This window comes from Solea solea, chromosome 13 (assembly GCF_958295425.1).
Source record: "Solea solea chromosome 13, fSolSol10.1, whole genome shotgun sequence".
Lineage (NCBI taxonomy): Eukaryota > Metazoa > Chordata > Actinopteri > Pleuronectiformes > Soleidae > Solea > Solea solea.
Window position 1 is genome coordinate 22,095,482 of NC_081146.1, and position 108,073 is coordinate 22,203,554.

General features: G+C 39.3%; 9 protein-coding genes, 8 non-coding genes and 2 pseudogenes across 20 annotated transcripts; 4 read left to right on the forward strand and 15 right to left on the reverse strand.

Moving 5' to 3' along the window:
• Window positions 1-2,077: 2,077 nt before the first annotated feature.
• LOC131471428 (amine sulfotransferase-like) lies at window positions 2,078-11,899 on the forward strand. The gene is made up of 7 exons (XM_058647975.1): window positions 2,078-2,311; window positions 5,160-5,330; window positions 6,390-6,604; window positions 7,163-7,289; window positions 7,410-7,504; window positions 7,626-7,806; window positions 8,605-11,899. Exons 2-7 carry the CDS (start codon window positions 5,165-5,167, stop codon window positions 8,727-8,729), a joined length of 909 nt encoding a protein of 302 aa, XP_058503958.1. The 5' UTR covers window positions 2,078-2,311; window positions 5,160-5,164; the 3' UTR covers window positions 8,730-11,899.
• Window positions 11,900-12,938: 1,039 nt separating this feature from the next.
• Window positions 12,939-16,267, reverse strand: rwdd1 (RWD domain containing 1). 2 transcript variants are annotated; one of them, XM_058647978.1, is made up of 7 exons: window positions 16,085-16,266; window positions 15,782-15,847; window positions 15,322-15,452; window positions 14,880-15,023; window positions 14,365-14,497; window positions 14,167-14,229; window positions 12,939-13,462 (listed from the first exon to the last, which is right to left on the reverse strand). In XM_058647978.1, exons 1-7 carry the CDS (start codon window positions 16,155-16,157, stop codon window positions 13,350-13,352), a joined length of 723 nt encoding a protein of 240 aa, XP_058503961.1. In that variant the 5' UTR covers window positions 16,158-16,266; the 3' UTR covers window positions 12,939-13,349. The 2 variants fall into 2 exon arrangements, with proteins under 2 accessions (XP_058503961.1, XP_058503959.1); XM_058647976.1 differs by lacking the exon at window positions 12,939-13,462 and adding an exon at window positions 13,895-14,049 and having other exon boundaries at window positions 16,085-16,267.
• A 945-nt stretch (window positions 16,268-17,212) lies between these two features.
• Window positions 17,213-20,569, reverse strand: LOC131471433 (calcium homeostasis modulator protein 5-like). Its single transcript, XM_058647984.1, has 2 exons — window positions 18,756-20,569; window positions 17,213-18,190 (listed from the first exon to the last, which is right to left on the reverse strand). The coding sequence occupies exons 1-2, from the start codon at window positions 19,296-19,298 to the stop codon at window positions 17,801-17,803; spliced, it is 933 nt and encodes a 310-aa protein (XP_058503967.1). The 5' UTR covers window positions 19,299-20,569; the 3' UTR covers window positions 17,213-17,800.
• Window positions 20,570-20,723: 154 nt separating this feature from the next.
• Window positions 20,724-23,634, reverse strand: calhm6 (calcium homeostasis modulator family member 6). The gene is made up of 2 exons (XM_058647983.1): window positions 22,192-23,634; window positions 20,724-21,290 (listed from the first exon to the last, which is right to left on the reverse strand). Exons 1-2 carry the CDS (start codon window positions 22,705-22,707, stop codon window positions 20,856-20,858), a joined length of 951 nt encoding a protein of 316 aa, XP_058503966.1. The 5' UTR covers window positions 22,708-23,634; the 3' UTR covers window positions 20,724-20,855.
• A 60-nt stretch (window positions 23,635-23,694) lies between these two features.
• cnot10 (CCR4-NOT transcription complex, subunit 10) lies at window positions 23,695-32,560 on the forward strand. 2 transcript variants are annotated; one of them, XM_058647980.1, is made up of 19 exons: window positions 23,695-23,871; window positions 24,708-24,799; window positions 24,957-25,118; window positions 25,634-25,784; window positions 25,966-26,102; window positions 26,351-26,434; window positions 26,563-26,646; window positions 26,870-26,987; window positions 27,105-27,254; window positions 28,548-28,750; window positions 28,992-29,113; window positions 29,306-29,482; window positions 29,590-29,670; window positions 29,778-29,891; window positions 30,823-30,953; window positions 31,038-31,070; window positions 31,207-31,331; window positions 31,663-31,738; window positions 32,197-32,560. In XM_058647980.1, the coding sequence occupies exons 1-19, from the start codon at window positions 23,856-23,858 to the stop codon at window positions 32,337-32,339; spliced, it is 2,199 nt and encodes a 732-aa protein (XP_058503963.1). In that variant the 5' UTR covers window positions 23,695-23,855; the 3' UTR covers window positions 32,340-32,560. The 2 variants fall into 2 exon arrangements, with proteins under 2 accessions (XP_058503963.1, XP_058503962.1); XM_058647979.1 differs by having other exon boundaries at window positions 23,696-23,871; window positions 31,204-31,331.
• Window positions 31,366-57,111, reverse strand: tcaim (T cell activation inhibitor, mitochondrial). 2 transcript variants are annotated; one of them, XM_058647982.1, is made up of 11 exons: window positions 57,043-57,111; window positions 55,840-56,081; window positions 55,087-55,219; window positions 54,226-54,373; window positions 53,893-54,148; window positions 53,354-53,476; window positions 34,675-34,772; window positions 34,444-34,535; window positions 34,107-34,339; window positions 33,885-34,016; window positions 31,366-33,418 (listed from the first exon to the last, which is right to left on the reverse strand). In XM_058647982.1, the coding sequence occupies exons 2-11, from the start codon at window positions 55,872-55,874 to the stop codon at window positions 33,193-33,195; spliced, it is 1,476 nt and encodes a 491-aa protein (XP_058503965.1). In that variant the 5' UTR covers window positions 55,875-56,081; window positions 57,043-57,111; the 3' UTR covers window positions 31,366-33,192. The 2 variants fall into 2 exon arrangements, with proteins under 2 accessions (XP_058503965.1, XP_058503964.1); XM_058647981.1 differs by lacking the exon at window positions 57,043-57,111 and adding an exon at window positions 56,784-56,933.
• Window positions 57,112-58,458: 1,347 nt separating this feature from the next.
• On the reverse strand, window positions 58,459-58,622 carry LOC131472005 (U1 spliceosomal RNA). The gene has a single exon (XR_009242041.1). It is a non-coding gene; the product is annotated as a U1 spliceosomal RNA (small nuclear RNA).
• Window positions 58,623-59,426: 804 nt separating this feature from the next.
• Window positions 59,427-59,617, reverse strand: LOC131472007 (U2 spliceosomal RNA). Its single transcript, XR_009242043.1, has one exon. It is a non-coding gene; the product is annotated as a U2 spliceosomal RNA (small nuclear RNA).
• Window positions 59,618-61,772: 2,155 nt separating this feature from the next.
• Window positions 61,773-61,936, reverse strand: LOC131472016 (U1 spliceosomal RNA). Its single transcript, XR_009242050.1, has one exon. It is a non-coding gene; the product is annotated as a U1 spliceosomal RNA (small nuclear RNA).
• An 802-nt stretch (window positions 61,937-62,738) lies between these two features.
• On the reverse strand, window positions 62,739-62,908 carry LOC131472009 (U2 spliceosomal RNA; annotated as a pseudogene).
• Window positions 62,909-63,978: 1,070 nt separating this feature from the next.
• LOC131472026 (U1 spliceosomal RNA) lies at window positions 63,979-64,142 on the reverse strand. The gene has a single exon (XR_009242059.1). It is a non-coding gene; the product is annotated as a U1 spliceosomal RNA (small nuclear RNA).
• Window positions 64,143-64,921: 779 nt separating this feature from the next.
• On the reverse strand, window positions 64,922-65,091 carry LOC131472010 (U2 spliceosomal RNA; annotated as a pseudogene).
• Window positions 65,092-66,003: 912 nt separating this feature from the next.
• On the reverse strand, window positions 66,004-66,167 carry LOC131472025 (U1 spliceosomal RNA). The gene has a single exon (XR_009242058.1). It is a non-coding gene; the product is annotated as a U1 spliceosomal RNA (small nuclear RNA).
• A 783-nt stretch (window positions 66,168-66,950) lies between these two features.
• On the reverse strand, window positions 66,951-67,141 carry LOC131472006 (U2 spliceosomal RNA). The gene has a single exon (XR_009242042.1). It is a non-coding gene; the product is annotated as a U2 spliceosomal RNA (small nuclear RNA).
• A 3,513-nt stretch (window positions 67,142-70,654) lies between these two features.
• LOC131472024 (U1 spliceosomal RNA) lies at window positions 70,655-70,818 on the reverse strand. Its single transcript, XR_009242057.1, has one exon. It is a non-coding gene; the product is annotated as a U1 spliceosomal RNA (small nuclear RNA).
• An 808-nt stretch (window positions 70,819-71,626) lies between these two features.
• On the reverse strand, window positions 71,627-71,817 carry LOC131472008 (U2 spliceosomal RNA). The gene has a single exon (XR_009242044.1). It is a non-coding gene; the product is annotated as a U2 spliceosomal RNA (small nuclear RNA).
• Window positions 71,818-73,581: 1,764 nt separating this feature from the next.
• gpd1l (glycerol-3-phosphate dehydrogenase 1 like) lies at window positions 73,582-82,703 on the reverse strand. Its single transcript, XM_058648484.1, has 8 exons — window positions 82,559-82,703; window positions 81,361-81,538; window positions 80,206-80,346; window positions 78,160-78,298; window positions 76,835-76,947; window positions 76,252-76,488; window positions 76,033-76,139; window positions 73,582-75,690 (listed from the first exon to the last, which is right to left on the reverse strand). The coding sequence occupies exons 1-8, from the start codon at window positions 82,600-82,602 to the stop codon at window positions 75,594-75,596; spliced, it is 1,056 nt and encodes a 351-aa protein (XP_058504467.1). The 5' UTR covers window positions 82,603-82,703; the 3' UTR covers window positions 73,582-75,593.
• A 404-nt stretch (window positions 82,704-83,107) lies between these two features.
• On the forward strand, window positions 83,108-102,900 carry LOC131470798 (oxysterol-binding protein-related protein 10-like). Its single transcript, XM_058646787.1, has 12 exons — window positions 83,108-83,652; window positions 87,871-88,049; window positions 88,629-88,711; window positions 91,675-91,767; window positions 92,465-92,837; window positions 93,150-93,265; window positions 95,846-96,001; window positions 96,402-96,930; window positions 98,675-98,861; window positions 98,971-99,153; window positions 100,154-100,307; window positions 100,429-102,900. The coding sequence occupies exons 1-12, from the start codon at window positions 83,414-83,416 to the stop codon at window positions 100,471-100,473; spliced, it is 2,337 nt and encodes a 778-aa protein (XP_058502770.1). The 5' UTR covers window positions 83,108-83,413; the 3' UTR covers window positions 100,474-102,900.
• A 1,623-nt stretch (window positions 102,901-104,523) lies between these two features.
• ggctb (gamma-glutamylcyclotransferase b) lies at window positions 104,524-107,700 on the forward strand. The gene is made up of 4 exons (XM_058648079.1): window positions 104,524-104,812; window positions 105,501-105,646; window positions 105,740-105,872; window positions 107,479-107,700. Exons 1-4 carry the CDS (start codon window positions 104,702-104,704, stop codon window positions 107,641-107,643), a joined length of 555 nt encoding a protein of 184 aa, XP_058504062.1. The 5' UTR covers window positions 104,524-104,701; the 3' UTR covers window positions 107,644-107,700.
• The last annotated feature ends 373 nt before the right edge of the window (window positions 107,701-108,073 follow it).

Sequence of the window (108,073 nt, forward strand, 5' to 3'; positions counted from 1 at the left end):
GTGTCTTATATTCTTTTTTTCAGCACAACCTAGACAATCTGATTAAAAAAAAAGTTTCATTTTCACCAACTATATAAAGACACCCGAGCAAAAAGTACTTAAATGTTTAAAAGGGGATTAAATACGTGGAATTTGGAAATACGTCACAGTATAAAGTTCACTTGGCTTGTTTTTATGAAGAAAAAGAAAAGAAAAAAACGTTCTATTTTGTGACTTCTGCACAATTATTGCTACTTTATATCACTACTTAAAATGTGATATAAAATGAATCATAACTTTGACTCAACAACACATGTGACTTATACACACACACACTCACAGGATGTCCATACAAGGAGTTGTGTATTATTACCATGGAAAAATACCATGAGTGTTAAACACAATGCACATAAAAATGAGTTGAGGTTTGTTTTAACTCAGAAACCATCACAATTGTTGTCAAACTAAGCAAATTTTCAGCGAAGAACAGCACATTTTCTTGTGCCATAGTTGTTTTGTAGCATGTCCAGCACTTCTCCATTGTGTCATTTTAAGAGTGATGCAGAGCAGAAAGAAATTTGAAACCCAATTTGAGCAGCCAGAGCGTTCACACTGAGAGTTGTAGAAATCTGATTTACACCACATAAAACAAAATAATAGAAAGAAAATCAGATTTTATGTCCTGCACTCCCATAAACCAACGTGAATAAAATCTGTATTTACACATATACATTTTCTGGAAGTCTTAACAGTTAGGCCTAAATCAGTGGGAGCTGAACCAGCAGAGAGTGTGAGTGGAATGAGGAGAGAGTGAGAGGCAGGTTCATGTGAGGTGACTCAGTGAGGAGTCCTCGCCTGAGTCGTGTCTGATTGTTTGTTCTTGTAATTGTTAACTCTTTAGGACCTTTCCTAGCATAAATACTCACCTTATTAGGACCGGCAAAAAAACACCCTGGTTTTAATGAGGCAGAACCTAATGATAATCTGAGAAGCTGGTTGAGTTTAAGATCATATTAATTGTTAGGTTAAGGATAGGGTTAGGCATTAACTGGTAAGGGATAAAGCTTTTAGGGTTTACGTTTAAATCAGTGCTTTACAAACCTTTTATGCCAAGCACCACCTGAGAAAGTATTGCGCTCTCGAATACAGACTTTTCACAGGACGCAGATTTATTCTAAATAAAATAATCTGCTCTGGTATACACTGGTGTAGTGAAATGAGATTAAGATGCAGCAAGTCCAGATGAAGGTGAGTCTAATGGTGCTTTTCTATGACCTAGTTCCAGCACAGTGCGATGCGGCACAGTTTCTTTGCTTTTCCATTAGCAAATGTACCTGGTACTTCTGTTAGTACCAGCTCTGCCGAGGTTCCAAGCAAACTGAGCCAATACTAAAATGTGACGTCGACAGACTGCTGGCCATAGATTGGTCGGAGAGTGTCGTCATCGGAAGACTCATGAGTGCGACATCCGACACAAGAATCGCGTATAAGTTTCCTGCAGCCGTGCTATGATGACTGGAAAATATTTCTGATAATGGAAAACCAACTAAACCCTGTAGAGTGGTGCCGTGCCGTGTTGTGCCGTGCTGTGCCGTGCCGTGTTGTGCCGGGACAGTATAGTGGAAAAGCACCACAATTATTATTATTTTGTTACTTGTTTCATTTTCTAAGCATTCCATTGGTATATACAGTTAGAACAGTATTTCTGATTTCCCTCCAAGTACCACCAGAGGAAGCTCACGTACCACTGGTGTTACACATACCACACTTGGAGAACCGTGGGTGTCTGTCTGTCTGAATGAATGAAAGAATAGCTGCGCAAACCTGTATGTGTGTGTATGTTTGGAAAATATGCAGCCTCTCCTAGAGAACTAAGAGTGCTGCATATGCAAGCGGTCACACTTGTTTTGCTTGTGATGTTGCACAAACCTCGTGAGGTTTGTCCTGAGTTTGTCTCCAGTGGCGGCTCTTGTTCATCACCTGACACACTGCACCCCTGACCTCCTGGGACTCATCTCCTCTCCTTCCACCCTTACTTCATTCGTCCTCCCTTCCTCCCTCCCTCCCTCCCTCCATCCGTCATCATCTCTCTACCACAGGAACAGAGGTGTGGTGAGAACTGGAAGCTCTGATTGTGTTGATCTGCGCGAGCGCGTGTGCACGACGCTCATCTCAACTCTCCGTGCGAGAAGAGGTGGGACCTTCGGAAGCGTATTTAAAGCCCTAACCTGACATCGTGTTTCCTGTTGGTGGAAGAAGAAGAAGTGTGGACGCGGTTGGAGCAGCGACGGACACGCACACACACACACACAGACGGAGGAGCGAACAGCAGGTAGGTTGCGCAACATGTTGGAGATGATCACAACTTTGTCTGCGCGTTTCACAGCGCGAACTCACCATGAAGAGCCAAAAGTCGTGAGATTACCATATGATTTTAAAGGGATAGTCCAGTAGGGGATTATTCTATAGAGTTAGTGTGTAGTAGATTACGCTGCCGGTGTAAAGTGGGAGATGAAAACACCATTTTTACGCACAGTTTCGTGTGAATGTGGTCCTTTTACAAATATTGTAAAAGGACCACATTCAAATATATATGTACATATATATGTATGCACATATATACACACATATATATACATATACACACATTATAGGGCTGCAACTAGCGATTATATTATTTTCATGGTCAGTTAATGTTTTGATTCAGTAAGTTTTGGAATTATGTCTTTGTTTTGTCCAATATTTAGTTTTCATGATTTCTTTGTGATATGAAGCAGGAACCCGGAAAATATTCACATTTAAGAAGCTGAAAACTTCTTTCAATTATATATCAAAAAAGTTGGTGATTCATTTAAAAATATGCCTTGTTATTTATTTTGTCATCCACTGTTGATGTGTGAATATTTGAAGTTAGTTTCCTGAGAGGGGCGACACGGCGGATTAGTGGCTAGCACTGCTGCCTCACGGCAACAAGGTCACCAGTTTGAATCCAGGTTCAACTCAGGGCCTTTCTGTGTGAAGTTTGTATGTTTTTTTCCATGTGCGTGTGGGTTTTCGCTGTGTGCCTCCCATAGGAAACATGAAAAAATGCAGAGGTTTATTGGACAGTGTCAGAATGAATGGTTGTGTGTCGGCCCCTCCAGCCCCACCATGACCCTCATGTGGAGGATAAAGTGGTAGACAGTGAGATTTATAGTGGTAGTTAACAGAGATGGCACAAAGTTTAGAGTTCTGGTCCCCACAGAAGAAGAAAAAGAAAGCCAAGTTTCATGGCGGAAACAAATGAAGAGCCCTATTATCTGCTGATGGACACAGCAAACATCCGTTTGCATTAATATTTCATGTCCTGAATGTTATGGTTCCTTCATCAGTCCAAACAAACTGGCTCTCATCTGCGGTTTCCACCATTGATTTCTAAACATCATCCTTTATTTGCTGTTGTGCATTTTCCCTTTTACACACCGACTTTTCCCATTTCCCTCTTGTGGCGTAAAGACCTTATAGTATAGATTATCTTTTTCACTTGACTGTGTTTGTGTTCAAATCCTAAACTCACATGAAAACAGGCTGATGGAAACCCTCATGACTTGTTTTGCTGTCAAAACCTAGTGTTTAATCTGTTTCTTATTGCCACTCATCAAGTTTGAATTGGTTTGTTTATGAAATGCTTCTTCACTTAGAGGTTTGTGTGCATGGCCTGACAGACTTCACTTGATATTTACAATGTGAAAGTGCTTTTGTCATTGACTAAGTAAACTAACTGTGCCTAAGTTAACACAATAACAGGCAGGTACTTCTGAAATGATTCACTGTCTACCTTGATTATTAATGAGTAACTGTTTTAACAATCTAATCAGTTTGAGGGTTTTTTCAGCTTCTTAAATGAGAATATTTGCTGGTTTCTTTGCTCCATATAACAAACAAATCATAAAAACAAGACATTTTTTTCAACATTTTCTGACATTTTACGGACCAAACAAGTACTCGATTAATCGAGAAAATCATTATGCATTAAACCAAACATTGTACTGCATCAAAAAGTATAATAAATAATAATTTTATATATATCAATATATATATATATGTATGTATATATATCAATATATATATATATATGTATGTATATATATTAAATATAAATTGCTAATTGTAAACTAAATGTTGCGTATTGTCACCAGCCCTTTTTTTAGGCACAATATTTTATCACTTCATGTCCACACACACATACGCACAGCAGTGCAGAAGCTGTGTTAAGATGTAGCACAGCATCTGTTTATGTTCTACCTTGCAAGGGTCTGTCTGATAGTATGGTAAACCACTTAAATGATCCAACTACAGCCTACGACACACATGAGGAACATAAGACCCCCAGGGCCAGATCCGATTCACGGAGCAGCAGCTTTTTCTGGCCCTCAATGGAAAAGAAATCAGCTCCCAGCATTTATGAATTCTGCCAATCAAATGCAGCAGTTTCATCAGCTACAGATTTTTATTATCGATGCTCAGGATCTGTGAAGCACTATGTGTTAGTTGTTCATACTGGACCACAAACTATCCACTAGGACAGTAAAATAACCATTATTACAGAAAACTTTTTTTTGTTTTTTAAACCTGGAAATGATGATGTTCTAACGTGACATGTTTTTGTCCACAAACCAGAACGATTGAGTTTGAATGATTTCTTTGTTATATGGAGCAAAGAAACCAGAACATATTCACATTTAAGTAGCTGAAAAAACTGAGTAATCGATTATGGAAATAGTTGATGATTAATTTAGTAACTGATTTATAGTAGATAGACGTCTCACATGTGAAGGTTTTGTTAAAGATGGTTCTTTTTGGTGTCGTACACGTTACATTTCATCAGGTTTTTCGTGTCGCATGTTAGAATGGTTGAATTACGTAGAATACGTAATTCTGGAGAAAAATGTTGCCCACCACTGGCCTACAACAAGAACATTCTGTTTCTCCATTCACATCAAAACTATGTGTAAATAATGTTCTCGTCTCCCTTAAACAGGCAGTGCTCAACACCGTTTATTGTGTGCTTAACCTTAAGTCATTGAATCTGTATTCAGTTGTTTGTTTTCGTAAACCATATATTTGCAGAGTAAGTAAGTGAACTCAGAGTAAAGAAAGCTGTCATTATTCTCGTCTGCTTTTTTGTTTTTTGGCTTCAGTGATCATGGAAAGTGATAATTCAAAGACACAGAACCACCAGAACCACGAGCTGGTTCCGCACAAGGGCTTCAAGCTCATCAGCGGCACTCATGACCCGGATGATGTGGACCAGATTTACAACCTGGAGATCAGAGACTCTGACGTGTTTGTCGTCACATACCCTAAGTCAGGTGAGAGCTGATGGAAGCCCACACACACACACACACACAGGAGACAGCGGCTCCTCCATCACATCCTCAGTTGTGTCCAGTATCCTGCAGTGTTAGGACAGAGTGCATTCAAGGTCAGTGTGATTCCTGAAGCTCTCAGCGCACAGGAAGGAGCAGGGGCTGATTAGTATGTGCAGCCTTTCCAGATGAATGTCCCGCTCCTTTGTGAGCTGCAAATTGATTTCAGCAAAGAGAGCAGGGAATTGAACTATCAGTGAAACGAGCGTATTTTGTGGAAACACTCAATGAGGAATGAGGACAAAGGTTCACAGAAAGACGAGAGGTGAGAGTGAGTAGACGAGACGAGACGAGGGGGGCTAGAGGGGAGGAGTGTAAGCAGAGGACAGGAGGACTAGAGGAAAGGAGATTAGGGCAAGAGGAGTGATGAGTAGAGGAGGTCAGAGAAGACACAAGAGTTGAGCAGACTAGATGACAGGAAGACGGAAGAGAGGACCTCAGCGTGGAAATGTGCGGAAAGGAGACAAGAGGAGAGAGAAGGTACTAGAGAAGAAGAGTGTGAGTGGATGAGACGAGAAAGGACAGGTGATGAGGAAAGTCGAGAGATGAGAGTAGAGGAGACGAGCAGCGGAGAGGGGAGGAGAGAATGGACACTAGAGGGCGGAAAGGAGACTAGGAATTCAGAGGAGAGGAGATAGGTGAGGAAATGTGCAGGGAGTGAGTTGAGGAGAGAAAAGGAGTGACCAGTAGAGGAGACCAGAGAAAAGACAAGAGGAGAATGGACACTAGAAGAAATGACACTAGTAGGACAGGAGACTAGTAGGAGAGGAGATAGGTGAGGAAATGTATGGAGAGGAGAGGAGTGAGGAGACGAGAAAGGACAGATGATGAGGAAAATCGAGAGATGAGGTGACGAGCAGAGGAGAGGAGACTAAATGAGAATGGAGGAAAAGAGACTATAAGAAAACCTAAGCCAATTTCAGGTCTGGACATTGTTCACAGTTTACTGTTCCCATCATTTTCAGCTCTGTCGGTCTGTCTGTCTCTCTGTCTGTTTGACAGGGACCATCTGGATGCAGCAGATCCTGCTGCTCCTTGAGTCAAAGGGAGACGTGTCAGCCATCAGCCAAGTCAACAACTACTCCAACGGCGATCTCATCCCCTGGATCGAGTTGAACGGCAACAGACAGGCGTTCATCACAGCCCCTTCCCCCCGACTGAGAGTCACTCATCTGCAGTACCAGTTCATGCCTTCTGCTCTGAGCCACAAGGGCAAGGTCAGCTCTTCCTCAATGCCTGCGCTAACCGATTGTAATCCAATCACAGAAAACACATTTAAATGCCAGGTGTTTTGGGGGGGGGGGGGCAGTTAACAGCAATTAAGAACTCCTTCAACAGCCGCCTGACTATGTGCCTTCGCGTGCCAGTTTCCTTCACCAAAACAGCTCCAAGTTTCCTTGACACAGTGTGGACAAGCAGCAATTAACACTGTGTTAAAAGACAGATTTACAACAGATAACATACCAAAGTACTGTCGAAACAACACCAGAAAACCACAGCGCTTCTATCTCTTCACTCTCTCTCTGTGTATGTGTGTGCCCGTGTGTGAGAGTGGTGAGGGAGCAGTGTTTACCAAACCTAGATATGAGGATATACTCAAACGTCTTGTTTTCTTGTTTTTCTTTGTATTTAAGAAGCTAAAGACCTTGTTTTAATTATTGAAAAAAAAAATTATTATTAATTATCAAAATAGTGGACAATTCATTCAGTAATCAATTAATAATCTAAATTCCATCAATCAATCATTGCTGATTCCTTGGCTTTTCTTCTTTTAGGTGATCTATGTGGCAAGAAATCCCAAAGATGTCCTTGTGTCTTACTTCCACTTCCATAAGCTTGCAAACATGTTGGAGACCCCAAAGGATTTCAATGACTTCTTTGAGAAATTCTTGAAAGGAGATGGTGAGGGGGAAGGGGGGGTCCGCCACTGTCACATGCACACACAGAATGTTGCTAATCAGTCGTGCAGTGTATGGTGAATGTCTACAATGTGTATGTGACGTTGTGCATCATTTATTTCAGTGTTTGGGTGCAGCTGGTTTGATCACATTAAGACTTTCCACGCACACAAGGATGATATGAACATGCTGTTCATCACATATGAAGAAATGGTTCAAGTAGGAGCTGAAATCATTTCAGTCTGTGACTGTTCACACGTTTGCCATGTCACTTGTTATCGTGACGGTTTGTGGGGACATCTTTAAAAACAGATTCTCATGCTTCTGTGTCATTGCTAAGGACCTGCAGTCTGCGGTGGAGAGGATCGCCCTGTTCCTGGGCAAAGAGCTGACTGATGAGCAACTGGCCAATGTGGTGAAATACAGCACCTTCAATAACATGAGGAAAATCCCTCAGGCTAACTATGAGCAGGTGCCTGGCGACCTGCTCAGCCACCAACAGGGAAAATTCATGAGGAAAGGTAAGTGTGTTTACTGTTAGATACGACTAAGGACTAAGGAGATGATAATATGGACCAAGGTGGTGGTGAAAATGGGCACGGTTTCACTTGATGGCCAACTTGTAGCAGCTGTAGAACCCGTGTTTGCCCACTTTAAGATCACGCCCACTTAGGCAAATTATGCAGGTCCCATACGGTTTCAGTAACATGGGCCCCAGATTGGAAGTCCATGAGGGCAAACACTGGAGGGGCCACCATGGACAAACCCACTTGGGACCCATAGTGTCAGCGAGAATATAATCCTTATAGGGCCCAGAGTTTTCCACAACTTGAAATGATGATGTTGTCAAATGTCTTGTTTTGTTACACGGAGCAAAGAAAACAGAATCACATTAAAGAATCTGAAAAAAATTCGGAGAACTTGATCTAATCAACTATTCTCAAAATAGTAGTTGCAGCTAAAATAAGTTTGTACTTATACTGCGTAGTTACTCAATATGCAATATCCAAATTGAAAGATGCTGGAGTAATTTGACTAAGATAAAATCTGTGACAAATTGCCATTATGTTAAATTTCGCAATGCTGCTGGAATTTTGTTGAGAAAATTTAGTGGACAGATAACAGAAAATATAATTTTATCATGATTTTTAATATATTTGTCTCATTTAAATGATAGTAATGATACAAAAATTACCAGTTGTACCTTATGAATCATATCGCAAACCCAAAAGTAATCGCAATATGATTTTTAAATTGTTCTTATTATTATATCGTGCTAAAAAACTTCTCCCTCTCGTTTCATGTGCTGGTAACATCAGGCACCATCGGTGACTGGAAGAATCACTTCACTGTGGCACAGAATGAGAAGTTTGACGAGGTCTTCAACAAGGAGATGGAGGACTTTCCTCTGTCTTTTCTATGGGACGTCAGTGACATTGTCTGACCACTCATGACCTTTCATGGTAACATTATAAAAAAGAAGATAGTCACGGTTGCAGCTTCATGAACTCTGTGTTGCACAGAAACAACATCTGCTTCTCTGTTCCATCTGTCATAATAGCATCTTTGTATATGTTGACCTTTTTTTCCAAAGCATAGAAGAGATTTTCTTTTTCCATTGGTTTCCATGTGTTTTAGTGTAAAAAAAAAAAAAAAACAACTATGCAAATCAGTACCTGGGTCACAACATGTTGTAACATCAAATCAATTATTATCTTGAGGTCATGCAAAAGCTTTGTTGTGATCTCGTCTGTCAAGCCTTGTCTCATGGTGACGTAAAAAACACGGTCCCCCCTGTCGAAATCCATCTGCAAAGAATATGGTTTAATCTGTTACAGCAGGGATCGTGTCTGTTTTGCTGTTGTCACGGTTACATTATTGCTGCTCGGTAATGCGGTTAATACGCTCAGAATCAACCCACGCTGACAGCAATGTCATAGTGGAACATTCACTTTGACAATAATGAAAGCAAGCCTTCGTCCTCAGCATAGTTGATATTGGATCAAGGACAGACAGTTGTACTTGATGCGATTAGTACTGAGCGAGTGAAAACATGTATGATTATGTGTGGCTGCTAAATATGCATAAATACGTGAGTCTTGATCGATGGTCCTCATGATCAGACTTGGTGACAACAGTGATTTGTCTCAGTTTGTGTGAAGGACCACACTCACTGTCCGTGTTCACTTCCATAGACATGTGAGCTAAAGTGCAGACGAGCATGTGACTTGGGAGTCAGGAATCTGATGAACTCAGAACCCGCAACTGGACCTCAACGTCAACAACTCACTTGACGAGGTTGATGACGTCGTCACTGTTTCCCCCTCTGTTTCCCCCGACACCAGAGGCTTGCACCGCGATATCTGTGAGTTTACAGGTTTTATTGAACCTAACTAATCAGCAGTGCTCGGCAACCTTTTACATGTCAATCTGGGTCATTATCAGCAAGCTCAGATAAAGGGATAGTTCAGGTTATTTTGAAGTAAGAATGAGATTCTGATTATACAGTTCTAGCACTTCTCGGCTCAACTCCACTCGCTTTTTTTGGGCTTTTCCATAAAGGTAAATAGTACCTGGTACCTGGTGCTTTTTTTGGTACCTGCTCTGGCGAGGTTCCAATCGAGCTGAGCCGATACTAAAATGTGACATCAACAGAGTGTCGGCCAGAGAGCGTCGTCACTGGAAGAGTCATGAGCGCGACGTCCAACACAAGAATCAAAACCGCCATTTATGTCATATTTGAAAGGTTGAAACTTTGACTGGTTGACACTGGATACTTCCACATAAAATGTCACAACATTTAACCCAACACCAACATGAAGAAGCCTTTAACCAGCAGGAAATATCACTTGAACTTGAATCACTTGCATGTCCTTCTGTTGATGACGAGAGAGAGAGGATTAATTAGGTGCATCATCAAATACGGCCACGCTAAACAACACATAATTGAAATGCTGTGGCTTTGTTTTAGACCACCAGGCAACCACCAGACAACCAGGAAATATTTTCTCACTTAATCAAGTACTTGTTCTGGTCCATAAAATGTCAAAATACTGTTGTTGCCATGTGGTTAACATGACCAGTGAAATTGAGCTAGGCCAGTTTTTCCTCCTACTTTTTATACCAAGTTCCACCAGAGAAAATATTGAGCTCTCGAAGTAACACCATTAATCACCAACGTGACAACTCAGTGGTGTAAATAGGCCGAGCTACAGACTTTATTCCCAATAAGATAATTTGCTCCCTCCTCTTCCTCACATATACTTCACACACTGATATAGTGACCTTGGATTAAGATGGAGTGAGAGATAAATTGGCTCTAATTATTATCATTTCATTTATTATTTGTTTAATTTTCTATGCACTCTATTTACAAATTCCTCAGTACCACTAGAGGAAACAAACGTACCACTGGTGGTACATGTACCACAGTTTGAGAACCATGGAGCCAGACTTGACTGATTAATTAAACGACTGTTCTTGTCCCAGTATACAAACACGAGTGGGGAATTGATTTATTGAATGAAGTACGACCTTTGTGACATTAGGCTGTGATGTGCCCTTGTTCAGCTTGTTAGCTGGCAGTTAGTTGTTGCATTCTCAGTCTTCCTACCGTACACGAGCTGGCAGAGCATAAACTCGGTCTCCTTGTCTCGTTGCCAAGATATTTCACAGTTGTTTTCGTCTGTGAACTGGCCTTCTCTGTTATTACCGGGTCAAAGCCCGGGTGTGGGAACTATGGAGTATGCACAAAGCATATTGGCCAAACTGAGTCCTGCTGAACATATACAGTACATGCAAAAGTAATTTGACTCCTAATCCCATTATCTGGGTGTGTTCGTCCAACTTTGAGAACTTCAATTCAGTACAACGTCAGTGGGACTAACATGTTAACATGTATTTTAAAAGTCTTAATTTTAGTCCGACTAAAACAACTAGTACTTTGTATGTAAATGTGCCGAGTGATGCAACAGATTCAGTTGTGTGTCTGTAAACAGAGCCAAAGGGAGGAGGTGTTGTTCTCTCTCAGGTCACATGCTTTACATTATGCTGGAAGGCTATTGTGGAAGTGTACTGATCATTAATGTAGAGCCGGAACTAACGATTATTTGTATGGTCCATAAAATGTCATAGAATGTTTCCCAAACCGCGACATGATGATACGTCTTGTTTTGTCCACAAACCACAGTTAATCAGTTTTAACGATTTCTTTGTCAAATGGAACAAAGACAGAAAACCTGTTTTTATTTGTAAAAAAAAAAACACTCAAGACGAAATAATAATCGTAGCAGCCCTAACAAAATCTCGCCTGCTGAACGTTTAAACCTGACTCTGTGTGCTCACTTAAAAACAGATCCTGAATCAAAGTTTTGTCACTTAATGACTCCACACGTCACAGCCATGACCTGACAAGGACTTTGACCCAGTTTTATTCACATTGTATATTCCTGCACAGCAAACAATATTCAAGAGGAGTCAAGTACTGAAGTGTACATCCTGATCAGGTGATCACATATTATCAGATGTAAATTATGTATTTTTAATATTACACTGTGTCTTATTTACTTCCTATGAATCTTTGTGTTCAGAAAATAAAGGTTGATGAACTGAGAACGGCGTGTCTTTAATCCCCGTTTGTTATAAAACTATACACAACAGAACAACCATCCACTCTCACGGTCAATTGTCCAATTAATCTCCACGTTTTTGGACTGTGGGTGGAAACTGGAAAACCTGAAGAAAACCCACTCTCGCAGGGAGAACATGCAAACGCCACACAGAAAGACCTTCGATTGAACCAGGATTTGAACAAGTGACTGTGCTGTGAAGCAGCAACACCAGCCACTACTCCATCATGTGGACCCCTAAGAAGCTGCTGGCTTATTCAATTATAAGTGAAGATGATGGAGAGCTGTTGAGGCCAACAAGCAACCAAAATATTTTTACCAGATCGGCAAAAATTCTGAGACACCAGAAATGGATCACGAGCATGGGACCCCACAGGCTTGTGTAGTGATCACTTCATATCGGGTACAGAATCCAAGAATGACTCATTTCAATATCTTGTTTATTTTACACGCTTTTATTGTGATGTGTAAGCAGAGTAGGATGAGAAATATCAGGTTACTGCACATCTGGAATAATGTTTGCTCTGCCTGTTCCCTCTGGGGAATCGTAATTAATTTTTGTCTAATTCTGCGATACACTGCTAGATCCCAGCAGTGGTGCCATTCGTTTTTTCAAAAACTTCCTGCCAACATGGCAGTATAAACAAACTAAATCACGTGATGTCCAGAGCTCCATAAAAATACAAGCTGATACAGAAGATAATTTCAAAGACATGTTTTTTTTTCCCAGCTTGTGCCATACTTTGGTAGAGATGGAGTGGGTGTGATGGCCGCCTGTTCCAGGCCACATGCCAAAATGTTGAACCCCAAATCACCCGTGACAGACACAGTGAATGCTGTTTGTTACTGTAGGAAATGTGCTGCGTGAATGGGTCTGGGAAAAAGTTGTAGGTTGCCCCCCCCATCCAACCGTTGTACCCTTGTCGTCAAAAAGGTTGGTAACTCGCCATGACAAGAAAGTTCTTATATTTTACTAATTACTTACAGATGATATCACATGTTAATTAAAACTCTGAAACAAATCGTTCTGTGAGAGCTTTTAATATTGAAAGTTGAGGATGAATTTTGATGTCAACACTTCTTTATGTCTAAATAAGAGATGGATTTAATCGTATGGTGGTTTTACAATATGAATATATGAGGGTATTGAAAATTTCCCTTCATTCCACGATCATGCTCGGTACTTTACTGCCCTCTTCTGGCCATATAAGGAGCCGGTTGCCAGGGTGTCCTCAACATCAGACGGTTATCATTCAGGCACAGAAATGAACACTCAAAAGGTGTAAATAGGTGGGTGTTTTTTCTTTGAACAATGAAGATTTCTTCAACTGCTGTAAGAGTCTTTAAAAAAAAAATAAATGCAGCTGTTGGATCTTCTTCATGTGTCCAGAGAAGAGCAACACGGTTTTGTCAGTCCTCAGGTCCACACACCTGCTTTAGTCCTCATCACTGCCCATCTCCAACGGGTCAAAGTCCGGGTCGTCTTCATCCAAGTCCAAGTCCTCGATGTCCTGGAACAACGACTCATCCACTTCCACATTGTTTCCAGCTGCAGAAAAAAAGCAGCAGAGTGAGTAGTTTGCATCATATGATTATGAAAATGTTCATAAGCTGTTTTTTTTCCAGTTATATAAAATCACAATATTATATTATACAATGATAATAATTATTAAAGCTCGAGTCCAAAATCAGTCTTCTTCAATTGAACATGATGTAAATTTTGTCAATTATGTTCCCATTCAGGGGAAACAGAAGATAAAGTACAGCACATTAGTGATATTAACAGCTGGTATCGTCCAACAGGCGTCTGATTGCAGGTGACAACTCTGAACTTCCTTTGGCAAACTGTCAACATGGCCATGTTCAGATTCTTATGGGTGACATCACAACTATTTGACACTGGAGCTTTACACTGAGAGTGCTGTGAGGACAGCTTTGTTGAAAACCAAGTATTCATGTGAAGAAATGTGAACAGCAATAAACTGCAGACTAGCTTTCATGGTAACAAATTACTATCAAAGACATACCAGCCTGTCTTGCCTGTCACAGTCCAATTTTTTTGGGTATCCATTAGGAATAGTACCAAAATATCCAGCCCAATACTGTTCCATTTTATGGTACCCTTCCTTTGGTGTACTAGAGTAAAATGGTTTAGTATGAGTCAGCTGATATTTATAAAAAAATGTAACTTGTAAAAATGTCCCTCTTTTTGAATCTTAAAACAAAACAATAATATTGTAATATAACACTTACTGTCTTCAAGGAACTGAATGTCTGATGTGTCCAGGTTGTGGTCTGTTTCAAACAGCTGTTTACCTGGTGAGGAAACATAACATCTTCATTATCTTACACATACACAAATATTTATGTATTGAACTTTGTTATGCATTTATGTGACCAGGTTTCCATGCGGTGTGTTGCTGATTTGAGACCGTCAACATGGATGTTTACCGGTGAGTTTGGTTTTTCCTGCCTGTTCCTCCTCCTTTTGTTTTTTCTTCCTCAGTTCTGACATCTCCATTTCAAATGTGGCCTTCCATGCCAAGAAGTTTTCAATGGTTACCACTGTGCCCTGGAACGCAACCTGCAAACACACATACACATCACGGCATTACAATACAATGCTGATGAGAGCCGTCACTGACCACATCCATTCCTTAACGTGCCTGTAAAGTGATAGAAAATATCACTACTCAGAGGACATGTGTTAGCAACCACCTAATTTGAGTGACATTGAAAAAATAAAGACACTTCAACACAGTCCCTTTTTGAATGACATACATGTCTGACACTAAGGTAAGATTAGGAAATATTAATTTATTTCCTAATAAATAATTTTTATGGCAGCAAAGCTTGCAGAGATTGTCTACTGATTGAGCAACTTCTGCAGACGCTTGCACTCACACAAACATACCCCCCGGACAAACTCTGGAGAATGCTCGTGAAATATAAAATGCTGTTCCTACCTTCTCTGCCTCCTCTGCTTCCATCTCTTTCTGCCGCTTCTCCTCTTCTTGTCTATTTTTCATCAAATCCACGATTTCGTTGAGTTTTTCCTGAACAGCTGTCACCAAGGTGAAAATCATCACCATGCCCAGGTTTTCTTCCGCCTGCACAAACACAACATATACACAGTGTTCATACTGATCACATTGGTTAACAGAATTTACAGAAAATCCATTTCTTGTTGCTGGCTGTTAATTCCTAGATAGGTAGAGGTGGTGGAAATTAACTAGCTCCCTCCTGTGGGTTAGAGGTGTACTACAGAATAAGGGAAAATGTATTGAAAAAAACAGGTTGGGACCATGCCCCACAACATATGGCAGAATACGACATGAAAGTTTGCAATGAAAAATGTTGATTTGAAAGTTTATGTCTGCGTGCAACATGTGAAACAGATGGACAGACCTGTTGTTGCAGTAGAGCCAGGATGTCCTCCCCATCACTGTCCTCCAGGTTCTCCTGGGAGTGGATCTCCCACAGTGGAGGCTCATCGGGGTATTTTTCTACATATGTGAACTTCAGGGTTGCCTCCACCACTGCAACAAGAACACAGCTTGTATCATATCTCTGGAAATTTACATTGCATTTAAAAGACTTCAAATGAAAACCAATGTGGATATGTTAAAAATATATAATATTCTCTCTAATAGTATGAAAAGCTTAGAAACCAACAGGACACCAAACTTCATTATCAACTGGGGCTGCAGCGATTATTAGATTATTAATCGATTACGTCAACCATTCTGATAATCGATTAATCGGTTTCAATGTTTTTTTATAGAAGAATTAAGAATTATAACTACTTTTCTGATTGTTAAGCTTCTTAAATGTGATTATTTTCACACACAACGTCAGACATACTCACGTTCACCATTTTCATCGGCGTCTGATGTGACAGTGATGGTGAAGCTGGTGGGATCTTCTGAAAGCACTGAGAACACACACACACACACACACGAATTTATATAATCAATGTTGCATTTCTATTGTGATAAACATGCTACATGTTGATCATCTGATGGGCATTATAACAGTAACGACACCTAATGTGATCTGGGTTAACTTATTTGTCCATATAAGGATCAGTAACAGGAGAGAGCCACCGGTCAGCTAACATACGGTCACGTATTAGCCTGTATGCTAACTGTTCTGTGGCTGTCAGACAGACCTGTGAACGAGTCCGGGTAGATTGACTCTATGGCTTCAAGTTCGTTCCTTTGCTCCTCTGCGTAGTCTGTCATTTTCTTGGGACTATGGATTATGTGGACGTTAGAAAATTCATCCCCGCACGGCTAAAGCTAATACACACACGGTTTGTGCTGCGTGTTGGCCAATGGTGATCGATGCGATCGTCGCTCGGACCTTTTGGTCTTACACCGGTGTAGTTATCTATCTAATTACATTTTTAGACTGTGGTGTGGTGTGTGTGAGAGGGTCCGCATTTACGAAACTATATTTCTTAATTTGTATGTGTTCATTGAGAAGAAGAAAGGGTTTGTTGTCCTTCATCTCCAGCATCATCGTGATAGTGATTTGATATCGATTGTTTTGGTCTGCAAGCAAAAAATTTAAACCGTGTTTTTTTTTCCCCAACCAACTTTATTCAGATATCAATAACAAACAGTAAACAGTAAGTAATAGCGCCCCCCACTGAGTGTCTAGTTTGGTCAGTACGCGTCAAAATAACAATATTTATAATGAATAACATTATTTGAAGGTTGAAATCCTACACTGTGTCACTTTAATACACTATTTTAGTCACACATATTCAAATTTAACTCCACTGGTGAAATGATGAAACCTGTGCCTCTGGGCTTCATGCTCACATGTCTTTAGATCCAACATAATGGAATGTTGAAAGACTACTCATGTGTGTGAAAATAAAATCAATTACATGGATTAGAACATAATACAGATAAAGGACCAAGAAGAAGAAGAAACACTTTCTTAACTGTCAAGGACTGTCACATCAAATCCTCTGCTGCTCTGCCAGTAAATTACCACTCTCCTCCCCTCTGCTCCACTCTCCCTGCCGGCCACTCCCACCTCATCAGCCAACTCTGTCACCTGTGCACTCAGGTGCTCCTCATCAGCAATCAAGCCACTATATAAGCCTCTCTGGTCACACACTCACTGCCAGATTGTTCTTTGCCTCCATGCAAGACTCTCCAGCATTCTCCCTTGGATTGAGCGCCCGTTGCCGACCCTGCCCGCCTCTAACTAACCTGCTTTGTCGTTCTCCCGGTAAACTCGTCGGCTTTCTGTCTCCAACCACGATCTCCGTCTTAACGGTGTTCGCCTGCCGGTGTGGCATCCTGCTGCTACACTGCTGGATTTCCTCAACTTGCTGGACTCGTATGAGAGGTTGGACATATCTTAGCCCCAAGAGACTCTGTGTTTCAGCGTGTTTTTGAACTGCAATTATTTTTACCTGTTCTGGAAATTGGCATATCATGTGCAGGCATGTTTGATTTGATTCAAAAGTCACAGTTGTTTTGCATTGTATTTTATTTTCTGCTGTAAGTAAAAATAAAACACGCAGAGGACATGTAACTGACATAAACTGGTTGCAATAATCACAAAATTACCCTGACTGTCACTTCCATAATAAAAAATGTTAAGTTAATAAGTTACTTTTCAAAAGACATTTCAAACACACTGTTAGGAATAGAGGAGTGCAAATACATAGTGTTACAGAGGTATAAATGAGTGGTTATGCCCCTTTTATGTACCAGCTTTCCGCAGTCTGACCTGCACATAGCCTGCACTTTTGTAATCTCACCACTGTTTGACCCAAAATTACAAGCAAAATACATTATGGACATTAATGTAAATTCCAGGAAGATAAGCTTAGAGAGACAACAAATAAATAGCCCCTTCCTCTCTAGGCCATCTCTATTCCATCCTCAAACTCAATGACAGGTCTCTTCTCTGGCATGAAGTCCCGGTCTGCCCTCTCCACATACCGCTGCAGAGTGCTGTAATACTGCTCACTCCTGGAAAAGGTATAGAGTTCAGAGATCTCCTCCCATGCCTTGTGGTTTGGGAAAGGGAATGGAGCAGGGCTCTTGTTCCCAAAGAAGCTCTGCAGGTTTCTTTCTCCCAGCTTTGTGGCATAGTCCATAGCGAAGGTGTCAAAGAGGTCCTTCTCTTTCTCTGAGTAGCGCTTCCAGAACGTGAGCTGCAGGTAGCTGACTTTAGAGCGACAGTTTTTACAGCAGGTACCCATGAGGCCCACGATGGCGGCGGTAATGATGATAAACCATCCCAGGATCTGTAGATGTGGAACAATGACATGAATGTATTATATACTGGGCACATTTTTTAGGTATTGTGTACCTAATTAAGTGAGCGCTGTGGTCTTCTGGTGCTTTAGCCCATCTGCTTCAAGGTTTAATGTGTTGTGCATTCATAGTCTTCTGCATACCTTATTTTGTAACAAATGGTTATATATGTTAATGTTGCCTTTCTATCACTATCAAATCATTTTCCTCAGACCGCAACACAGCATATTCACCAAGAGACATGCAGCTCACTGGATATATCCTCTTTTATGGAACCTTCTGCAGATCATCTGGCACCAACAACCATATCACATTAAAAGTCACTTAAAGCAACTGAAATAAGACCAGATGCCAAAAATAATATCTTGAGTCAGTGCTCTGATGTGGACAGTACATCTGATTAACAGGAGTTATGCTGCACAGAGTTTGGTTTGATGTTGGGTCCCCCAGGTATACCTTTGGCCTGGAGCCCTCAAAGTCTGATTGACAGCATCAGTGAGCATAGGTTTGGGTTGCAGATTTCTACCTGCTAACACACCCAGGTGTGTGTCTCACCTGTGACTGGGCTCTGAGCATCAGCAGCAGCTCCATGCGATCATCACTGGACAGTTTGGACCTATCACATGGTACTCGAGCCAGCTCCTCTCGACACTTCATTGTTTTGTTTTTACAGAACACATCCACGACCAGGTTGTCATCAAGACCACTGACAGCGCACTCATAAAAGGTCCCGTTGAGCAGGGCCACAGAAAGCCACATTATAGGAGCAACACAAGCCCCGGTGAAAATCCTCACAAACACCCTGAGGCAGCCAAAGCAGTTCCCACGAGGGCAAAGCTTCATGGGGTTGAGGCAGCAGCCGGTGTAGAGCCTCCACAACCTGGTGCTGAAAAACAGACCAAAAACCAACAGCACTACAGCAGGGCCCAGCAGGAAAGTCAGCCCATAGGCGAAGTTCTGGTCATGGTTGCAGGGACACTGAAAGGCGACCATGGAGAACACTCGCTCCCCACCTAAAGTCAGGAGAGCCATGAAGCTGTAGCCAATGGTAGCTTTCTGGTCAAGGAAGAAACGCAAGACAGTCTTGAAGTTATCCATGGTTCTGGTGGGGAGACACTCAGTGAGAACTTAACCCAAATGAAGGACAACAACAGGGAGCGAGAGCAGAATAAGTTGAGTGTTTGAGCAGCCTGCAGTCATTTCCTCCCCACTGCTCTTCAACAAGACAAAACACAATTGCCAAGCCTCTCTGTGCCCCTCCCTTAGACTGACACGCTGTCTTCCCAGGCTCCTCCTTGAGTGAGTAGGGCACTTCCTCTTGCTCATTGCCTCATTGCTCAGCAGATCTTCTCCAAAGGGAAGTCCCTGCTGCACAGCCAAATGTACAGCCCTTTTTGTCGGATCACATTACATCCCTCGTTTAGTAAAATCCTGTTAGTCTGGTTTCTAGATCACCAGTTTGTCTGCAACAGTGTCCTCCCCCTGTTTACATTTATTTTTGTGTGAAGGAACGTCATTGCTTAACAAATTTTAAAGCATCATTGCCTCTTACAGTTTATGCCGGGGTGTGATGGTCTCCTTTATCCAACTGTAGATCCAACCACTGACATATTTTTATCTACTAGGCCATTTTTGGTTCTAGTCTTACTGAGAGACCAACATTCTTGCTATAAATTGTGGAAAAGATTGCTTTATTTGTATGAATTGTTCCAAAAGTCATCACTGCACTGGAGAAAAAAGGCGTTTCACTTTGCTGCTCCATCTGCTTTGAATCAATTGCATGAACAGCTGAATCTCAGATGGCATTGTCTCCCTGGATGCTTTCTAAATTAATGTGGATTCAGATTGATCTGGCTGTCGATGTTTTAGCCTCATTCTGTATTTTGTTCTTCTCTCAGACTAACTACTTGATATTTTATGATCCTTAAATTGCCATAACCCTGTTACTCAATGAAACATCAATGGTTTAATAAGCGTTATAATAAAATGTTGTAATAAAACACAAAATGGGTGCGACAACTCAGGTTGTTCCTCTCCTAAGAGGAATGGCATTTATTCATTTTGTCGTATTCTATGGAGAACAGGGCGTTGTTGCAGAGACAGAGAAGCTGTGGAGTGGGGAAGTGATCACGTCCTCTTAGTGGTTTCTGTGTTCCATTCCCACAAGAGTGACTGCTCAGACACTCTGAGTGCATTACAGAGTTACAGTATCTGCGCCACACAGCATTATCTTTTGGTACTAATCCTGTTATTGCTGTTTGTCAGTGTGTACAGGTGCTCACATGTTTAAAAAAATACTTTATATTTCCACAGGAAGTGCTCATCATTTGATATGAAAGTGGTGCATTTCCTGTCACAAAGACAGGACATACCTCACTGATGCTGTTGGTGGCATTTTCCGCAGTTTGCTGTTCACATCTGACCAGTGGTCTTCGTCAGTGATTTCCAACCTTTGAAGGGTTGAATCAATCCATGTTGTCCAAATGTAATGTAAAAATGAAAGTATTGTGAGGGGTACACTGATTTTTTTTGTTCAAGACAACTTCATTTATTGTTTTCAAAAAAATTGATAAAAAGGTGTTTCAGGGGCAAACTGCGATTTGAGAATATGGGATATACAAATACTATTTGACTGATTGCTTGATGACTATAATCTCACCCTGGAATGCTGCCATCATCTACAAAACCAAGAATAGCAGGATTGTCATCAGCAGCCTCACTTGACTTGACCGACATCATCCTCATCATCCCGTCGCCACACTCCATGGATTCCTCCACATAGCGATGCAAGGTGCTGTAGTACTGGCCTTTGGTGGTGAACTTGTAGAGGGTGGAGACCCTCTCCCAGTCCTTGTTGGAAGGAGTGATGATGGGCTGAGGCAGTGTCTGGTTAAAGAAACACTTCAGGTTCCTCTCAGCAAGCTCTTTGGCGTGTTTCTCCATGTATGAATCAATCAGCTTGCACTCCTCCTGAGCATATGCCCTCCAGAACTTGAGCTGCAGATAGCTGATGGGAGACGCACAGCGAGCCAGACAGCTGATGAGCAGGTTGGACAACATGATGGACGAGATGAGCAGCCAACCCAAAACCTGTGGTCACCAGGAACACACAGACACACAGGTATAATCAATGTTAACACAATTCAATTGGAATCCCTTGATATTTAACATACATGAAGAGCCAGTATTCAGTATCAGAGGTCCTCAAACTTTTTGTAACAAGTAATGCCTGAGAATATCAGAGGAAAAGGAGAATGAAGAGAGAGCAAATGATCTTATTGGGAATAAATCCTTAGCTGACTTTGCTCGGCCTATTTACACCACTGTATTTTAATGTTGACGATAATGAGTATAAAAAGTTTGAGAACCACTAATCTGATCCAATCTAACCTAATCTAATCAATATATGATTTATACTGGACTAGCAAATGTTAAAATTTTTGCCATTTTTACTTGATGATAGTACAAAAATAATGCTGTCAACTATAGCTCTGTGACATCACCCTTTTCATAGTCTTTAACATTGACTGTATATACAAAGGATGTCATTTTCCAGTTTGCTTCAATAGCACATGGTGCAACTTCCGGTTGCAAAACATGTCATTGCAGAATCGCAAATCTCAAGGCTTCACAACAGTCAAGAAACACAACATGTGTTAGAAAAAGGGAGACTACTTAAGCAGGCAGTTGCTTGGGGCCCTGAGCTGAGAGTGCCCCCCCAAGAACAGATAGAAGTCAGCATTAACAACAGTTTTTCAGAATCCTGTTAAATTCTATGATGTACACAAGATTCAGATACACCATGGTTGGACACCCCCTAACTAAGTCCCCAGGTTTCTCCTGCCGGGGTTGAAAAACACCCCTGGTTGTGGTGAATAGAATGTCAAGATCTTTTTTGAGAAGGGTAAATATGTAGTGTAGGTACAGTTCTACAGGAAGGAACATTTCCCTTGTCAGTGTTAGAGGAGGAAGCACAACATATAGCACTGACCTGAGACTCAGCTCGCAGGGCAAGCAGGACATCTCTCGCTTGCGTCTCACTGCTACAGGGGAACTTCTGCAGGTCCTTACACTGAGGTTTTGTTTCATTACACAGATAGTTGATGTAAACCCTGGTCCCAGTCCGCAAACATTCATAGTATTTACCACTGAGCAGAGCAACAGCAATCCAGCTGGCAGGTGCCACCATTGCCATGGTGCTGATCTGGAAAAGGATGATCACTGTGGTTCTCAGCTTCTTCCAGCGACACAGCTTGGCTTTTTGCTGGCACAGACCTGTCAGCAGCTTCCACGTCTTCTTGTTTACGATGTAACCCAGCAGCATCAGAGCCAGAGCGGGCACCAGCAGGAACACCATGCCATATATGAAGTTCTGACCATTGCAGGGACAACTGAACACTGCTGAGGAGAAGATCTGCTCCCCTCCTGCTGTTAGCAGAGCCAACAACCCGCAACCAAGGTTGGTCTGTTTGTTGGCAATGTTAAGAACAGTTTTAAGCTTGTCCATCTCAGACCACTGCAGCAGAGTATCTGCTTCACAGTTGTGCTTTCACTTCCACTGCCTATCATCTGACTTTTGTAACCACCCACCCAACCACCAGCAAGCAGAGGTGTTAGTTCTCTGTAACCTTTATGTGACAGGAAGCCACAACAGTGGCTCTGTGTTTGAGTCACAACACCTTCTTCATCTGCCCCCATTTTAGGGGTCATTAAATTACATTCATTTGCCTTCTCGACGCCCTTTAAACAAGTTTATTCACACTCTCTTTCAATTATTAATGTGTTCACTTCAAGTTTCCATCTCCATTTACTCTCCCAGTCTTTGTTTTCCAAATAGCATTGCTGTGCTCCAAAGCAGTGTTTCCACAACTTTCTATGTGGGAACCATTTTTTTAAAGGTTGCAAACACTCATGACCCAAAGCACAATATAAATGTGTGCATTAGCAACACATTTTCAGCCATATCTCTAACAGCATATATATTTTTTTAAATTGGTGAACTTCTGTATTAAATGGTTGTATTAATGTATAATATGTAGGGATGCAACAATTATTTGACAATCATTTTGATAGCTGACTATTTGTTTTGAGTGCTTTTTCAATAATTAAAACTAAGTGTTATGAATATTTTATAGTTTACTTGCTCCATATAAGAAATACGTCTTTAAAGTTGAATCATTTTGGTTAGTGGACAAAACAAGACATTCGAGAACATCATCATTTCCATGTTTGGGAAACACAGATGAACATTTTCTGATATTTTACAGACCAAACAAATATTTGATTAATCTATAAAAAAGTCGACAGATTAACAGATTAAAAAAATAAATAATCGTTAGTTGGAGCGCTAATTATATGTATATGAGCAATTTTACCATTCATTGGCCACGTTCTTAAAACTTGCACTTCTCTTTTCTGCCGTGTCCTGGAGGGGGGCGGTGTTGCGTTATAACGCGAAGGTTGTACATCGTCACCGTCCAGCGAAGAACACTCTGTTTAGAGCGGACCAAGGATCGTCTACTGTGTGTAACACTGAAAATTTACCTTTCTCTCTATATTTTTCAACATTTCTACTGCCCGCCAACGGAGTTCACTTGAATTTAAACCTTAAGTGTAAATACTTGGTTCATAACTGTCCTCAAGAAGGAGCCAGACATGGCAGAAACTGCAGGTGAGTGTATGCTAACGCTAGCTGTGTAGCAAGCTAGGGTCATTTAGAACTAGCTCCAACCAAAACATGTGCTGTTCAGTGACGTTCATCAGATAAATACGTGGTTTATGTCGTTGCATCGACTCGGCATTGTGACGTTAATGTGGTCACCAGATGGTGCTGTGCTCTTCTGTCTCCCTTCTTCTCAGCGCCTGTTTCAGTTAAGGTTAGCGTAGCTGGGTTGCGTGTCCTGCCCCTCATACAATCTCAAACATCACTTTGATTTAGAGGCATTATTTAAAGTTGAGAGAAAATTCTCCTCAGCAGAGACCCAGAACATCGTAATAGTATGCTAGTGGCGTTATGATTTAGTGCATATACGTAATACTTAGAACATGTCAATTAGTGTATATGTTTAGGAATTGAGCAAGGATCATTAAATATATAAATGTATTTAAACATTTAACAATGAGCACTGTAAAGTACACTGATACATTTTCAAATTAAGTAAATTAAAGTTTTGTTAGCTAGAGTAAGTAAATTAAGTTTTGTTAGCTAGAGTGTATTTACCATCTTGAGGAATACTGTTGCAGACCATATTCATGTCTTTATGGCCACAGTTAACGATCTTTCAATGGCTCGTTCCAGCAGGAAGTCACAAAGCAAAATACAGTGACTCAAACTGGTTTGAGAGTAAAAGGAGTATGTGTTGTGTCATGTTCTTAATAAATTGGCCACTGATTGTAGATTCTGTCATCATAGTCTGTCATCCACTGCTCATCCACATTTATACAAAATACCATGTTGAAGATGAATGTTTTATAATTTTGATATTTGCTGTCTTTTTTGTAATTAAGAACAAAATGAGGGGAAGCATGACAGCTCATCATCCCCTGGAGTGACAGACCAAGAGAAGCAAATGGCTGCCACTGCATATGAAGCGTTTTCGGTATATTCTGTCCTTTCTCTACTAACATTCATGGCTGTTTTTTGCAGGAAGACTTGAATATCTATGTTTATGCATTGTGCAAACACACTGTTAAAATGATTGTTTTGTTTAAAATCCAGATTTATATTGTGAAACTAAGTTTTTTTGTTCCTCACAGACTGGGAAATATGACGAGTCTCTCAAGCACCTTCAAGCACTGCAGGAGCTCAACAAAGAAGACTACAAGATCGCCTTGAACAAGGCTGTGGTAGATTTTTACAAAAGTGGTCAGTCTACCACAGGGACTCTGAAGCAGACACTAATAACAATGAAGAACCAGGTAACTGATAGAAATTGGTTGTTTTTCTCATGCTTTCATTTTAAATAATTTCCAATTGAACATTGTTAGATCTTTGTTTGATCCAATAATGATTGGACAAGACTTGATGATTCCATGATTCTCTCAAATTGCCACAGCCTAACATCCATGTCTGCAGATTTGTTTGTTACTTTGCCATCTATGGTGTCAAACCAGAAATAGTTCCAATGCTTTTCAGATGCTGTGGTATCGTTTTGATTGTGTCCTCCATTGTCAATGCAAAACAACATTACTGTCTCCCTTTGATGAGCAAAAAAGGCATAGAAAGGGTCAAGCTCCGTGATGTGCTTCTATGCTATATATTTTGTACTCGAATGGGTTTTTGTGGTTTGAATTTGCAGGTTAGAGAGAGATCCAAATTTGTAGCATTAGTTCTTGGAAATGATTCAGCAAATCGGTAGCGAGGTCTTGCTCTACTCCTACACAAGAGGTTGCTCCTGCATGATGACATCACACATAATGTCTTTATCTTCCAGGTTCACACATCAGCAGAAGAAGTGGACGGGCTGGATGATGTTGAAAACAGTTTGCTGTACTATAATCAAGCCATCATCCACTATCATATGAGACAGTACTCTGAAGCCATCTCCATAGGAGAGAAGCTGTACCAGTTCCTGGAACCGTTTGGTATGTTGTGTTCAAGTGAATGGATTTACAAAAGTCTGCTGTTTGTGTGATTGGCAAATCATCATCAATGTCAAAAGTAGTAAATGTTTAGATTGCTTCATAGTGCAGGTCTCAGTTTTCTTGGTCATCATATGTCAGTCTTGGGTTTAGCATGCAGTCATTGTGTTATTTGTCCTCAAAGAAAAGTTTGCTCAGGCCGTCTGTTTCCTGCTGGTGGATTTGTACCTGCTCACCTTCCAGCCAGAGAAGGCCCTCCACCTGCTGGCTGTGCTGGATAAACTCTCTGTACAAGGGAGCAACAAGAACGGCAAAGGAGATGTAAGTACCCGACTGCACCACAGTAGAGGTGAAAGAAAATCTCACACTACCTGCTCATTCTCTGACTATTACTCCAAAACTCAGATATTTTGTTTCACCTGACATAAAAGAATAATCGGAGAAAAATGGTCGGAAAAAATTCTCCCACTAGCTGCACTCTGTATGCTACAACACAGAATAATTTCAGTAGGTTTTTGTAGTTGTTCTGAAACCACTATCTAAAGTTGTTTTCTCGTGTTTGATAACAGAACAACAGTTCAAACAAAGAAGGTGCTAATCAGAAAGCAGAGTTCACAGCCATGAATGAGGCAGCCAAATCAAAGATGCACCAGGTAAGAGCTGACTCTAATGCCTTGGTTCACCAAGCAGTACAGTGCACTTCAGCTCGCCATGTACCGCTTGGTGGAATCTGCTTCCGTTTCAGCCTTCTTTATGTTGACTCTGTCTCTTTCTTTTACAGTACAAAGTGAGAGCTTACATTCAGATGAAGTCATCGAAGGCCTGTAAAAGAGAGATCAAATCTGTGATGAACACAGCGGGGAATGTGAGTCATCATTACATTGTTCAGACAGTCGGTGCGTTAACATGCATGTTAAAAGTCAGATATTTAGTCGGACAAAATTTAACTGTTCTTAGTTGGACTAACATACATGTAACATGTAATCGTACTAATTAAAATGACTGTCACATTGTTTTTGTAATCGTCTTCCTGATGATAAGAACAGTGCATACTGTCTGTCTGACCTGTTCTCTGTCCCCTTCTTCAGTCCGCACCCTCACTTTTCCTCAAGAGTAATTTTGAGTACCTGAGAGGAAACTACCGGAAAGCAGTGAAGCTGTTGAATAGCTCCAACATTGCAGAGCATCCTGGTCCCATAAAGACAGGTGACAACTACTGTTCCTTTCATGATCAAGGACATTCTCTGTTAGTCTCACAGCTAGTGGTTTAATTTGACAGTGGCAGTTTATTATTGTGCATGTGTCCTGTTTTTTCACGTTCAGGAGAATGTGTCCGATGTATGTTCTGGAACAACCTGGGCTGCATCCACTTTGCAATGGGGAAGCACAACCTAGGCATTTTTTACTTCAAGAAGGCACTGCAAGAGAACGATAACACCTGCGCACAGCTGGGAGACGGCGGTAACGGCCAAAGTAGGTCACAGCAAACACTGAATCTGCTTTCAAGTGATACTAATTCATGTAATCAAGTCTCCGTCTCCTTTTGCTCCTCCACAGAGGACAACCCCTTTTATTCATGTGGGGTTATTTCTAGGGACGTCCCAAACCCGAACTAAAGTGTCAGATAGGAGCTGGTCTGGGCATCAGATCGAGGATTAACCCGATTTACACCAGTGGCATGTATTTCGTGTAGTGTAACCTGTGTTTTATAATAGTGGGTGTAGTGGCAAATGTGAACTAAATTTAAAAGCCACCCAAAGTCGTTCCTATGGCCTTGACTCATAGGTAGTGTTTCAATTCCTCAATAACCAAGGCAAGGGAGAGTCATGTAAAGGGTTTGCACATTTATTTCCACTTACCATACATCCAGGTTACATTTCCATCCACATATGATAATATTCAAGCCTCTCTTGGATCAACAACACATAGAAATATTCCCTTGATGTTCCAGGTTGTGAATGATGATCTATTGATTTAACAGTAACATAACGGTCAAAAAAACTTTTTACATAGTGCAGCTTCTAACGGACACGTCAACCAACCCAAAATGCTCAATATTTTCCAGGACATACTTCCCTATCCCTCTATCTGTCGTGGCTGTCAAAGGTATCAAAGTGTCCACAGTACCCTTTATCTAATGCACAAAGCCACATTCCTTTCCTTGCAGGAATATTAAGAATATTTACATAAGGCCAACTGTTAACCACTTTTAACTGTTCACAAATTACACTGTAACAAGTAATCCTGTATTAATCACTCAAAGTAACCCTAAAATAAAATAACTAAATTCTGGCTTCTACAGTGGGAATATTTTATTATGATGCTTTTTTTTTTTTTATCCACTCCAGTTCGCCCGCTTGTGTTTACAACAACACTTTTGTGTGTGTGTTTTTTTTTAAACATAAATGCTGTGGTATCAAACCACCTGTTCAGCACATTTTGCCACAGTTTAACACAAACACAGCAATGGTTCATAGAGCTAGTGACACAACTGCCAAAACAGCAGCAGTGCAGATGTAAATAGGCAAATCTCTTCTTCTTTCTCTCTACATTTCTGTCAGGAATATAATTTATTTTATTGGCAGTGATCATTAAAAACACTGCAGCTTTGTTATCTAGGCATATACAAATATCAGGTCAGTACATGGTATCAGTAGATGCCCAAAGAGTAAAAAGTACACATCAGCAAAAACTGCTGATCCCTAGTTATTCCATTTTACAGATGTTGGTCCCCAACAGTAACATGTACCTCTTTATATTCTGCAGCTAAGAAGTTCACAGGCATCCCCATGTGTGCTCTACTAGCCAACAAGCGCTACGAGCTGCTCTATAACTGTGGGATTCAGCTTCTCCACATCGGCAGGCCACTGGCAGCCTTTGAGTGTCTGATGGAGGCGGTGCAGGTTTACCACTCCAACCCTCGGCTGTGGTTACGGCTCGCTGAGTGCTGCATCGCAGCCAACAAAGGGGTAGGGCTTCACTCGTGTTTGCCTGCTGTTCAAATAACTTTCATAATGAAGGAGTTTTTGTTTTGTTTTACTGGGGTTTTCCTCTCACTGTATTTTCATTGTCATGGTTTATCCAGCTTTTTTGTCATATTTTGTTCAGTGTTCAATAGATTTTAAGACGTTTTTTGTTGTTGTCATTTTGCCACTGTACATACATGTAGTTTTGTGAACAAAATTTGAATCAATTTTTTCATGTCTCCAGGGCTCAGAGCAGGAGAGCAAAGGTTTACCTTGTAAAAAAGGTATAGTTCAGTCTATTGTCGGACAGGGCTACCATCGCAAGATTGTTCTGGCATCACAGTCGGCCCAAAATACCATCTACAGGTCGGTATCAATGCTGGGGTTTAATCCCCATGTATCGTGGTTTGTTACTTGTTACTGATTTTAAATGAAGTTTGAGCAAAAAGTGAAAAACACAACATGCACACAACATTTCATTGTGCAAATATGTGGTGTCTTTACATATCTGTGTCACTGTGTTTGTTGACAGTTGATTTACTCTGTGTGTCTGTACAGTGAGGGTCAGTCCGCAGCAATCCCAGTAGCCAGTATGGAGTTTGCAGCCATCTGCTTGAGGAACGCTCTGCTGCTGCTGCCTGAACACCAGCAGGTGGACACCAAGACAGACGTTTCCAAGAGCTTCAGTCAGTCAGGAAGCACAGAGAGCGGCAGCGAGAACAGTGATGCGTGCAGGTCAGACCTCACCACAATTTCTTTTTTTTGTTTTTTTTAATCATCTCATTGAGACACTCAGATACAGAGGTGGATGTGTGTTCTGATGAATGTTGTTGATTTTGCAGTGGGAAAGGTCAGGAGGCTGATAAATTCTTGTCTGCAGCCCCATCATCTCCTCTCAGAAAACAGGAGATTGAAAATCTCAGGTAATGAAACGTATTTTTCTCTTGCCACCTCAGTGAACTGAGACATCATATAGATCACAGGGATTCTCATAGAGAGCCGGTAATAATATAAGCTGATACATTTGCAGGTGCTCCATCCTGGCCTGTAGTGCTTATGTGGCTCTGGCACTAGGAGACAACCTGATGGCTCTGAACCATGCTGAGAAACTGCTCCACCAGACCAAGGTGTCTGGATCCCTCAAGTAAGTGCTAGGCCTGTTTCTTAAACATGTTCGGCTTCTCTATCACTAAAAAATATAAATTCTTGGTGTCTTAGAAGCCATGCAAAATTTGCTGTGCGCTCTGCTGCCAAAGCTCTTCCTGAGCAACACTTCCAATAATTCCATGCAACTTCACAATTTCTTCAAACTAGGTCTTGTGCTATTTTTTTGATTGAGGGTTCCCATTAGAGCGGCAACTAACGATTATTTTCATAATCGATTAATCTGTCGATTATTTTCTCGATTAATCGATGAATCATTTGGTGCATAAAATATCAGAAAACCTTAAAAAATGTTGATCGGTGTTCATCAAACCTGGAAATGATGATGTTCTCAAATGTCTTGTTTTGTCCACAAACCAAAATGATTCACTTTTAATGATTTAGCAGTTATCAAGAGCAAAGAAATTAAGAAAATAGTCACATTTAAGAAGCTTAAACAATCATAAATGTTGCTTTAATCATGAAAAACGTTGTCGATTAATTTAGTAATCGATGAATAATCGATTCATCGATTAATTGTTTCAGCTCTAGTTCCCATGGTCCTTGAAGTCCTTGAATGTTTGTGAATTTGAAAAATAAAAGTAGACATCATGGGCCAAGTGGCTTTTAAAGTTGCCCTTCCACCATAAGCTGTGTCAGCACCTTTGTTCTTTTAATTGAGGAAGTTGGAACATCCTTGAAATGACCTTGAATTTGATGTCAACCAAGGTGTGGGAACCCTGGAGACCCCTAGTGGCAGAAACTACACAAGTGTGCTTATAAAGTGGCTAAAATGTGTTCCTTGTGTTGCATAATTTTAGCATACTGGATGAACTACAGTGAATTAATCAGGCTTAATTATGAACTCTAAAGGTTTGGTCTGAAACATTGAATGAGCTGATCGTCTTCGTCCTGCTCTGCTGTGTTCTCAGGTTCCTGGGTCACCTCTATGCTGCTGAAGCTCTCATCTCGATGGACAGGATCTCTGACGCCATTGCTCATCTCAACCCAGAGAATGTCAGTGACGTGTCAGTGGGAGTGCTGAGCAGTGACCAAGACCAAGGTCTGTGGGTTTCAATCCTGACACAACAAAAAAATCCAATGTAGTCTCCAATTTCATTTCTGAAACGTTTTTTTCTGTCAACAGGGTCTGACAAAGGAGACGAGCCTGTGGAGTCCTGTGAGTTAACTTTGTTTAAACCTGGAATGTTTGACAAAAATATTGCATATGTCACTTCAAAATGTCCTCATTATTCTCTCCTTATTCCTGTGTGTGTGTGTGTGTGTGTGTGTGTGTGTGTGTGTGTGTACAGCAGGTAAGCAGACTCCTCTGTGTTACCCCAGCAGTGTGACATCAGCACGGGCCATGATGCTCTTCAACCTTGGCAGCGCCTACTGCTTGAGGAGCGAGTATGACAAGGCCCGCAAGTGCCTGCGTCAGGTAACCAAGTCAACAGCAACATGAGTCCAGCAGATCATAGAAACACAGTGATGTTTTTAATTATTCAAATGTGGCAAAGTGGTTAGTGACACATTTTCTTATGGGGGGGAAGTCAGAAGAGATTTTTTGACCCAGGCTTTAAGCTCCAAAGTTTTGTCTGCATCCAAATGTGCATTTATGTTAACAGAAGGCATTTTCTTCTCCTCTGAAGTGATTTGTTTGTTTGTTTTTAGTTGATTGAGCTTGCAAAATTGTTGTTTGACTTTGACAGCCTCTCTTTTTTTTAAATAATTTAGTGCTCATCCACTTGTGATTTTTGTATTTTCTTTAGGCTGCATCGATGGTGAACTCCAAGGAGATTCCACCTGAAGCCATCTTGCTGGGAGTTTACTTAGAGCTACAGAATGGTCAGAACTCACTCTCACACTCTTGTTTGCACAAGCCCTTTCAGTCTTTTCTGATGTCAGCTATCCCTCCTACTATGGAGTATAAGGGCTATACTGAGGGAAAGAAACATGATTCAAGCTTTTGAGAATAGGGAGTCAAATTTTGTTGAAGTGACATCCAATCAAAGCTCATGTTACATCATTCTGAAGCTAGGAAGTAAACATCTCACTTGATCAAAGGTTTTTGTGAGTTAAAATGACATGCAGGGTTTCCATGGGGTCCTTCAACTCCTTGAAAAAAACGTTTTTTTTAATTGCCTTAAATAGACATGGGTCATTGAATGTGCTTGAATTTTGTGCAAGAAAGAAGTTCAGTTGATATTTAGGTAAATGTCTCCCTTATTTGTTTACGCCGCCGCCTATTTGCTTTGAAAGTTGTTGCTCTCGATGAGCCTGTGATCTGTGTCGTGTGTCCTCAGGAAACACCGAGCTGGCTCTGCAGATCATTAAACGCAACCAGCTGCTGCCCACAGCCGTCCAGAGGGTGTCGCCAGACTCTCGCAAGAAACCTGTCCAGCCTTTCCAACTGTCCTCATCCTTCACACAAGTTCAGCGCAAATGATCCTCTTCTGAACCCGCCCCCCACTACACACACACCTGATATTTATAAAGCTGCTTCCCCTCGGCATCGTGAGCTGATGAAAATGTAGGAGTTTGCTTGCTGATGAGAGAGGAACTTACACTGCAGTGGTTTCCAAGGACTGAGACCGGCTGACTTTTTATTTCCATTAGAACAGGGAGTCTGTGTTGTCTAAACAATGAAAATAAATTTTATTTACTGTATTAAGTCTCCTGTCTCCTTTGCCAGGTGAGCTGTGGAAGCAACAGCTGATGTTTTACATGTTTATAATGCAGGTCAAAACTAACCTGTCCTTCAAGAGACCGTTTGTTTTGCAGGACAGATTATATCACATGTTTTAAAAAGAGCAAATATATGAGGCGCTAATTTCTGATGTTAACAAAAAGCTTCAAAAGAAGGGCTGTTCAGGTCAATCAACAGTCGGAGGGGAAACTTCCAGCCCTGTCGCTCAAATGTGTCATTTACAGATTGTATATTTAACAGAACCGTAATTTATTTCTCTCTCAGTGCACTTCACATAACATTAATGGTTTTTCAAACCGGAACAAAGATTTGAGTCCATTACAAGGCACAAAAACACTGATACACAGTTCAACGGAAGGAATCAATGTCTTCCTCTTCTTACACTTGAATTATTTTGTGACCTCTAGGAGGAGCTAACCCAACTGCTGTCCTCAACTGACCGTTCACTTCTTATTAGTAAGATAAAGTGCTACTTAATGGAAGAGTCCACACTGGTCAGCTTTAATGCAGCACTTCCTCTGAGTTTGAAAAATTGTGACCTCACATCTAAGAGTCCACCTCTGGACTGAGTTATGTCCTGCTCTCACGGGGCTCAGCTCTTCGAGTCCCAGGGGACACACACGTCCCCGTCCTGCATGACAGAGTAGAAGTGAGAGACACAGATATGGAGGCCCTGCATGAGGGGGGAGCGCTGGTCCAACAGTCTTTTACAGCACATGATCATCTGACTGGAGCTGACGCTGGGCTCCTTAGTCAGACTCCTCAGAGACAGACTGTGGACACACTGCTTCACCACTGCCTCCTCCTCCACCTGCAGCCTGGACACACACACAAAGTCAAGATGAACCACTGAGGTCAGCTGTGATGACGTACAGCAGCTGTTGTTTTCTCTGGCATCTGTATTTTCACACACACAATTTTTATATTCAGGAGAGAACACATGGCTTAAATCAGCTCTGATAGCTGACGTAATGGGACAGAAACAATACAGTGAGCTGAGATACTGAAAATGAGCTTCACAGCATGAGTTTGTCCAATTTGTCAAACTCACTCATTGTTTACCACTTTATCCTGCACATGAGGGTGACAGGGTGGCCACAGCATAATAGAAAACAACCACTCACTGTCACACTCCCATCTATGGTCAACAAGAGTGTCCAGGTCACCTTTGCATGTTTATGTGGGAGAGTGGGAGGCAACCAGAGAACCCAGAGAAAACCCACACATACACACACACACACACAGAAAGAACATGCAAACTCTGGAATAAAACATTTGACTCACTGGATTCTGCGTTGTGTGCACTGTCTGGCCTGGGGGGCATGGCTCTGGAGGAAGACCTGCAGCTTGGGAGAGTCACAGTTTGTCGGGATGATAAAGTGTCCCATTTCATGAAGAGCGGGCTTAGAGCGGTCACTGCGATGGACACAAACAACACTTTATTTATTAAGTGGAAAGGGCACAGACCGCGAGAATGTGTTTTGAGGCACGACAGTGACTGCTCACTTCTCCAGCGACATGGTGAGACCCTGCAGGCTCCTGGGGTGCAGGCGGAGATTTTGGGACATCAGGGTCTTATGGAAGGTGCTGAGGGTGCTGTAGTGTTCTGTGATGGGCTGAACTGGACCCAGCCTCTCCAGGTGGACCACCTGAACGCCGCCCAGCAGGAAACTGATCCTCTCCTTCAGCCAGTCTGTCTGCTGCTGCAGGCTGCGATAGCTGGGCAGCTGCTGGAGGAGCTGAAGATACAAGCAGTGAGGTCTCAGCCTTACTCTTTTACATAAACCAAAGTGAATTGAGCTGAAATAAAAATGTGACAGCAGAAGCTCTGCGGCTACAGTACTTTGGTCCACTGATGATGAACGTCCATGGTCCCCAGCATCACGTGTCCAGAGGCGTTCATCCCCGACTGGTCAGAAAACACCACAGTGTGTCCTGCAGAGAAGGTGGAGCAGGTTAAAGGGGAAGTTCACCACTTTGTCTTCTTCTTCTTACTATTATTATTATATAGGCAACATTGACAGTAGAAAGATGTGGATTACAGTCCCACATCAGTCCTCTCTGTACTCTGTACCTTGAAGAGTGATGAGGGCGTCAGGATTCTGCTGAGAAAGGCGGCTCAGGCTCTGGAGCTGACAGCACCTGTGGGCTACTCCCCAGCTGCGCTGCCATCTGCATACACATGGTAACACACTGTATGCATGCATCATGGTTCTACACACATTTTTACTAGTTCCATTTTTGGTGCTATTGAGATCAATAATTCCATAACAGATCCTTAAAGATTACTTCCAGAAAATGCAACAGGTAACAGATTCTCTTCATACCAGGTACAGAATAAAGCACTTTCTAACTTTAATATCTTGTTTATTTTTACGTGCTTTTATTGTGATGTCTAAGTGTTCTATGGAGTAGAACGACAGAAGGTTTATCAGGAACGTGAAGATGTCAGGATACTGCTTTCCACTTCTATTACTCTGCATACAGGTCCCTCATTAATTAATCACATTATTGTTCTATCCATCCTGCAGCTTTAATTCACTTTTAGTACCAATTACCACCGGAGAAAATATTGAGTTCTCGGAGTAACACCATTATTATTACCAAGTTACCAATGTTAGTGGTGTAAATAGAGCCATGGGACTAGAGTAAACAGGCAAAGTCATAATGAAACTACCTGCATTGGACCAGCAAGATTACACAGTCAGGTAGACCATAGTTAGGCCTGGGCAAAAATGTATAATGATGTCAAAATATTGTTAATAGCAATATGCCAAAATTAGTTTGTTTTCTGTCCATACAGAATTTGAATTAGGAACCAAATTTGGTCATGGTACTAAAGTATAATCCACAACCAAAACACGAAAATACAGAAACAGCGCCCCCTTTTCCTTTTTTGTATTGAACCAAATAAGGAAAAACGGATTTTGCTCTCAGCATCAAAAAACGAAAAAAAACGAAAAAAACAAAAACCAAATAACGGCCTAAATTTGGTTTTTGCAATTTCCTTTTTTCGTTTTCTGTTTCTCATTTATTGATATGACGGCGGACAGACCGGAAGCGGAAGTGGCATGTAACAACCTCAAAACTTATTATCATACGCTATTATAGGCTACCGTTCTCTTTCTACTGCCATGTATGGTTCACATTTATTTTAGTCAAGTGAAACTATAACAGCTGGTTGTTTTGGGAGCATGTGATACATAATTATTATTATTTTAGCTGAGTGTGTGAATGCATGTTGTGGAAAACTTTTACCCGAATTACTTTCCCTGCCTAAATAAAGAGCGTACAGTCAAGACTGACACGGCTTCAAATCACAATAATAGTGTTACTAATCATTGAAAATAAGAACTTGTGAAGTTATGACTTCATTGTTGATGTTTAGCCACAGGGTGGCGCAGTTATTACATGAAGAGTAGACCTGAGCTGCGATAGCAGCTGCTTATTTCAGCCAAGAGGAGCAGGTTGCTTTAATGGAGCGCTGTGAGGAATACAAAAAAGTGATCACAGCAGGTGGTGTTTTTTTCTCTCTGTTTTAGCAAAAATGTTTTGAAATAACAACAATTTCAGCTGCCATTTTTCTTTTATTTGTCCAGCGACAAATAATATACAATGACTTTTTGACATACTAAACTATGACTTCTTCAGGTGATTTTGGACGACATACGTCGTATGTCGACATATGACCTTTTTGACTGATTTTGGACGACTATACTATGACCTTTACAGGTGATTGAGGACTTGAACAACACAACTTCATGGTCTGATGAAGTAGAGCAGCTGATTAAAGTGATGCTAATGTTTGAAAGACTCTGAGAATGTTAAAAACTCAAGAACACCAAGAAATTCACCCTCTGATTAACCGCAGAAATAGCTCATGTCAGAAGATGACTTGTGTCTCTGAGGTTGTGAGTTCAACTTATACGTCAACTGAACTTGTGCACTACTTTCAAACTTCAGACCAAAAGAAGTTAAAAATACCAGCAACATATTGTTCTGTGGCTCAAGAAGAATAGCTTCTGCTGGAAGAACAAGGCTTGTACGTCTGAGGTTGTCAGTTCAAGTCTTATGATAACCCTCCAAGTGCCTTTTCTCAGAATTCTCAAAATTCTGACCTGGACGAGAAAGTTAAGTACACCAAGTAAGTCAGAGAATCATTATCAGCATGAATGGCTCACACCATCAGAAGTAGTCTTGGATCTCTGAGGTTGTGAGTTCAACTCTTGTAATCAACTGAACTTCCTCCAACTTTAGAACTTCAGACCAACATAAGAATTTAAAAATACCAGCAACGTGTTGTTCTGCAGGTCAGTAAGAATAGCTTGTGCTGGAAAAATAAGACTTGTATGTCAAAGGTTATGCGTTCAAGTCTTATGGTGAACAGTTTGAGTGCGATGTTCAAAGTAAATAGTCAAAAGCTCTAAGAGAACCCGAAGAAGAGAAGTTGCAGGTAGTGCAGTGAACAAGAATACTGCTGTCAAGTCCAAAGCTCATAGGTTCAGTTCTTGTGAGGACCAGGATGTTTTTAAAGGTCAACATCCAAAGTGAAGATTGAAAGGAGACCGAAAGTCCCAATTACAGTAGGAAATGGTGGCGCAGTGGTTTTGTTCACAACCATGGGAACGTGTGAGTTACAATGTGACCAGTTCAGTTCCACAGCCTTGCAGGTTCCATTCTGCAGCGTTCCAGGGGTGGGGCAGGGCAGGGCAGGGAGTGAGAGGTGAGGTTAGGAGAGGAGGGGCAGGTATGGGTCAAATACTTTATATTACACTGTGCAGCAAAAGGTACCGCATTAAGACACTTGGACAGGTGGTGGGGGCCAACTGTTTTGCTTGCTGGACTCTTGAGGTGTGGCTGAAGGCTGTGCCTGGCAGAGTCCAGGGAGCTTGACACTCTACGTGACTCAACCTGATGCAAGGTGACACTTGCTGACCACTGGGTGGTACGACTCACTTGAGCCCTGCTGGCCACCGTGCGGTACAACACACTTGGGGTTGGTCACCTGGCGTGCTGTGTGGTTGTGTCAGTCAGCAAGAGGTTAGGTTTGGTTCTGATCCAGTGAACAACTGCAGGGTGAGGAACTGAACCTGCCACCTCACTCTTGAGACACAACCTTATGGTTTGGAATAAAGCCACCACACCACAAAGGTCGCCTTCGTCTAAGATTGCTGTCTGCTTATAATCTTGAGTTCAGTTGACAGAAGTTCAGTTGAAGTTTACCTCATAACCTCAGACACAAGCCATCTTCTGATGGACTGAGCTATTTGTGCTGATGATCTTAAAGTGAATTTCTTGGTGTTTCTTAAGTTTCTCATCTATTATTATTTTAAATTCGGCAGTTAGAACCTGCAAGATGGCAAGGTAGGTTCCACAACCGCGGGGTTGTCCCAGTCCAACAGTCGACAGGTTCTGGTCCACAACCACAGGACTGCTCTGAACATTAATTATTTAGGAGGGCTTTGACTGGTAGTATTGAAAATAGGATTGTAAAATGTGGTCATCATCTCTACCTCTGTCTCTGTCACAGTCTTGTGACGACATACTATGCTACAACTTTTTTGACTGATTTTGGACGACATACTATACTATGACTTTTGACTGATTTTGGACGACATACTATGCTATGACTTTTTTGACTGATTTTTGGACGACATACTATACTATGACCTTTTTTAGGTGATTTTGGACGAAATACTATACTTTGACTTTTTTGGTGATTTTGGACGACATACTATACTATGACTTTTTTTAGATGATTTTGGACGACATACTATACTATGACTTTTTTGACTGATTTTGGACGACATACTATACTATGACTTTTTTTAGATGATTTTGGATGACATACTATACTATGACTTTTTTAGATGATTTTGGACGACATACTATACTATGACTTTTTTGGTGATTTTGGACGACATAACATACTATGCCTTTTTTTAAGTGATTTTGGACAACATACTATACTATGACTTTTTTTAGATGATTTTGGACAACATACTATATTATGACTTTTTTGACTGATTTTTGGACGACATACTATACTATGACCTTTTTTAGGTGATTTTGGACGAAATACTATACGATGACTTTTTTGGTGATTTTGGACGACATACTATACTATGACTTTTTTTAAGTGATTTTGGAAGACATACTATACTATGACTTTTTTTAAGTGATTTTGGACGACATACTATACTATGACTTTTTTTAAGTGATTTTGGACGACATACTATACTATGACTTTTTTGACTGATTTTGGACGACATACTATACTATGACTTTTTTTAGATGATTTTGGATGACATACTTTACTATGACTTTTTTAGATGATTTTGGACGACATACTATACTATGACTTTTTTAGATGATTTTGGACGACATACTATACTATGACTTTTTTGACTGATTTTGGACGACATAACATACTATGCCTTTTTTTAAGTGATTTTGGACGACAAACTATACTATGACTTTTTGGGTGATTTTGGACGACATACTATACAGTACTATGCCTTTTTTTGACTGATTTTGGACGACATACTATACAGTACTATGACCTTTTTTAGGTGATTTTGGACGACATACTATACTATGACCTTTTTTAGGTGATTTTGGACGACATACTATACTATGACTTTTTTGGTGATTTTGGACGACATAACATACTATGCCTTTTTTGGTGATTTTGGACGACATAACATACTATGCCTTTTTTTAAGTGATTTTGGACAACATACTATACTATGACTTTTTTGACTGATTTTGGACGACATACAATACTATGACTTTTTTTAGATGATTTTGGACGACATACTATACTATGACTTTTTTTAGATGATTTTGGACGACATACTATACTATGACTTTTTTGACTAATTTTGGACGACATACAATACTATGACTTTTTTGACTGATTTTGGACGACATACTATACTATGACTTTTTTAGGTGATTTTGGACGACATACTATACCATGACTCTTTTTGGTGATTTTGGACGACATACTATATTATGACTTTTGTTAAGTTATTTTGGACGACATACTATACTATGACTTTTGTGAAGTTATTTCGGACGACATACTATACTATGACTTTTTTGACTGATTTTGGACGACATACTATACTATGACTTTTTTGGTGATTTTGAACGACATACTTTACTATGACGTTTTTGGTGATTTTGGACGACATACTATACTATGACTTTTTTGGACGACATACAATACTATGACTTTTTTTAGATGATTTTGGACGACATACTATTATACTATGACTTTTTTTAGATGATTTTGGAAGACATACTATACTATGACTTTTTTGACTGATTTTGGACGACATACAATACTATGACTTTTTTTAGATGATTTTGGACGACATACTATACTATGACTTTTTTGACTGATTTTGGACGACATACAATACTATGACTTTTTTTAGATGATTTTGGACGACATACTATACTATGACTTTTTTGACTGATTTTGGACGACATACTATACTATGACTTTTTTTAGATGATTTTGGATGACATACTATACTATGACTTTTTTAGATGATTTTGGACGACATACTATACTATGACTTTTTTGGTGATTTTGGACGACATAACATACTATGCCTTTTTTTAAGTGATTTTGGACAACATACTATACTATGACTTTTTTTAGATGATTTTGGACGACATACTATACTATGACTTTTTTTAGATGATTTTGGACGACATACTATACTATGACTTTTTTGACTGATTTTGGACGACATACAATACTATGACTTTTTTAGATGATTTTGGACGACATACTATACTATGACTTTTTTGACTAATTTTGGACGACATACAATACTATGACTTTTTTTAATGATTTTGGACGACATACTATACTGTGACTTTTTTGACTGATTTTGGACGACATACTATACTATGACTTTTTTTGGTGATTTTGGACGACATAGTATACTATGACTTTTTTGACTGATTTTGGACGACATACTATACTATGACTTTTTTGACTAATTTTGGACGACATACAATACTATGACTTTTTTGACTGATTTTGGACGACATACTATACTATGACTTTTGTTAAGTTATTTTGGACGACATAACTATACTATGACTTTTTTTAAGTGATTTTGGAAGACATACTATACTATGACTTTTGTTAAGTTATTTTGGACGACATACTATACTATGACTTTTGTTAAGTTATTTTGGACGACATACTATACTATGACTTTTTTTAGGTGATTTTGGACGACATACTATACTATGACTTTTTTGACTGATTTTGGACGACATACTATACTATGACTTTTTTTAGGTGATTTTGGACAACATACTATACTATGACTTTTTTGACTGATTTTGGACGACATACTATACTATGACTTTTTTTAGGTGATTTTGGACGACATACTATACCATGACTTTTTTTGGTGATTTTGGACGACATACTATATTATGACTTTTGTTAAGTTATTTTGGACGACATACTATACTATGACTTTTGTTAAGTTATTTCGGACGACATACTATACTATGACTTTTTTGACTGATTTTGGACGACATACTATACTATGACTTTTTTGGTGATTTTGAACGACATACTTTACTATGACGTTTTTGGTGATTTTGGACGACATACTATACTATGACTTTTTTGGACGACATACAATACTATGCCTTTTTTTAGATGATTTTGGACGACATACTATTATACTATGACTTTTTTTAGATGATTTTGGAAGACATACTATACTATGACTTTTTTTAAGTGATTTTGGACGACATACTATACTATGACTTTTTTTAAGTGATTTTGGACGACATACTATACTATGACTTTTTTGACTGATTTTGGACGACATACTATACTATGACTTTTTTTAGATGATTTTGGATGACATACTTTACTATGACTTTTTTAGATGATTTTGGACGACATACTATACTATGACTTTTTTAGATGATTTTGGACGACATACTATACTATGACTTTTTTGACTGATTTTGGACGACATAACATACTATGCCTTTTTTTAAGTGATTTTGGACGACAAACTATACTATGACTTTTTGGGTGATTTTGGACGACATACTATACAGTACTATGCCTTTTTTTGACTGATTTTGGACGACATACTATACTATGACCTTTTTTAGGTGATTTTGGACGACATACTATACTATGACTTTTTTGGTGATTTTGGACGACATAACATACTATGCCTTTTTTGGTGATTTTGGACGACATAACATACTATGCCTTTTTTTAAGTGATTTTGGACAACATACTATACTATGACTTTTTTGACTGATTTTGGACGACATACAATACTATGACTTTTTTTAGATGATTTTGGACGACATACTATACTATGACTTTTTTTAGATGATTTTGGACGACATACTATACTATGACTTTTTTGACTAATTTTGGACGACATACAATACTATGACTTTTTTGACTGATTTTGGACGACATACTATACTATGACTTTTTTAGGTGATTTTGGACGACATACTATACCATGACTCTTTTTGGTGATTTTGGACGACATACTATATTATGACTTTTGTTAAGTTATTTTGGACGACATACTATACTATGACTTTTGTGAAGTTATTTCGGACGACATACTATACTATGACTTTTTTGACTGATTTTGGACGACATACTATACTATGACTTTTTTGGTGATTTTGAACGACATACTTTACTATGACGTTTTTGGTGATTTTGGACGACATACTATACTATGACTTTTTTGGACGACATACAATACTATGACTTTTTTTAGATGATTTTGGACGACATACTATTATACTATGACTTTTTTTAGATGATTTTGGAAGACATACTATACTATGACTTTTTTGACTGATTTTGGACGACATACAATACTATGACTTTTTTTAGATGATTTTGGACGACATACTATACTATGACTTTTTTGACTGATTTTGGACGACATACTATACTATGACTTTTTTTAGATGATTTTGGATGACATACTATACTATGACTTTTTTAGATGATTTTGGACGACATACTATACTATGACTTTTTTGGTGATTTTGGACGACATAACATACTATGCCTTTTTTTAAGTGATTTTGGACAACATACTATACTATGACTTTTTTTAGATGATTTTGGACGACATACTATACTATGACTTTTTTTAGATGATTTTGGACGACATACTATACTATGACTTTTTTGACTGATTTTGGACGACATACAATACTATGACTTTTTTAGATGATTTTGGACGACATACTATACTATGACTTTTTTGACTAATTTTGGACGACATACAATACTATGACTTTTTTTAATGATTTTGGACGACATACTATACTGTGACTTTTTTGACTGATTTTGGACGACATACTATACTATGACTTTTTTTGGTGATTTTGGACGACATAGTATACTATGACTTTTTTGACTGATTTTGGACGACATACTATACTATGACTTTTTTGACTAATTTTGGACGACATACAATACTATGACTTTTTTGACTGATTTTGGACGACATACTATACTATGACTTTTGTTAAGTTATTTTGGACGACATAACTATACTATGACTTTTTTTAAGTGATTTTGGAAGACATACTATACTATGACTTTTGTTAAGTTATTTTGGACGACATACTATACTATGACTTTTGTTAAGTTATTTTGGACGACATACTATACTATGACTTTTTTTAGGTGATTTTGGACGACATACTATACTATGACTTTTTTGACTGATTTTGGACGACATACTATACTATGACTTTTTTTAGGTGATTTTGGACAACATACTATACTATGACTTTTTTGACTGATTTTGGACGACATACTATACTATGACTTTTTTTAGGTGATTTTGGACGACATACTATACCATGACTTTTTTTGGTGATTTTGGACGACATACTATATTATGACTTTTGTTAAGTTATTTTGGACGACATACTATACTATGACTTTTGTTAAGTTATTTCGGACGACATACTATACTATGACTTTTTTGACTGATTTTGGACGACATACTATACTATGACTTTTTTGGTGATTTTGAACGACATACTTTACTATGACGTTTTTGGTGATTTTGGACGACATACTATACTATGACTTTTTTGGACGACATACAATACTATGCCTTTTTTTAGATGATTTTGGACGACATACTATTATACTATGACTTTTTTTAGATGATTTTGGAAGACATACTATACTATGACTTTTTTGACTGATTTTGGACGACATACAATACTATGACTTTTTTTAGATGATTTTGGACGACATACTATACTATGACTTTTTTTAGATGATTTTGGACGACATACTATACTATGACTTTTTTTGACTGATTTTGGACGACATACAATACTATGACTTTTTTTAGATGATTTTGGACGACATACTATACTATGACTTTTTTTAGATGATTTTGGACGACATACTATACTATGACTTTTTTGACTAATTTTGGACGACATACAATACTATGACTTTTTTTAGATGATTTTGGACGACATACTATACTATGACTTTTTTTGGTGATTTTGGACGACATAGTATACTATGACTTTTTTCAGGTGATTTTGGACGGCATACTATACTATGACTTTTTTAAGTGATTTTGGACGACATACTATACTATGACTTTTGTTAAGTTATTTTGGACGACATACTATACTATGACTTTTTTGACTAATTTTGGACGACATACAATACTGTGACTTTTTTGACTGATTTTGGACGACATACTATACTATGACTTTTTTTGGTGATTTTGGACGACATAGTATACTATGACTTTTTTCAGGTGATTTTGGACGGCATACTATACTATGACTTTTTTAAGTGATTTTGGACGACATACTATACTATGACTTTTGTTAAGTTATTTTGGACGACATACTATACTATGACTTTTTTGACTGATTTTGGACGACATACAATACTATGACGTTTTTGGTGATTTTGGACGACATACTATACTATGACTTTTTTTGGTGATTTTGGACGACATACTATACTATGACTTTTGTTAAGTTATTTTGGACGACATACTATACTATGACTTTTGTTAAGTTATTTCGGACGACATACTATACTATGACTTTTTTGACTGATTTTGGACGACATACTATACTATGACGTTTTTGGTGATTTTGGACGACATACTATACTATGACTTTTTTTGGTGATTTTGGACGACATACTATACTATGACTTTTGTTAAGTTATTTTGGACGACATACTATACTATGACTTTTGTTAAGTTATTTCGGACGACATACAATACTATGACTTTTTTGACTGATTTTGGACGACATACTATACTATGACTTTTTTGGTGATTTTGAACGACATACTTTACTATGACGTTTTTGGTGATTTTGGACGACATACTATACTATGACTTTTTTGACTGATTTTGGACGACATTCTATACTATGACTTTTTTTTGGAGATTTTGGACGACATACTATACTATGACTTTTTTAAAGTGATTTTGGACGACATAATATACTTTGACTTTTTTGGTGATTTTGGACGACATACTATACTATGACCTTTTTTGGTGATTTTGGACGAGATACTATACTATGACTTTTTTTGGGTGATTTTGGATGACATACTATAATGACTTTTTTTGGAGATTTTGGACGACATACTATACTATTACTTTTTTTAAGTTATTTTGGACGACATACTATACTATGACTTTTTTGACTGATTCTGGACGACATAGTATACTATGACTTTTTTTTAGGTGATTTTGGACAACATACTATGACTTTTTTGACTGATTTTGGACAACATACTATACTATGCCTTTTTTTGCAGATTTTGGACGACATACTATACTATGACTTTGACTGATTTTGGACGACATACAATACTATGACTTTTTTTAAGTTATTTTGGACGGCATACTATACTATGACTTTGACTGATTTTGGACGACATACAATACTATGACTTTTTTTAAGTTATTTTGGACGGCATACTATACTATGACTTTTTTGGTGATTTTGGACGACATACTATACTATGACTTTTTTGACTGATTTTGGACGACATACTATACTATGACTTTTTTTAGGTGATTTTGGACAACATACTATACTATGACTTTTTTGACTGATTTTGGACGACATACAATACTATGACGTTTTTGGTGATTTTGGACGACATACTATACTATGACTTTTTTGGTGGTTTTGGACGACATACTATACTATGACATTTTTTAAGTGATTTTGGAAGACATACTATACTATGACTTTTGTTAAGTTATTTTTGGACGACATACTATACTATGACTTTTTTGACTGATTTTGGACGACATACTATACTATGACTTTTTTAGTGATTTTGGACGACATACTATACTATGACTTTTTTTGACTGATTTTGGACAACATACTATACTATGACTTTTTTTGACTGATTTTGGACGACATACTATACTATGACCTTTTTTGGTGATTTTGGACGAGATACTATACTATGACTTTTTTTGGGTGATTTTGGATGACATACTATAATGACTTTTTTTGGAGATTTTGGACGACATACTATACTATTACTTTGACTGATTTTGGACGACATACAATACTATGACTTTTTTTAAGTTATTTTGGACGACATACTATACTATGACTTTTTTGACTGATTTTGGACGACATACTATACTATGACTTTTTTTAGGTGATTTTGGACAACATACTATACTATGACTTTTTTGACTGATTTTGGACGACATACAATACTATGACGTTTTTGGTGATTTTGGACGACATACTATACTATGACTTTTTTGGTGGTTTTGGACGACATACTATACTATGACATTTTTTAAGTGATTTTGGAAGACATACTATACTATGACTTTTGTTAAGTTATTTTGGACGACATACTATACTATGACTTTTTTGACTGATTTTGGACGACATACTATACTATGACTTTTTTAGTGATTTTGGACGACATACTATACTATGACTTTTTTTGACTGATTTTGGACAACATACTATACTATGACTTTTTTTGACTGATTTTGGACGACATACTATACTATGACCTTTTTTGGTGATTTTGGACGAGATACTATACTATGACTTTTTTTGGGTGATTTTGGATGACATACTATAATGACTTTTTTTGGAGATTTTGGACGACATACTATACTATTACTTTTTTTAAGTTATTTTGGACGACATACTATACTATGACTTTTTTGACTGATTCTGGACGACATAGTATACTATGACTTTTTTTTAGGTGATTTTGGACAACATACTATACTATGACTTTTTTGACTGATTTTGGACAACATACTATACTATGCCTTTTTTTGCAGATTTTGGACGACATACTATACTATGACTTTTTTGGTGATTTTGGACGACATACAATACTATGACTTTTTTGGTGATTTTGGACGACATACTATACTATGACTTTTTTGACTGATTTTGGACGACATACTATACTATGACTTTTTTTAGGTGATTTTGGACAACATACTATACTATGACTTTTTTGACTGATTTTGGACGACATACAATACTATGACGTTTTTGGTGATTTTGGACGACATACTATACTATGACTTTTTTTGGTGGTTTTGGACGACATACTATACTATGACATTTTTTAAGTGATTTTGGAAGACATACTATACTATGACTTTTGTTAAGTTATTTTGGACGACATACTATACTATGACTTTTTTGACTGATTCTGGACGACATAGTATACTATGACTTTTTTTTAGGTGATTTTGGACAACATACTATACTATGACTTTTTTGACTGATTTTGGACAACATACTATACTATGCCTTTTTTTGCAGATTTTGGACGACATACTATACTATGACTTTGACTGATTTTGGACGACATACAATACTATGACTTTTTTGGTGATTTTGGACGACATACTATACTATGACTTTTTTGACTGATTTTGGACGACATACTATACTATGACTTTTTTTAGGTGATTTTGGACAACATACTATACTATGACTTTTTTGACTGATTTTGGACGACATACAATACTATGACGTTTTTGGTGATTTTGGACGACATACTATACTATGACTTTTTTTGGTGGTTTTGGACGACATACTATACTATGACATTTTTTAAGTGATTTTGGAAGACATACTATACTATGACTTTTGTTAAGTTATTTTGGACGACATACTATACTATGACTTTTGTTAAGTTATTTTGGACGACATACTATACAATGACTTTTTTGACTGATTTTGGACGACATACTATACTATGACTTTTTTAGTGATTTTGGACGACATACTATACTATGACTTTTTTTGACTGATTTTGGACAACATACTATACTATGACTTTTTTTGACTGATTTTGGACGACATACTATACTATGACTTTTTTTAAGTGATTTTGGAAGACATACTATACTATGACTTTTTTTAGATGATTTTGGACGACATACTATACTGTGACTTTTTTGACTGATTTTGGACGACATACTATACTATGACTTTTTTTGGTGATTTTGGACGACAAAGTATACTATGACTTTTTTGACTGATTTTGGACGACATACTATACTATGACTTTTTTTATGTGATTTTGGACGGCATACTATACTATGACTTTTTTAAGTGATTTTGGACGACATAGTATACTATGACTTTTTTTTAGGTGATTTTGGACAACATACTATGACTTTTTTGACTGATTTTGGACAACATACTATACTATGCCTTTTTTTGCAGATTTTGGACGACATACTATACTATGACTTTGACTGATTTTGGACGACATACAATACTATGACTTTTTTTAAGTTATTTTGGACGGCATACTATACTATGACTTTTTTGGTGATTTTGGACGACATACTATACTATGACTTTTTTGACTGATTTTGGACGACATACTATACTATGACTTTTTTTAGGTGATTTTGGACAACATACTATACTATAACTTTTTTGACTGATTTTGGACGACATACAATACTATGACGTTTTTGGTGATTTTGGACGACATACTATACTATGACTTTTTTTGGTGGTTTTGGACGACATACTATACTATGACATTTTTTAAGTGATTTTGGAAGACATACTATACTATGACTTTTGTTAAGTGATTTTGGACGACATACTATACTATGACTTTTTTTGACTGATTTTGGACAACATACTATACTATGACTTTTTTTGACTGATTTTGGACGACATACTATACTATGACTTTTTTTAAGTGATTTTGGAAGACATACTATACTATGACTTTTTTAAGTGATTTTGGACGACATACTATACTATGACTTTTTGACTGATTTTGGACGACATACCATACTATGACTTTTTTTGGTGATTTTGGACGACATACTATACAGTACTATGACTTTTTTTGGACAACATACTATACTATGACTTTTTTTAGATGATTTTGGAGAACATACTATATTATGACTTTTTTTTAAGTGATTTTGGACAACATACTATACTATGACTTTTGTTAAGTTATTTTGGACGACGCTAATGTGCACAAGTGAAATAATATTAAGAAAAAAAAGTTAGTGTTCGACTAATTTGCTTTTATGTCCAACTGTGAAATGCACTCCATTCTCTACAGTCACAGTCTAATGACAGTAAACAACTGTGACATTTTACACACAACCTTTGAAATGAATCTATGTTTATACTTTTAAGATAAGAACTACAAGTGGATCCTTTCAGCAGCTTGATGAAGGGTAAATGTTCGGCCAGCAGGTGGCAGCATTTCAATGAGAACATGAACGTTGATTAATTTCAGGTGGAGCTGCTCCTGCACAAAGCGACACTGATGTGAAGGCCATGGTATACTTTCCGTGACTTGGTACATTCCACTGTTCCCCTCTGTGTTGATATATTTGAAGCAGAAGCAGGCCGAGGACAGCGGAGACAAACATGTGGTCACTACTGTCTAAATGATCCACACATTTCTTAGATGTTCTGTTGACGTTCTGTTCATACCTGCTGTTAACATCCGACCTGAGGGATCCGATCACAGGTGTTCAGATTACACCTGCTAATGCTAATGTGACGTCACTGCTCCACATGTAAACACACACACCTTTCGTTTAATTTCTCTTCATATACAAATGATGTTGTTTTCTGATTGTAACAGAAAGACAAAGAATCCAGGAAATGTTAAGTGTTGATCAGTTGATCAGTGTTTCTCAACCTGGATATGATGATTCTCACATGTCTTTATTTTTATCCACAAACCAAAAAATATTCAGTTTTAATTATTTCTTTGTTATTATAATAATAATAATAAGCATATATCAGAGTGCAGTCATTAGTCATATCGGCAGACCTCGCACATATCCCATAAAACTTTTCAAAGCCAATATCAGCCCATAACGATAATATCGTGCATCCTGACACATTTCCATATCAGGTGTAAACTAACAACAAACTATTGTTTTTTTAAAGAATGAAATCATTCCTTTTGATAGTTGGAAGAAGCTCTTGCTGGTTTTCTGTATTCACTGTGGCTGTGGAACCTTAAACTATAAAGGAATTGAACCGTCAACATCAGGACTGAAAGGCAGCTCTCTAACCAGCTGAGCTAACTGTCCACATGCCTCCTCAGGTATTCTCAGACCAATTCACTCTTGTGTTGAATATTGTGCTTAAAAAGTTGCTTCAACCAAAATTGGAACCCCTGACCTCAGGAAGTCTAGTCTTTGACTAAACTATGTAAGCTATTTGTCCTGATGTAGAATCTCTTAAACGGACGTCTTTCAATAACAAATGACCCAAAAACACCAAAAAATGTATTTAAGAATGTCTGTGGCCACTCTAAATTGACCAACTGACCTAGTAAATCAGGCTGAGGTCTGTGAAGTCATGGGTAATCTACTATTGGAAGACTTCTAAAGGTGTGAGAGTAAATGTGTTGAATGGTTGTTTGTCTCTAAAACTCCATGCACGAAGATTTGTGTTCCAAGCGGGGTTTGAACCCTGGTCTTCTCGCTGCATAGGCAAGAGCACTAACCACTACACCAGCCGTGTAGCCCTGCGTCCTGCACAGATATTCTTAAATACTTCATCAGTGTTAAGTTTTTTGGCATTTTTGGGTCATCTGTTATTGAAAGATGTCCAACGTTTAAGAGATTCTATGCAAGGACAAATAGGTCACATGGTTTAAGACTAGAGTTCCTGAGGTCAGAAATTCAGAGACAGAGAGTAGATTGGTCTAAGAAAATCTGAGGCAGAGCGTGGACAGTTAGCTCAGCTGGTTAGAGAGCTGCCTTTCAGTCCTGACGTTGATGGTTCAATTCCTTTATACTTGAAGGTTTAAGGTTCCACAGCCAAAGTGGAGACTGAAAAACACCAAGAGCTTCTCCCAATTATCAAAAGGGTTCGTGGCGTGGAGGATTTGTTAGCAACCGCAAGTTGTGCCAGTCCGGCTGTGGCTGGTTCAAATCGACCTGGCCCCGGTGCGGGGGCCAAACTACGAGCACTCTCACTGCGATTGTAGTTGTGGTTGGGGCTGGGCTGTGTGTCCCCTGGCCTCCTACAAAGATAACAGAAGGGGGTTATACCATACCAAAAAAAATTGATAGGGGTTGACCTTATAGTTGTGTCCAGTAACTGCTGCTTAAAAATGATGAGCACATAAATTAGACTTCTGTGTGATTAATGTGTTGACATCATTTTTACATTGTTAAGTGAAAACTATGGACTAGTCATTGTGGCAACATTCAATCAATAAATACACTGACTCAATGACTCAAACGTGTCTCACATTCATTCACATTGGAATTTAATACATAAATGTCTCATTATTAAATGTGACATACATTCATTCATTAAAATGCCAAATTCATTTGATGTAAAAAAAACATATATAATTTCTTCACTATTTAATGCATTATTTCATGGTCCTGTGTTGCAGTAAATCATGAAATAATTCATTAAATAGTATTTAAGTAATTCTATATGGTTGTTGTTTTTTTTACATGAATTTGGTATTTGAATGAATGACATTTAATAAGACGTGTATGTATTTAATTCCAATGTGAATATAAAAACGATTAATCAAAATCAGTTAAATGTAAACGTTAGTGCTCTTTATTCAGAAAACATTTCAGGATCTGGTTATTATAGACACAGATTAAATGTTAAATATAAATATTTCAATATTTATCATCACAGTAACAGTGTTACACACATTAGTAGCTGTAAACACTCAGGTGCTTACTTATATCCTAAACATAAGGAGTAAACATTTATAATCATCACTTTAAAAGTTACATAGTTGTTTTTGGTGCCTATTAGATTCCCACATATATTAGTGTGTGTGTGTGTGTGAATGGGTGAATAAGAGGCATTAAATTAAAGCACTTTGTAGAAAGGCGCTTTATGAAGTTCAGTCCATTTCCTTTTATTAGTTTACGGGCAGATCTGCCACATCCAATATGGCGGACGCGCTGACGTAACGCAGCAACGGACCAACCTGCTCAAAGAGGCGTCTACGTATATATGTCTATGGTTTTAATGGTATAGTGAGATTTCTGACAGTTTATATTTGGATAGTTTACTAAATAATAATAAACTTTTTGACAGTATGAAGGCTGTTGTTGACGTCATACTATATAATTATATATTTGACACCAAGCCAGTTTGTTGAAAACAGATGCGTTGAAAACACACGTTTGCTATGGAGCAGTGACGTCACATTAGCAGCAGCTAACCTGCTACTGGCCAGACTAGATAGTCATTCTGAACAGTTTTAATGGTCTATTGACTGTTCTTTGAGGACATGTGGAGAATTTATATTTGAACGTTGTTGATGACATACTATAGTAGGAAATATTTGAGCGTGTTTGCTGTGGAGCAGTGACGTCACGTTAGCATTAGCAGGTGTAATCTGAACACCTGTGGTCGGATGTGAACTGCAGGTGTGAACAGAGCGTCAACAGAGAATCTAAGAAATGTGTGGGTCATTTTTAAGCAGCAGTTACCACACGTTTGTCCACATGTTTCTTCCCGCTGCTCCTCGTCCTTCTCCCGTTTCTTTCTCTGCGTAGAAGAAGCTCCGCCTCCGATAAAGGAAGTGGAACATTCCAAATAGATGGACTCAGAGGGGAGGAGTGGAATGTACCAAGTCATGGAAAGTACACAAAGGCTTTTAAATCAGTGTGTCTTTGTGCAGGAGCAGCTCCACCTGTAATTAATCAACGTTCATGTCCTCGCTGGACAAATATAATATAATATACAAGTTTTCCAGCTGTTAGTTTCACTTGACTAAAATAAATGTGAACCATACATGGCTGTAGAAAGAGAATGGTAGCCTATAATAGTGTATGATAATAAGTTTTTTGTTTTTTTTACATTATTATGCATGATAATAAGTTAGCACACTACTTTTATTTTGAGGTTGTTACATGCCACCTCCGCTTCCGGTCTGTCCGCCGTCATATTAATAAATGAGAAACAAAAAACGAAAAAGGGGTTTGCAAAAAACAAATTTGGGCTGTTACTTGGTTTTGTTTTTTTCGAGAAAAATCCATTTTTCCGTATTTGGTTCAATACAAAAACGAAAAGGGGGCACTGTTTCCATATTTTCGTATTTTGGTTTTGTCAGAAATACGTATTATACTTTAGTACCCTGACCAAATTTAACTTCAACAACTACAGTGTTGTTTCAAAACTCGCTAGAATACCTGATATCAGCCAGATCAAACTTGTGACAAAGTTCCTTCTTCAGTCGATTCAGCTCTTCTCTCAGAGGAAGACTAGCGTTGTGCTTCTTCGTCGCCTCAGGCTCATTATTTCTCAGCCACAAGCTGATAAAGAAAGGAAAACATGACTGTCGGTTACATTTGAAACAAACACACACACACACACAGGTATTCCTCAAAGATACTAAGCTGACTTCCATTCATTTGGACTGACTAAACAAAGTATTACCTTAACCAGCCTTAGCCCTAAACTTCCAGATCCTCAGAAATTAGGTTTTACCTCATTGGGACCAGGTTTTGACCAGAACTACTGGTCCTGACCAGGTCAGTGTTTATGGCAAATAAATGATTTCTTTGTTATGTGGAGCAAAGAAACCAGAAAATATTCACATGTAAGACACTGAAAAATCTGAGAAACTTGTTTTAATAGTTAAAAAACACTAAAAATTATCAGTTGCAGCCATGAAAGCAAGACCATGTGAAAATTGTGTTGCGTTGATGTGAACGTCGTAACTGTGTACCTGAGCGTCGGCTCCACTCTCCTGGCCTGCTGCAGCTCCTGCTCGGGGTCTCTGAAGCCAGTGAAGGTGTAGTAGGTCTTATCCCATTTGATAGGTCTGTAAAAGGGCACACCTGCCTCAGGTGGACTTTTAGATGCCTCTGCACTCGCCTTCAGACCCTTCATGTGCTCCACAGACAGGCTGCACGACTTTAACACGTTCATCACCGTGCTCAAGACATCGTTTGTGCGCAGGGTGAACTTCACAGACCGGAACCCTGAGAACCAGGTGGAGAGATTTTAGATTTGAAGAAAAAAAAAAAAAAAGTATGAGGGATATTAAGTGTGACTTTACCTGAGGTGAGGTCTGCCTGCATGTCACTGCTCTCCTTTGTGTCCCTGACATAAAAGGTGAGGTCCATTGGCTTAAGTGAGCGCAAGCCAGGCTTTTGCAGGTTTTCCAGATAGCCATTTAGTCTCTTTAAAGAATTCTCATTCACTTCCTGTAACACACAAAATTAAATAATTATACTGGTAAAGGGCCCCTGACCCACCCAAATGTAGTAAATACATAAGGTAGTAAAAGTATTTTGAACCTAGTAACTGGCATACTGAATCTGGACTTTATAAGCACACATGTATGAATTTCAATGCCATAAAACTTCTCAACGCAACAAGTTCTGAAGATTCAGATCATTTACACTCAATTTAACCTGACAGAGTTATGGAGAAAAAAAACACGATCTCCAACAAATAAGTTATACATGAACACAGATCCGTTTCAGCAACAGGGTGGACATGAAATGGTTACACTATTGTTTAGAAATATGCAAAAAAACGTCCGTATTGAAGTCAACAAGATGTCGATGGACTGGTGACCTGTTCAGGGCCCCAAACATCAAATTTGTTATTTGACTGAGGGCCCCGTACAGACATCAGGGGTGGATAACATAAAACAATTACACCCTTAAAATGATTTAAGGGTGTATATCACATCATAACCAGTGTTATTTGGCTTCAGGGCCCTAATAATCTCCACGGTATGTTTAGGTGTGTGGGTCTGCTGCTAATAAACATGCACACACACAAACACATCAACTACCTTCAATAACCCTAATAAGAGCCAAGTGACCATTCTAACTTTAGATTAGTTTCAGATACAGTACATCACAACATTTATTTGCTAAAACCATTCGTGGATACAAAAGCTACGTACCCGCTCTCTTGGATGTTGGCCGAAGAAGTCTGGGTGAACGGCGAAATAAAACGGTCTGAGTGCGTTGACGGTGTCCGCCCCTGACAGAAGTCTCTGCTGGACTAAACACATGACCGCGCGCTTCTTCTCCGACCTGGAGGTTAAAACATTCAGACGTTACATATGGTGTAATAGAGGCTGCACTAACTAACGATTGTTTTCTCATTCAGGTGTTGATTAATTTCCTCTAATAATTGATTAGTTGTTTGGTCCATAAAATGTCAGAAAGTGTTGAAATTGTTCCCAAAGAGCTTGTTTTAATGATCTAAAAAAATAAGAAAGAACAGTCAAACCAATTAATTGATTGCTATTAACAGTTGATGATTAATTTAGTAATTGATTATTTCCATTTTGAGTAAAGAAGCCAAGCATCAAGTGTTCAACACAGATCCGATTTTAACTGAAGTTAGTTACTGGTGCACTGAAAAAAAATTCTGTCTGTTTCTATCATCATCTCCTCACTTTATTTGGTTTTAGTTTCAATTCACTGCACTTAGTGATGTAATCTATTTTTAAGCATTACATCGCAACCGTTCAAAAGATTTAGATATGTCTGTCCAGCACTGCACCACAGATACAACAGTGATGAATAAACCCTAACACTTTTGACTCTTCATCCAGCATCACTGTGTCATTAGCAGATGTTGCTTGCACACACACGCACAGGGACACACTTGTATCATCGTCACACTCAGCATGTGAGAATGGTGTTACCTGAAGGTGCACCGCAGAAGCAGCTTCACAGACATTGTTGGCACTGCTTGTCAAGAGATACGCGTTAACTCATGGCCTCTGTCAAAGCCGCTGTTGACCTGCCGTCAAAAGGAAGTGACATCTTCATCATCATACTGTACCAAGTTTGTAGCAGTAACATAGTGAGTGGAGAGAGGACTTGTTGAGTAAAGTTGAAGACGTTTCACTTCTCATCCAAGAGGCTTCTTCAGTTCTATTCAGTTCTATTTGGTGGAAAAAAACATATATTTAACCTCTTGAGGCTTTTTCTAGAGTCACTGAACAGTGGGTCAGAGGGGTCTTCGACGTCAACTTATTCAAACGGTATAATCAATTATAAAATCAATTGACGATTCATTTAGTAATCAATTAATAGTCAAATAATCTTTGCAGCTCTCAACTATAATGCACACAAATGTTTTAAGGCTTAACAATTACTTTAATAATTGATTGACTCTTATAATTATTTTCTCCATTAATCAGTACTTGTTTGGTCCAAATGAAGAAACATTTGGAAAAATATAGATGTTCTCAAATGTCGTGTTTTGTCCACAAACCAAAAATATTCCATTTTAATTATTCCTTTGTCATGGAGCAAAGAAACTAGAAAATATTCACATTTAAGAATTTGAAAAGTTTATTTTATTTTATTTCAAAATAGTTGATGATTAATTTAGTAATCGAGTAATATTCGATTAATCGTTGCAGCCCTCCTGTGTTTATACCCGAGTCTGTGACCCGGACTGTACAGCTGTTACCATGGTGACCGTGTACAGTTAAAGAAAAAAAAAAAACCGTAATATTCACAAAATAAGCAAGTTTGTTAGCAGTTACATTAGCTAGCGACAGGCTTCAGTCCGCGATGGCAGCGCGTAGCTCTTGTAGCTATAGCAACAATATACTGTAGTTTGTTCGACAACATTCACAGTTAAATGTTCACAGCTCACTGACACGTAACCTTCCTGTAGAGGTCAGTGTACGTCTGTGCTGCCAAGTTTCACACAGCAGTGGAAGCTCCACTTCCACTGCTGTGGCTAACGGTGAAGCTAATAGTGTAGCTGTGAGACTGAGGCTGTAAACAGCTGCTGTCGCCGTCACATCGCCACACTTTACTGTACTTACTCATCAATGACTGCGTGTGTAGTTGTGTTGTTGTGTTATTGTGTAGTGTAGCTGTGCCCTCACCACCAGTGCTGCTGTTCACGTCCGCCTCTTCTTCTCTCTTCATTGTTTCCTCGTCTTCTTAACCTGCGGCTCTCTACCGCCCCCAGCTGGTTCAGAGACGCGGCCAGTCACAGAAGTGCGTTACTCAGTTCAATGTAAAAAAGAAATAGTACTAATAATACCACTACTCAGAGGTGGAAAGAGTACTGAAATATTCTACTCAAGTACAAATACTGGTCTGCAAATGAACTCAAATAAAAAAAAAAAATAGCTTAAATGTACTGTACAGTAAAAGTTACTTAGTTACCTTTTTTTTTAACAAGATTGGGGTTCTTTCTTGTGTCATGCAAAAAGGACAAGGGGACACAAATCTCACATGAATTGTTTTTAATTAAAGGCAAACTAAAACAAAATAAAATATGTACACAAATAATGTATCAGTCAACATGGGTCAAAGGTCACAAATGCTCTAACTTTCTTACTCACTCAGGGAACTTAATGAGTGCCTATTCACCTGTCCAGGGTGTAGCCCCTCACCTTTTGCCCTATGTCAGCTAGGATTGGCACCAGCAACCCTTATGTGGAGGATAAAGCGGAGGAAGATTAAGATACTCAGATTACATGTGGAATTAAAATGAGAGTTGCTTATTGAACAATTTGTACAACACAAATTAAATTTTCTAAGTTTTATTCTCATTCAAGCACACAATATCAAAAACCATGATCAAGAAAAAGCCATGAAAATAACCCCAATCAATAATCAATGTCCACATTTATAGAATATACCATGTGCAGTGTGGACTATTTATGCACATAAAGGAGTTACAACTGTGCTAATATAGCAGGAACATCACAATAAAAAATATATACAATTAAATTCTAAAGTACTGTACATAATCCCACATCCAATCTCAGAAAAACAAACACAATGTAATCTAATCCAAATGGGACCAAATTGAATGAATGACATGTAAAAAATAATTAGTTATTAAGCACATTTTGGCCCAGTCTAGATTGAAGTATTAAAAACGTCACAATAAATAGAAAATATGATTCTAATCTGACATTAATATGTTTGTGTCTGTTAAATTATGGGTCTGTTTATTAATCCTCCCAAAGGGATTAATAAAGTCGTCTGTCTGTCTGTCTTTTAATAAACAAAGCAACATGCTATTAATCCCAAACTATAACATCATTTTATGTTCATGTTTATGAAAGGCTCATACCTCATGATATAAGTGAAATGGTCCAACAACGAATATGAATTAAATTACTGACAATACTGACTCAATAGTGATGTTGTTGTAGGTGTTCCTCCTAGGAACTACTTCTAACACATATGAGAGGTGAATAATGATATTTACTAAATTTATAGCGTCTACGGCTGATGCTGATTATAATCATATAATACCTAAGAATATTGTTTGACATATAGATGAGGGGAGAGCGCGAACGCAGTCCCCCACTACCACAAATTATGCAGTCGAGATTCTCGCATTTGGAGAATTCGCAGAAGTCAGCAAAGTCGGAGTGCAATGACTAAGCCTCGCCCTGGGTGAACCACCTTCTTGATCATGGTATCTCCCCTGCCAGGTAAGTATGAGTTGCTAGCGTTTCACACACGTTACTGTATTACACACACACCATGATCACTGACGGTGATGAAAACAATAAATAATAAAAAACCACAACCTTAAGAAGCAGCGACTATGAAGAAATTAAATACTGATCAAATTATTTGTAAAAAACTAAATATATTATGAACATTATATATATTTTGTTAAAATAAAATGTGCCATGATGCACTGTGGCAAATACGTACGGAAGTCCGACCTAAAGTCGCCTATTTGCTGTTATTTAACGCTTAAAAGCGAATGATAATCAAACTGTATTTGAAATATAAAACACAACGTTAAATCAAATTGTGACAGAAATTCTGACAAAAAGAACAAAAAACATGTGAATTTGTGAGAAAAGTACAAAAACTTGACAACGTACATTCCCCCTTCGTTTCCCGTTTATGTGTCCACTAACGATGGGTAATAGTGACTACTGCCACCTACTGTTCTGGGAGTTCAACAACACCGTTTCTTCTATAACTTTTTTCGATGTCTACTTCAATGGTGGGAGCAATACATTTTAAACTACAAAAAAGTGTTGCATGTGTATTCATGTGCACAAATCATATACACGACATCTGAGTGCGTAATGTATGAATTGAACTAGACAAAGAGGAAAAGAATCATATAAACATCGACGGTAGTATGCAGAGATCAACACACGTTAGGTATTCTAAAGTAAGGATCACTAATCGGTACAGCAATGTTAGAGTATACCATAACAACAGACATAACAGAATAAAACGTACTCAGTGTGACAGAATATTAATTTCCTTAGACATCATTAGGGGGTGCACCGTTCCTGGAGATACTGCAATACCAGGTCGATGCGCGGAGTGGACGGAGCAAGCCCCTATTCCATCTCCCAATTCCAAAAATCAATTTAATATATGGTCCCCGGGTAGGGGACGTATCAGATATTAAACTGATAAGAACAGATACTACACTTGATCTTAGCCAAAAGGCCGAGAAGCGATAACTATACTCTTGCAGAGGCAACATAGTCATTCTCGGCACAGTCCTTTTCACTCAGAGGTCACACGCGCGTTCAAAGTACGCGTCTATGGACAATCGCTTCATCGTCAACAACACAACACACATTCATCGAACACGCTGTCGAAAAATGTCGAGATCGCTACATTTTAGATTCATTTGAAGAAACAACGTTGGGTCCCGGACTTTGCCGGGTCACGTGATACTCTCTTAACCAATATGAATGTATAGTAAGCTAAATCACCCCATGGTGAAACTCATAAATGATTATCTCTTCTTAAATTAAAATATTTTGTACACAGGTCAACTATTTTGGAATGCCTACTATACTAATTCCTGATATTATTTTCACTTTGGTCCGTTTTCATTGATAAATCATTACACATTTGTTCAGCTGTGAAGTAGATAATTCATCTGGGACACAGTGTAAGTGTGACTGACTAAAAATAAATGACCAGTGACAAGCTTATTTTCAATGGTTTTATTTTAGTTTATTATTTTTTTTTACACACATAAGGCAGATTAGAGATGCTGCACAGACAACAAAAAAATCAATACAGAGACAAATAAAAAAAAAACATCAATAAAAAGCAGAAAAAAGAAACAAAACAGCACACAAGAAACACAGCTTCCCGAGCTGCACAGAAGGAAACACTGTTCAGTGGTTTGCAAGCTTACACGCTGTCTGCATAGCTCCAGGAAGGTGGGAGAGAGTGTCCCAGCTTTTCCCCAGCTTTTATGCACTCTGTCTGATGGCTGAACTGGAGGCACCTGTGGAAAAAAGCAGACTGGGCGGAGCCAAAAAGCACACACAGGGAAAAGAGATGTCTCACTCAGCACCCTGGCACGTAACAGTTACAGTGATTAAAAAAAAGAATTTACTTATTGATTACAAATCACTGCTGTCCACATTTACGGGCTATACCATATGCGATGTAGGCTATTATGCACATCTAATCTCACACAAACATGTTTTTAATCAAACAAAACACAATGTCATTGATAACCAAACAGCACCAAAACTATAACATATTAAAGAATGACAAGAATTAAGTAGCGTTTCCTTATACAGAGCTTTTTTAATCAGACACCATTTTTGGCATACATAAAATGCTGATTCAATGCTGATTCAAATCACACAAATAACTTGAACAGTAAGTTAAATATTCTAATATGGAATATGAATTCAAACATTGACATTTTTGATGTTCTGGCTGTTCCTCCTGCTGACAGCAAAGAGGGCATTGTGAAGCCTGCCCTAAAGGGAAGAGCATGTTCACGACACATAACACTTCACTAGAGGTCTACAATGGAGACACTTCATTGTAAGTAGTGATGTGACGTTCCGTTTCGAGGCTTCCAAGCGTGTGCCGAGTAGGGGAGGGGGCGTTTCCGCGATGCGCGTATCGAGGCTTGCTTCATTTAGGGGAGGAGCCAAAAATGATGACGCCCGAAGCCTCGCTGCCCGGCTGTACCACGTGATTGCTTCGTGAAGTGGTTCAGATTTTGTGCCTGGTTTTACAGCTATATAGACCCCTCAGGCTCCATTCAAAATGTAGGTTTTTGAGAGTTTGGATAGTTTGGATACTACAGTAGTTTGGATAGCGTTTATATAGTTTGGAGAGTATAGGGAGAGAGAGAGATTTAGGAGAGTGAGGAGAGTAGGATAGGTGATATAGGATGGAGCCAGCGAGGCTCATCATTGTCCAAGTTACACAAGCATAATCTTTCCCCTTTTCCTAGTTCCACAAGCACTTTCACTGTCCTCTGCCTGATTACGCCCATGACATTTTGAGAAAAACATTGCACAACCTGCCATATTATGATATTACCATTTTGGGAAGATTTACACACACAGAATACATTCAAACAATGTGTTAAACACATATGTACAGAAATTATTTGGTCATACAGTTTTTGTAATTCATAGTCATTTCTAACAGACACAAAAATTCAATTAATCACACATTATGTGGTTCGGATACAGCTGCCTGTGATTATACACTTGGCCAGTAGGCGGTTTCGTGTGCACATGAAGCTTCGAGAATCGTACCCTTTCCCGAGCCAATTGGCTCGATGCCTCATGAGACTTCATTTCACCAATACTATAATTATAAGTATTGCTTTACACATGTTGATGAGGGGAGAGCGCGAACGCAGTCCCCCACTACCACAAATTATGCAGTCGAGATTCTCGCATTTGGAGAATTCGCAGAAGTCAGCAAAGTCGGAGTGCAATGACTAAGCCTCGCCCTGGGTGAACCACCTTCTTGATCATGGTATCTCCCCTGCCAGGTAAGTATGAGTTGCTAGCGTTTCACACACGTTACTGTATCACACACACACCATGATCACTGACGGTGATGAAAACAATAAATAATAAAAAAACACAACCTTAAGAAGCAGCGGCTATGCAGAAATTAAATACTGATCAAACTATTTGTAAAAAAAACTAAATATATTATGAACATTATATATTTTGTTAAAATAAAATGTCCCATGATGCACTGTGGCAAATACGTACGGAGGTCCGACCTAAAGTCGCCTATTTTCTGTTATTTAACGCTTAAAAGCGAATGATAATCAAACTGTATTTAAAATATAAAACACAAAGTTAAATCAAATTGTGACAGAAATTCTGACCAAAAGAACAAAAAAACATCTGAATTTGTGAGAAAAGTACAAAAACTTGACAACGTACATTCCCCCTTCGTTTCCCGTTTATGTGTCCACTAACGATGGGTAATAGTGACTACTGCCACCTACTGTTCTGGGAGTTCAACAACACCGTTTCTTCTATAACTTTTTTCGATGTCTCCTTCAATGGTGAGAGCAATACATTTTAAACTACAAAAAAGTGTTTCATGTGTATTCATGTGCACAAATCATATACACGACATCTGGGTGCGTAATGTATGAATTAAACTAGACAAAGAGGAAAAGAATCATATAAACATTGACGGTAGTTTGCAGAGATCAACACACGTTAGGTATTCTAAAGTAAGGATCATTAATACAGCAATGTTAGAATATACCATAACAACAGACACAACAGAATAAAACGTACTCAGTGTGCTGGAATATTAATTTCTTTAGACATCATTAGGGGGGTGCACCGTTCCTGGAGATACTGCAATACCAGGTCGATGCGTGGAGTGGACGGAGCAAGCCCCTATTCCATCTCCCTATTCCAAAAATCAATTTAATATATGGTCCCCGGGTAGGGGACGTATCAGATATTAAACTTTACACACAAAGCATTACAGGGTAGAGGGGAAATGCAGTTAGCTATATGTAACTGTTACATTCCCGTACAGTCCAGGGGATGCGGGGAGGAACAAGGTAAAAACGGAAACCTCGGGGTCTTGTTAAAAGAAGAAAGGCTGAAGTACACCGAATGTAACCGTATGTAAAAAGTTTTATTTACAATAAATAAACGACAAAAACTTAAGACGAGCTGCTCCAAAAGTAGCTGTAGGGCCTACAGGACAGAGGAAAAACACAATCAACTTAAAGAGCCAGATCAATCCAAACTTAAACCACTAAAGTAGAAATTACACCCTTTCTCTACCAGAGAAAGTATCCCACGTACCGAAAACAAGGTTGAATGGTGCACACACACAGCTTCCCAAGCTGCACAGAAGGAAACACTGCTCACTGAGCAGTGCTCAGTGGTTTGCGAGCTTACACGCTGTCTGCATAGCTCCAGGAAGGAGAGAGAGCGTGTCCCAGCTTTTCCCCAGCTTTTATGCACTCTGTCTGATGGCTGAACTGGAGGCACCTGTGGAAAAAAGCAGACTGGGCGGAGCCAATAAGCACACACAGGGAAAAGGGATGTCTCACTCAGCACCCTGGCACGTAACAGTTACAATGATTAAAATAAAGAATTAACTTATTGATCATAAATCACTGCTGTCCACGTTTACGGGCTATACCATGTGCAATGTAGGCTATTATGCACATCTAATCTCACACAAACATGTTTTTAATCAAACAAAACACAATGTGATTGATAACCAAACAGCACCAAAACATATTAATGAATGACAAGAATTAAGTAGCGTTTCCTTATACAGAGCTTTTTTAATCACACACCATGTTTGGCATACATAAAATGCTGATTCAAATCACACAAATAACTTGAACAGTGAGTTAAATATTCTAATATGGAATATGAATTCAAACATTGACATTTTTGATATTCTGGTTGTTGCTCCTGCTGACAGCAAAGAGAGAATTGTGAAGCCTGTCCTAGAGGAAAGAGCATATTCATGACATATAACACTCCAGTATAAGTTCTGAAGTGCAGACACTTCAATATTGGTATTGCTTTATACATGTTGATGAGGGGAGAGCGCGAACGCAGTCCCCCACTATCACAAATTATGCAGTCGAGATTCTCGCATTTGGAGAATTCGCAGAAGTCAGCAAAGTCGGAGTGCAATGACCAAGCCTCGCCCTGGGTGAACCACCTTCTTGATCATGGTATCTCGCCTGCCAGGTAAGTATGAGTTGCTAGCGTTTCACACACGTTACTGTATCACACACACACCATGATCAGTGACGGTGATGAAAACAATAAATAATAAAAAACCACAACCTTAGAAGCAGCGGCTATGCAGAAATTAAATACTGATCAAACTATTTGTAAAAAAAACTAAATATATTATGAACATTATATATTTTGTTAAGATAAAATGTCCCATGATGCACTGTGGCAAATACGTACGAAAGTCCGACCTAAAGTCACCTATTTGCTGTTATTTAAGGCTTAAAAGCGAATGATAATCAAACTGTATTTAAAATATAAAACACAAAGTTAAATCAAATTGTGACAGAAATTCTGACAAAAAGAACAAAAAACATGTGAATTTGTGAGAAAAGTACAAAAACTTGACAACGTACATTCCCCCTTCGTTTCCCGTTTATGTGTCCACTAACGATGGGTAATAGTGACTACTGCCACCTACTGTTCTGGGAGTTCAACAACACAGTTTCTTCTATAACTTTTTAATGCAATACATTTTAAACTACAAAAAAGTGTTTCATGTGTATTCATGTGCACAAATCATATACACGACATCTGGGTGCGTAATGTATGAATTAAACTAGACAAAGAGGAAAAGAATCATATAAACATTGACGGTAGTTTGCAGAGATCAACACACGTTAGGTATTCTAAAGTAAGGATCATTAATACAGCAATGTTAGAATATACCATAACAACAGACACAACAGAATAAAACGTACTCAGTGTGCTGGAATATTAATTTCTTTAGACATCATTAGGGGGGTGCACCGTTCCTGGAGATACTGCAATACCAGGTCGATGCGTGGAGTGGACGGAGCAAGCCCCTATTCCATCTCCCTATTCCAAAAATCAATTTAATATATGGTCCCCGGGTAGGGGACGTATCAGATATTAAACTTTACACACAAAGCATTACAGGGTAGAGGGGAAATGCAGTTAGCTATATGTAACTGTTACATTCCCGTACAGTCCAGGGGATGCGGGGAGGAACAAGGTAAAAACGGAAACCTCGGGGTCTTGTTAAAAGAAGAAAGGCTGAAGTACACCGAATGTAACCGTATGTAAAAAGTTTTATTTACAATAAATAAACGACAAAAACTTAAGACGAGCTGCTCCAAAAGTAGCTGTAGGGCCTACAGGACAGAGGAAAAACACAATCAACTTAAAGAGCCAGATCAATCCAAACTTAAACCACTAAAGTAGAAATTACACCCTTTCTCTACCAGAGAAAGTATCCCACGTACCGAAAACAAGGTTGAATGGTGCACACACACAGCTTCCCAAGCTGCACAGAAGGAAACACTGCTCACTGAGCAGTGCTCAGTGGTTTGCGAGCTTACACGCTGTCTGCATAGCTAGTTACAATGATTAAAATAAAGAATTAACTTATTGATCATAAATCACTGCTGTCCACGTTTACGGGCTATACCATGTGCAATGTAGGCTATTATGCACATCTAATCTCACACAAACATGTTTTTAATCAAACAAAACACAATGTGATTGATAACCAAACAGCACCAAAACATATTAATGAATGACAAGAATTAAGTAGCGTTTCCTTATACAGAGCTTTTTTAATCACACACCATGTTTGGCATACATAAAATGCTGATTCAAATCACACAAATAACTTGAACAGTGAGTTAAATATTCTAATATGGAATATGAATTCAAACATTGACATTTTTGATATTCTGGTTGTTGCTCCTGCTGACAGCAAAGAGAGAATTGTGAAGCCTGTCCTAGAGGAAAGAGCATATTCATGACATATAACACTCCAGTATAAGTTCTGAAGTGCAGACACTTCAATATTGGTATTGCTTTATACATGTTGATGAGGGGAGAGCGCGAACGCAGTCCCCCACTACCACAAATTATGCAGTCGAGATTCTCGCATTTGGAGAATTCGCAGAAGTCAGCAAAGTCGGAGTGCAATGACCAAGCCTCGCCCTGGGTGAACCACCTTCTTGATCATGGTATCTCCCCTGCCAGGTAAGTATGAGTTGCTAGCGTTTCACACACGTTACTGTATCACACAGACACCATGATCAGTGACGGTGATGAAAACAATAAATAATAAAAACCACAACCTTAGAAGCAGCGGCTATGCAGAAATTAAATACTGATCAAACTATTTGTAAAAAAAACTAAATATATTATGAACATTATATATTTTGTTAAGATAAAATGTCCCATGATGCACTGTGGCAAATACGTACGAAAGTCCGACCTAAAGTCACCTATTTGCTGTTATTTAAGGCTTAAAAGCGAATGATAATCAAACTGTATTTAAAATATAAAACACAAAGTTAAATCAAATTGTGACAGAAATTCTGACAAAAAGAACAAAAAACATGTGAATTTGTGAGAAAAGTACAAAAACTTGACAACGTACATTCCCCCTTCGTTTCCCGTTTATGTGTCCACTAACGATGGGTAATAGTGACTACTGCCACCTACTGTTCTGGGAGTTCAACAACACAGTTTCTTCTATAACTTTTTAATGCAATACATTTTAAACTACAAAAAATGTGTTTCATGTGTATTCATGTGCACAAATCATATACACGACATCTGAGTGCGTAATGTATGAATTAAACTAGACAAAGAGGATAAGAATCATATAAACATTGACGGTAGTTTGCAGAGATCAACACACGTTAGGTATTCTAAAGTAAGGATCATTAATCGGTAAAGCAATGTTAGAATATACCATAACTACAGACATAACATAATGAAATATAGTCAAGGAGGTAGTAGGTTAGTTTCTTTAGACATCATAAGGGGGGTGCACCGTTCCTGGAGATACTGCAATACCAGGTCGATGCGTGGAGTGGACGGAGCAAGCCCCTATTCCATCTCCCAATTCCAAAAATCAATTTAATATATGGTCCCCGGGTAGGGGACGTATCAGATATTAAACTGATAAGAACAGATACTACACTTGATCTTAGCCAAAAGGCCGAGAAGCGATAACTATACTCTCGCAGAGGCAACATAGTCATTCTCGGCACAGTCCTTTTCACTCAGAGGTCACACGCGCGTTCAAAGTACGCGTCTACGGACAATCGCTTCATCGTCAACAACACAACACACATTCATCGAACACGCTGTCGAAAAAGGTCGCGATCGCTATACTTTAGATTCATTTGAAGAAACAACGTTGGCTCCTCGACTTTTCCGGGTCACGTGATACTCTCGTAACCAATAGAAATGTAAAGTAAACATGTGTTGCTTTAACGTTACAAATTACAGCAAAACTAATGTTTACGTCCAAGTTTGCTAAAGACTCACTAGACCTCGATTAACCGATCACGACCAGCGAACTATAATTCAATGTTTTTAATCCCGTTGTGTCCGTCTACAACTGCCGGAGTGGTGCGTTCAGGTACCCTTTGTTTTTCCCCAACTTCAACTCGTCGATTTTCAAAGTTGGTACAATGCAGATTATTGTGTACTTTATTTTATTTTTCCCATACAGACATACAGTATTTGGAGTTTTATTATTTGGCATTCCTTTGAATACTTTTCTATATTGAAACGCTGGTATTTAAAGTGTAAAGTTACTTTTTATTTTACTCTTTACTTTTCAACAATAGGTGCTAAATCACCCCCGTCGTGAAACTAATAAATTATTACCTCATCCTAAATTGAAATATTTTGGAAATTTTGTACACAGGTCATACTAAGTGACATTTTGGTGAATTATATCCGCTGCCAAACAAAAGGCCAGACTCAAACTATGGCACCACCTGTTGGACAATGAGCCCAACTGCAGTGACTCACCCCACCCCACTGCCCCCACCCGCTCGCTCACATAGGATTTATTCAAAGTATTACATTTAAAATAATCCCAGTCTGACTTTTCTATTCTGACTTTCCTTCAAAAAGTGGCGATTTTAGACAAACAGTCCCCGACTGTGATTTACAAAACCAATGAGAACCTGGCACCAAAGTACAGCGGCTCTAATCCCTGCTGACACGCAACTAAAATGTAACTGCGTCACAACATGCAGATACAACACGCCGCGATAATGTGCTCACTTTCACCCGCGGTGGTGTTGCAGAGTCAAAACTTAGCCGAACCTGGCACAATCTTGGTTTCTCAAGTGTCAGAGTCAACGAAAAGAAAATTTCGCCACCTGCAGCTACAAAATACGACACAATCGCCACTACTGTCGCCATGTCTCGTCGCCATTCGACAGAACACACACAAACCACGACGAATTATACGCTGAAAATGCAAAAAACATCGGTGCAAGAATTGTCACAGGCAACGAAAAAGACAAGAAATGCAAAATACACGTACCATGAAGCGTGAAAACGACAGTAAAAAAAAAGGTTTTCGACAAAGTGACCTTGTTTATTACGTTGTTACGCAAATCTGCTCTCGGGCGTCCCCAGTGGATTAACCAAGTAAATCTCCTTCGTTTTACTGAATTTGTCATTTGTGGTGTTTTATTACTGTTCCCTTAAATTGTGATCAAGCTTATGTATAATGTTTTGTCAGTTAAATATTAACACACACTCTTATGATTTGTTGTATACAATTCATAACCAAATAAATATTGGAAATACGGTGGTGCTGCAAATCAGAAAGTGCAGAGTTTTTTTGGGTGCCGGATGTACATATATATATAAAAAAGTGACCCAAAAAAGTTCCAGTTTTTAATTTTTATTTCTGTCAAATCTACTTGCAATTTACTGTATGAGATCAGAAAAAAAAAAACTTAATTGAAAACACTGCAGGGCAATAAGCAACCTCAGTGTGGCGCTGTGACATCATAGCATCTGTAGATTGAGGCTTGAGTTCACTTTTAAAAAAATGATTGGAGACCTAGCAATTTTTAAAAACATATGGTGCTATAAATATATCCTTTATCTTAATCCAATTTACACATTTTTAGAGTGTTTTATTCATCAGATGTTTGTATCCAAGCATTTTCATTCCAAGTTGAGACATAAAAGTCTTTAAGTTTGAGACAGACTTTAACAAACTGAGTCATCCGTGTTACTGATTATGTCTAAACAGTATTTATATTCATTATTGGATGGATCATTTAACAGAAAGGTCTGGGGTTTGATGTACTGTGGGTCAGGGGTCAGCAAGTAAGTTTGACCCAGGGAGTTTTTTTTCTAAGCAAGAGAATATTACAACGACAGTGTTTTATTTTTATATTTCAAACAATCACATGTCTCTTTGAATCGGTTCATATATTTTTTCTGATAAAAGGCTCTGCATTCTATATGAAATTGCACTTTCTGTGAAGATAAACAAATTATTTTATTTTATATGTTTTAATTCATGTGCTGATGCTGCACTTCACATGACATTGTTGCCATTCACTTATTCACATACACTCACACAGAGCATCTACAGCAGTGGTCACCAACTGGCAACCCACCATTTGAATTCAAAAATTAGATTTTTATTATTATTGTTATTATTTGCTTATCTTCGCAAAGAAAATCCAATTTCATATATAATTCAGAGTCTTTAATCTGACAAAAAATATGAACTGATTCAAAGAGATTATGTTGCTAGAATTGTCAAATAAGTGAAATGATTGGTTTGAAAAATAAAAGATAAAACAATGCTGTTGTAAGGTTTAGCCAAGTTTGGAGAATAAATAACTATTAGCATACAGTATGCATGTAGCAGAAATTCTCCAAATTAAAACGTGCACAATAATCATTAACACTTCAAAAAGGCAAAAAAAACCTGTTCCTGGGTCAAACTTACTTGCTGACCCCACCAATAAATATTAATATTGTAACATCTCACTAATAAATCACAAAATATATTTTTATAGCACGATGTGTTTTTAAAATTTGCTGTCTCAAGTCATTTAAAAAAATAATAATAATAACTGAACTCAAGCCTCAATCTACAGATGCTATGCTTCTAGACCTGCATTGTTTTCAAATGGGTTTTTTTCTGATCACATAAATTGCAAGTAAATTCACCAGAAATACAAATAAAAAACAGGCATTTTTTTTATATCCTGCACCAGACATTTAAAATATTTTGTGTTGTTTTTCATTGATAAATGTTTTCATTGATAAATGCTATGAAGTAGATAATTCATCTGGGACACAGTGTGTGTGACTGACTAAAAATAAATGACCAAACAAAACACAATGTGATTGATAACCAAACAGCACCAAAACTATAACATATGAATGAATGACAAGAATTAATAGCTTTTCCTTATACAGAGCTTTTTTAATCACACACCATGTTTGGCATACATAAAATGCTGATTCAAATCACACAAATAACTTGAACAGTGAGTTAAATATTCCAATATGGAATATGAATTCAAACATTGACATTTTCTGATGTTCTGGTTGTTCCCTCTGCTGACAGCAAAGAGAATTGTGAAGCCTGTCCTAAAAGGAAAGAGCATGTTCATGACTAATAACACTTCACTAGAAGTCTACAATGGAGTCACTTCATTGTAAGTATTGCTTTACACATGTTGGTGAGGGGAGAGCGCGAACGCAGTCCCCCACTACCACAAATTATGCAGTCGAGATTCTCGCATTTGGAGAATTCGCAGAAGTCAGCAAAGTCGGAGTGCAATGACTAAGCCTCGCCCTGGGTGAACCACCTTCTTGATCATGGTATCTCCCCTGCCAGGTAAGTATGAGTTGCTAGCGTTTCACACACGTTACTGTATCACACACACACCATGATCACTGACGGTGATGAAAACAATAAATAATAAAAAAACACAACCTTAAGAAGCAGCGACTATGAAGAAATTAAATACTGATCAAACTATTTGTAAAAAAAACTAAATATATTATGAACATTATATATTTTGTTAAAATAAAATGTCCCATGATGCACTGTGGCAAATACGTACGGAAGTCCGACCTAAAGTCGCCTATTTGCTGTTATTTAACGCTTAAAAGCGAATGACAAACAAACTGTTTTTACAAAATATAAAACACAAAGTTAAATCAAATTGTGACAATAATTCTGACAAAAAGAACAAAAAAACATCTGAATTTGTGAGAAAAGTACAAAAACTTGACAACGTACATTCCCCCTTCGTTTCCCGTTTATGTGTCCACTAACGATGGGTAATAGTGACTACTGCCACCTACTGTTCTGGGAGTTCAACGACACCGTTTCTTCTATATCTTTTTTCGATGTCTACTTCAACGGTTAGAGCAATACATTTTAAACTACAAAAAAGTGTTTCATGTGTATTCATGTGCACAAATCATATACACGACATCTGGGTGCGTAATGTATGAATTGAACTAGACAAAGAGGAAAAGAATCATATAAACATTGACGGTAGTATGCAGAGATCAACACACGTTAGGTATTCTAAAGTAAGGATCACTAATTGGTACAGCAATGTTAGAGTATACCATAACAACAGACATAACAGAATAAAACGTAGTCAGTGTGCTGGAATATTAATTTCTTTAGACATCATTAGGGGGGTGCACCGTTCCTGGAGATACTGCAATACCAGGTCGATGCGCGGAGTGGACGGAGCAAGCCCCTATTCCATCTCCCAATTCCAAAAATCAATTTAATATATGGTCCCCGGGTAGGGGACGTATCAGATATTAAACTGATAAGAACAGATACTACACTTGATCTTAGCCAAAAGGCCGAGAAGCGATAACTATACTCTCGCAGAGGCAACATAGTCATTCTCGGCACAGTCCTTTTCACTCAGAGGTCACACGCGCGTTCAACGTACGCGTCTACGGACAATCGCTTCATCGTCAACAACACAACACACATTCATCGAACACGCTGTCGAAAAATGTCACGATCGCTACATTTTAGAATAATTTGAAGAAACAACGTTGGCTCCACGACTTTTCCGGGTCACGTGATACTCTCGTAACCAATAGGAATGTAAAGTAAAAATGTGTTGCTTTAACGTTACAAATTATAGTAAAACTAATGTTTATGTCCCAGCTTGCTAAATACTCACTAAACCTCGATTAACCGATCACGATCTGCTAACTATAATGTGATGTATTTTTAATCATATTGTGTCGGTCTACAACTGGAGTGGTGCATTCACGGACACTTTGTTTTTCCCATCTTTAACTCGTCGATTTTCAAAGATTCTAATCGACGGCAAAACAAATCAAAACCAAATTCTGAACTATCAGTACAATGCAGATTATTGTGTATTTAAATTTCCCATACAGCACCGGTATTCAAAGTGTAAAATTACTTTGTATTGACTTCTCAACGATAGCTATTGCAACTTTGCAAATCACCCCCGTGATTGCACTTTTTGATTTATAAAGTACACAGGACATACTATGTGAAATATTGGGGAATTCTATTTGAAATTAAAAATTAAAAGCTGCCACACAAAAGGCCAGACAAAAGGCCAGACATTGTCACCTGCTGGACAATGAACCGAACTGCAGTGACTCACACCACCCCACCTCCCCCCACCCGCACGCGTCACAGTTTTTCTTCTTTGAAATACAACATTAGTTTTTTTATTACTACATTTAAAATAATCTCCGCCTGACTTCACTTATCTATTCTGAACTTCCTACAAAAAGTGGCGATTTTAACAAGACCTGACTTTGACTCACAAAACCACTGGGAACCTGGCGCTTAAGTACGGCGGCTCTGACCACTGACACACATGAAATGTAACTGCGTCACAACACGAAGCGCTAATATGCCCACTTTCCTCCGCGGTGTTGTTGCAAAGTCAAAACGTAGCCAAATCTGGCAAACTCTTGGTTTCCCAAGTGTCAGTTAGCGAAATGAAAACTTCGCCACACCATGTAGCTACACCATTCGACACACACTCACACAAACCACGACGAATTACACGTTTAAATGCGAAAAACGTCGGGGCGAGAATCGTCAGACGCAACGAAAGTGAGAAGAGATAAAAAAAAATACACAAAATGCACCTACCACGAAGTGTGAAAACGACAGAAAAAAACAAACGTTTATGTCAAAGTGAAAAGCGTCTCCTTGTCTCCTTGACCTCGTTAGTCCATTGAGTTGTGACGTAAATCTGCTCTCCAGCGCCCCCAGTGGAGTAACCAAGTAAATAATCTTTGTTTTACCGAATGGGTCATCCGTTATGTTTTATTACTGCCCCCTTATATTGTCATCTATGTATATTGTGAGTTTTTTGTCAGTTTAACTTTCCTGTTATGTTATACTGTTATGCATTGCGCTATATAATGTGTAACTAAATAAAGAATAACTATAGTTAATATAGTGGTGTTGCAAATCACAGTGTACCTGTAGAGAGAAACAAATCAGAGCTCCAAACAAAATAAGACAGTTTTGCTTGGCATCAGTTACAGAGAAGAGCTCAAAGACATAAAGTGGACACCTTGGTTTATACAGACCCCAAAAAGTTCAACAATATGAATAAAATCTTGTCAGAGTTTGTGAGTGGAAAGTTTTATTTAAACACACAGTTAGTATTCTAATGAAAAACAGATTTTCATTTTACCTGAGTGGCTGAGCAAAGATGTTGAAACAAACGGTTACAACACATGATTGTGTCTGCTGTTGGTCTGTAGTGTGTCAGTGTGACACAGAGGCAGTATCATGCTGGGTTGACAAAGCTGGTTTGTGTGTTTTGTTTTGTTTTGTTTTTTTTTAAGTCATTTAAACAGCCGCTTCCTGTCGATACGTTACGTGTGAAACTGATGAAGCAGAATTGTCACGGTACAAACACGCACACACAGTCCATTTTCAAACACACAGTGAGGGAAAGGGTGCCATCTTATAAAAAGAAGCACATGCGAACACATGAAGGCAGAGAGAATATTATGGCATGTGTAGCTCTAAAGATTCCTCTTTTAAAAAAAAAAATAACAATAATCCTTCACGTTACCATAGTCACACTGCTACCATAAGCATATCATGGTATTTTCTTTAACTGAATGATCACTTTTGAATTTTTGAAATGTACCGTTGAATGACATCACATCCTCAGCTCGATAGAATCTGACATTTACTGTCCACTTCATGTGACATTTGTAGTAGGGATGCAGGATATTTTTACCAATATGCAAGATATATCACTCCCGATATATTGGGCCAATAATCGATACGATGTACAGTATATACGTTTTTCCCTGCACCCAACTGCAGAGGCCGTTTAGTCTCTTCTGTAGTGAAATGAACATAATATTTTGCCTACTCTTGTCGCAGCACATGTAGATATACATTTAATTCACTGAGCAAAAATAATCGTAACAAATATTCACAGTTGTAGAAGGCAACAGCATAAGTCAATGAGGTATGAATCATTAGTCGATCTAGGTGTGTTTGGCGACATCCTATAATGCATTTTAGAGCCAATAATACCGTGCATCCCTAAGTTGGGGCCAGAAACTGAATATTCTACCCAAACCTATGTACTGTATCCAAGTATAATGGCTTTAAAATAAAACATACATATGTACCAAACTTGTACATTGTACATGCACATTAAGAGTCTACTTTGTGAAAGAAAAATTGGCTCCAAAGCTTGGGAAAGAGTGAGTGGATGAGTCTATCATTTGTTACAATCTGCAGTTTCACCATTAGGAGTCACTAATTCTGACATACTGGCCCTTTAAGCAGGAGCAAAAGATCTTAATAGGAGGCTATTTGTTAAAGTTTACATCTGCTTTTCCATGTTTTCAGCCAATTTTTCAGCCAAGAGTGCAAGCTTCTGTATCTGAGGCTGGTTCCCTGTGTGCACAGCCAAGTTTCCCTTTGACACGACGAGTTCAATCCTGTTAAAATATCTAAGCTATAACAATACCATGTAATAAAAAACGGAGTCATCTTTTTTGTCATTAGGTTGTGTCATTAGCATTTCATGCCCGTCAACAGCAAAAAAAAAAAATGCTGTATAAAAGTATAAAGGAAGAGGACGGTTGAAACACCCTGTGTGGTCGGAGTGTGAGTTTGAGCTGCAGTGGTTCCCAAACTAGAGGTCAGGACACCCAGTGTAGGGAGGTGACTGACGGATTGTCATTTGAAAGCACCACTGGTAACAGGATGATGTGTTTAATGTCTTTTGTGATAACAACAATAATAATAATTATAATTATAATAATGATAATGGGGGACCCGAGGCTCTCACCCCGTCGTTTTTGGGGGTCAGCGGCTAAAAAGTTTGGGAACCACTGAGACACATAAACATACAAATAAAAAACAATGATCCCAGAAATAGTCAAAATGATACAGACAGGTGAAATTATAAGACTCAAGTAGTTAGTAGATAGATAGATAGATAGATAGATAGATAGATAGATAGATATGGCAGTTTTGCTTTTTTGGTTTCTCTGTGTCCATATTAGTTTGACTGGAAGTGTTAATGCTGAGCAAGGTTGATCCACTGACACAGAGCGCACACTGTTGTGCTCTGCTGCCCCCTGTTGGAGTCACTGGGCAGGGATCACATGTGCTCTGGGTGGCTCTGCAAGCAGGAGATCATCTCTTGGACCGGCTTGCCCTCAAAACAGACCTGATAGACTGCTGTGAAGAGAGGGAACCTGGGGAGAGGACAGACAAGAGTCAAGACAGAAGACATGGAGGGAAAAGGCAGCAGAGACACGGTAGAGTCAGACAAATCAAATCTGCTGCGTCAACATGCAATTTTCTCTGTCGGTGACTCTTTGTCTCTTTCTTCTCTCTATTTGTCTGTCTCTTTGTATGTCAATCAGTCCGTCTGTGTCCCAGCATCTATGCCCCTGATCACACATGTGTTAGCTGGTGTCTTTCTGCTAGTGATCTTTATGCTAAGCTATGGTAAAAAAAAACAACAACTCCTTTTCCATTGTCAGACTATTTCTTGCCAGTCATTACTGTGGTAATAAAGACAGACGTGTACATACTTGTCCACTATGTTCTTCTGTTTGAGGATGTGGTAGACCTCAGCTGAAGTGGCCGGACCCTGGAGCTTCTGACCGTTCAACATCTCCTTCTCCAGCTCCTCGATGCTCTGACAGCACAATGTACAAATACATCAAGCCGTAAGTCTCACAGTGGAGAATTGAGACAGAAAAACCACAGAGGCAGAGAGAAGAGAGGTGTAAACACCATGCATCCCCTACCTTTCCTGTTGTAACGAAGGCCTCTGCCACTCGTCGATTGCGGCCACCGTAGCACGTTGTGATGAGGTCGGCCAAGCCGCAGCTCTCCAGAAAAGTTGCCGTAGAAACAGAGCCGTCCTTGGAGAAGAGTTTGGCGAAGGCTATCATCTCCATCAGCCCCAGGCGGATCACGGCTGCCTTGGTGTTGTCACCGCACCGCAGCCCATCGCAGAAGCCCGCGCCGACAGCGACAATGTTCTGCTCCCAACAGAACACAAAGACCAAATACATTCACATTTAGGATGTTGAATGACCAAATTGTGGCTTTTGTGATTGGTTAATTGTGTTGTTTTTACATTGCATTAGTCTTACAGTGTTGACTAGAGCTGGTGTAGATTTCATTAGGGGGCTAAACTCTATTGCGTTTTTTGGTCTCTCATGGAAGCCATGTTTTACCGGGCTTTTTCCCCACCTGCCCTTGACAGAGCGGAGTCATCTTTAACTGTACCTCATGCAGCCACACTTCAAAAATCCTTAACTATCTCTTTAACTGACCGAGCATTAACATGGAAAAAAAACAAAACCTGTCAGTGTGTGTGTGTACCTTGAGAGCTCCACACAGCTCCACGGTATCGGCATCATCCACCACTGTGATCCTGAAGTTAGGCGTCTGCAGCAGCTCCTTGAACAGCTGACCATTCTCCAGGATCTTACTGCCTACACACACACACATTAAACAGCATAAGATTCTAATATATTAATTAGTAGCATTGCTATTATTAAAATGACTAATCTTTTGGATCCATGGTTCTTTGGTGGTACATGGAGGACAATCAGAGAAAAAAAACAACAGCTATTCGCAAACATTATTGTCGTGTTCTTACAACCAAAGGCATAGTCTCATAAAACTCAAAGACTATGGCAACTGCTTTATTTTTATTCTCTCCTCCGCAAATAGAAGCTATTTTCAGCACACATTGTCAACGACACGACTACACTGATGCTCTTGGATCTTTAACAACTTGTGGTGAGAAAAGCAGCGAGAGACACTGGTGTAAAATTAAATTGCCTGCATCAGACAGTCCTTTCTGACTGGATTTATGAAGTGTGAACTGTTCACAGTCACACCATTGTCCACAAAAAATATCAGAGGTGTCACTTTACTAAATCTGAACAAAGGATTTTAAACACAGAAGTAAAGAAAAAAAACATATTTAACCTCACTGACGGAGGCAGCGGTGGATCAGCAACACCTGTGCATGTGCCTTCATGTCAAAATCTCCTCTTTTCTTTGTGGACTTTGGGAGTGAGTGGTTTACAAAAGGGACACACATTTCTGTTTTCTGTTGTAAAAGGCTGTATCATGGCAAAGAAAGCAGCAAACACATCCTTAAAGATATCATAGGCTTATATTACAAACTGAGCCTCATAAAAAAACAGCACTATCTCTTTAATTAATCTTGTATCGTCATAATGGGTTGTAAAATGTTAATTAAGTCAAAGTAATCCGGTTAATTAAAAAAAAAAAGTCAATTCCCATGTGAATATTACGGGATGACTCTGCATTCCCACTGTATCGACAATATGTACATATTTAAGCCATATATTTACATACTCAAATGTATATATATATATATAGGTTAGAATTCACAAACTCAGGGATCCATATCCTATAATAAAACAAAAATGCTGCACTTTTGTATGTTCTTACCCGTGTTTGCATTTTATTATCTGTAACTGTGTATTTAAAAGCACTATATAAAGGAAAGTTATTATTATTATGATTAGATATTCTTCTAATATTATTTTCAATATTCTTTCAAACTAGTTATTCATTACTATGTTAATAGTAAGTATTAATACTACAAACCTATATACAGTATATACAGTATATATACAGTATATATATATGTGTGTCCTTCTTCTCACCTATAGTGGTTTCACAAAACTTCTCAGCGGCCACTTCGTTGGCGATGTTTGCTCCCATGAGGACACTGACGTCAATCCCCATCTTTTCTCGGATGATGTCAGAGATGAGCTTCAGGCCCTCAGGACCTTCATCGATCCCCTGACAGACACGGAGATGTGAGGAACACGTAAATGCAGGGAGAGGGTGAGTCATCGGAGCAGAGCGACGAGGAGGAGGAGGAGTGTGGTGGAAAACAAATAAGGCATAGCTGAATATTTTAAGTGATCATTCAGGCTGTAAGAGGTTCTGACACACAGTCAGCATCTTACGTTCACTCTCTGCAGGAGTCGAGCAGGCAACAAAAACATGGCTGCCAGCAAGGACACCAGGAAAAACAGATTGTAGCCACTTAAAAAAGGGCTCACCTAATAAAATCCACCTCACTTCAAATCAACATAAAAAAGCACCATTGAAACTTAAACTACAGTTTCCAGTCTGTTCCTGTTTTAAGAGAAAGCTTGTGTCTAGTTCTGTGATTTTGCTCCGTGCTACACAGATGTATAGAAAAACCCCAACATGGACTGTAATGACGTATTCACATGCATATACAGGCCTTTAATATGGAGTTAGTCCCCCCTGCTTGCAGCTTTAACAGCTTTGTGTTTCTATGGGACTTTGTGCCCATTCATTCTATAACATTAACCTTGTCATTTTTAGATATTTCAATGCAGAAAATGTTACATGTTTGAAGTTGATTTTGAGAGTCTGTCCACATACTGTGCTCTTACTCTGAAGGATTTGCTTCCTTCAGCACTTAGAAGTATGCAACAGCTGTGGCCTAGTTAACTGCTCACTTTCTATTTTGAGAGAAACCGAGTGAAAAACAACCTCTGTGTCTCTGTGTCAGTCGCAGTCCTGCAGCTCAGGCCTGATATGACATTAATCCTCCTCTCTGCATAATGACCCACACACACAGTTTTTAATCAGCTTTTCACCTGGACAGAGCTGAGGATTTATTTCCTCTATCGTGTAGACACACAGACAAAGAGACAGGCTTTCATCTCCATCATCTGAGCTGCAGTAGAAAGGTAGGTAACAGTCCAAACAAACCACAGTGGAGTGGAGTGGACACAGAGGAATTAAATGTGTGGATAACAGGCAGGTTGCAGCAGATTTGGAGCCAGTGCCGCTCCTGACACAGCCAGAAAATCACTATCTGATAAAACAAGTGCAATAGTTAAACTGTGTAATGTTAATCACCTTTTATCACAGGTTCATCCGGGTTAAATAAATCCTGTTCCTGTTCATTTTAGTGTGAAACAGGTGTGAGTTTGTAATTACCTATTCCTTCCATACAGGGACTAACACTGACCTCGAATCTGTCTTCAGGGAGCAACACAGGCTGTAGGGACAGCTCACAAGTTTTTTTCTCTGCCGTGTACCAGTGAGAAGCGTTCATATCATTTTGAATAGAAAAGTCTGTGATGCCAAAGATGGCTGATAAATAATGGACAATCTGAGAAGAGAAGAGGATATTTGTTTAAGCTCTGTGGTGGACACAGCAAGAATCTGTGCCACTGTGATTGACAATCTGACATGACCATAGTGAAAGACAAAAATATTGTGTAGTCTGATCCCAGCATACATCTAAAATTACTGTCGTTTTTTACTGGGACTTTTCTAGATATTCAAGCAGCAATCCAGAGAATACTGCTGAAGAGCTGATGTCTGTATCCTTCCTCCACTCACAGGGGAAGAGGAGAGCAGAGGAGTCTGTGTTCTTCGGTGAGATACAGAAGAGAAGAGAATGAGGAGGAGCGGAATACTGGTTTTTAAGTTGTTTGTGACACACGGGGTCACATGTCACAAAGCTACCACTGAGGTGGGTTTCATACTAGTACGTGAAAGATAAGGGATCTTTATAGACTGAGTTTCAAGATGCATGCAACTCCATGTTGAATGAGCTGATCCCCAGCAACACAGTACAACAGTTATCAAACAGCCAGAGTGAGTCAGTGTAGGGGTTCACATACTACAGCTGAATGAGTGGGAGAGAAGATTATTACCTTGATGAGTGTGATTCCTCGAGCATTCGTGGAGACACAACCCACCATCTCATCACAGAGCTTCCTGATGAACTGGTGAGGGACCACAAACACGAGCAGGTCAGCGCCGTCCGCAGCATCACACAGCTTTGGAACAGCCACCTGTGGAAGAACAGCAAAATTACACAACAAGCAAAAACCACATCAGGGCTGGAAATCACAAGAGGTCTCAGGATACAACATAAATAAATGCTCAACAGTTATGATGATAAATGATAGAATGATTCTGTGATAATCAATATATTACAAGATAAATGTATAACACCAATACATCACAATATCTGTCTAACTGAATTAGGGATGATCCAAAACGCCTTAATATCATATACATAGTTGACTAAGCACATTCTGAAAAATGTGCTTATATAAAAAGCACCAAAATTAACAGCAGAATATTGTTACCACAGTGAGTAGCATGTGTGGGAATCTTTCAGTTTTGTAATTAAGTAAAATATGTACAATAGATTTTAAGAAATAGTTATATTGAATAAAACAAAGCTGTGGCGTTTAAAGTATGTGATGTTTTATCTCACCTAGTATAGCAGATAATATATACTATATAGCAATACTGTGAAATTTTGTGTGTAAATATCCAGTGTCAACTAGTCAACATACAGGCTTAAAATTTCAGCGTTTGCCCTAATTTGTTCATTTTAATTTGTAAATTGTATTTTACTTTGATGGATAGTTACGCAATTTGTTTTGAAGTGAAACCTTTCAAATATTACATGAAGCCCAGCTGCAATGACCACATGCATGTGTTAAAAGATATGCAAGTTCAGAAATAAAATCAAAAAGGACTAATTATTAATCAGTTTTTATCTCGAACAACACATCAAAACAGTAATATATATGGGAATTTTCTCTCATGTGTTGTAGTAAAGATTCAAGGTTTGGGTGTGGACGTCAGTGGATTTTCAGATTTCTAAGTGGGCCCCGGCACTAAGAGTAAGAGTAAGAGTGTATTGGACTGATTTTGATATCTCTAGATACTTAAGGTTGTGATTTCGAAGGGTATCAATCCATCCCCCGGCTAACGCAGCTTCAACGCAGCTTCAAATCACTGCAGAGATCAAAATGCAGCTTCATACATGCTGGAATCCTCACACTTCTTACCACATTCTCTGGCAGTTTATATCCAGGCAGGTATTTGACGTTTTCATGCTCCGTATTGATGACTTCACTGAGCTTCTTGCCGTTAACGCTTTCTTCAAACACCCACATATTCACCGTGTCGGCAAAATGCTGCAACGACTTGACATTACTTCCAATGATTCTGGCGATGGCTGAGCCCCTGCAACCAGAGCAGAGGTCAGGAGCCGAGTTCACCTTCACTTGACAACAAACACTCATTGCTCATTTATTGGAGGTGAATATGTGATACACGTGCTCCTTAATGCAAGTACAAAAGAATGTGGACACACCAGTTAAGTATTGAATTAAGGTGTTTTAATCAGGCTTTGAATGAGTCCGAAACTTCTGATCTACTGGGATTTTCAAGCACACCCATCTCAAAGGTTTACAGAGAAAACCTGCAGTTCTTTAACACCTTGTTGATACAAGAGGAGAATGGCCAGACTGGTTTGAAATGATAGATGATAACAGTAACACACACAGTCACTTGTTACGCATCATCTGAAATGAAAGTTATTATTTTCCATTTTGAGATTTTAATATTCCAATAATCCAGTAATTCCAATAATAGTATGGGTAGGGCTGGGTTGCAAACCTCTCCAATTTAGAAACTTTCCATGGGAATTTAAGGGAAATTTGGATAATTTAAAGAAACTGTGTCTTATACAAACATAAACATTTTGTTTTGTCATAAGCATACGCACAAGCAAAATGATACAAATAAAAAACATGACCTAGATACATTTAAATGTGCATTTATTTCAAAATGTGACTTTATTTTGAAATAAATGTTTATGTATTGATACTTGATATAACATGTTCTGTTGTAGAAAGTAGCCTGTAGACTTTTTTGAGGACAGAAGACAATGAGAAGAGACAAAGGAAAGAGAAGAATGCAACACTACAGACGCCTCCTGCCATAAAACACAGATAATAACAGCCTGCACTGCAATGAATGTGTGTTTAACTTTAAAACAGTAGCTAAATATCATTAAGACTTTGTGAAGCTACTCTATTTTTACACAGTCCTGCAGGGAAGCCCCCCGTGGACAGGCCGACCGTCGGACACGGAGACGATCCTCGTCAACAAACTACAACGCTTTACAGGAGCAGAACTTGTCCCTCTTTTCCTCCTACTCATAATCAGCATCATCTTCATCATCATCGCTCGATATCTTACCAGTTTCCGGAGCCCACTATGCAGACTTTGAGCGGAGAAGCCATGGCTGATGGTTTCTCTTTCCTCCGGCTCTTTTTCCTCAGAAACACCGTTAAACTCAGCAATCACCCGCTGCCACTCAGTCCCTGTCTCATACTGATGACGTCACACCGAAGTCGCACACACAAGCTTGTCGGGAGTTGTAGTTTTACCGCTTGTTGTTAAGATGTCCACATGTTCAGTGGACATGTTTGACACTCTGCTGCTTTCTGGGTCAAATTGTTGTAGTTGAGTCTTCTTTGCAGGGCCGGAATAAGACTTAAAGTGCTGAAGTGTATCACAAGTGGTGAGACATAGAAATAATGCTTATTTATATGCATATCGACCTTACTAAGTAAAATAATGCTCAGTGTACTGATATCTAAAATATATATTTTTTTTGAAGATAAGTTTCATTTGTCAATATAATATGATTACATTATATTATATGACGTTTTACTGCATTAAAGAATCGCCGTGGTTGGCTGAAGGGGGCGTATCCCCTGCTGGGGGGAGTGACCAACCCGGGATTTCCAAAATAAAAAACGCAATAACGTCACAAAGAGAGAGAGAGAAAGTGAGACAAGGAGAGAGAGAAAGAGAGAGAGAGAGAGAGAGAGAGCACCGCAGTGGATTGGTCGGAATATCCCTCCTGTGTGTCAACAGTTAAGGAGCAGACTGGAGTAAGGCAACATCACTGCATCACTTTGTCAGAGCCTGTGTTCATTCTTCTCTCCTCAGTCTGAAGCTGCCTGTGCAGAGGAAACGACTCAAGCAACATCAACATCAACAACATCAACAACATCAACAGCAGCAGCAGCAACAGCAGCGGCAAACATGAATCGTTCCTCCTGGAGTCCCTGCAGGAGGCAGGAGCAGCGAGGAAGCGGCCAGCGGCCACACAGCATGGATGCTGCTCACCACGGAGGAGGAGGAGGAGGAGGAGGAGGAGGAGGAGGCTTCAGGACCACGGACAGCGGCGCAGGATCCCCGCTCCACAAAGCAGCCCGCAGCAGGAGGCACCTGGAGGGAGTCCTGAAGAAATACACCAACCTGCTCCACGGCTGGCAGAGCAGGTGAGTGATGTGCTGTGTATGCACTAAGAAACTTTATTAACTTCAATAAAACGCAATGTGACATCGTTGAGCCTCTCAAATCATAGCCATAAAGGTTTTATTTAAGTTTTTTTTTTCTAGCCAAGGATGCATTCATTTCAGGAAAACTGTCATTGCTCATTGACGTTCAGATGTTTGATTTGAAAGTAATGTGAATTATTCATGAATTATGTACAAAAAATTAAGAAGTTTATTTTTATATATATATTTATGTTAAAAAAAAAAGCTGAAAAAGTTCCCTTTACATTGGAACTCGGTGATGCCACATCTGAGTTCACTGCATTTCAGAGAGCAGTTGGGGAACAAACATGGATGCAAACACATGCTGGTCTAGCCGAATATCACCTCTACGCGATATTTCAGATAAAAATGTAACAGTACTGTGTGTTTGACTGATTTACTGTGAAACAAATACAAAAGAAGTGCTATAATGATAAGAGAACTAGTGTTTGGTGGCAGTATGTGACACTCGGGGTATGTGAGGTTGCTCCGAGTACAAATAAAACCTGGGTGTACAAACTAAATTCTTATTTGTCTGTAATTTTTGGCGTAACCCTACGTTGTGAATTCAATTCTGTGGCCAGTCAGCATCCATGTTTGTCACAGTCCATACCTTTAAAGTTCGGAACTGTGTTCAATATCATTTATTTCATCATTTGGATCATTGACAACACCCAATTCAAAAAGAGAGTTAATGATGCAAAATAGAAACAACCAAAACGTTATTGATGAAATAGTGTCATTGTAGTTGTTTATAGACTCTTGCAGCAATACCATTTTAGCTGAGTTTGTGTTGTGCAGCTGTTTGTTTGTTTTTCATGGGAGCAGAACATTTGCTACAGTTGGAGCATTATGTTTTTGAAATGGTTGGTTATGGCTACAAGCATCACAGATGTAAAACAACTGTGTCTGATGTCATCGGTAAGGTGGATACTCCAGGTTGTGATGTCGGTATCAGACATGAAAAAGTGGAATCACGCCATTTCTGTGTGTCACTGGTCAATTGTGAGGAGCCCACATCGAGACATGTGTCTGTCGAGGGTTGGACAGATTTTTAAATTGTATTGTTTGTATATTATATTTATGTCCCACGTGTAAACACCAGCAGTGTCTAAACCATCTCAATTTCCCTGTGCAGTTACACACTCTTCTTACATAAGACAATGTGAAAAATGCAGTGAGCGTTTCAGTCTATATTTAACTTCGGTAAATATGTGCTGATCAATAATTGACTGTGGTAACGTCATTCCTCAGAAAGTGCGGTGCGGCTCTGCTCTCATTCATCTGTGAATCCGCGTCCTCCCATTTATTCAGCTCTATAACCTGTGGTGATGTCACAGCGAGGGGAGAGATGCGGGGGTGGGAGTCCAAGAAACACTGAATGAGTCATCCAGGCTCAGGAAATCCCTGCATCCCAGTCCTGCATCTCAACACACTCCCTCACTCCCTCTTCTTCTCTTCTCTTTCTGCTGACTCTTTCACTCTCTGTTTCACTGTCCCGCTGAATCAATATAAGGCATCCATTTGTGTAATGAGACCCATGATCACACTTTTGACAGCATGTGGTATACTTGCCTCTACACACACACACACACACACACACAAAGTTGTTTTGTTATCTTATTGATCTTATCTTAGTGAGGACACACCATAGACATAATGCATTCCATAACTCCTTACTTAATCAACCTTAATCATCACAACTAAGTGCATTAACTGTAAAACCAGGTATACCGAGATAAAATGTCCCCACATGGTTAAGATGTCCTCACAAATGTTTGCACAGCATCCCTAACCTTTAACCCAGGTTTGTCCAACCTGGGGTCCAAACCTCACTCAGGGGAGTGTCAGAGTTCACAAGTTGGGGTGCAAAGCTTTGTCTGCTCTGAGGTTATTAGAATTATAGAACCATTTAGAAAATCCCAATCACACACACTCTATTGGATGATCAGAACTCAGTCACCCAAATTGAAACCAATTATTTGATCCGCCTTTAAATGCATGAGGCTATTTAACACCACTGTGATCTCTGAACCTGCTGTATCATAAATATCATGTAAACTGCTGTTTAGTTTTGCATGCAAACTTTTGTAATTATTCACTTTATTCTTTTGGTGTGTGTGCGTAGACAGGGGTTCGTGTTGGATGCTGGGGGGGGGCGGGGGGGGGGGGTGTTGTGTGCGTTTGTGTGTGTGGTATGATCATCTCTGTTCTGTCACAGCGAGCTGAGCTTAGAGACAGACGACGCACTGAAGCAACACTGTCATGTTTGTATCATCGCACTGATTGATGCTTTATTGTTTTCCTCAGAGTGTCATAAGGGATTCAGTGGTGGTTCGCTCTGACAAGGAGGTTGACAGAGAAAATACAAATAGTTGTTTTCAGTTCAGCTATACTGGCTGCAGTCAGCGGGATCTCTGCCTAGTTTCAGTTGTAAGGCTTTTTGAAATACATTTTTTGGATCACAGCTCTCTGACCTGAGCTGATGTTATCAGAGAAGCATGGAGAGGTTTATTTGTTTCCACAGCGACAGATGAACCCAATATCTCTGTCTCTGAAACTATCTTTGCAGTGTAGCAAGTTGTTGCTGCCACTATAGGGACCTGTATGCAGAATAGATGCAGTGAAGCAGCCAGTCTGAATATGTGTGATTTGATCGGTCACATCCCTCCATAATCACTTGATTTACACTATACTGAAATGTTATAATGTAATTATTGATCAAACGTTATGTTGTTTGTTGTCCTGAATGAAATGAAACCGTAGGTGGGCCAACTTTGGCTTTGGCTTGCTTTATACAATATTCAATTGTCTATAGCCACAGTTCTCCAACTGTGGTGCGTGTACAAGCTTCCTCTGGTGGAACTTGGAGGAAAGTACTGTTCTATTGTGTATATATATTGTGTGTGATTGGAGTGGAGCTGAGGAATTTTGTGCATAGAAATAAAAAAAAAACAACACAAAAATTATAATAAATGAAATAATAATACGTAGCCACCTCATCACCCACTCCATCTTAATCTAATTTCACTATACCAGTGTCTGAAGTATATGCGAGGAAGAGGATGATGATGAGATGTATTCTGTCAATTGAATGTGTTTCCTGTTTATGTGTATCACTTTCAAACCATGTTTTCTTCAAGTCATTTGTATTTTTTTTAACTGCTTTGGAAGACACAGACAAATAAACACTGTTGTGGTTGTCAGGAAACACTTCGACACGTTGTCACTGTATCTGAAGGACTTGACGAGTGACATTTCCTGTGCCTGTGTCAGCACTGTTATACAATAAGTCACCTCTTATTTTGCCGACTCACTATCCCCTGCCGTGTTCCGTGCTTCAGAAGACAGTTGTATATATAGCAATAAGACTGGAGGTGCGAGTGGGAGCCACTTGATGTTCCAGTGCAAACCACACAGGCACATGACACATGACAGCAGTGGAGGAGATGAAACAGCTTGCTGTGTGAAACCAGACTTAAATTATTCATAGTGATCTCCCTTTCTTCTCATTGCTGCTTTTGCTTGTCTTCCACTAAACCGTTGTGCCTTATTCTTTATCCCCGCAGTGCTCTCTCTTCTCTCTTTTTCTCCCTCTCTTCTGCTGCTTCCACCCTTCCCTCCATCAGTGGTTCTCATCTGTGCTTAGAGATGCTGCTCCCATATCACAGTCTCCCGGGTAAAATCACTCAAGCCTCAGTGGCTTCCATATGAGCTCCTGCTACAATAATCTTTGTGCCTTTGCTTATATCACGACTGACGAATGCTGACTGCAAAATATCACACTAATAATGGTTGTTTATGTTTGTGAGAACAGGAGTTGGCCCCCTGCCTCTTTACTGTTACAATGAGCCATCGTGGACATGGAGACACACACACAGAACATAATTGAATTATTACTCAGCCTACAAGGGGTTATAGGGGATGTACTGTAAGCACAGGTGAGACCACCTGCAGTGCACCATCAACAGCATCCATTGGAAATAGATTCAAAAACCACTGTGTGCGCTTTCAAGCACACTGAATGAAAGAGCTGACCTCCAAACTGTCAAGGTCTTGAAGGACTTATAGTGTTTGAAGCTGCCATTTTTAAATGTATTGGGTGTCGATGTCACTCCTCTCAGCTCTCTTCACTGCATGTTCTCTTTCTCAGGAGTTCTCCTTTTCTCTCTCCTGTAGATATTTCGTGCTGGACCCAGAGGTCGGTCAACTCCAGTATTATCTAAACGAACTTAGTAAAAATCAGCATCCTCCCCGTGGGTCTCTGCCTCTTCTCGGCACAACAGTGGTTTCGAGCAATGAGTTCCCTTACATGTTTACTGTTCAGTCCACTGCTGGGGATTTCTACAAACTCAGAGGTGAGACAATGTGTCTTAACGTCTCGAAACTCCAAAGAAAACAACTCCAAAGGGCAGATACTTTATACTATCTGTGTGAGCACAATACACTTTAATTGTGTGCATGAATGAAACATTCATGCATTCATTTTTTTTATTTAATAGTCCCTCATCCTCCATCGTAATCTAATTTCATTGTACCAGTGTGTGAAGTATGAGGAAGAGGAGCATGAGAGTAAATTATCTTATTGGTAATAAATCTGCCTCCTGTGAAAAGTCGATAGCTGACTTTTTTTTTTTTTTAAATAAACAACTCTTTAAAGGTGTTTACAGGTACATTTAACAGGTTTTTAGCAGGATAGTGGACATAAAAGTATTGAGTTAAGCAGGTGCCTGTCTGCTTTTGAGAACAATGCAGCAATGCAGAGTATACAGTCCTAGGACACACTGAAATATAAAATGCACAAACACCTTTGGAGTTCCATCTATCAATCATCAAGTAATTGATGCCAGTTCGTGTCTTTTCATGAAATTAGTTTACCATTCCAAATATTGCGTTGACAATCGCTGTCATAACCTTCACTGTTCTGTTCTTGTCAGCACTGGACGCCCAGGAACAAGAGTTATGGATGACTCAGCTGCAGCTATGCTCCCGACGCCACTCTGACAGCAGCACCAACAAGGTATACACACACACACACACACAAAGACAGGCTCACGTATGCCTACTAAAGACAACCTCCTTATTTAAATGTAATATTAATTTTGAGATTTTCGATAGGAATCCTTTTCGCTTGACTGTGATTAGATTATAGCCTCTCCATTTGTATAGAGAGGTGCTCGTCCAGACAGACATACAGACAGGTTTAGAACAGGATATAATTGAGTCAGAAAGCATTTGTATCCACTTTATGATCCTGTCCATGGCTGCAACATTACAGTGTCTCAGGTTCAGTGGGTATAGTTGCATGAGCACATACTGTATGTTTTCTATCAACCCGTTTCCTTTGAACATGCGGATATTTCCCACGTATGTATTCATAGCATATTAGTGCTTCAAGAAATGAACCCTGTTTTTCTCCTGTTTTTTCTCACTGCCATTTAGCTCTTGAAGCTTGTTCCAAGTTACAGAGCTCATTACGATGCAATGGCAAGCACTTCACCAGCTGAGGGGGAGGATGGCAGGACTAATAATACACTTCCTGCATCACAGCATAAAGTTTTCTTAGTGGCCTACAAGGTCAAGTTGAGGAATTGATTTGTCAGCCTGACCGCTGGCTTTCAGTGTCCATTTAGATTCAAGGAGGAGTTCGTCAGTCCGGGCTGCTGTGCCTGTGATGAGTCATTTGCTGAAGGTCCAGCAGATTTGGCTTAGGTTTCTAAAGTGTTATTTTGCCAATCCTTTGATATGGAAGTAACGTTCAGGGCTCATTAATCACATACAAGCACTTAGACTCAAACATCGTTGAAAAGGTACATCAAAAGGAAAACTGCTCTGCCACTTCCTCCTATTAATTAAAGTAAAAATATATAATGCCATGATAAGTCTGGGCTGACTAATATAAATATATATGTATATATATATATATATATATATATATATATATATATATATATATATACATATATATATATATATATATACAGTATATATACTTAATATGGACTTAAAAAGCTGGTAAACATTTTCCTGAGACGTGACTGGCCTCCATCACTATACTTTTTGGTCTTCTTCAATATTACGTACGTCAATTTTGAAAATTGTGTTTCCATTTTGAGGTCTAACAGGTGCCACAATGTCCAGTTGCAAAACCTCGACATGTTGCTGGCCAAATTGCCAATCTTGAGCTTAAAATGGGAAAATGTATTTTTTTATAGGTGACTATTCTTATTGGGTTATCAATTACCATGCATCAATGTATCAATTTCCTCATTGTGGTACTAATAAAGGACTATAATTTCTTATCTTATAAATGAGGACACAGAAGAAGTTCTTTCTCACAAATTGTCCAAAGTACAAAGACATTAGGGAAGATTTTTTTCGTCAGACTCAAGTACATACATTGTATGACTACTACAAAAATGTTAGCAGTATTAGTCTTATCTTAATGTCAAAGACAAAAAGTTGCAAATTGATTTCAAACCACTGACCACAAGTCACTGATGAAGTCATGGTTATGTGTGGGCAGATGAAAGATGAAGAGGTCCCTAAAAGACAAACTTTGAAGTTCATACATAATTACGTTCACATACATGTAGAGAACTAATCCTGGATGAAAGTGTTGGATTGTACAACAATGCCTACCTGAACAATAGCTGATGAAATTAACACCACAACGGCTGCTCCCACCCACATGGATGCAGAAAATATAAACTGGGATCTAGTCCATATCAAAAAATAGCATATAAACACAAAACCCCATAGAAATTAGGAACATGTTATTTAAGGGAGGTCAAACCAATCAAAATACCCTGGATTATTTAATACACAGTGTAATGGTTGCAGTGGTTCTGCAGTTAGAGGTGTTAATGTCTCCATTTTCTGGAGTAGTCACGTTGTCAGTATAATCACCGTTGGAATCGCGAGAGCATGTGTGATAGACATTCATCACAGCTCATCACACACTCATTAAGCTGAGACGTCCCAGAGGTTTTGCTCTGCAGTTGCCGTGTCAGTCGTAATTACCTCCTGCGGTCAGCGAGAGAACCTCATCATCTCTCTTTCCTCTCTGTCTCTTCCTTTCTTCCTTTGATTCACTCTCCAGAAGTCAAACATTTGCACCACATTAATGAATAAAAACTTTTGTTTTTTTTATCTGCTAAAAAGCCAATTGCCTCCAGAAAATTGTTTTCTTTCCTTTTCCTGACTTTTTTGTCACAACAGTGTGCAACACAAGAAGAAAGTACTATGGTAAGCACTGACAATGGTGGTTATACTACACTCCCCCTTTTCCAATCACTGCGCATATGGATCGTAAAAGTCTCCACAACAAGACCTCTGAAATAAAGTGGTCAAAGGCAAAATAAGTGCATTCACTCAATAAAAAAAGGTCTATTGCAGAGTAATTTGATCAGGGATTAAATATTGTCTGTGTATATTCCGAGAATACTTTTCAGAGATTGCAAATGTTGTTAGTGGGTTCTATCATCCTTCAAATACCTTTAACTCCAATTCTGCTCTTACCTCCTTACATTTCTTTCTTTCGGCTTCTCCCTCTGTAGGAGTTGCCACAGCGGATAATCCACATATTTGATTTGGCATAGATTTTTACACCAGATATCCTTCCTGATGCAAACATCCCATTTATCCCTGCTTGGGATCAGCACTAGGAGGATGCTGGATGTGACCCTTCTGTGGCTGGGGTCATTTTTAGAGTGTCCAATTAACAGTGAGCAATGGGGATTGGTACCTTGCTCAGGAGTCCCCCAGCCCTTGAATTTACAGGGATTTTAACTGGCAACTCTCCATTTATAGGAGCCAGCCCAATTCCCTATCAATCTACCCACATTCAAAACATTAATCTAAAGCTCCTTCAAAGCAGAACGCTCTCACCAGTGAAGCACTGTATCTCTGTATCTTTGGTCGAGTGTGTTTGTCATGATGCTGTGGTTACTATGGTTACAATGTGTTACTGTCTCTGTGTAGGAGACGAATCAAGCTGAAGGGGAGCAGAAGAGCCTTGTCAACTCAATTGAGACCCTGTCCCACCGAGGTGGACCCCTCTCTTCTCTGGATGAGGTGAATGGATAATCTGTTTAGGTGTCATTCACTCATTTCCATTAAAATACTTTGATTAATGGTATAAGTTGTACTGTCCACTCAGTTGTTGGCATTTTTTTGATTTATATGTTTGTGAGTACACACAGACAAAAAAACACACCACATATTCACATATATTTAAGATTCTGTCATACCAATTTCACTCCTTACCCCTTCAACGAATTTAGCTCTATGGCTATGACTGCTTTTTTCACATTCATGGACATAGTGTGTCCTTATTCTTGTTGAGGTCATGGGGTAGCGTAGCGTAGTGTAAGAGCTTGCTGGCCCTTCAAACAAAGTATCTTTAGTGGCACACTTCAAGTCAGATTTATTCCCATTTCAAGGTGTTTTGAGATATGTTCCACAACAATTCAAAGAAACTAATATTACTGTTATGATGCTGAACATTGGTTAGCAACTTCAACAAATACTGGTCCACCAGTATTCCCAGGCATTAAAGATGTTTCTGACATGCCTATATTCCACAATAGCGATATAGAACAGCTGACTTGGTCCTTTGTTTTTGCATGATAGCATATTAAAATCTCCACCAAAAACCTGTGGCATCTGCTTACGTGATGACATACCATGTGTATACATTTTTTGTGACTGGGCCTTTATTCACAACTAATTAAAATCAATTATCTTAATTTCTTTCTTTCTTTTGGTCAAGGATCTACTTCTTTTAAAAGCTACATCAGCCGCCACCTTGAGCTGCCTGGGGGAGTGTCTCAGTTTGCTGCAGCACAATGTTGTCCAGGCCTTGAACCAGAACCAGAACCAGAACCACATCCCTCTTCCCAGCCTCAGCCTCAGTTCACCTGGTGTGAATAAGGCGTCTCCAACAGAGAGAGTAAATGTAAACCAGTTGGAGCCCGGTGGCCTTGATTCCAGGAGACGGAGCCCAACTCCCAGCTTTAGTGAGAATCGAAGCCCAACTCACAGCCTTAGTGAGAAACGGAGTCCGAATCACAGCAGCATCGATGGAAGACGAGGGAGTGGCCACAACCACATTCGGAGCCAGAGTCAAGGCCATGTACATACAGGTGAGTTGTCAGTGGTGGTCCATAGAATAGGTAACACAGACAATACATTGTATTGTACTTCACCTACATTTTCTCAAGAAGGTGAAGGTATGTGTTATACACATATTTTTCTTTGGTTGAGCAATATTCTTAGGACAAAATATTCAGTCCATCTCTAACTTCAAGTGTATATTTTTACCCCAAGACAGCTAAACCTTGAAAATAGCATAATCAGCAAAAGTTGTATGAGTGGCCAGGTTAAAAATGTCTTTGAATTGCTGTGTTTTGTTGAAACTCAAACAGCTCAGTGTTGTCCTGTTTATCCTCCATCAGATAGCCCCACTGCACGGTCCAGATCTCCATTTGAGAAGCAGATGAAAAATGGCCCTCAAGTACCTCTCTCCTCTGCTGCCTGGCCTTCTTCCACTCAAACACAGAAAGACCCAGAGGTAATTCAAACCACATTACTGTAGTATAAATCGCCTTGATAGGCAGTGCATCAATAGCAAGAATGATCTTGGTGTGAATCTCAGTTCTTTGTGGAGTTTGAATGTTCCCTGTCCATCCTCTCGCCTCATGTTTCCCACTCTCTGGTCACATTTAAAGTAAGACATAATGACAAGGTGGTGATCTGCAGAATAAAGTCAAATTATTCAATAAGCTGCTGGTTGCCATGACATTCAACAAGGAAGTAATAGTTCAACCTGAATCCAGGATTATCAGAAGATTAAGAATATGAGATAAATCTCTTTCTTTGGTTTTCTTCATCATCCTACTCACCTCTCTGCTTAGATCTAACTAAATAATGTATATGTGGTCAGGTGGTTTTAGCTTTCCCAGTGTGATAAAGGTAAAGGCACAGCTGGGAAATAGTCATGTGTTTGCTCTGCAGCTGCAAAGCCTACTTTGGAATAAAGACCAGTCATGGGATGTGAGAGGGATTAGCAGGAGGGGATAGACATTCACAGATTCCCAGAAGGTTTCAAACTCATTGCCCTGCGATATGTTGAGCACAAGCAATTCCTGTAACATTCAAATTGCATCAGATTAATTCAAAATACAACCATGTTGTCCAATGGTACCCGTCTAATTTGCAGAACATAACATTACTGTATAACACATTACTTCATTTTCATTATGATTCAAACATATAGGACTGCATTTCCATTCAAACCAGGATATTACCAGAGAACATTTTGAAATGTGCCTGCTTCTTGATGTGTTTCATTTAATGTCTCAGTGAGAACACGAGACAAATTTGGAGTAATTAGTTGTAGAACGTTGCAGTTACTCAAACCTTCTGAGTAATTTCTGACTATAATCCAAACATCTTCCGTTAAAAAGAGTTAGAACGTGGCAGGGACATCTTGTGGATCACATGTTGCTCATGTTGTCCAAAGATCTGTGTGATTTTCATCATAGCATAACTTTTACACATGTTACATATACCATGGGTATGAACACATTCACACCATCACAGATGGTGGCTTCTGATGCTTTGGATTTATGCTGATAGCAATCTGGATGGTGTTTTTCCTCTTTTAATCCCACGGACATTTACAAATACTATGGATTCATCAGACCAGAACAAACTTTTCCTCTTCACGTCATTTAAAAAAAACCTGATTGTTCACAGTTTGATGGGATAAATGCCTCAGTCACACTCTCTCAGTCAGGTCTGAGTTTTGCTTGACAGAGCCCATTTTCAGATTAAGGATGCAGCATATACATAATGTGACATGTGTTCACAAAGACCAAACATAGAGAATAATAATAACATCAACAACAATCACCAATATTTTCTTTTTTAATACACCTTAACACACCTCTTAACTTGCATTTGAAAAGATTGAATAGAAGATTTGCTCCTTTCCAAGACAGTATTCTCATACATTTAATCCAAATTCTTGCAGATGTTTATACCCAAATACTATTTATGTTCAGTTTATATTAATATTTTTAAAGTTTGACTAACTTGCTTTCCTAAAGAATAAGGTATAAAATAGAAAGAGTAAGCAGACAGAGGGAACCCATTTCCCCATTATTTGCTATATTACAAAGTTTTGCTCCTTATAGAAGGAGATTACTTGGAGAAGGAACAAAGGGAGCAAGGAATGTAAAGAGTGTGAAGGAGGAGGAAGCCTTTGAGTAGGTGGGGCTCTGATGTAGTTCTGTGTGTATGTGCACAGGGTCGGGCTTGGTGGGATTAAGAGGATTCTCAGCATCACTCTTAATCTGTCTATCAAAAGTACAGCAGCAAAAGAGCTCTGCTTTCCTTCTCTCCATCCGTCCCTCATTCCTTTCTCCTCTTCTTCTCATCTCACCTTACTGTCTCCCCTTCATTGTTGATGTCTCTCAGTCTACCCTCACTCTGTGTGTGTCTTTCTGTATATCTGTGGTAATATTGATGCTGGGATGTCAGCAGGGGTCTTCCCTCTCTTAACTGTACGTGTCTCTGGATGATGGTGGACATGAAATCCAGCAGGTTTCCCAACAAGTCAGCAGTGCTTGAATATCAGCCAGACAATGTGACCATTTTCCATTTTCTATTTTCACATGACTTCACACAATTCTGACTGAGCCTATAAGCTCCACATGACTCTCTCTCGCTCTCTGTTTCTCTGTATAGCAGCACTTTGTTTTCATGCCGCCAGGCAACATTCCTATACACTGCATTTAGAGTCATGCATTTAATGTCTGACAGAAGGAAGGGGCAACAGTAGAGACAGATGTCAACAAATGGTTGGAACATGTACCAAGAGTCACCCTTTCAGAAAGCTCTGCAGGCTCATATGAGGAGTGGGGAAACTCTAATGTCACTGTTCACCTTCTTGGCTGCAAATGCCCTGAAAAAGTTTCTTCTTATTCCTCATAGTCCTGACTTGTGCGGACAGCCTCTGTATGGTTGTGTCAGAAAGCTGCTACAGGAAAGGACGTGTCATCCTCACAGCAGCAACATATCGGTTTTTACCTCCATCATAAGCACTGGAGAACTATCAGAAATTAGAAAATATTTGCATCTCCACCAGCAGGGACAAACCACCAGCCCACACCTCCCAGATCCCACTGACGAGACCACGGACACAGAGGACAATGAGGAGGAGGACCTGGGAGTCCTGGATGATCAACGAAGCATCATCATACACCTGCTGTCCCAGCTCAAACATGGCATGGATCTGACACAGGTAGCCTGCTCTTTGTCTTAATCATTTAGGTTTTACGGAAAATCATGCTTTATCTTGACAATCCACTCAAGAATTTGGTATAGCAGTGTGTAATTGGGGTTTTATAAATGTAATATTCTCAAATATAATTTTAATAACCTCACAAACTCAGAGCAGACAAAGCTCTGCACCCATGTGATCTCTGGGTCCATGTGATCTGGACCCCAAGTTGGTAACCATGGGGATAAATGTTGATTGTTACTGGGTGGAGGGGTGGGGAGTGCAAGAGCGTGCACCTATTGTTTTGGTAATTACACAGAATTCTCCAAAGGGCAGTAGAAATTCCACACTAAAACTTTAAGACTTTATCTGCTGTTGTGGAGTTAAATTACTGTACATATACCATCTATCCCTCTCTCAGGTCGTGCTCCCTACCTTCATCCTGGAAAAGCGCTCCTTACTAGAGATGTTTGCTAATTTCATGGCTCACCCTGACATGTTCCTCTCTATCACATCTGGCTGCACACCAGAGGAGCGTATGCTTCGCTTTGTTGAGTACTATCTGACTGCCTTCCACGAGGGCCGGAAGGGCGCTGTGGCCAAAAAGCCCTATAACCCCATCCTGGGTGAGAACTTCCACTGTTCATGGTATGTGCCTCGGGACCGTGTCCGATCTCTCAGGACCACCAACTGCACTGCTTCCAACTCCGCACCCACAGCCCCCTCCAACATCCCCAGGTACTCCCAGAGGAGGACAGATGGTGGCTGCGGCAGTGGCAGAACATCAGACTGCTATTGTGTTCGCTTTGTGGCTGAGCAGGTGTCCCACCATCCACCTGTGTCAGGCTTCTACTGTGAGTGCAAGGAGAAGAAGATGTGTGTCAACACTCACATCTGGACAAAGAGCAAGTTCATGGGCATGTCTGTTGGAGTCTCCATGGTCGGGGAAGGTAAGAGAACATTAAAGATATGTAACCTTTCTGCATGTAAATATCTACAAACAAGATGAGATGTTTGTGTAGTGTACTTAGATTTGCCAAAACGTTTCCAACACTAGAAATTCTAATTTGTATTCAAGGGAACGGACCATTTTATCCTGGTCAAATTTTAATTATCTGTCTTTCCCACCTCTGCTATAAATTCCATGACAAACCTTGTTTAAGTGTGGGCATGTATGTGCATGTGGAAATGAGGAGAACACTGAAAATAATGCAAAAAGTGTGACCAGCCCTCAGACTGCTATAGAAACATGGTGGCACAAAATGGCGCCATTCATAAAGCAAGGTCTTTGTCTAAAGTACATAAAAATGACTCACTTTAAGGCTATAAATACAAAAAAAAAATTTTTTTCACCGATTATACACACAATCTTGTGTGTACCATTTACCATTTACCATTGTACCAAGTACTTGTGTGTACTTTTTCACCATTTACTTTCTTGCTCAGTGCACTGTGTTCAGTGTTCATTTAACTGCTGCTGCACCACATGCCTTTACCTCAGGGACCTACTGCTAACTGGTGCGAACATCATTGTTTGACAGTCTGTTCACTGACTTATCCGTGTGCCTGTGTGCGTGTGTGTTTGTGAGTGCATGCATGTGTCTTTTCTGCACCTTGTCCAGAGAGCACCCTCTTCACAATGTCATCCTGGGGCTTTAATGACAGAATTGTAAATGGGGTATTTCTATGGAAGTTTTCAGTGTCTGTGCGACTGTCTTTTGTTCTCTCATTGTCATTTCTCTGACATTTCACTCTTTCATTGTGTCCCAGCATCAGATCATTGTCTGTCAGACACAGTCAGATAGGCTATTTAAAGACACTGACATTGTCTGTAGCACTCTACATTGACAGATATGCATTCACGGTAGCCCTCTCTGACAGTTTGCAGTTTGTGTAGTGTGCGTTTGTGTGTGCATATAGCAGCAGACTGGGCGCAGCTGTTCCTTATATAAGCAGCAAGGAGGGAGGGTGGGGGGGGAGTAGGATACAATTCAAAGCAGGATGATTCAGATTCTGAATCAAAAAGCAACTGTATTTAAGTGTTGAAGCTACACTGATGCATTCTGTTGCAGAGTTCTGTTGTCAGTGATGCTCACCAGAAATGTCTGGTGAACCATCAAATGTCTAGTTTCTTCAAGGAGTTTGAAGCTGCTTTGTGAACTGTAGAACTTCAACATTCTCCAGAGACTATCCTGCCCCCTACATGGTATAATTGATATCCCACTCTGTCAGAAGTGTAAAAAGAAAAAAAAGAAAAAAAGGGAGGACCCAAATGCAGGTTGCAAAAATCTGGATCCTCCAGCTGTTGTGAATGCGTCTCACTCAGACAATTGTCTGCGGTGTTTGATATATGTGTACTGCAAACACCTGAGAATGTCTGGATCCAAATCTACTGACATCGACAAGAGTTTATGTCTGAAATTAGCTTCAGTTACTCAACAAAAGCAAGCCCGGTCGCCTCCAGCTAACTACAGAAAATGACTACAACCTGGATGACTGAGAACCTTCACAGACTAGGACACACAAAAGCACAGAGTTGCAATCACATCATACATTGTTATCTTCATCTTTTGTGTAGCTTTACCACTCAATGCACGCTTCCAAAAATCGTACTCATGCCATAATAATTCTACCACCAATAAACACATAAGATTCCTCTCTGTCTTTCCTTTAACCCTGTCCTGCTCATCACAGGTGTGCTGTATTTGTTGGAGCATGATGAGGAGTATGTATTCACACTCCCATGTGCTTATGCCCGCTCCATCCTTACGGTGCCTTGGGTGGAACTTGGGGGGAAGGTCACTATCAACTGTGCCAAGAGTGGGTATTCAGCCTCCGTCACTTTCCATACCAAACCCTTCTATGGAGGGAAAGTACACAGGTATGGTGTCTGCTGGCTCTGCTTCCCATAATAACATCATTGTTCTATCTTCATGTTGTCGATGTATACCGCTGAATCCTAAAAAAACGACTCTGTTGATATCTCTCAGAGTAACAGCAGAGGTGAAGCACAACCTGACAGGAAATATCATATGTAAGGCGCAGGGGGAGTGGAATGGGATTCTCGAGTTCACCTACAGCAATGGAGAAAACAAGGTCATTGATACCTCCAAGTTGCCGGTCATCAAGAAGAAGGTCCGGCCTTTACAGAAGCAAGGCCAGTATGAATCACGGTGAGTGCGTTAAAAGCAAAACTTCTCTCTACATCTTTCTTTCTCTTCACAAGTCGTGGGGCCTTGTCCATGCTAATGGACGAACAGCCAACCACCCATCAAAAACAAACCAGCAGCAGACATCATTCATAAAAATAAAGTTGTTTCCTCTTCTTTGCTTCCTCCAACAATGGCTTTCTTGCTTGTTTTTCGCCTGCTCTGCCATAATGAACATCTAAAATAATGCTATCACTGCCTTGACAGCCCACATCCTGCATAATTCCACTTTAAGCTCATGCAACACAAGAGAAGCTGTCATTCAAAATCCAAAGAGCCTTCATGATGGCATACCATGACGTTTTGTTTGCCATGGGAGTTGGAAAATAGATCTCATGTTAGACAAAGTAGAGGCATCACCAAATATCATTGTCTTCTTTTAATTATCACAGCTGACTGGGTGGAAATAGGACATGTCTATTCTTAGAGAACCAGTGTGTGGTGGCAGTTCTGTTGGAATAAAGCAAAGAGGCAACACGCTGACTTTCTGGAAGGTTTAATTCGGCATCAGCCCAAACAACATGGATGCATGAATGGGCAAATAAGCAAAGCACCAACAGGAGTGTGATGGTTTTATGCCAGTGATGTTGTTGCCCAGATAGGGTCAACAGGTTTTGGACTTATAGTGAGGACCTCTCTCTCCAAAGAGATGATGGTAAAATGACTTTATTGTACCAAAAACAAACCAGTTTGTGGTTGGTGTCCTGGGGGGGATCTCCAGCATTAATGCCGGAGCCAGCAACATCACACTGAATCAGAGAAACAAAACACAGAGGGCACAACAATGTTTGATTATGACACAGAAAAAGCAACAAGTAATGGATGAACCCAAAAAGCTTAAAAGCCCAGCACTACCAAACAAAACAACTATCTGGGTGAGTGGTAGAAACATAACACTCCCCATGATATGCCATCTCATTAGGCAGAGCAGGCACAGCTGAATGATTGTGTTTTCCGTGTGCAGGCATCTTTGGCAGCATGTGACATCATCACTGAAGGCAGGAAATATGGACACAGCCACAGAACACAAACACTGGCTGGAGGAAAGGCAGCGGCGTGACAGCAAACAGAGAGCTACTGACAAAACCCCCTGGAAACCCAAGTATTTTATTAAAGAGGTGACAAGAAGAAGCACACTCTTTCCCTGACGTCACTAAAAATGAGATTAAACATTCGGTTATTGACTCGTGTTTTTGTATATGTGTGTGTGTGTGTGTGTGTGTGTGTGTGTGCATGCAGGGTGAAGGCTGGGTCTACCACAACCCTCTCTGGAAAGCTCACTGACCAGCAGTCTTGGAAGCAGTTGTCCACCTGAAGACATCCAGTGGAGCAATCAGGACAAAGAGAGACAGCGAGAGGTAAAACTCTCTGTGTACCACAACAAAAGGTGCCAAAGACTTCCAGATGACATGGATCTTGTCAAATTAGACACACGTTTGCTCACAGTGAGGTGAGCCTGATCTCACAGGGGTACAGACACTTTTGATATACAGTAACACATTCAATGACAGAATGGACCTTTTTGTTTCTGACATTAGAAACAACAAACTACTGTAAACTGCCCCTCTAATGTTTTTGTTGTTTGCACAATGTACTAAACTAAATGTCGGGCACTATAGTTTTGCTCAATTCACTGTCAAATAAACAACGATGGGTCAGAAGTCTATGACCACTCAGAGATGTAAGTACAATGCTAATAATGCTGATTAACTCATAACAACAATGTATGTTAAGCTCTGGGAAAATACAGTTTTATTGGAACATATAACATATAACCACAGTGTGTCAGATGTGCACTTGCAGAAATGTGCAGATGTAAAGACCTGTGCACTTTAAGGACCAAATCATCACATCCAGACGCCAGGGTTCACAGGCGCTCCTGGTCAGCAGAGGTCAGATACTAGGGTTGGGTATCATTCACATTTTAATTTTTGGTGTTACTCTTGCCTTGAATTTGGTACCGGTACCCAACAGTACCACTTTTTGGTACTTCAGTCTCTATGTAATGACAAACATCTTCTAAGACTCACCACAACAAACAGACTGGCACTGCTCTCTCTCTCTCACACACACACACAGTGCTGAAATCTAGCACTGATTGTTTAAATGTGAATTAGTGTTTGGTGGTACTGACAATTTTGGTTTGTGCCATTGAAAGTGTTAAGTTCAGTACCCAACCCAGGGACATGCTGACAGTAATCAGTGGACGGATAAACCATAAAGGTCCAATATGCAAATATTCCCGAAATACCAGACCAATACAGATCCTGGTCTTATCTATCTCCTTGTCTGAAGCCTTCTTAGCCAAAGAACAAGCATTGAGTCGGTCAGGGATCACTGGGTCATAGTCCCCAGGTTACTGAGTAGGGTGACAGACCATGCGCCTTGTCTTGGGGGCCACCCGCCGTGTGGGTGCACAGACCTGGCCATAGAGGCAGGACCGCGACTGGGCCCAGTAAAGGGTTCCCGGGACAGACAGAGTGATTCACTCCTACCAATTGTTGTCATTTTACTGCGATCTCTTATCCCGTGCAAATTGGCCATTAATATTACAAATTACAAATCCTTTGGTAAAATTCCATTACTCCACCTACCCCTGTAAAACTAATCCTAGATTTAAGATGTGTGACATCACTCATTGCTCAAGACATTAGTATTCTACCAGAGGCAATTGCTCTATGACAGCACATAAAATGGGAGCAGCATTTATGTATAAATTATATTTATGGGCCTGAAATGAGCTTCCCTTGTTTCAAAGACAAGTGATCACCACTGTATTCTACTGTGTGTTTCCATGTTTGTTGCATATTGAACCTTTAAAAGGATCTGCTGCTAACATACCGCAGGCACAGAGGTCAGATCGAGTCCAGCCAACTCACTATAAAACTAGAGTGGTGATAATGATTTTGGCTTTGGTGCAGTGTTCGCAGCACTACCTCTGTGAGACTCATGTGTTATTGTGTTTTTATGTTCAGGTGTGGGTGTGTGTGTAAGAATGGATAAACTACTTAGCCAGTTTGAAAAACAACCATGTAAAGCACATTTAGCACAGCAGAATGTAGTCAGACTATAGTTTTGAAGTTGAAGCTGTAGTTCACCGATCTTCTCTGTAATAGAACTCTTTTCAATTTCCTATAACAGGACTTTTTAAGCGACTTTTATTATTAATCACTTTGGGACGCCTCCATAATCAAGAGTACATACCATTTATCACATCATGAGAATCCCGTACACCCATGACTCACCCACAGCATCTACAGTGAAACCCTCCAGTCAACCGTGCTGTTACTGTAGCCATTTATGCTGCAATTTGAACTTTAGGTGAGAAACATGTTTTAGCTTTAAGGGGTTTTTAGTGGGAGCTACTGCGGCAGCATCATCATGTAGTTTGGAAGAGAAATACAGGACACATTTTCCTTCATCTGACTATTTAGTCAATTAACCTATGCAACACACAACTGTAGGGATCCTCCCTCAGGAGGGTTGGGTGGGGCGGGGTGCATTTGTTTAAAATAAATGTCTTATTAAACCTGCTATTTCTGAATGTTTGGGTGATTTCTTGTTATCTACGATGATCAGGGTGAGGGTGGCTTACAGTAAAACAGCCAGAAAGATATTGTGTTTTTATTTGTATAATACCAAATATATTATCATTTAAATTTGTATAATCTTGTAAAAGGTATCTTACCTTAGGACAATGTTAACATTCTCCATGACCAGTAAGGCTCCAGTGTTGTTTTTATCAATATTTGCAGCAGGAACACAAGGAATAAAAACTGATTTAAGGTAGGGCTGAACGATATATCGTTATCGTATCGATATCTAGATATGAACATTCAAGATATTCATATCGCAAAAGCAACGATATAAACAATATAGATTTTCCCCCGCGCTCGCCCTACATGTACATTTCTGGCACAATAAACTTCATTTTTACGATTGCCCTTGAATGCACCACTGCGGCCAGCCAACCACAAACATTATTTCATGCTTGCTGTGGATCGACAGCTGAAGCCAACCAATGACAAACATAGGAGGGCGGGAGGGAGACGGACACTGAGACGCGCACACACACACACGACATACACAGCGGGAAAGAAAGTGACGTGAGCGCGGAAGATAATGCGGCCGGTGGCGATTTTGTGCCAAAACATAAATCATCGTATTTTGGATTTAAAAAGGATGATGTCAACCAGAGCGAGGTGTTGTGCAGGTCGTGCTTGGCAAAAATTGCGACGAAGCAAGGTAGCACAACAAACATGTTTCACCACCTGAAACAACACCATCGCGTGCTGCACGAAGAGTGTAATACAATGAGAGAAACAACGGGGACTTCTCAGTCATCCCAAAAGAAGCCCAAGCAAAGTGTGTTTACTGATGCGTTCAGTAGCGCTACACCGTATGAGTCGACGTCCACCGGACATAAAGGCGTTACAGAAGCTATAACATCAGACTTTGCAAAAGACATGGTACCCGTGTTCACAGTCTCACAGCGAGTTCTCATCAATAAAACTGCACTTTCCATGTGGAAAGTTTCCACAGTCTTTTGTATTATGATGTTTTTATTTTTCTGAAAAATGCTTGGTTTTTACCGAACCCGTAGTCATATCGTATCATATCGATATCGAGATATCTGACATGACTATCGAGATATGAAATTTTGTCCATATCGTTCAGCCATAATTTAAGGCAATAAACAAAAGTCTGACTCAATGAAATGTATGCCTGATTACATCTATGATATTTAAGAATATGGTAGCTGCTCCACCAGGACAGAGCCACTTTTGTGTCACTTTACAATGTGTGTGTAAGAAAAGCAACACCTTTAATTACAAACCTTTACATGCAAAAATAAATAATGCTCCAATTCTCACAGTGTATATGGATTAAAAACTTCCTTAAAATCAAAACCAAGGTAACTTTTGAGATATTGGCTTGTTTTCATCTTTTTATTATTTATATTTATATATGCACCGATATCGCATCACAACCTCAGAGCAGACAAAGCTCTGCACCCCACAGTAACATCTGTATGTATGTGCTGCCACCTAGTGATCAAAATGAAACACTGTCACTACTGTTATTGTATTCGATTCAAATTCAATTCACTTTTATTTGTATGGAGCTGATTCATAACGTACATTATCTCAAGACACTTTACATGGTACGGTCAAGACCTTGCGATTGCTACAGAGGAACACAATGATTCAGCACTTGGAGGGAGAGTCATGATGAAGTGTGAGTGCTGAGAAGAGGAGGAGGGAGAGAGACAGAGAAAGATATACAGTCAAACTGAAACTAACTATTGTCTGCCTCTGTGAAGCTTCCAGTCCTGCACCACAGAACAATGCTGTGGTATGAGGCATAACAAGTATTGTGAGTGTGAAAGGAACACAACAGTTGCAACAGTCCAGTGACATGCAAATGGTGTGTGTGTTTATGTTTATGTGTATGTGTACGTGTGGGTCTCGAAGGACAGTATTAGCTCACTGTCATTCATCTGTGAAACAACATGGAGAACAGCCACATTTTCTTGTACTTCGCATATGGCAGCAACCTGCTGAAGGAACGTCTGCAGCTCAAAAACCCCTCTGCAGAAGTTCACTGTGTGGCTTGGCTCAAGGTAAGGGTTCATGTTTTTGGTCCAAGAGGCAGCATTCAACTTCAAACTTTATCAGGAATCAAATATCAGCTATGTAAATACTGTCTATGCTGTGTTGTCATCGAGCCACTGTTTTGTTTTGGCCAGCCCAACTGTTACATTTGAATTGGCTCACAAGACAAGCACCAATTCCTGTGTCAGAATTAACAAACTGCACCTTACAGGCTGACAGTATAGTTCCAAACATCCAACTGAGGGCTACTCTGGTTTCACCTCCATTTTACTTCCTGTTTGACTTCTATTTTTGGACTTACAACACAAACATGCCTGTGCAAGTGCAATTCAAGTCAATCCAACATCACAACACACCATTTTCCGCAAAGGGCTTTGCATTCTGTTCAGCAAGTGACACCCCTCTATCCTTAGACCCTCACATCAAGTGAGGAAAAGCTCCACAAACAAACCCTTGTACAGGGGGAAACCTCGGGAAGAGCCAGAGGAGAGGAGTCCTCCTTCTCCCAGGACAGGTTCAGACAAATTCACCAAACAAGTTCAGCAGGTTACAAACAAAACATGACGGGCACGTTGCCAGTCCATCACTGGGCCACAGGGAGAAAATGCAAACTCCATGCAGAAAGGCCGTGAACACGGATCTCCTTGCTGCAAAGACAAGAGCTCCAACCGCAATATTTTTTTGCCTGTCTTACAGGACTACAAATTAGGGTTTGGCAACTATAAAGGTGTCACCAGTAAACGGTGGCGTGGAGGTGTAGCCACTATAGAGCACAGTCCAGGGGACGAGGTGTGGGGTGTGGTGTGGAGAATGAACATGTCGGATTTGAAGTCTCTAGACAGGTATAGTTCTGGTTTTTTTTCTTCCTTTTTTTGAAAAAATAATGTTCATTATGTTTGCGTAAAACTTCTCTGTTTGTTTTTAAACGCACTCAGACAAGAGAATGTGACATTTGGGAGTTACCATCCCGTGGAGGTGTCTGTGAAGACAAAAGGCCTGGAACTAAAGTGTCGGACGTACATAATGAACAACTGTGTGTATGCCCCACCATCACCACAGTACCTACAGGTAAGATCCAAACCAATCGTTGTTTTTATTTCATTTCGTTTCATTTATTGTTTACTTTTGCGTGGACATAATTTGTATCTATTGTCCCTGGACAGGTGGGCAAGATTACAAAATAAAACATAGATACAGTTCAAGACTGGAAGCGACAATAAATATTACTTAGCATGAATTAAACACGAAGAAATACAATAAAAAGCAGTAGGACGTAAAATGTATTAAATCAATCATTAGCGCAGTCGACATTCCTCAGCTCCACTACGATCACAAACCCTTTATACAGTAGAACAGTATTTCAGATTTTCCTCCAAGTACCACCAGAGGAAGCTCGCGTCCCCTGTACAGGGGAAAAAAAACATTTTTCAAAAATGTTGTTTTGAATTAGGAAGACAAACGATCATGAATGAGGCTTCATCACCTGTTCACACTGCCCATTTCTCCCTGTGAAGCATCTGGAATAAGGATCAGTTTACTCACTGACCTTGTGTGTAATCAGTGCTGTGTTTTTACAGATCTGACAGTGACTGTGCTTCACAGTGCCAGACCGTTCTTTTGCACACGCACATGAGACCTCCAAACGTGAATGACAGAAAAGCAGCAGGCTTTGTCCCCAGAGGGACTCAGTGGCTTTGTAGTTGCACCTTTGTCCATCGCATTATTCTTATTATTATTAGTTACTGTGTTCTGCTCAGTGTTGTAATGTAACAAAGTACAAACACTTTGCTACTGTACTTAAATGTACAAAATAATGCACATATCTGTACATTTACTTTGTTATTTATATTACTTTTACTTTTACTCCACTGCATTTACGAAATAAATTGTGTACTTTTACTCCACTTTACTACCAAATAAAATCAGAAGAAGAGTTGGTAAGGGTCTGTATTTACAGTATATATAGCTTTTCTTGTCTTGATGAGCTGCTTTACACCATAGTTTTTAAGGAAAAAAAATTCTAAATGTGCACACTACATGGAGAAGTTTTTTGGAACAGTTTAATGGAGTTTGATTCAAAGATAAAACGGTTTTAAAAAATTTATGAAAAAAGGTTTTCCCAAAATACAGGGATGAGGGTTTTGACGATCCCCAGCTGCTCGCTGTTGTCTGTGCATTTTTATTTTTTATTTACTTATTTTGCCAGCACAATCCAGAACACATGCACGTATACATATATATATATGTATATATATACATACATATATGCCTATATTGAGAGGGAGAGAGAGAGAGAGAGAGAGAGAGAGAGAGAGAGAGAGAGAGCTAGAGGGACATAAAAAAAGGGTGTGAGATTAGATAAACTGTACTTCTTCCCACCCCTTTTTAGATATTTTAATTAAATTCTTGTGTGTGTGTCTTTTGTTATCATTTTGTATTATTATTTTTGATGTTGCTTATTTCAATTATATATTATGTTTTTTGTTTGCATCTTTGAAATAAACTATTTCTACGATGACTGAATGGCGCTGAAAGTCTGTAGAGACAGGGATGGATGGATGGCTGGATGGCTGGATTGTTTTCAGGTTCATTTAATTGATTGGTTTATTTGTTTTGATTGGGAATTTGTGTTTTTTAATGGACATCATGAGAGAATCTCCATCAACCCCTGCAGGTGATTGTGATGGGAGCAGAGCAGAACGACTTGCCAAAGGACTACCAGGAGAAGCTGAGAGCAATCAAGACCAACATGTATGAAGGTCCTTCATCCATGATGGATAAACTGGAGAAAGCCAGACAAAGAGCTACAGAGAGTTCCAACCACCCTTCTGACGCTTGACATTTCCACATATTGCAGGTTCATTTTTAGTATAGGTTGCAACAGTGTATTCAGCTGAATACATTGGTTCTCAAACTTTTTATACCAAGTACCACCTGAGGAAGCTTGCATACCACTGGTGCCACACATGTACCACAGTTTTTTTGAGAACCATGGGCTTAAGGCTTGAGTCTGTAGTTTGTTTCTGAAACACAAATAAAGTTATCTTGTGGAAGAAAAAAAAAAAAAATAAATCAAGTTATATATGTGGTATGTAGAACATTTTGAAATCCCACTTCCCCCGTTTCTGCTCTGTCTCATCAAAGCGCTGTCCTCAACATATAAAAGCACAAACTGTGAGACAATTAAACGTCAAGGTAAGCAAGGCGGTGAGTGACAGACCAGTTATGACCGAACAGACGTTGTATTTTATCATTTAGTGTTGCTGTCA

Bases quoted from the DNA above. Each gene is read 5' to 3' on its own strand.
- LOC131471428 (XM_058647975.1), top strand. From the start codon at position 5,165: ATGGAAAGTGATAATTCAAAGACACAGAACCACCAGAACCACGAGCTG. The intron at 6,605-7,162 runs GTCAGCTCTTCC...TTCTTCTTTTAG, and splicing joins CTCTGAGCCACAAGGGCAAG to GTGATCTATGTGGCAAGAAA. The intron at 7,807-8,604 runs GTAAGTGTGTTT...TGGTAACATCAG, and splicing joins GGGAAAATTCATGAGGAAAG to GCACCATCGGTGACTGGAAG.
- rwdd1 (XM_058647976.1), bottom strand. From the start codon at position 16,157: ATGACAGACTACGCAGAGGAGCAAAGGAACGAACTTGAAGCCATAGAG. The intron at 14,230-14,364 runs GTAAACATCCAT...TTTCCTCACCAG, and splicing joins AGGAAAAACCAAACTCACCG to GTAAACAGCTGTTTGAAACA. The intron at 14,050-14,166 runs GTAAGTGTTATA...ATTTTACTCTAG, and splicing joins CATTCAGTTCCTTGAAGACA to TACACCAAAGGAAGGGTACC.
- LOC131471433 (XM_058647984.1), bottom strand. From the start codon at position 19,298: ATGGATAACTTCAAGACTGTCTTGCGTTTCTTCCTTGACCAGAAAGCT. The intron at 18,191-18,755 runs GTGAGACACACA...CCACATCTACAG, and splicing joins TGCTCAGAGCCCAGTCACAG to ATCCTGGGATGGTTTATCAT.
- calhm6 (XM_058647983.1), bottom strand. From the start codon at position 22,707: ATGGACAAGCTTAAAACTGTTCTTAACATTGCCAACAAACAGACCAAC. The intron at 21,291-22,191 runs GTCAGTGCTATA...TGGTGACCACAG, and splicing joins CCCTGCGAGCTGAGTCTCAG to GTTTTGGGTTGGCTGCTCAT.
- cnot10 (XM_058647979.1), top strand. The intron at 26,103-26,350 runs GTAAGTACCCGA...GTTTGATAACAG, and splicing joins ACAAGAACGGCAAAGGAGAT to AACAACAGTTCAAACAAAGA. The intron at 29,483-29,589 runs GTCAGACCTCAC...TTGATTTTGCAG, and splicing joins GAGAACAGTGATGCGTGCAG to TGGGAAAGGTCAGGAGGCTG.
- tcaim (XM_058647982.1), bottom strand. From the start codon at position 55,874: ATGTCTGTGAAGCTGCTTCTGCGGTGCACCTTCAG. The intron at 34,773-53,353 runs GTATTCTAGCGA...ATGTGTATGCAG, and splicing joins TTTGATCTGGCTGATATCAG to ATGGCAGCGCAGCTGGGGAG. The intron at 34,017-34,106 runs GTGAGCAGTCAC...TGTCCATCGCAG, and splicing joins CTCACCATGTCGCTGGAGAA to TGACCGCTCTAAGCCCGCTC.
- gpd1l (XM_058648484.1), bottom strand. From the start codon at position 82,602: ATGGCTTCTCCGCTCAAAGTCTGCATAGTGGGCTCCGGAAACTG. The intron at 80,347-81,360 runs GTAAGAAGTGTG...GTTCTTCCACAG, and splicing joins ATAAACTGCCAGAGAATGTG to GTGGCTGTTCCAAAGCTGTG. The intron at 76,140-76,251 runs GTAGGGGATGCA...TTGTGCTGTCAG, and splicing joins CCTTCGTTACAACAGGAAAG to AGCATCGAGGAGCTGGAGAA.
- LOC131470798 (XM_058646787.1), top strand. From the start codon at position 83,414: ATGAATCGTTCCTCCTGGAGTCCCTGCAGGAGGCAGGAGCAGCGAGGA. The intron at 93,266-95,845 runs GTAATTCAAACC...CATCTCCACCAG, and splicing joins AAACACAGAAAGACCCAGAG to CAGGGACAAACCACCAGCCC. The intron at 96,002-96,401 runs GTAGCCTGCTCT...TCCCTCTCTCAG, and splicing joins ATGGCATGGATCTGACACAG to GTCGTGCTCCCTACCTTCAT.
- ggctb (XM_058648079.1), top strand. From the start codon at position 104,702: ATGGAGAACAGCCACATTTTCTTGTACTTCGCATATGGCAGCAACCTG. The intron at 105,647-105,739 runs GTATAGTTCTGG...AAACGCACTCAG, and splicing joins GATTTGAAGTCTCTAGACAG to ACAAGAGAATGTGACATTTG. The intron at 105,873-107,478 runs GTAAGATCCAAA...CAACCCCTGCAG, and splicing joins CATCACCACAGTACCTACAG to GTGATTGTGATGGGAGCAGA.